Source organism: Spea bombifrons, chromosome 1 (assembly GCF_027358695.1).
Source record: "Spea bombifrons isolate aSpeBom1 chromosome 1, aSpeBom1.2.pri, whole genome shotgun sequence".
In the NCBI taxonomy this organism is placed as follows: Eukaryota; Metazoa; Chordata; class Amphibia; order Anura; family Pelobatidae; genus Spea; species Spea bombifrons.
Genome location: NC_071087.1, coordinates 81,955,368 through 82,086,561, shown reverse-complemented (window position 1 = coordinate 82,086,561; position 131,194 = coordinate 81,955,368). Strand labels below are relative to the sequence as shown.

The 131,194-nt window shown below is 37.8% G+C and overlaps 1 protein-coding gene across 4 annotated transcripts; it reads left to right on the top strand.

The window, feature by feature from the left end:
- Positions 1 to 59,501: 59,501 nt before the first annotated feature.
- On the top strand, positions 59,502 to 114,920 carry CRLF1 (cytokine receptor like factor 1). 4 transcript variants are annotated; one of them, XM_053465712.1, is made up of 8 exons: positions 59,502 to 59,779; positions 94,452 to 94,730; positions 98,213 to 98,342; positions 99,918 to 100,087; positions 100,729 to 100,886; positions 100,983 to 101,151; positions 103,921 to 104,099; positions 114,358 to 114,920. In XM_053465712.1, exons 1-8 carry the CDS (start codon positions 59,725 to 59,727, stop codon positions 114,379 to 114,381), a joined length of 1,164 nt encoding a protein of 387 aa, XP_053321687.1. In that variant the 5' UTR covers positions 59,502 to 59,724; the 3' UTR covers positions 114,382 to 114,920. The 4 variants fall into 4 exon arrangements, with proteins under 4 accessions (XP_053321687.1, XP_053321685.1, XP_053321688.1 ...); XM_053465710.1 differs by having other exon boundaries at positions 103,921 to 104,103; positions 114,395 to 114,920; XM_053465713.1 differs by having other exon boundaries at positions 103,921 to 104,103.
- The last annotated feature ends 16,274 nt before the right edge of the window (positions 114,921 to 131,194 follow it).

Below are 131,194 nucleotides of genomic sequence, written 5' to 3'. Positions count from 1 at the left end.
CTCTTAAAATTTAAAATGACCAAAAGAGGGATTACTTCATCTTGTGTGGTTGAAGATGGTTTAAGAAGACTATTTCCGTGACTATGTGAACTATTGAAAGTAATTTATATAACTAGGCATATATAGGAAAGAAAGATGATGTATTTTACTCACACAATTAAAGTTATAAGCACAAATTGTTTTGTTTCTCCATCTGAGGGACATCACAGGAGGAAAGAGGGACAGAGAGATTTGGGTCATGGGCTTGTCACTGCATATAAGATGGTGATATAAAAGGGTTTCCCATTTCTTCTTCTCTCCCTTTGCTATTTATTCCTCCACTTTGCTCAGATTTACTCTCTGTTTTCTCTTTTCTTCCTTCCGTTCTCTCTTCCCACTCATTTCCTTTTTCTACATTTCTCTTTTCTCATTTTCATTTTCTTTATTTTATCTTTTATCACTTTTGTCTTTCTCTCATTTCTTATGTCTTTTGTCTCATATTATTCTCTCTCCTTTTGTTTCCCGTTTTTCTTTCTTGTCTCTCCCCTTGCTATTCCTCTAAGCAGCATTTTAGCAATTACTGGAAACCCACAGCCATCACCTCCCAGCCATACCCTAGACGCAACCTATCTAAGCGTGTGTATGTGTCTGCCTGATTAAATCACTTCACATGTTCAACCATAAAACAATGTTTCTTCCAGAAATATGTCAGCACATTGCGATTTGTTAGTTTTATCAGGAATCCCCTCCCCAAAAAGCCTCATTCATTAATTTAGTATATTGCTGCAATGAAAGTGGACTGTTCTCCTCACATAACCTTTATCAAACTATTCTCAGTGTACCTGAACATCAGCACTTAGCGGGGAGCTTCGGATAGCACTGAAGTTTCTAAACCTCTTAAAGATGACACTAACATTACCAACTGCCCTATGTAAGTAATGAGCGCCATTAATGGTTTCAGCTAAGATGTTCTACAGCCATTGGTGACTTGTTTGTGCTTCTTAATGTCATACGGGTGTCAGGATTCCACCCTGCTAGCCCGGACCATGCATTATTATTTTGCGTTCTCTCCGGTTGCTACCACTAGTGGCCACCCTCTTCCTCTCTCTGCAGTGCTCAGGATCGGATTACCAGGTCAGCTGGGTCTGATCACCTGAGTAGTACCTGGCCTTTATTAACCTGCCCTGCCCGGTAGTCAGGGCCTTTGCATTGAAGTGCATGGACCGCTCTGCTTTGGCCCTGTACCGTGAGCTACCCGTGTCTTGTTCCTGAGCTACCTGCCTGTACCTGAGCTTACCGCCAGCCCTGCCAGTGGGCTTCCTGCTGTCAGCCCACCCAGTGGGCCTCCGTACCCGTCAGCCCACCCAGTGGGCCTCCGTACCAGTCAGCCCTGCCAGTGGGCTTCCTGCCGTCAGCCCACCCAGTGGGCCTCCGTACAAGTCAGCCCTGCCAGTGGGCATCCCGCCTAGAGACTACTGCCTGCCCACCCAGTGGGCCTCCGTACAAGTCAGCCCTGCCAGTGGGCTTCCTGCCTAGAGACTTACTGCTTTTACTTGCTGTGATATCACCTATACCAATACAGTACCTTTCCTCATATTCTGTTGTGCTGTGTGTTATTGCGCCTGTCCGTACCACACCACTTACCATCATGCATCGTGGGGTACAAACAGAACCCCTTGTATTCCCTGCTACTGGGCTCCTACCCGACCTGCTTACCAGGGTCCTGACAACGGGTCACATGTAATTTATGTGTCCTGGGGCAACTGGTATTAAAATATAAACGTAATAAGTATGAATAAGTATAATAATGTTTTTGATGCCCTTATGAGAATTATGTAGCTGCCTATATCAAAAAATGTTTATCCAGCAATCAGAGAAGTCTAACACATCTACTGAATGGTTGTTGGTATCCCCATGCAGTTTGAAGCATGAATCTAGTTATTCTGTTACAGTGCATTCAACACTTTTAAATATACTATGCTGTGCCTGGGAAGTCATCCTCTTCTTGATTTATTATTACATTGAATAGTCCTATTTATCCTGGCGTCAAACCAATCTTATTTTCTCAATTTCACGGCCTTGTTAGCTGTCTTCTTGGGGAAAGTCTCTTTAGGCTTAAGCCTTCACAGGAGCGAAACGCAAAAGGATCCATGAATTAGGTTATGTTGAGAGGTCAGGGAACCGATCTCCGGAAAAGGCTTTTAAAGCTGATATTTCATATGTCATCTTCTCACTTTCCCTGCTCAGGGACATGGTTAGCTGCTAATGGATTATGTTTTGTGTGGCTGAGTTATTGTCTTTGAGTCTCGAGTGGGAGGAGATTAAGTATTTATAATTTATGTTGACAGGACTTTATAAAGTCTGCGTCTTTCTTGGCCACAATCTGCAGATTAATTTAATAGGTTTAACCATGTTTTAGCCAGGTGAGACAGGAGTACATATAGTAACATTGTAATGTTTTTTCAGGATAACAATACTGCCACGTTTATCCATAATGACATAGATTTTTATTGGTTGCTGTTGTCTTTAAAACTATGGTTAGTTTTATTCAGAATATGAAAAAAATAAAAATATTGACCTTACATATATAAGGAGATAGGATATTTGGCCACCAAAACCAGAGCCAAATTCACCCACAACATACTTAATGTCTTTGCTGCATCCATACAGATGTTCAAAAGGACCAACATACTAGGAGAAGGAAGAGGAAGAGTTTGAGCTAACCCAGTTTTTACTCCTCCACTCTTGTTGAGCTATGCCGATAAAGTATTGAGTCCAAATGTTATCTCTCCACATACTGCCCTTTGCTAACATAACTAAAATTTACCTCAATTATTTACATTTATCCTTGTCACATATCTAAGCATTTCTATAAAGGTCTAGCAGATATTTTGCCATGATAGCCATTGAGTTTTAGTTCACTGTTCTTTATTGAGATTTGCCTTTACACTATGTACCATTGCGTTTCCAGCATTTTGGCATCACCACCAAGAAACTCTAATGATAACGATCCCATATAGATTATGGGTAGAACACACTGGCTAGTCCAGACTGAACAATATGACTTAAAGTATATCAAATGTTACCCTTATTTCATTACTTGTGTTTAGTATAAAGATAACTTCTGCAACCTTCAGTTCCTTCACCAAACGTTTTATATAGATTTATGCTAGGTACCTTAACCATGACACATGGGGTGCTACCTGAAGGCAGTCACCTCCAACTGGAGTCAGAATACAGAGCATATTCATTTTTTTCAAGCAGATTTCTTGTGTAGTGTCCTGAGATGAGTTTCCATTGACCTTAGTCAGAGCTCAGTTTAGTAGATTTTAGAGTTTAGATTTTTGCATCAGCTTTGTTTGAGGACCTAAGGAACCCCACTAAACCAGCAGATTAATTAACCAGCAGATTTTTTTTTGCTATAATAATAGGGGGGATACAAATTTGACAACATTACATTTGACAAACTCAACAATAAAAAGAACATATGATGCAGAAATAGAAGAACTCTATTAAGATGTTGAAGGGGAATGAGACAGAAGACTTGGGTGAGGATCCTTTGATTGTAGCACGCCATGTGGAGAAGTCATCCGCCTGGAGATCTCAAAGGTAAGGGGACCAGTTCCTTTCAGAATGTAGGGTGTGCATTTTTGTTGCCCAAAAGAAACCTTTGTTTTGTTGAATATGTATACATACTGTATATGTACATAATATATTTTGATTCAGTATCTAACAGAATTTAAAGGTGCTGCTTGATTTAGACAAAATAGTCTCTAGTATGTCAAGCTACACAACTTCTCTCATTCGCCACCTCTCTGGCCTGTGTATGGAGGACATATACCTGTTGCATTATACATCAATCTTATTTACCCGATGACTTCTCCTGCAATGTACCACACTCTATTACTTCCCGGTCTTATGTTTCATGTATTCACTGGACTTTCACTCATTGAGTACATAGAAGCAAAGAATTTGACGGCAGACAAGAACCAGTACACTGGGCTGTTATGGCTGCAAAGGGGGGACCTACACAATATTAGGCAGGTGGTTTTAGGCAATTATAGCTGATCGGTGTATTGTCTAGGACTCTGTTATGGGGCAATTTTCTAAAACAAAATTTCAGTTGTACAATTTGGGCTGATATTTGACTGGTTTTATTTGTTATATACACACAGCGATTAGCCAAATTATTGTTTTCTGTTATAGAGGACAGTTTCTTTTGGTATTATTGTAGGTTATTTAGTTATTGTTAAGTTGCTAATATAGCTGTTCCCAAAGCAATACTTAATGAAAGACACAAATTGCCTCATAACTGATTAGAAACATTTGGTCAATATGACAGTTTCACTGTTCGGCGCCAAAGCCAGTTTACAGCCCTGTTTGGCATTTAAAGAGTTAAAATACCTTGCAACAACTTGGATTTTGCATCCTTAGCTTGTGGGTCATACAAACAGCTGCCAGCGTGTGTGTTCCCAACACGTGACCATTACATTCTGTTTTAATAGGGAACATCCCCAATACATAACTTGTATCATGCATAGCGTGTAGCACACTTATGTCATCTCCATTCTGGAGATAAACTGGCCAGACGCTCGGAAAATGATGGAACTTTCTGATTGTACTCCCTCTCATTGATGTCTGCTTTGCCTTGGGGCAGCAGAAAAGCCATCCCATCACTATTTTGGAAAACATAAAGGGTATTCAACAGACACAAGGCAATGTTTTTCCCCTGTTTTGTTCTCTTCATTCTTTTGTGATGAAGCACAATCAAAAGGAAAAGATGGTTTATCCCAAGGGAGGATATGGATAACATAAAACATCGTATAATATGCATAGTTATGTAAATATTGAAACTGCATGGAGGACATGCAGGAAGACTTATCAGAACCTGTTTGTATAGCACCTTTCATCCAGTGGGACTCACAGCGCTTTTAGCCCAGACTAACCAAGTTAGCAACTGAATAGTAGATGTTATGATTACCCAATCAGTGGTACCAATTGACTACTGGAGTGCTGGAGGTTGTAAAACATGGAATCACATGCATGGCATGCAGTTACTCTTAATAAAAGAAAAGCGTGTGATGCATTACAATGGCGTATATTCAGAGCAAGGTCTTGTTACCAGTGGGATAACTCAGGGATCTGTACTTGGACCCATCCTCTTTAATATTTTTATTAGTGATATTGCAGATGGTCTTGATGGAAATGTATGTCTTTTTGCTGACAACAACAATTTGAAACAGGGTTGATGTTCCTGGTGGGATAAACCAAATGGCAAATGATTTAGGTAAACAGGAAATATAGATATAGCTATAGAAACATTTAAATACTTTAAATACTTAATCCCTTTGTGACAAAGGCTGATTTTATTTTTTGTAGCCTTCGTGACAATGGCCGTTTTAACATTTCTGCGCTGCTCGTGTTTAGCTGTAATTTTCTTCTTTCCCGTTTACTGAACCTGCACAAGTTATATATTGTTTTTTTCAGGACAAGAAGGGCTTTCTTTAGATGACATTGTTTTGATTGTATCATATTATTTACTATTAAAAAAAGTATAAAATATGGTGAATAATTTTGAAAAAAATTACTTTTTCTAAATTTTACTGGAAAAATCTTTTACTCATCTATAAAAGGTAACGAAAAAAACTGCTAAATAGATTCTACTATTTGTCCTGAGTTTAGAAATACCCAATGTTTTTATGTTTTTTTGCTTTTTTTCTGCATGTTATGGGGCAATAAGTACAGGTAGCGTTTTGCTATTTCAAAACCATTTTTTTCCAAATCTGGTAATTCTCCCCCCATGTGCCATTTCGGGTATCTTTGAAGCCGGCCAATGCAGTTTACCCCATGACACCATATATTTAAAACTAGACACCCCAGGGTATTACAAATGCTGGTATTTTAACTTTTTCCATGCACTAACTCTACTACCAGTCTTTGTCAAACTTTGTGGTAGTCTTTTTTTTTTTTCACACACATTTTACTTCAGGTATGAATTAACAGGTTCTGTTTATGTCATAAAATACCCCTGATGCTGATCACAGTGTTGCTGAATGCCTCGAGGCATTACAGCAACACTGTTTGGGTGCAGAAAGCGAACGTAGATCACTTTCTGCACCTGTTTGAAGTCATGACGGTCAGGGCATGTCAATTGTCGTTAACCCTTCGTTTTCGGGTGACGTGCCCGGGCTGTCAATTATCATCAAAGGGGTTAAAGGGAATCAACGCGATAAAGAAAGAGAGTTTATTTAAAAGGAGAAATGCTACCACAACAAGAGGACATAGTCTTAAGCTAGAGGGGCAAAGTTTTAAAGGTAACATCAGGAAATATTACTGTATTTGCTCGATTATGCTCTGAAAAATACCCGTCTTATAATCAAGGTCATCTTATAATCAGACCTCAAATAGAGTTCTGACTATGAGACTAAAATCCAGATCCCCCGCAGCTGCTGCCGGCACTTCCACCGGGGCCTCTATCACCGAGCGCCGGCGAAAGCACAGGCATTAGCGGAGGTAATCACTTGACCTTCCGGTGCTCAGTCATAGAAGCTCTGGCGGAACTAATGCCGGCCTCCACCTGCTAGACCCACTAGACACCAGGGAGTCAGAAGCACTGGTAAGTCGGGGGGGGGGTTATATGTGGGAGGGCATACAACTTTTCTGGAGGCAGAGTGCCTCATGATATTACAACAAGTAACAGCTATCTTAAGATATAGGGAATGCTTCATCAGCTGGGATTCTCCCTAGCACTTTTTCGAAAGAGCAATTAAGGATTTATTGAAAGTTTTCTAGACTTGTAAAGGCTTAAACTGTGTTTCACAAAATAATGTTAACATACAATGCAGTAAATTAATTCAACTCTAGTACTTCTATGTTTAATAGGGAGTACTTTACTTTTAGGCTTAATGGGGTCATTGGAGACTTTTGATGCGCAATTAGGAAGCTAGAATTAAAACCAAGCACCATAACCTGAAAATTAGAACATGTGGTCACAATACCTCGGAATGATCCAGGTTTGACTTGGGAGTCTCCAGGAGAAGCCCTGTGGTCAGTTTCAGATTATTTGATGAAAACATCTGCTGTTTTTGCATTCTGCGGCACTGCTCTTACTACATCTTCTTCAGCTACTAGGTATTGCAGGGCCTTGGGTGCATATTTCATAACCTGTGCTTAAGATCCCATCAGCATGAAGACCAGCAGGAAGAAGAAGGAAGGAGATGTACATTGATGAGGCACAAAGCTCTGCATCAAGATTAAGGCTCATGACACCATGGAAAATGCAAAACAGTAAGGTAGACTATGTGTTCTTCTTTCTTTTGTGACACAAAGCAGTCATATGATATACATTCACAGCCCCATTTGTGTACTCATGTCTGAAGATTTCTGTTAACTTGTGAGAAAATCTAAAGCTATTGCCTCAGTCTAGCTTCACCATGTCAATTTAAGCAGTTTTTGACATAAAACCAGGGGAAAAAGTCAATTTCAATACAAAAAAAAAACATTTTTGTAGCATGCAATGTGATACTTCAGTGATGGTTTCTTAAGAAGATGCAGCAGGAAACATGTAGAATAATACCAGGGTCTGTGACCAGGCTTTTGAAAGGCATATATTTAGTTTGCCTGCTGAGACCTAGTGATGGGCAACTTGTGACTCAATACTGGGTTACAACCTAAAGTGTAAAGAACCCTGAGTTTTACAATAGGTAACTGAGACAGAAAGGCAGAACATCTGAATGTAGTTACCCACCGTTTACATATAGATTTTCTGATATGTGAATTATTTTGTATGCCAGTATGGGGATTCATACAACGCCTTTCCCATAATCTTTAGAGAAGAATAGGGGTCAGCTCTTTTAGTTGCACTGATGCATATAGATATATGAAGAGACAAGTAAAAGTGAAAATGTCTGTAAAATGTATTGACTAGTGTATACATTACATAATTTGTGTTATATCTATATTATATCTGTATTATACCAAATGTGTTGTAGTAAATTGTCTTCTGTAATGACTCAACAATCTTCCTTCTGTGAGAGAATCTTGTTCTGGGTACTCACATGTTTTGTCTAGATGAAGGACCTAAAGCCTGTTTCTCTGGCTTTTTAAAGTTTTTTTTTTAATCAGGAAATAGCAAATGGCACTTTAATAGCCTGGCACTTACGTTTCCATACAATGCAGCTAATTCTTTCAAAATTAAGCATGGTAACACCTCTGCAACCAGTAATTGTAAACACATGGTTGTGTGGAACTAGGCGAAGACTGCAAAGCAATAGATAAATAAAGAAACATCCTAAAGTTTAATGACATCATTCTTTGCAGGTTTAGTATAATCTATGATATAAACTCTCACCTCCACATTTTTTTTTCTCTCTCTCTCAATCATGCCTTTCCTAGATCCCATGATATAGAGCAATATCTGTCCAAGGATGCAAAGCCATCTTGAATTATTTCACATCTTGGTTGATGGATACTTCAAGGTTCACAAGTTTTATTGAATTTTTATAAGGGTTTTCTATATTTGATGTCTTTTTTTTATATGACCTATTGCTTTTGGTCTTTCCTCCCCCACACTATGTCTATAAATACATTGTTGTCTGCTAGTGAAATGTGTTATTAGTTTTCTTTGAGGTGATGCATGAGGGGAACAGATCAAGTGGTATCAACGCTGGAGATGAGTATATATTTTTCTGCAGCCTTTCCAACACATGGGCTTTTCAAGGCAGAAAAAACCATTCAATTTTCTCAAACAAAATTTAATGTGGATACCAGTATGGTATTATGTCCTCAAACAGTCAATAACACAGAGCTGGGATATATTAGCTATCGAGGTTGAAGGTGATCGTCAAGTACTAAAATTAACACACGTGTATATACACATATTCTAGGCAGATGTCAACTGTGTCACTAAAGGGAAATGAATGCCATGGTCATCTGGTTACTAGATTTCTCCTAACTGCAAACAACCTCCACTTATTAGCTCATACATCTCTGTGGTATGTGCAGGCAGATAATTATACCTAGAACTGGGAACTCTCTAGGTTTGACCCCGAGTCTCCAGATGAAGCCCAATTTCTACTATCTCCTGGCATGGGGAGTGATGTAGAGACAGACCCACTCTCTGGTCATGTTCTCTCTGCCAATTCTTCCCTGCTCCCCAACAAGTTCCCTCTCTCTTAAACCTTTTTTGAGCTAAGGTTTTTTTGACCTACCCCCCAAAAAACCACAACCCTAGACGAGGGACAGCTCTGGGCCTACACTGGGACATTCCCAGGTTTGGTTATACCTTTGTGTCTATTTAAGTAATCTAACAGTAGAATACTACTTTGCAGCAGAACTAATTTCTATGCATAGCACCCTTTGCTGCTGTTTAAAAAACGGTAAAAAAAATTGCCTAACCAATCAGTAAAAACATTAAAATAAATATGTTAAAAAGCATAATTGGTCTAAAGAGTTTAGTGTCTTAAATATTCAAAATACCGCATGGAAAGATGTAATTAATTGAAAGATAAATAATACATAAATAAATGTATTATTATGTTATTACATGAACATTAACTAAAATGTGTACTAGATTACAACAATTATACCACTGATGGCAAGAGTAGGATTTATCTAGACCCCAGTAAAACCATAAACTATAACCTAGTCTACACAAGGAAAATGTTGACCTAAATAAATATTAATAAATAAAATATCATTAATAAACCTAAATAAATATTGCAATGTGGATAGACTCCTAATGAAAAAAAAGATATTCATTTGGTAGATCACAAGGGTGGAAGGTACAGAAATTCCGTGTGCAAGTACCAGGTCAATTCATTTTCATTTTTCTGGTACACTCTTTGCTAAGTATTTGTTTAAATATTACACATAATTGTTAAGACGATAGTGGAAAACATAAAATAGTGGGATTTTTTTTTACATATGGCTTCATATCTAATGCCCCACATAAAATGTTTCCCCTGATAAAGGTTTCAAGTTCCTTATAAACCAGGGTCTATGTTTTTATTGAATATCCTTCTCCCCACCAAAAAAGTTCAAACCTTTATCAGGTAAAATGTGGATCTCTGCAAACAACTGGCTTATTTATATTTAATTTATACAAAAGCAACTGAATGTCAGCTGATTAGTATGCTTAGAATCCAAACCCACTTGCAATGATGGATGGAACACCTACATAATACAAATAACAGTGATAGTTAAATGTCTAGGAATCATAATAATTGTGTTATAGATGTCTAGAGTCTCCCAAAAGCCTTTTCATCCTCACAGAACCTTTACTACCTGTAATTTGGAGTTCCAGACTTCCATACAGGAGGTATATCTTCCATTTGGCAACCAGTGTGGCAACCAGGAATGGAAGGAAACTGATACACACTAATGTAATACTGTAAAAGATTGCATGTCATTGACCACTTTAGCCACTCCAGGAGACCAATCTGCTTTCTCGCCAGTTAGTACATTTCTCCTGTTGCAACAAAGATGTTGTTGTGGCCAAATCTCTTTCTTTTCACAGAATCATCCAAGAACATATTCATAGTTGGCTATCACCTTTCTATGGCACTGATGAGTTGTTGGTGATCCTGAAATTTGTTTTTGTACAAGGTACACTTGTCTAAGAAAATAATTTTTTAAAGGCAAACTTGATAGCTGTGTGGCTTCTTTAAAATTGTTGTAGCGTCTATTTTGCAAATGCATTGGAGGATTCTGCAGATTCCCCTCATGGCTTACCCCGGCCTAGTCCGACCAAGATGGGGTCTGATCAGAGCCTCCTGCACAACAAGTATTCCCGTTGATTTCAATGGGAGTGCTTTCCTGTCACTGATTGGCTGCTTTAATGTTGGAGCAAGTAGGGGGAATGCAGCTGCTGCAGCAAGACTGCAACTTCTGGGTCAGGTCTTTCTTTTTGGAAGAATGCATATTAAAGAGTACATTAATTTGCATTCTGCTACAGTATGGGTGTCAGAAACATTAGGTTACCCATTTAAATTATTTAATTAAGTCGTTCAACCATCTAAAGTAAACAGGTATTCTACAAAGCAAATTAATGGCAGCTTCATTTTGTAATGAAACAAAATGTATAATGGTACAATAAAGACACGTTGGACATCTGCATTTGGTCTGCTACTTATTGGAGTATACAAGGAAAGTGGACTCACAGCTATAATAACCTGAGGACCCACTTCTCATCTAGGCCAACGTAATCTGTGAAACTAAGAAGCATGTCATCAATCCCAATTTGAGACTTTCAGTGTCACCTTGTAAGGCATATGTTTGTAGTTCCCTTGATCCATAATACACCCAGTGGTGTACCCAACTTTCATATTTAGGGGCACACATGGGGGACAGGGACCAAAGTAGAGGGGGCAATTATAAAATGCAAACTTGTGTGGCCTCTTTTTTGTCGCAGTTGAGCATGTGAGTGCTGGCATCTACTGGCCCAGAAGCAGTTAAAGCCAAGTGGCCCCGTCTGCCTCCCCCTTCCAGAATTAACATACACATTTACACATACTCTCATGCTCACACACATACCTACACTAACCTCGCTTCCATCCCACTGTATAAACAGATATCCTGCCAAGCCAGGTTGAAAGTAAAAACTCTGTGTGTGCTGCATAAAGACAAGATCTAGAGGAAGCTAACCAGTAGAGGCTGATTTTCTTTATACCAGACTGCAGGTGTCTCAAACACAGCTGATTTATATTAATACACAAAAGGACATATCAGTGCCAAACTGGTCCAGGAAAAAAAATAGTTGCTGAATACAAAAACCATAATTTTTTCAATGTGCCAAAAGATATATTAATGTGGTATTTTGGCTTGGTACATCAGCCACACAGATGTGACTAATCTGCAATTGGAATTGTGTCAGAATGATCAGACATGTCGACCTCTGCCGTGCAACTCTGTAAGTGCTGATTAGAAAGGAAGATTTACCTTTAAGGTGTTAGTGATTTACTGCATACCTGTTGTAATCAACTCTTATTTTTATTTCAAAGACATGCAGCCTGAAGATAAAACTTTCTGTAGGTCTGTAGGACCAGTGTGACCCTTCTCGCAATGGGAAATCAGAAAAAACATTTAGTTGTATTGAGAAGAAGGTATGGAAAAGTCAGGAATGAAACATTGGATGATTGCCAGTTCATCAAATGTAGGTATGCCCATACCTTACATAGACACCAGTATTCGTGAGAAGGGTTATAGCGATCATTAGAACCAACATGGTATTGGGTCAAGTGTCTGTAACAAAGCCTTTAGATGTCTTACAGTTGGCAATAATCAATGTTTTGAGAATGATTTTCCAGAAATGTATTCAGGTGTGTAGAAAAATTGTATATTGTTTGACCCACTGTCATGTCTTCCTTCAATATTTTAAATTAATGTTCAAGTATGGGGATTTTTCACATGCCTTGCCTGCAGATATACATATATACTTTGTCTATACTTTTTGTGAGCAGCCTTTTATATGGAAATGCAATTTTATGGATACTATTTAAAAATCTATTCTTGTAAGTATATTTTTTTACTGTAGAAGGCTTGACGTGTATTCTCTTAATGACCTGTGTTTAGCTAATCTAAAGCGAATGGATATAAATTATTTTCAGATGGTAAGAGAAAAAGAAATACAACAAGAACATTATATCCAGCTCATGCATTAAATTGCAATTTAAGTGACCCAAGACTTATTACGCTGTCACAAATGGATTTAAATTCTGCTGTCTAAATGAATCTGTCACTGGGGGTAGGGGAATTTAGAAAAAAACAAAAACCACAAATTGTCTGAGAGCCACCATTGAAACATAGAAATGTAAGGCTTGGTAATTAAAGTGTACTTATTATTGTTTATTAACAGAAACCTGTAGTAACAGACAATTTGTAACCGTGTCTACACTAAATACAAAGAGCCATGAGTATAGTTACCATGGGTGTAGAAACCCATAATTGGGGATTGGGTCAAATTACAGAAGAAGTGGGGGTGTTCACTGCATGCCGTGGCATACTCACTCTTTATGTTTCGGGATATATATACAGTATCTCACAAAAGTGAGTAGACCCGTCACATTTTTATAAATATTTTATTATATCTTTTCATGTGATAACACTGAAGAAATGACACGCTGCTACAATGTAAAGTAGTGAGTGTACAGCCTGTATAACGCTGTAAGTTTGCTGTCCCCTCAAAATAACTCAACACACAGCCATTAGATTCTAAACAAAAGTGAGAATATATGGCAAGGAATCTGAGACCATTGCTCCACACATAATTTTTTCAGATCCTTCAAATTTCGTGGTTGATGCTGGTGGACTTTACCTCTTCAGTTCAACTCACAAGTTCAATCCAGGGGACTGGTATGGCCATGCTATGACCTTGACTTTGGGGTCAGTAAACCATGTGTGTGTTGATTTTGATGTATGTTTTGGATCATTGTCCTGCTGGAACATTTTAACAATGTTCAATTGGATTCAGGTCTGGGCTCTGGCTGGGCCGTTCCAAAACATTAATCTTCTTCTGGTGAAGCCATGCTTTTGGGGATTTGGATGTGTGCTTTGGGTCGTTGATACAAGACAGGAGGGATCCATGCTTTCATGTTGTTTACGCCAAAGTCTGACCCTGCCATCTGAATGTCGCAGCTGGAATCGAGACTCATCGGACCAGGCAACGTTCTTCCAGTCTTCTATTGTTCACTTTTGGCGAGCCTGTGCGAATTGTAGCCTCAGTTTGGCACTGGTGTGGTCTTCTGTTGCTGTAGCCCACCTGCTTCAAGGCTCGATGTGTTGTGCGTTCAGAGATGGTATTCTGCATACCTTGGGTGTAACGAGTGGTTATTTGAGTTACTGTTGCCTTTCTGTCATCTCGAACCAGTCTGCCCATTCTCCTCTGACCTCTGACTTCAACAAGGCATTTTCATCCAGACAACTGCCGCTCACTGGATATTTTCTCTTTTTTGGACCATTCTCTGTAAACCCTAGAGATGGTTGCGCGTGAAAATCCCAGTAGATCAGCAGTTTCTGGAATACTCAGGCCAGCCCGTCTGCCACCAACAACCATGCCACGTTCAAAGTCACTTAAATCCCCTTTCTTCCCCATTCTGATGCTCGGTTTGAACTTCAGCAAGTTGTCTTGACCACGTCTACATGCCTAAATGCATTGAGTTGCTGCCATGTGATTGGCTGATTAGCTATTTGTGATAACAAGCTATTGTACAGGTGTACCTAATAAGGTGGCCAGTGGGTATAGGTCTCTGTGTGTGTACATGGATGTAAGGGGTGGACAGAATAGTTACAGGATGAAAAATATAAAAGGCAGACAAGTAAAAAGATAAAGAAAAACAAAATGAGGAAAACATGTCTGCATAACAAATTGCCAAATAAAGAGTAAAGAATAGAACAGAAAGAAATAAAGACCACAAGAAAGCAGAGGAAAAAAGAAATTGAAAAAGAGCCTACTAAAGGGAGGAAATCCAGGGATGGGGCCCTTCCTGTATAATTGCTCCAGGATCTACAATCCTGGCTTGCACCAATGAACACCTTTGGGATGAATTAAAATACTGATTGTGAGCCAGGTCTTTTCCTCCAATGTCAGTGTCTGACCTCACAAATGCTCTTTTGGCCTAATGGGTGCAAATTGCCACAGACACATTCAAATGTGAGGAAATGGGATGTCCAACAAGCTCATATAGGTGTGATGATCAAGTATCCCCATACTTTTGGTCATATAGTGTACCTTGCAATCATTGGCATAGCAGATTTACGTAACTGACTTTAGTAATCAACATCAACAAAAATTAAGAAAACTAAAATGTATTTACCCCTATGCTTTCCAGAAAGTGCAAGTAAAATTTAGTAATGTCCACTAGGTGGCAGTGTAGTATATGTTAACTAGCTGGTATGTAGGTTTACCCCTTTAGAGTTTCGACCTTAATGTATATGAATATTAGGTTTCATTACCTGAAAGCCTTTGATTACAAAAGTCTTGGAAACAAAGATTCTAGACTTTCGTAATTTAAATATTTTTTAGCTGTTTTTTTTTTACACCAAATATCAGATCAGACCAATTTAATATGCTGTAGCTTCAGGGGAGATGATGAACAATGTCTTTAAGTTTTATTCTTTCTAGAATTACCTTAATGTAGTCACCTAATTCATCTTCGTATTTTCTGCTAATTATATTATTTCTAGAGTTCTTAGACTGATCACTTCCCTTAATCTTCTATTTATAAAAATTCTAAATGCTCTGACTAACCGAACTAACACCACCTGTGTTAAACTATATTACAAAAAAAAATGCATTCGCAGGCTATAACTGAATCTCAAAAATAGAAATGATGCATAGGTGAGCTTTCCATACACCACAGACTAAAAGGCATATTCACCAAGTGAAATTTGGAGATATTGAGGGTCAAAAAACTAAAACTGGAGCGTTAATGCAGATTGCCAGAAATGTAACAAATTGTGATAGAATTTCTCCAGTTGACTTTTCTTTACATTTCCTTAGTAAGTGCGTAAGTAGTAATTCTATTTGTTAAGTACCTGCTTGTGAACAGGAGATCTTTCAGTATCTTTTCCTTCTTTTGATGTATGAAAGTTTAAAGGCTTATTGTTTTCAGGCATTTGACATAAATCTCAATGTGTATAGTGGGGATTTATTCACGAAACAGTGATATACTATGTGCTGAGAGGGGATTCTGCTTTCATCATAGCTCATCATTTAGTCGATTAACCCCTTCACCTTTGAAAGAACTGGGTTTCTCTCTGTAATAATGCAACTTGTTTGATGTGTCACTTATGACCCACCAAGGATCTTATTCACCCTTGAAGGCAGGGCTGTGAATTTTTTTATAAATATATATATATATATAGAGAGAAAATTATTTATGACACACCAGGTACTAAGAAAGTACAAGGAATCATGTAAAGTTTTCACTACCGCTCGAAACTTGTCTGCTTATTAGTGGTTCCAGTCTTATTCTAGCAACGTTTTATTTAATTGGGCAAATCGATTTCTGGATTTTCCTTATTTAATAAAAACTGTTATGTTTTTAGTTTGTGTCAGGTTATATTTAAGTATGCACATTGGTCAGCTTTTACATAGTCTTCTCTGTGATGTTTTTTCTTATATATAGTTATATTTGTTAATTGTCCGTATATAATAACCAGTATAATTTGCTGTTATTATCACCAAAAATACATCTAAATTGCATCCAAAATATATGTGCCAAGGTGCTGAATATTTTACTTGAAAAAATATTTCAAAATATAATATTTTACTTTACATTTGTGAAACGAATAATGGGCAGATGCATTTTTATCCGAAGGTAAACAAACCATTTTAAAAATAAATAAATAAATAATAATAAAAAAATATATATTAAACTTTTATTTTAATTTTCACATTACAATATTACAGTCATTCTCTTGATAAAAAATATTATCTTCGGTGTGAAAAATGAAATAGAAGCTTTTTCCCTGTAAAACTCCTTGGTGTGCTCTTTCACATTGATGTATAAATATATATATATATATATAAATATATATATATATATATATATATATATATATATGGATATCTTTAGAAAAGTGCTATAGCAAGAATTAACAAAATGATCCAGAGGTTCAGATGGATTAAAAAACTCTCCACACACACAAGGAATAAAAAGGGATGAACATACTGTCTGTATGAAACAAAGAATGTGAACAATATAAAATGTGAAATACTTTATTTGGGAACTGCAAATAAAAAATGTAGTATAACAGATACAGCCAGGTAGCTTTTTATAGATCTAGATTTTTTTCACATACTTGTGTGAATCTATATGGTTGTACCTTTTTGTGGCTTCTAAAAATGATCTCTTGAGATTTGTCTATTTGGCTCCTAACTTCGATTTAACGTCGATTTAGATACATTTTATAAAATAAAATGGTAAATTGAAGTAATGTAAATAGAGTTATAGATTAACCCCTTAAAGATGCGGGTATTTTACACTACTTTACACTTTAACTTTGTTCAACTCATTTGTAGTACCCACACAAATCATCTAATGTTTTATTGTTTTGAGAACACAGGCCTTTTTCTGAACCCAGTCTCAATTAAATATCTTAAAGTTTAGTATGAAAAAATTGAAAAAATTAAATAAAAAAAAAATAAAAAAAAAAATAATAAATATTTGGCTGTATTTTTCACACCAACATCTTGTGAAGAAAAGAAATAAATATGCAATTGAATCAATCTTTTTCTCTGACTAGATAAGTGCATGTTCAAAATAAAACCTCACCATTTGCATTCAGCAACATCCTTGATAAGTTTCTCAGGCTTATGGGCATCATGGGGTTTAAATGGGAACATGCACATTTCTGATTTCAAGCTTGGAATTTTTATCAAAGATTATTCCACACATTTTTAGAGGGGGTATAAAGTCAGGCAAAGTTAAAAATGTGAACTTTATCAAGTCTGTCGTACTGAAGCTTCTCCTCGGACAAGCAAATCCCATTAGCTTAGTCACTAACGTACGTAATGAGCCACCCTCCAAATAATGTTACGAAATAACATGAATAAAATCTCACATTCTCCCAGCAGCCCAGAGCATAAAACATTTTTTTTTAGTTTTTAACCATTGGGCAAAAATGCATAAACCAATGAATAACAAATAACCAATGACCCATGAAATAGTTTCCTTGCAACTCACCAATGCAACTTACTTTCTAGATAAAGTAACTGTAACCCTAACGCTCACAATTAAGTCATCCTAACCCTAAAATACCCTACTTATTATTTTTATAACACTAAAATTCCCATACTGCTATAGCACCCAGGTGGAGAGGTGCATGCACACCCACTCTGAAAGGGCCATGCCCTGGGTGCGCACTGTGGCACCTTACGTAACAGTTGAACAAGGGACCTAGTGGTTGTGAGGCATTGTATGATTTATTTTTTCTTCGATCAACCCTTCAAGACTCCTTATGGATGCTGTATTAGCTTATCTCATTCATGGATATGGTGACTTAGATTGACTTCACCTGTGTTCACAGCTAAATGTTATTAGGCGTGTAAGCCTCCTGTCTATGCCTTCATTTTATTCTACTCTGGTTGAACATGGTCGTTGTTACCAACCGATCCCTGACTATAATTTGATTTCTCTTGCTCGTTAAAGAACTTTGGCTGTGACCCAAACTACTATCCTGTCTAATCCCCAGAGACCTTACAGTTGCAGTGCCTACAGCTAAACTCCAGCGACCACATACATTTTGGAACTCTGGAGGAAATGTGGCTCTGGCCCTTTGCATAGTGGGTCCACTTCCAACAGGCCATGTACTATAGAACCCTACCCCCTAATTTAGTAATCTAATAACAAACTAAATTCTCTATGAACCACCAATTAATCAGATTATTTAAAATTAATAAAATAGTATTGTACGTTAGAAAAAAAATTATTTTTGAAAGTATAAACCTTTAATATAAAAAATCAGTTGCATAAAAACTATTAATACGATCACTATGATCATTAACCCCAGCTAAGTACATTATTTGCTCCATGGCTTGCTACATATTACATACAGAGCAACATTTTACACCCTCCCCAACACCATTACTGGCTTTTAGCCTATTCAAACTCTCCCTTATATTGAGGAAAGACCGTCCCTCATACAGGAGGGCAGTTTTTTCATGAAATAAGTTGCAAAAAGGTTGAAATCACTTTGCACACTCATGATTTGCACACTCTTGTGTTCCTATTAGACTTGTGTTTGCGGTGGATAACATAAAAAGGTAAGTTCAGATGATGTGCTTCCAGGGAACATATAGTTTGTGACGGTTATTTTGGTCTTTAGGACCAGTTATTTTTACCTTCAAAAGAATGACATGGACCTTCCTGATTCAACTGTAAAAAAGTTTAAAAACCCCTATTCACTCTAATGAATTGGTGGCCTATTGTGACTGTATAACGCTAAGTGTGGTATGTTTGTGCTCAGGAGTAGTGGAATAGTATTTTTATGTGTTTTCGTTCTTGTTCCAGGTAGCTCAGCATGCAGCATCCATGCCAAAATATACCTGACCTGAGTAAAAAAATCTCTAAATCCTGTGTTCCCTTTAGAATTGTGATTATAGTATGCCATCCAGAAAGGAAATTGGTGTGTGCTTTTATGGAAATATATAGTTTGTGGGATTTCTTAGCTTGAAACCACTTTGAGCATTCATGATTTGGAGTCTCCTTATTCTTTCTTTTTTTCCAGGTAGGCCAGCATGTAGCATCCATCCTCAAATAAGCCTGAAACGTTTTGTGGTTGCTGTCGGCGACCTACAAAGATAAGTGGAGTGTCTTTGAAATCTTCAAGGGGGTATGCTTTCAAGCAATATAAAACTTGTGGGGGTGTTGGGATGTCTAGAGTAGATATCCCCTCCAAATCTCAAGGTACGCTGTAAATGTTAACATTTCTTCCTTACTGCACGCCCATTACTTGAGGACAGCCTTTGACCCTGTGATTATGTAATGTAACACACAGGTGGTTTTGTGTTGTTCGGAGGATTCACATGTGATCTTCATTCACATGTAATAAAGAAGGTGCTTAATAAACATATATTTCAAAGTTGTCTGTGACTCACTGTGTTAATCAAAAGAAGGTAAACTTGTGACAATTGTGATATAAATTATATGTTTGCAAACAAAGCCTCTGAGATCGAAGCATTATGGGACCCTACATCTTACCCTATGAACGTTGGCTCACTGTCCTCTAATGGCCAAACGCTGCATATTCCTAAGCAGAAGTATGTGGAAAGACCCACATGTAACATTGGCATCGCATGTTATAATGTACAAATCAAGTGTTGCAAAAATATTTTAACTTATTTGTTAACAAATCTTATCTGCAGAACTTTTCAATAGTGGACATCTTTAATTTTGTCACCATGTTACATTGCAATCACTGTTCATATGGTTTTCTGCTCTAAACGGAACTCTACTTTAAAATGTTACGAGTAATTTATAGACAGCCATATCATCCTGTTGATCCTGTTGTCATTCTTATATTATAGATACTGGAGCTACAGACTGATAATGCACAATATGCAAGGCTTTCTAAAATCTTTCCGTGTTCTTTTCGATTAATGAAACCAGGCCATCTTTATACATAAAGGGGTCCGGGGCAATCTTCCCTACAATAGGCCCCACTCCCAGCACACTCACACTTTGGGGAGGCCTATGCAGCCTCTGGCACAGACCTCTTCATTAAGGGGACCCAAGGGACAGCTAGTGTGGGCCCTTAAGATAAGCCTTGGCCCTGGACATCTGCTCCTTTTGCCCCTGATTAAGACAACCCTGTATAACCCTGCCGCAATATGTTCTACATCATGTGGAATTATGACATATAATAATAACAATAATAATAATGGTACCATTTTAATAGAAAATACTAATGATAATAAAAATACAAAAGAAAGCAACAAAAATCATGGCCAGAAAAAGAAATGATTCAATAAAACTACAAAAACAGCAAATAATGTCAAGATGGTTTTGTGAAAACAAAAGACTGCATTAAATAAAAACATGTGAGTGGCTGGACTAAAAAAAAACCTCACATAAAACCTTTGGCCTGTTGCTTATAGGACTTTGTGCTTTCATAGTCATTGTAATTATATGGAAGGAATATGATTGTACTGAGATTGTCAGTACATTAATGGAATATAATATATTCATATAATTCATATAATATGTCTGCCATCTACCGTATTAAAGAAGCATCTTCTTTATTAACAGGGAAGCCAATGATAATCAGCAAAAAAAAAAACCCTGACTCTAAATTTCCTCCCTCTGTATCCATTTTCTTTGTCCTTGACTCAACCTTTTTTGTTTATTGTAAAAACTGAGATATTAACCCATCATTTAGAAAGCTACATTTTAGCCCCTTTTGCTTTCGGCAATGATATCATCACATTTTAGACTGTCTGTTCTTTGCTAAATGGCCACTGTCCTTTATTTTACCTTTTCTGTGTTAATGATTTTATTTTAGTATTTTTTTTATTGTATACATAGAAAACCATACCCTCCACATTGTATAATTAACTTGCCCAGCTTTCCCTTCTTCCTAGTATAACAATCGATTTAATCACACTATCATTTAAACTTGTCTTATGTTCACCATTTAAACGTCTCTTAATTGGACATGGACTTCTTATGTGATGAAGGCCTCACATTACTTCTTAACAATCTCATGGAGGCTTTGGTTGCTTCTTGAATGTTTGTATGTTTTGATCACACCATTTGTTCCTGCCACTCTGATTCATTCCTCAGAAACCTTAAGAACTAGTGACATCTAGGAGGGTTAGTAGAAATTGCCTTTACATTATTTTCAAACCATTTGCCTACCTTAAACGAGTTCATTCAAGTGTTGTGAGTAAATGCATGACTGATATGAGTCAAGTAGAGGGAAGAGATGAACTGTGTCAGAAGGTTGTACCCAATAAAATAAGGATGGTTTGGGAAGAGTAATATAAAGGGTTGTGTTTTGGTAATTTTCACATTCTCACTAAGCCAAGAACAAGCATTTTTGAGCTCATTTGTTTTATTGGCCTATTACCTCTGGAATTCTCTTCCATGAAACCACCCCTTTTCCCACGAACATACACACGAACTCTGAAACATAGCCATATGAGGCAATTTTCCCACAGACAAATGAAAACAGATATACAACCGGATGGGAGACGTAAAAGCTATTGGTCCTTCTTCCTGCTGCGCTACAACTCCGCAGATGGATTTCTCTCCTTTCTTTATGAGCATAAGTTGGAAATGAAATTCTGAGATGTGAAAACAAAGCGATCAGTGAACGGATACAGAAAGCAGCAATGGTTTGCTCGCACCAATAAAAGTTGAACAAAATAAAAAAAAAAATGCAACAGCGCCAACCAAAAGTCCAAAATGAAAGGAGGACATTTTACCGAGATCACATGGGGACATCCAAGAACCTGCTTCTCCTGGTGAACAAATGTTACCAACAAAACGTTCTTACCCGCTCCTCCTCCCAACTCAAACCATACTCTCCAGGAGTCTGGCAGATGGGGCTTCTCAAAATGTCTTACGGTCATAAGACGTTTGGAAATTAATTTCCGAGATGTAAGAACGAGAACAGTTCTATCGACGCCATAAAGAAAGCATCAGTGTTCAAATGAAGGAATAATTGAATCCCGGTGCTTTAAAAAGCAAGAACAGGCAACATAAAACAATGTGCCTGACTATTCATTTAATGCCAAAAAAATATCTGTAAAAGAAACATTTTTTCCTAATATTGCAACTTTCTGCTTGTGTTTAGTCATTTAACCTATCACTACCACTGAATATGTAACGCAATGCAAAGTTATGGGCTATGGGTTCTCCCGTAAACGAAGAGGTTAAAAAAAAATTCTCGGTAATAAATAACAGAGGTATTTCAGTGTTTGTTATGGTACATTAGTCTGTGCAATATTAGATTAATGTCTAGCATGTTAAATACTGAACCTATAAAAAAAAGATACATCATTTTTCAAGGGATTGATCTACGAGCCATGTGTGGATGAAGCCAAGTTCCAATATAAAGGAGATCTTGTGGTTTTTAGGCTGAGAGGTGGAATTACACTGGGTGCTGGGTGAATTACAAGGCGAGTGAGTGGTCTTCATTAGTTTCTTCTATGTCATACAGTGGAGACACATGTTTGAGTGGAAGGTGACTTGCTTGGCTAGAGTCCCATTACCGAATTCCAGCTGGCAGACATAGCAGTATTGTATAGCTCCTGGGGTGTGTTGATATCGCACAGAATTCTATGAACAATGGGTTGACAAAGCAGCAGCTAAGCCGATAACTTATTTGTGTGACGCAAAAGTAAATATCTCTCAAATAGCAGAGACGTAAGAAATCTGTATGATAAAATAAATAGAAAACGTAAGAATAATTTAGTCTTAAGACCTTACATACCTGCTATCAACAGTAAATCAATCTTTCACCTACTTTCTCTATATCACCTTTCAAGAGTACATGGAAAAACTAATCTCCCAATTAAAATGGACCTTTAATCTTCTAATGAATTAAAATGGACCTTACATTTTCTAATGAACTATATTAGTTGCAGTGAAAAAATGATTTTGATGAGCAGTAACCCAAACATTCAGTTTACCAAGAATCCATGAAATTCAGTTCCATAAGTTAGAGGCAGAATGGTGATCCACTTACATTGCAATCATGCATTTAAGCATTCCACCATAGTGAAACCTTTATAATGTGGTGGAATTTGGGCTAGTGTTTGATAAATTGCTCCAACTAGTGCTAGAATTGTTATATCCAGCCAGTACCTAATCTTATTAAAACCTTTTTGTATTTTAAATCTTTTTTTTATATATATATAACAGCTCTAAATGTGTATATTAGGACATTAATACATATTTATTTGTTTTGGGGTTTCATGTATATATTTAATGACAGCTGCATAATTGTATATGTCAAATGGTGAGATTATGTTGATGTGTTAATTTGGTCCTGTGTTCTCGCTCCCCTTCACGTAAATGTCTTGTTCGCCAGGATTTCTGGAATCCTCAGTCTCTATGGTATATGCGAAAAAATGAGGCCTCGCTAAAAAAGTTACTAGTACTATATATTTTTTTTATATTTTCCCATACTTTCAGATCACTTTGATAAATAACCTCTTTATTTTGTTTGAAGGGTTGTCAGAATAATTGCATCATTAACCTAATTGCTTGTTATTAAACTCAAACGAAAGCATTAGGTCATAGAAATTATATTTTGTTTTGAGGTACTGGCATGACATAGATCATGACATAAAAAAACTACTATTAACTGCTATTACTACAGCTATTTTTGCTTGAAGTTGAAACCCGTTTGTGCCGTCCATAAAATATTTTTTTTGTGGAACCAGAAAAAGGACCATAGCAAGAATAATTCTCAAATGGGGTAATGTTTTGCTCATATAATTCCCACATATTTAGGGTTCTAACAGAAATATTTTTTTTGTAATAATTCACCTGTGCTTGAAACATGGTATACATTATTTAATTATATTTATATGTAATATCTGGATCACTTAGGGAAATGTGGGGTAGGCTGAACTCAATTGGGTTACATGTTTTTATTTTTTTCTCCTCCTAATGTAAATGCTCGTATTTAAATAACATAACAAATGCAAAATGATGCTTTGTCGATATGTTCATAAAATATATTCATATGGTATGTTTGGGTAACAAAGTCTGAGAAAAACATCATTAAAGTTTAATTCCTATGGAAAGCCAAGTATTTTTCTTTGAGACTTAAATACAATGGTGTATACAGTAATGTTGGTTAACATTGAAGAAAACTTTTTATTGTATTTTCTTTTAATAAACCTTCTTTAACTGCCATTGTTATCAGTCATGTGATATTTTGGATGACCTTACCTACCCAAACATCTCACATAGTCGATTCTTTATGGCAAAGTCAATTGTTTACCTCAGGCAGGAGTCAGGATGTTTGTCGTAAACTGGTCTAAGCTAAAATGCAGCTGTAAAAAAAAAAAGTATAACTACGTTAAAAGGAAACAGCACAATAAAAACAATAATCTTGGGAGCTTTGACTCCTAAATTTGCAGGAGTCGATTGGGATTTGCTTTGTGCAATAGTACAGGACTCCACTGCTTTTCTTATCTTGTTTGCAATGGGATGTACATGAAGTGGGATGATGAAAGGGACATGGGGCCTAAGTGTACTGGGCCACAAGATTTGTGATGGCGGCTCTCTCCACAGCTGTATACAACCCACTTTATAGGGTCAGAATGTTTTTGGCTGGCAATGCTTTTTCAATCTTTAGTGCCAGAAGGGCCATGTACAAACGTAAACAAAAATCCTTACAATTCCCACAATTTATATTAGGTACATTTTGGGATTCATCCGATTCAAACCAATTAATGTAAGGTGGTGCAACGTCATTGCGTACAGAACCCTAGAGCAACGGTGGCTGATGACCAGCAGAATACGAGCAGGACCTCGTGCAAGGAAAAACTGGGTAAGGACCAGAGAGCATTGAGAGCAATGAGGTCAGTACAAGCCAGGTCAGGATACCAGGGAGCTACAAGCTAAGGACAGGCTAGGCAAGGATACTAGGCAGAAGTGAGGCCTGGTCAAGCTGGGTCAGCATCACAGAAAGCAAACAAGGTCAAACAAGACAAGCCAGGTAAAAAACAAACAAAAAAACAAAGAGTAATTGTCAGGAGTAATTTTCAGGAGCTAACCATGAAATGCACTGGGTTAATAAAGACTGTCACCAGCATTCTTTAGAGGCGGAAGCTGCAGATGCAGCTTCTATGACAGCCAAAGGGGGAACAATGGATGTGGCTGTCTGGTTTTTGGATTTCTGGTAAGTCCAGTCAGTTAATGATTTATGGAATTATGTACAGGCACATATAAAGACCAAATGCTGGGTGTAACCCCAAAATCCCTGGGCTACCACATCAATACTGGTGGCTTCTAGTAAGCATGATGAGGTCATAACACCCTTGCTTTGTAATGTCTGGCATATTTGAATCACCTCTGCTAAAATGTACTGTATTGGTAGGACGCAAAATTAATACCATCACTACACCATTTTTATAGATAGGATAGTGAATTGTCTTATAAGTACCGTAGTTATCGGCGTATAACACGCACTTTTAAAATTAAAATATGAAGCTGAAACCCTACCTGCGTGTTATACGCCGATAAATCTTAGAGCTGCACAATCTTCCCCTGCACAGCTCTCTCGCGTGCCCCTCTCTGATGCTGGGAGCCGAGTGATGACGTCACTCCGGCCCCGGCATCAGCACAACAAGTTAAACGCACAAAAGTAAAACGCTGGAAGATAAAGAGGACCCATACCAGATCTCCCAAAAGGTAGGGAGTCTGGATGGGCCTCTCAAATACTGGCAATATTGGCAATATATAACATTAATGTGTGTGTGTCTGAGTGTGTGTGTCTGAGTGTGTTTGTGTGTGTGTCTGAGTATGTGTGTGTGTCTGAGTATTTTAATATTTAAACTTTCTTACTCAAATTTCCTTGTTAAAATGAGGGTGCGTGTTATACACCAGTGCGTGTTATACGCCGATAAATATGGTCATTCTCACTAGAACGTCACCATTTAATAATGGCAGTGTTATGTTGTGCAGTATCATTTTTAACTTAGAAAGAGCATGGCTGCATTTATAATCCAGGTGCTTCAAAACAAATGCTTCTTCCTCCTACTTACCACCTACCTCAACACCACATCTGTTTTGTTAAAACTTGAGAGTTTTATTCCTTTGGACCTTTTTCTGCAGCTAAATTGACCAGATTTTGGAAGGAAATCAGAGGGCATTCTTTTTAGAGGCCAAAAAAAAGTCTTTTGAACATATTTTACACACCCATAAATTCACAGTATTTGTCATTTAATAAACTTTAAAAGTTAACTATTCTTTTTTAGCTTTTTAGAACAATAAATTACCTTACTTGGCTGGGAGAAATGATTATAGGGGACTGAAAGCTCGTCAACACATCGAGTACTTCCAACATTGACTTAGCAAAAGAAGATTGCTTGTCCGAAATACTAATGTATAGTAAGACATTAGACATCGGAAATTTGAGTACATTTTGTGATTTTGGATAGTCTTTCAGTACTTGTACTCATCGGAACCGTCATCCTTTCATCGATATTTTTCATCGAATCTGTGATTCAAAATCCTTAACCCCTTAATAACAAAGCCGTACATGTACGGGCTCAAAATGCATTGTTTTCAATGGGTTTAAGGACCGCCCATTGTCCTTAAGGGGTTAATAGAGTTTGTTACACGTTGCCCTGTAACACTCCACATGAGACAAAAATCTCTTCCTCTTCAATCAGGAATGCCACTTATAATACTGGGTCCCCTCAAAGTTACACTGCAGTACAGACATAAATGCCATTTTTTGTTATTTGTTTATCTCTGACAGATATATTTCTTGTTTTTTTTTTTGTGTAGCCTCAATTTCTTTTTTCTTTTAAATTAATTTAAATTATTGATTTACTCATCTCTTAGAGGGTTCAGAATTAGCTGCAGAGTCCCTGGAGGCAAAAACCACATTCATTCTTACTCAGATCTTAGCCCTTAGACTCAAACCTTTTTGAATACAATCATTAGCCCCAATCAGGTAGGTTTTAGTCTTAGATAGTGGGCGACAGACAAATCATCAGATTCTTCAGCCTCATTCACTATGCTCAAACCTCCAAAGCAGCCTTGGAGTTGTACTTATGTACACAGAAAAAACATTTGGCTTGAGCACAGGGATTTATTACAATGGATCAGCCTGCAGCCAAATCTGCTGTGCCAGATCCAATCTTTGCACTTGTTGCCAAATACACATGTTCATGGTATGGTTTTGGAATTGTTCACCCTTTCAGCACCAGACAAGGGTGATCATTTTCTCCTCTACTATTAATTTTGTCACTGTAGCATCTATGGGTTACCATTAAGGGTTTGAAAATGGGCTGTTATCATCATATGCAATAACCTGATGGTTGTTTCGCGACCCTTTGTCCCCCTGTAATTGTATATGGGATGTAAGTATACGGCCACCTATCTAATATTAAAATTATGTTTTTATACTTTCCCTGGACAGGCAGGGTAAATATAGTTAAAAGGAACATCCTACCACATTTATATATTCTATGTATTGTAGACCCTGCCCATTAGTTTCCCCAAATTATTCTTGAGTGACCTCATGATGGCCATGACTAAATATGTATGGATAGTGAAACTTATTTTAAGTGTTTAAATAGGCATTTGACTGTACCAATTATTAGATATTATAGAATGCTTGGTACTTGCCAATATAGTGAGATATTACTATATTAAGAGATATTTGTCTCAAATGGTGTATCTTGCAATATATCTTTATATCCTGCATTCTGGGAGGGGTAGGTCTGTTATTGAATTTTTTTCATGGAAAATGGGCTCCAATATACCTTAAAAATGAATTAAGACAAATTTGAGGTCCCTTTAAGTGGTTAAACATATATTATTCATTGCCTTCTCTTCCATATCGATTTTAAACATACTGTATGTGACATAATACAGCAACAGATGTCATGAGCTTGATAGGCTGTGATTTATTTCCATGAAATTACTATTTTTTAAGAACAATCCAAGCTCCCTAAGAAAGAACAGGATGGACCCCAAGGCCTCTAATGTTAATTACAGGGCAGTTTAGTGTTAATCTTGTCTATATCGACAATATTTTATCAATATCTTGACAAGCTGCTTTATGGCTTGTGGCCATAGCGCGGTCTGTAATAACAGCTATGTTAAAATGTTTGAAATATAGTTAGTACCTGTCTTTGCATGAGATATTAAATGTAAATGTAAAAATGTTAAATGTAAAACATCACCAAAATGGAAAGGCGCCTATTCAAATATTAAATCCTACCAGACAATTGCGACTGGGCAGGCCTTGCAACCTTGAGTCAAATGCCTGGCTTAGCAACCCAGAACTGGAACCACATATAGTGGATATAAAAAGTCTACACACCCCTGTGTAGGTTCTTATGATGTTAAAGATTGAGACAAAGATTAATCATGTCAGAACTTTTTCCACCTTTAATGTGACCTATAACGTGAAGAATTTAATTGCAAAGCAAACTGAAATCTTTGAGAGGGGAACCCCCCAAAACTCACAATATCCTGGTTGCATAAGTGTGCACACCCTTAAACTAATACTTTGTTGAAGCACCTTTTGATTTTATTACAGCAATCAGTATTTTTTGGTAGAAAAAAGTGAGGAAAACATGTCAGCAGGTGACATGGAAAAAAGAGATGAGCAAAAGAAACAAAATAACAGAAGAAAATAGACCTTAGGAGGCAGAAAGCAAAAAAAAAAGGGTAGGGAAAGGGGCCCTTCATGTATAATTGCTCCAGGGCCCAAAGCCGTGTAATCTGACCTTCCTTATTATGTGACTGCTGCCTAGATACACCTGGCCTTAAAGGGCAAGGGTTGACTTTAATTCCCAGATGTGCCTCTGTTTAAGGAGGAAATGGGGGGAGTGGGGTGCGTCAGAACACCACTCCCCCGATCCAGAGCTTTCTGGTGGCAACTGAGAAACCTGGAAAAGCAGCACTTCTCCCAAAGTCTCCGGGCAAAACGCTGATAGTTCCGAGGTATTTTTTTCACCAAAACAAAGAAATAAAGTGCTGCGCAAAATTTACAATAAAAACAACAAAAAATTTAAGTATTGTTTAATTTTCACACATATTGTGGTGTTTTTTTGTAAAATTTGCACAGCACTTTATTTCATTGTTTTGTGTATCTTTTACACACTTGTGGTCAGTGTGTTGGTTCTGCACCAAGGTATTATACCTGTTTAAGTTGTGTTATTACACCAAATAACTGGCATTTTTATTTTACTTTCTTTTCCACTTTGTATTTTGAGCAAAATTGTGTTTATATGCGCCATGATATAAATGCATAGAAGTAAGCACTAATTTTACATGTTTATTTACGTTTTCCAAGGCTCCAAAATGGAAAACATATGTAAAGAGGGCCCCTCAACACAGTTTGCAGGTAAACCCCAAGATTTTGAGGAACACCACTGATCAGATCGATTAATTTATTTTTGTAAACGTCTCCCTCTTTCCCTCTCTCCGGTCTTAAAAAGGCTGCCTGGACCAATCAACAACAATCAGAATCTTAACTATCGGTCAGAGAAAAATTAATTAGTAAGGAATAATCATGCAGATCCTCCAAAGAGGAAGTTAAGAAGGCTGCTCCTGTGATACACAAAATGTAGGTTTTTAATGCATTCCTTGTTTTAATTTTTGGTGCACAGAACTGTAAAATGTAGGAATTGAAAAAGAGAAAGAAGAGCTTCAGAATAGTTATATTTAAATTAATTCCATATCAGTGTAGCAGAAAATAGAGGGGGTATCAAAATCTAAAGCTTTAGAGAACATTACTTATTTATATAAATGATGTAGTAACGTTCTAAAAGAAAAATGAACAAATGAAAAAATGAAAATCTCCAATCACCTAAAATTTTAAATGTATGGAAAAATGTCATTTAGTATGGGTTTCTGCTTCTTTTAACATGTAAGCCACCTGACATATTATTAGAATTTATAGTGTGGGTTGAGTAGGCAATACACCGCTACTGCAAATAAGTCTAGCGGTTGTTTTGTTTATAGTGTGTGTAAATTATTTATTTCTATAGCTGCTGTTGCTGACCTGATAGTCCAAATGCAATTACCTTGTTAATGGGAAACAGGTTACTAGCAGGGCAGTTCAAAACATTCTTCTGGCACAAATTAAGTTGGTTTCTTCAGACACCTTGCCTGTGTTTCTTAATCTTGTTAAGGAAACCTGTGTTTGAGTTATAGATATCTAAAATTGTATAAATGGAGGTTCCTGTTTTGTTCTTCAAAATTGGATCCAGATTTTTTGGTGACCAAAAGGACATAGCTCAGGAACATGACAGTAACTCTCTGTTGGGGACATTCTCGTACGTTAAATGCAAAATAGTACATATCGTTGTATGAGGTTGACTTGGTTTGGAAATATTCTATAGGGCAAACTAAGGGAGATTGGTGTCCTGACTCCTTATCATATTGCCTGTGGTGAACAATACAATGGCTCATTGTTAACCAGCCAGCCGGACATTCTGACTAATGAAAGTCTATGTAGGAAATGACTACATAGTACTGCAATAAGGAATCAGTTCAGTGTGGTGATTGTGCAGAGTAAGTCACCCAAAATATCCCAACTGACAACAATGGCAGCCTATAGGTCTGCAGATAAAGGCAGTTTATTGAAACAAATTAGATAAAACCATTTTTGTTAACATAAATATATTATATATATATATATATATATATATATATATATATATATAAACAAAATTCCCGGAGTGTCGTTCCTGGATTATGTCCAAGCCCGAGTGCTCCTATGACCACTTAGACCGCTTTGGCCTTCACTCCACATCTTCTCTGGTTCTTCTTTCAGGCCCTCTCAAGCGTCTCATACTCCTTCCTGGTGTTGCTGTTACTTGGCACCTCTACATCTTTCACCAACGCTGTCTTCTGGTACTTGTCTACCACCATGATGTCACGTTGATTGGCCGTACCTGCTTGTCCGTCTGGATCTGGTCCCATAGGATCTTAGCCCTGCTATTCTCTACAACCTTCTGTGGAATATTCCATTTGGACTTGGGAGGGTTTGGCCCATACACTGTGCAGATTTTCCTGTACACAATGCCAGCAACTTGGTTGTGCCGTTCAGTGTACGCTGTTCCTGCGAGCAGCTTACACCCCCCTAACCATGTGTTAGACTGTCTCAGAAGCCTCTCTGCACTTTGGCCCTGTCTCGTGCGGTAGATGCCTGCCTCTTGCCATGATACGTCCTCTACTTGATCTTCCTTCCATGTTTGTTGCTGGTTCAGGCATTCTCTCAACAGCTCAACTTTGAGTGCCAGTTTACTGATGTACTCCCAGATTCCCAGATGCTCTTGGTTTCATCCAGGACAGTGGTTTTGACACGTACCTGACCCCGTCCACCTTTTTTTTCCGGCTGGTGTACAGTCTCTGGGTGTTGGACTTCTAAGCCTCCGTCCATTGAGAGGAGCTTCTGGGTCTTCACATCGGCAGCCTCTATGTCCTCCTTTGGCCAGCTCACTATCCCAGTAGGGTGATGACTAGCAGGGCGTATGTGTTGATGGTGTGAATCTTGTTCTTCCCATTGAGCTGGTTCTTTAGAATCTGCAGTATCCTTCACTGGTTGGATGTTACTGCCTTCTTTGGATTCCTCATCATATTGGCTTTCAGTGTTATCTCCCAGACTCCTATTGAGTTCTTGAGGAAGGTCCTTAGTGCCCTGTTGGCTTTGTTTAGCTCTAGACATTCACAAATCCATGCATGTGACATTAAATCATAGGTTTTCCTGTAGTGAATCTGGGCTATGCTCAGGTTGGTATGTCTAGACATTGAGTCTTGAGCAACTGCTCTGTCTATGAGCAACTAGTGCTTAGAGCCTCTGGTGTTGTTTCTGATGCCCTATTGAGCTGTGCTGTACTGGCCCATGTGTTCCTATAGCTTGGTGGTTATAATGCCTGATAGGACTTTCCATGTTGTGGGGTGACAGGTTTTTATCTGGTAGTTAGAGGGTATTGTTCCCTTATGATCAGAACTGTCCTTCCTTATATAAGCCCAGTCTGGGTGGGAGCCTGTTGCTAGCAGGTAGTTCATCTGTGCTGCTATGTGTTGATGTACTGCTGTTTCTTCAGTCCATAGATGAGGACCATGTCTGGGCTCTTCATGTTATTGACTCACTGTTGGATGTCTGCTACTGTGATGTTGAATGGTTCCTGTTCTGTGAGATTGCTGTGGTTTGCTCTCTTTGCATTGGTGTTATGTGTTTTTCTTTCTCTCATATGTCCTGTCCTACTATGTTGCTGCTCTGCAAATAGGAGTAAACCTTGGATGGTTTTTGGAGAACAGAGTATTTGTTTTTTTGGTCTCTGCATCTCTAGTACATCTCCTTAGTCTAGTAACCATTGTTGTTTAGCAGTCTGTAGGGCTTCAAATGGAGTTAGTATTTTTAAAGTAGGCGAGTCTTGTTCTTAACCTTCTGTAGTATTACTTCTCTCTGGCTTGCCTTGATCTTGGCATCCAGCTGCATTCAATCTCACACACTCTCTCACTCTCATTCTCATTCACTCTCTATCACGTTCTCTAAATGTTTCCCTACCTTCTCTGCTGACCACTCCTTCTTCTGCATCTTCTGCTCTTTAAAACCTCTGATCTTTGCACTCAGCTGTCTTCATCCACATCTCCATGGACAGATCCCTGTGGGAACCCCTGGCCAAAATGGTGATGCTTGTGTGAAGTCAATCTTCTCCCAGGTTGGACTTCACTGCAAGTTATGCCAACCGGTTATGTCTGCCGAGATGCGGATGAAGATAGAAGATTGCAGATTGAAGATAGAGATAAAGAGAAGGGAGAAGATAAAAGATAGAAGAAAATGTGGAAGAGGAAGTAGTCGGCAGAAGTGGAAATGGTCGGAAGAAAAGGTAGGGAAACATTTAGACAGCATGAGAGAGAATGAGAGTGTAGGAGAGTGAGTGAATGTAGGTCCCCCAAATTTTTTGCTTCATTTTCGTCCGACTTGTGGGAGGTCTGACCTCGTTGTCAGGGCTTCTTATGAATCGCCAAATTTACAAAAATTTTGTAAATTTGCAATTCGTATGAATCCGAATGCCCTTGTCTATATATATATATATATATATATATATATATATATACATAGAGAGAGATGTACTTTCGTTGAAGCAAATTACTGGTCTGTTCTAAACTTACAAGCCTCTCTAGCCTAAACCTTGCTCTTTGTATATCTTATCACCTTAATGTGCATAGATGCAGTAGTAGGCTATTGTTTAAGGTCCCCTGGATTACATACACCCCTTAAATTAATGCTTAATTCTAGGCCTACGGTCACCATACCTAGGAACTTTCTGGCTCCGGCTACCCGGAGTCCGCCCTTGTGGAATGTAAGTAGGAGGTCCCGCTGATATTGAAGGCGGTCTCACTGACTTTGCAAGACACACGCTAATTTTATTTGGGAAGTGAGCGGAGAGTGGCCCAGAAACCTGGAGCAGTAGCACTTCCCCAGGATTCTCCTAGGTGTGACGGTTACCACAGTGATGCAGGTTGTAGGGGAGTCAACCAGGCTGTTCTTAGTTGAAGGCAACTGTCTGGGATGACAAAGGGACCACTGTGGGTGCGGGGTGACAAAGGGACCACTTATCTGGGGAGCTGTTTGGTCGATGAATGGCCCTGGAAGTCTAGATTATACCCATTGTCAAAATAAAGATAACTTCTGTATTGTGACAATTAAATGTCACAGAGCGTCACATTTATAGGGCATCATTGACTAATACTGAATAAAAATACTAATTTTGCATCATGCTGTGAGTATAAGCCTCCGAATGCTTTGTACACAGATGTTCAGACACCAAGTTCTTTATTTCTAAACTTTGATTGTTTTACAAGAAGTGAGCCAGAAGCTGGATTCCTATGTTACAACATAGGCCCACATGTATTATTAATATAGTATTTATGTATTTATTACCTGATAATCCTTGTTCAACTCTAACACTCTCTCCCATACACACATACACACAGAGGAATATGGATATTGATGGATGAAAACAAACCCTTGGCCCGCACTTTGTTCTACCAATTCCCACACCTTCTGTTATAATCAGGACAGCTTTATACTACATTCTACCCAGGCTTGATTTTCTAAAATAAGGGGTACCAGGTGAGGCAGCATGTGCTGCAGTGAGGTGAGTAAGTCAAGATTAAAAAACCTTGAAAAGTGCAAATATACGATTTTTTTATCGTGTAATAGGGCCAGAATCTCTTTTACATCCTAGACTTAAACCCTGTAAATAACAGTCATAGTCATATGCAAATACCATATGGGTTCCTGGTGTAGGTTCATACTTTTAACACAGTTTTTAGCTTAATGAGCCAGCAACATTTTACAACAACATATTGTAGATTGTAAGCTTGTTTTAGCAAGTTCCCCCTTACCTCTAGTTTCTTTAACACAAATTGTTATGTTATAAACAACACTATAATCTCACATACACACTCATTCACATATACATACTGTCACATCACTTAGACATATAATGCATTTTATATAAGTTTTTAGGAAACCTTCGGAACTATGGTGATTTCGGATGTAATATTATTTATATTATAATATACATCCAATCATTACCAGATATGAGCAGTTTCAGATAATTAACCTCTCTATCACCAGACATTACACACGCAGGTACACAGACGCACAGTCACACAAATAAAGACAGGCACATACACACACACACAGTCACACACACACATACCTGTTGCTGGCTACAGCTTACACTGAGCTCGGCGTAAAGAAGGGACTCAGCCTATCAGGAGAGGCTTCTGAACTCTCAGCCAATCAGGAGTGTTGAGAAGTCTCTAGTGATTGGCTTAGACCTCCCTCAATCAGAATTCTCATTCCAGGACATACCCAATATAAAACACTGTAATATATGATAGTGCTATATAATACAATAAACAATAATAATGACACCTTTAATTCATGCACATTTAGCACACAGGACAAATTCCCATTGGGCCGTTGATCGACATGACTGTATACTTACGGAGACAGCCACTCCAATGGATATGTATGGCCACACATTGCAAGAGTATACAACTGTAATTTGCGACCGGCCTCATAAAGTGCCGGGGCTGCTGAGTCAGCTCCAGTCTGACCCTGTTGGGTATATCCCATTGATAGAATCAGTATGCCTCAAATTAACTGCAACCCTACTATATTGCATGCGTACAATGTCAAATTAGATTTTCCTCTCTTAAAGTTAATTACAATTCTCAATAACCTATCAGTATATATGCTTTTTAAAATTTCACAGGATTAAGTAAACACCAAAAGGCTTGCAGAGATATTGAAAAAAAACAAGACGCCGTATGCGTTTCAAAGTCTAATATGCTTAAATATCAGTATATTAAACACTTCTGTGCATGCGTACATGCCGTGTACAGTAACACCTAACAATGGTCTTACCAAACCCACAAATTTGTAAAAATACACAGGCTTATGGGTGAAGATTACCTTAGAATAATTATATTATTGTATTACTTGGAATGTGTTATACAGTCTTTAAGATATATAAATCATTAAGCAAGCTGTAGAAGCAAGTTTGGAACTTGATGACCTTGAAGAAAATAATATTTCCCTTTTTATTGTTTGACTATTTACCTGGCAGGAAACACAGGACTGAAAGAATTTGTGATTTAATGCTCAATGCTGAGAGTACTTATCATGTTTGATCAGGTGAAGTGTGCACCGCGTCAAGAAGTTCCATATAACTCTTTACAGTTTGGCAATGTGGAGAAAAATGCAATTTATGCATAAAATAGTTATGGATATCATTTATGTTATTATATTATTTTGATATCATTATGTTTCAAAATATCCTTTAAGAAAAAACGATCAGGCTCCCATTTCATACTACTAACAAGTATGGCCAAATGGTGCAGTATACCCTACAATCCATAGGTGTGCATTTTACAAAATGTAATACTGCAAGTAAACATGTTGCTTAAGCTAACTATGATTAAAGAGGGGGTTGTTGATTAGGCATGGCATGTTGCCCACTGAGGCATGAGCCCACCCATGCGTCTTTCACACCCCTCCAGTGTGCAATGTAATGATTGCCCCTTTGGGATGTCAGATGTATGACTTTGTCTTCATGTTCAAAACTGTCACATAGTGTATAAAAGCATTTTTGTATATTTGATACACATAATTCATGCAACCCAGCATGGCAAACTCATTAAACCATCTGCTTTAACTCTTCCACGTTCATTTCCCTAGTACATCTGTTTCCAAGTAAAATGATTGGGGAGGTTGGAATGATCAAACTGCTCAGAAAATATTTCCTCCTTCCTATACTTTAAGACAAGCTATCAATATCATAATCGAAGCTCGTTAAGAGCAGAGCTCGTTAAGCTTTCTCTGGAGCTGCGGTCATTTCTGCAGCCCATTTCCCCCAGGCTAACATTTTTTTTTCTTATTCTGGTTTCCTAATTCAGCTGTAATTCTTTGAAAACTATTTCCAACTTTAGGATAAATCTTGAAAGGATCCCCCGTCAGGACTGATTATGTCTTGATGAGCTCCCAAACCTCCCTCTTTGTTACGGAAATGCACTGAATATGCTTTTTCTCAAGGGCTGACGGAGATCATTAAAAGTAAAACATTCCCTGGGTTTTGATATACCATACATCACTTTCATTTTTATTGAGTAACAGCAATAGTTAAAAAGGCTGTTTTTGTATGATCAATTCTACCATTATTTGATTGTTTAGTCTAGTCTTAAAATAATTCAAGTGGAGGAATATTAATAGTGAATAATGTGGACAGATTCCAATTCAGATGACATACTTTTTTTGATCTATAAAAATTATAAATTGTATTTATACTGAAAAACCTGCATAGAAACTAAATGAAAAGTTCCGACGCTCAGGTGCACCGTAGATCTACTCCTCCAAGTGCTGGTTTGTATTACATGCTGCTATTCTTCAGCTTTTTTCCTTCATTTTTTTGTGTTCTCTGAGCTAGTCTGGTCTAAGATGTCATCCCTTTCTTTAATGAGGGTATTACGCACTCAAAAACCTTTGTCTTTGTTTTTACATTAAGTTTAGCTACAATTCCCTTTTGAATTATTTTTTCGAGGGCAGATAGAGGGTTTCTTTCGATATGATGTTTAGATGTATAGTCTACAATTTAGTTTTAATAATATAATAAAAAATGGAAAAAAAAATAGAAATTTTTTTGGTTTACGTATGATAATTGTAACTAAAGTAGTTTGAGTTGACCAAAATACCCCAGAATATATTAATAGGAGTCTCTTGAAGTTTGGAAATACCTAATATGTATAAAATTCCCATATCTTTTTGGCAGTTATAGGGCATATATTAGAATATATTAGGTATACATTGCTGTTTCAAAGTCATCATTATGGCAGTCAGTAAACTGGTTTGTAACCATAATCATGAACAAATAAAACAATAATCCACCCTTAGGTTGTAACTTTGTATAATTTACCATAAATCTAGATGCGTGTTATAGGGCAGGGCTCTCAATTCCCGATGTGTCAAAATGTATTAATGTATATTTGTTATGTTTGTGTTAATTGTCCCAAATACATTTTACAGTGCCGTGTAATTTGTTGGCGCTTAATAAGTAAAAGTAAATAATAATAATAATAATAATAATATGCATATGCCTGGGGTAGACAACCTGGGGTATTTCACTAGGAGCATTTAGGCTCTTGCCATGTACCCATTTGACCTTCAAGTGCCCAAATAATCACCAAAATGTATACAGCTGCATCTCCATATCACACAAATAACTCACCTGGTATGATAGGTGACATAAATAACAGTCAGACATAGTAGGCTGTCTGCACCATGCAATTATTCAAATAAATTGTTTTTTTTTTAATTATTTATGATTTTTGTAATAATTTATGATCAGTTCAGCTGTACGGAATCCCTGAGTAGTCTAAATGCAGGGCTTCCATACATATAGAAAGTCTTGCATTTATACGAGATTGCGCAAGACTTCCAGCAAGGGGAGGGTCAATGATAGTTTCAAGACAGATAGTTTTCAGATGGTTCTTAGGCATACATTTTCATGGTGGCATGGAACATCATGGAGGTTTTAAGGGGTTAAAATCTTACAGGGGTGTACATCAATAGTATCTAAATCTTATTTGTATTGGAGACGGTTTATTATTATGAGCAAATCAAGTAACATTGACCTCTATTTTCACATCAAGAAAACTTGTGGGTTATGTAAAAAAATTACTTAACATGGAACACATGTATGAACGCAATGAATAATAATTAGGATGTATACATGCAAAACGTGATACATTCCAAACCCCAAAAGTAAACCTGTACTGAAAATCAAAAAAGTAGTGTTACCTTATGATACTGCACCTGATTTGATCCGGTGATTAAAAAGTTAATTAAATGTATAATTTTGTTGAGCAAAAGCTGTTGGTGCTAGAAAAATCGTGTTGCACATTTAATTGCAAATTGCCTGCCGTTGCTGTCTTTGAATGTTTGTATTTAGCTTAGTATACCTGTTTCTGTATGGGAGATCTGTACTGTTATCTGAAATTGTGAGAATAAAAAGTCAAACTATAATTAAAAGTTCCGATTTATTCTCATGTATAAGCTTATTTGGTCAGATTTACACACAACATACAGAGGAAATACAATTAAACTGTGCGGCTTAGAAATAGGACCCGCATTCATACATGAGCCTTCTGTGTTTGTTCACACTCTTTGTTCCTGCATTTTATTCTTTCTGCTGTATGTCTGTCACTACGCATAACTATTTCTCTGTAACGTGCTTTTATGCGTTTCCCTCCGTTTTTTTGTGACATTGCATCTACTATATATATATATATATATATATATATATATATGTATGTATGTGTGTATGTATATATATATATAAAGGTGGCCCTTTAAACTTTGCACAGTTATGTGAACATACCAAATTATTCTTATTTTCTGGATATTTACCTTTAATGTTTCTATCATACACAGATAGAAAGCTGCTGAGAAAGGCTGAAAATTTGATCAAACAATTCCCGGAATACTATTAGTGAACTGATCAAAAGGCAGAAATGTGTTTTCACTAAAACGGGCTTTTTAACCTTGTTTGTACCGAAGGCATAGCTGCTTCCAGCACTGTCACTAGAGAAGCAGAATATACAAATTTAAGACAAGTTACCAAATGCAGAAGAGTTTTTTATAACCTTTGGATGGCATGCTTATATTTGCAGAGTAAGATGGATGATTGTGTCTTTTTTTAAGGTGGACTGGTTTACTTTCCTTTAATCAATTTATTGGTATAACATTGGTATCACATATAAAAACTTAAGTGCACTTATAATGAAAACTGGGATCAGTAAAAGGCCAAGAAAACCTTAATATTATGCATTCTAAGTATATTATAAAATTGTAGATTTACATAGGATTTTCACAGAATCAACACATTTTATGATATATGACTTAAAGCATCTGGAGAGCAGGGTAAACCAGTGCCCAACAGCACTTATTGCTGTTTAAAATTCAAACCAGATCCTGTATTCTAGACAGGAGCTTATCAGTGCCGCCTTAGCCCCCAAACAGTTTATCTTTGCCATCTTTGTCCCCCAAACTTTGTCTGTGCCATGTTTGCCACCAAACAGCTTGTCGGTGACCCCAAACAGCCTGTCTGTGCCATCTTTGCCCTTCAGGAGTGTTATGTGCAGCATGCAGGAAGTGGATGTAATGTCATTCCCTGTAAGGTATTTATATAGCCTCATCTATCTGCCGTCATTCAGGAGAAATAGCAACATTATAAACAGAATCTAATCTTTCTGTTGAAATATACTGAGTGTATTTGGATTTATAGACATTTGTTTAAGAGGTTTTTCTGGATAAAGGAGTGATTACTTATTGTTTAATGAGTCACTGTAATCAATTTCGGGAAGTTTACAGACACTTGAATATTGAGTGATTCAGGAAACGGTCACAATGCGTGTTTGAAAATGACAGCACACTGCAATACACTCACTCCCACATACTCTCAAAGAGCCCTTGTTTTCTCCTCTCGAGTATGCAAACAAATCTTTGTGTAGTGCATAAAGAATTCATAAAAGCATGTTTCTCCTAAAACTGCATGTGGGTCAGCGTTAAAGCCACAGAACGAAACCATACCAGATTGTTGACACATTTCCCATAGACATAGAGCAGTGTGCTCTGACGTTGGAAACTTTGCATTGGAATATTGTCTGAGGCTTTACACGTTGCTAAATATTATATTACTGTCAACCTTACAAATTAAATAAATTACAGACTTCATAAGTGTTGAGATCCCCCCAGATGGCCCACAGCTCACCAATATGGACATATGTAAAACTCAATATGTAAGGTGTTTATGTTGCTTATATACTGGTCTTATTTTCTGTACTGTAATGGCCAAGGGTTGTGTTTTTGTAATTCTATATGCATAGTATACCCGAAATCATACAGTCTTGTGCTCAGGGAGAATTTTGGTACTATGACGGAACCTTCCGTCTTTTGGAGGCCTCATGCCTGCTGACAATGGGCCCTGACATTAGAAGGGGTTCTGTTCTTGGGGAAGTGGGTACAGGGACCGCCTTTCTACCGACTTTCTCCTGGTACATGCTTTACCACATTTCCCACTCAGAAACTGAGAACTGTAAATGCCAGCTGGACATCCTGGTGTAAGAAGAAGGCTGATTATCTGTGTTGTGTGAAGAAATTTGTATTAAGGTGTTAGGTGCTAGGTGTTAGTACTTTCCTGCCATACACTGTCTTTTGTAATGTCAGGATATAAGTGTGAGTTTTGTTTAACTTGTTCTCCTGCTCCGGTTTTACTATTCGGTCATTCTCTTCATTTAGACAATCTGTCTATCAATGTAAGGAGTTAGTCATTGAATATATATGTTACACCATTGGGGAGCATTATACATCCCAGATCTTTACCAACATTTGCTTGTTTTTCAAATTGATTTCCACATATACAAGAAGGGGTAGCATATCTGGGATGTTCTCAGCTATGAGTGTCAAGTATTTTTATGCTTTTGGTTTTCTCACCATGTCCGTCCTCCATTTATTGCCTTTGTTAAGATTATTTCTATTATACCAAATATTATACATTGCAATATGTTAGGTATAAAATATCTGTACTACACCTAGCCTTTGTCGTTTTATAGTGTTTTTAAAACAAGTTGACTCAAGTTTTCATGTTCTTAAAAACCTATTGGGTTCATTCATAGTAACTGAATGTATACTATTAGACCACCGGGTTCACTGTTATCTCTGGTTAATAAAACATTGTGTATTATATACTGAATTACTATCTGATTTATGTTGTTGTTTATACATATATTATATATGCATGTTGCAAACTGCTTTATGTGTTTCATATGATTTGAGAATCACCTCACATTGAGTTACAGATGAACCTACAGTTCTTTCAGAGGTAGCACTAACTATCTAAAATACCAGATTAAAAAAATACAGACAGATTAAGGGACTAGGCCTCAAAGATTTGTCAATCTGTAAGAGGAAAAGACAAAGGTCAAGCAATGACAATATGAAAATGACAGCAAGCAAAAGCATAAATGATTTACTGAGGAAAAATGCTGTCTGTATTTTACATCTACTGGCACACACATGCATACTATATACAGTATATGGCAGCAACCACAGTATATCAGTCCATGGGCGTTCGGAGGGGCCACTTCCCCCCACCTGGAAATTCATAGAGGCCCACTGGAGGAGCAGCAGAAGAGGGAGACACATTAAGTTGTTTTGGTTAGGTTGATAGGTTAACTAGATAGAAAAAGGAAGAAAAGAACACCTGGTAGTCAGCATTTTTTAAAATAATAATTCTTTACACCCCTCTGCTGTCAGAATGGTTTGGTCCCCTTCCTGTCCCTCTAGCTGTTCTCTTCACCTTCACTCTGGTAACTACATTTTCATAGACACAGAGTCTCACCTGGGAAGGTTTGCCCTCTATAGACTGGGATTGTGGTGGCCTACACTACACACTAACTTCAGCTCCCATGATATACAGTCAGCCATTAGTGGCTGAGCACCATTATTTTTTTATATAGCACTAACAAACTGATAGAGAAGGAAAAGAGGGACCTGGTGGGGAGGATATCCCCCCCCCGGAAAAAATCCTGTGGACGCCCATGTAACAGTCTGTGCTTAGATTATACAATGAATATGGGACCAAGACATTTTGTGATTCATGTTGGACATGTTTGTGGTCTCCTACAGCCGTCTGACTGTGTTCACATACTGGAAATCAAATCTCTTGAACTGTCTTGTGTACTTTAATTTCTTTTTTCACTTATTACAAATAGTTGACCCAAAGTAATATGAATCATAAAAAGAGTTTTGCGCTGAGACAAATGAATGGCAAGTTTAGCATGCAGAAGATATCGTTTGACCGAGGAGGGCTGTAGTAGGGGTCCTAAGTCACATAACTCACATTGTATAGATGTAGGCAGTGGACCACTCAAAGCTTTTATAGTTATTTTGAAGTCGTGTGGTGTCTACATAGAAACATTGTTCACACTAAGCACATCCATCAGATATCACGCCATACTGACATCCAGTTTAGCTGGAAGCTCTTTCAAGCAGTCAATGGCAAGTTGTGTATATAGTGCTGCCATGCATTGCCAGGGAAAAAAAAAACACTGAATAACAATAAAAATGATAGAAAATAGCAACTTTCTTAACCAAATGCGTTTCACTCTTTTGTATGAGCTTCCTCCAGATGTATTTAGTAGTTACGGTAATGCCCTTTCTATAGTTTTCCAATCCCAGTTGCTTCTAATCGCCTACAATCGCTTCCACCCTCCAGATTGTGCGAAACTTCGCAACATCATCCAACATGGCCTCTCCCATGCTGGCATAGAGATTTAAGATTTTTCAACATTTAAAAAAAAATTCTGTTGCCTTCAATAATTCAACATTTAAATAACCCTATTTCAACTGGACTCCATTTAAATGCCCTCACTATGATAAAGACTCCCTTACACATATTCTCATTCTCATCAACAATCGAAAACCTTTGATTTTGTGTGGTGTGGCTGTTCTGATATTAAACTATAGCGGGTGATGATCACTAGACCCCAAACTTTCAGTCTACAATAATAGAGGGACAATAGAGGGGCTGATGAGGCATGCCAGGGGCTGGGGGCATGATGGGAGCTGGGGGGACATGATAGGGGCTGGTGGGAACATGACAGGTGTTGGTGGGGACATGCCTGGTTGTGACAATACACGGGCTGGTGTGGACAATACAGGGGCTGGGGGGGATGACAGGGGCTGAAGTACATGACAGGGGATGATGGGGACAATATAGAGGTTACTGTAAGGCGATCTGGTGGAAGAGAGATAATATGGAAGTTAATGTTAGTTACATGATAGAAGAGGACAAGATTGTGGGCAAGAGGGGCACTTTTCCCCTCCTTGGAAATTCAGGGAGGCCCACTGGAGCAGCAGCAGGGAAGGGGAAAGCAGTAGGCGATTTAGAGTAGGTTACCCAAACATAGAGGCAGAAAAAAACACCTGGTAGTCAGCAAAAAGCTCTTATATTAGTTCTCAACACCCCTGGTTTGGACCACTCTCTTCCTTTTTCTTCTGGCTGGTCTCTTACCCTTCAGTCTGGTAGCTGCTTTTTCATAGACACAGAGTCCCTGCCTGGGCAGAGAAACAGTTTGCAGGGTGCATACACAAGGTATCTGTGTTAGTTAATACTTCCATGACTTTCAGACAGTACAATTGGAGTGTCAAAGGATAGTTTTTATATCATTATGGATTGGCACTGCAGCTGCTGTGAATACAAATTTAGTTGGCTGAACATCATGACAAATATAATAACAGCTCTTTGAGCGCCAAGTTGTCCTACTTTGGTTCCCCGCTAACTTTCCTCTTTATTGTAATACCTCAGAATGCTACTCTAGACAACACAAAATGAACTTTTCTTGACTGCAACTCCCATGATGTTGGGCCAGCAATAGTAGGAATAGTAGCTGGAAACTGTTGATTGGGCTTGGGTGGGCTACAATAAGTCTTCAGTTCAAACACTTTGTTGACTGCATCTACAATAATATTCATTAGTCATATTGATGGCTGAACTTAATGGGAATTGTAGTTATAGACTGGGATTATGGTGGCAATTAGTGGCTGAACACCATTACATTACATTTATGTATATAGCACCAGCAGATTCTGTAGCTCTGTTACAACCAAGTCATTAAAAAATCACATGCAATACCAAACGGGTGCAAAAGGAGAAGAGGGCCCTGCTCTTGCGAGGTTACAATTTAGACTGGGGTAGTTGTGACTAATCTTTACTACCCCAGCTATTGTAAAGTTAAGTTCTCATGTTACTCTGTAGCTACTACCATAGTTCCTATTAATGGGTAACTAACATTTGCCTCCCACCAGGAAATGCCTCTCCTGAGCCAACAAAGGTAGGCAATTGGGATGTGTTAAGGATGTATTGGAATGAGAGAGGGAAAGGATGGGGAGGATAATTTGCCCCCCCCAGGAAAAAATCCTGCAGATGCCTATTGACATGATATGGAGCTTGGTGCATGTGACTTTGTTAAAGGAGAGAAAATATGGAGGTTGGTGTAGATCAGGTCTACACATCTATGGAGCAACAGACAGTGTGCGGTACTCTCAACCAGCCCTATCTTAAAGTATTGTTTTTTTTTAAATGTAATCAAAGGCATTGGCTGTTGATATTATTATGCGGACCATATGTATAGTATATATAATTATTTTTTTGTTGAGGATAACCATGTTAGTTCAGTGGCATAGCAATTTTAGGACAGAAACTAGATTTGATATATATTTAGGATTCCTAGCTACAAATTTATGTTGTAGATTTCTTACATTTACGAATAGCTCACATAACAAGGGACATTTTCTTCTGTCTTGGTATCTAGTAGTACATGCATTCTTTTTGAATGCATGTAATTATTTTCCTTGATTAAGCTATTTACTCACCCTGCCTTCCTTCTCAACATATTCTTCTGTTACGCACCTAATGAATGTATCATCACCTTCTATACACCTACAATGACCTGTATCTTATAAATCTTTTTTTTAAGACAGTAACCATTAAACAGTTATTATTGTGTGAATTCTTTCGTTTAGGGTCTACTAAGGTGGAGGTGCTGAGCTGGGTCATGTAAAATAACAGTATATGACCCTGCATTAATGGGGCTTTAGCTTGCACAGAGAGTGATAGGATATGTATGTAGTAGTGAGTGTGTAGTGATGAGTGTGTAGTGGTGAGTGTGTGGTGTTAAGAGTGTGTAGGTGTGAGCTAGCATATGGTGTTGGAAAGTCTGAACATAAGGTGCTAGTGTAAGCGTGTGTTTTAATGAATGGTGTAAACATATATGATATTAGAGTAAATTTGTGTGTTAGTGTATGGTGTTAGGCAAGTTACCCCTGAAAGGGATGAGCTGGTTTAGCATAATTCATAGTTAAATGGGTAACATTACTTTCAAGGAATCTGACTGTTACCAATACAACTATGTACTGTGCTGGGTCAACTCGCCCCTTCTTGCAGTAAAAGCTTGCCAGAGTTGGCACCTTATAACACATAATTAAATCTGCAAAAATACATGTTTCAGCTCACAACAACTGAACTCCAGCTTATAGTATAGCGAATAGAAGAATGATTTGTCATAAAATAGGAGTACTGTCAATTATAAAATTTCATGTATCACATGGTTGGGTTATCTAAAAACTCCTTATACAAAACCACCAACCTCTTGTACCAAGTCAGACGCCTACTAGATTTTTTCTGTAGTGTCCTGTCTTAAATGTATGCGTGATTTTCTCTTAATATCTCCCTATTGCATATTCAAAGATTTTTTAAGATTGTCTTGTTGAATCGACGTGAAGAATATCATCATAATAAAATCAAAAGATGCTATTTTGCTCTTCCGAAAACCCAAGTTTAATTTGTCTCGAGTTGGCTTGTTCATGTTATGTTTGGCCCGTTCATTCAGACTCTATTTTTCGGATTAAGGCATTTGGTACGTATTAAAGCATTGATTCATCACACATCAGATCACAATTAAATGGGTGGGTCAAAAATCTTGCCTGAGGTGTGTTTACAAGCTAATTAGGGCATGGTGTGTGTTATGTACTACATTAGTCTAAAGTTGTTATTGACTCACATTAAAAAGACCACTCATATTTTACAAACTAATACAGTAGTATCATGTTTTTATCGTTGATACGTAAATGGTGCCTTAATTAATTTATTATTATTATAATTTATTATTGGATACTGGATTTAAATGTAACCTTTTACCTATTTTAGATGCATTAACAGGGAATCTCCACTTCTTAGGGTTGGTAGGGGATTTCAAATATGCTTGATTTTATTTGATGGTTATCTGGATGTAAGCATTTTTTGTAGTTTTTACAATCACATAATGGGAGGGTCCCATGTTACAAAGATTTACCGGTATTATAGTGTCATTTTCAGGTATTTTATATATATACATACATATATACGCATATGTCATCATTAATACCATTATTAATCAATATATATGATGCAATAGGCAATAACGCATACTTTTGCTATAGTGGATTTTGTATGCAAATATTACGGAGGTCTTTTTTTTGCTTGTAAGGGTAATTTGCCACCTCTTCTAAAAGTCATTGTCTACCCAAACGTACATGTCAATTATTCACATCCTGTCCAGCATTAGCAACCTGCCTTTGAAGTGATCCAGTAAGAATACATGGCTCAACTTATGACCTGAAGAAGGTCATTCTACAACAATAGATCTACTTATCTTTACCCCGGGCAAAAGATTATAGGTTAAAAAACTGGTTGGAACATCTTACTGAAAAAGACATGTGCATGGGAACACATTACTATATATATATACTTATACACCACAAGTTACATATCCAAACCCTCCTCCTATTTATACAAATGTTTGTAGAATATATGGGAAGTATGATTCAGTAAGGGAATGCATTGAGGCTATGACATGCAGTTTCACAAATACAGTAAAATAATTTAAACAATAATCTCGAAGTATATATTGTATAACTTGCTAAGCAGTTCATAAAAACCATCACAACTGGTTTGTCAGCATGGAATGGGAAATAGTTACTGGAGAATCAGGATTAATGTACATAGAAGTTTAAGGTAAAAACCAATTTAATTGCTTTTATAAAAACAATACTTAAGATTAATATTATAATAAAGTCACTTTACATCGCCAGCAACAAAGAACCCAGTAATATAATAGATAACAATAAGTACAGTAGATGACAAGGAAGATGTTGTTTCCTATTGTTGCCCAGGGAGGAACTGGGGATTAAAATTGGCCCTGGCACCTCAGGACTGGTAACACTCTCACCTTGCCCTCTCTAACCAAGTACCACCTCTCATCTTGTATATGGAGAGCAAACCTCTGAGGTATGTTGCAACTCTTGGCAGGTCTTTTTTTTTTTGTGTAGGTGATCTCCATAGACAACAACTGGCCTTATCATGCAAAAGTACTTACGTTTGCTGCTATTTACACAGCAGAACCAGTCCCTTATTGTGCGGCTCGATACACTGCACAAGTGGCGGCAAACTTTACGTGCTTTGCCAGATGGCCAGTCCCAGTCTGTTGTTGTCTATGGAGATCACCTACACTGAAAAAAGACCTGCCAACAGTTGTAACACATCTCAGAACTTTGCTCTCCATACACAAGCAGGGCTAGCTGTCACCAAAAGGAAACGTAGTTGCAAGGAGGCAGCAAACTTGGCTGCAGTCATGGCCAAACACATAAAGTAACACTGCAGGGTGCAAGAAGGGTGCAGGAAGGCTGTGGGGCTTTAAATATTTTAATAACAAAGAACAGGCAATTAAGAATTAACAGAGGCTGTTGTGCACTGTGCTCTCATGTTTCCTCCATAAAGAGACTTAAGTGTAGTCTAAAGCCGGTTTATGATGCCATAGGGTCGTAGATAGAGTTCCAAATGAGTGCCTTCCCGTTCTTACCCCTAATTCACACAACATACATGGTTCTGGGAGAGAGAGCATTCATGGCCAAGTATGGCTTGTTGGGTCCCATGGCAGGTCACCTAGAATACAAGGAACCTTAGACAGTAGACCTTAGGTGGTCTTGCCGTTAATCTGCGCATACTGTAAACCTTATAGTAAAGCATGAAGGATTGTGTCATGTACCTCGCAGGCCTAAGTATGACTGTATTCTATTATTAGCCTGCAGTAGCTCTCACTGCGTCACTCCCCCCTACCTTGCGTAGGTTACGTGGAAATACATCCCATGCCAGGCTCTTTGACCAAAAACATAACAAGCTTCAAAGGCACTGTTGCTGGGTGGATCAGGCGTGTGCTCATTTAATACAGAAAACATTCCATAGATTAATTTGTGTTTAATGCAAGCCAAGTGTAAATCCTCCACAACAAGAGGCAATAGTGTGCATGCATTTCACCTGGCATACCTGATTCAGTCTTGCTCTCACTCTATATATACCTCTAGCTATGTAGTTTCGTAGACATCTGTCTGTATGTTAAAATGATTTATAGCAAGCCCCCATCAAAAATCAAGATTATGCCCAATGTGTGCTATCAACTAATGTGTTTAAAATAATATGTTATATTTTAAAGTATTATATATAATGTAAAGTGATTTTGGTACGACTGTTGTAATGGCTTTGTAGGCACTTGCGGAGTGCAGAATTACTATACTGGAGCATTATACCTCTACCAGAGCCTTATAATGCATGTACTCTACTCTACTGTACTCTACTGTTGTTGGTAGGTATACTATGCTATAAGGCAGCAAATAGGGCAGATGCTTTAATCTCAAGGGGTTATATATAGGTTATTCTCCTCTCTAAATCAAACATTATATTAAGCATGTAGAAATTATACAATGGGTAGTATGCCTCTCGCAAGCACCACAGGTATGACAGATCCCTTTTTACGTGTGTGTATATTTCTGATTCAGGCACTGGGCACGCAGTGCTACCCGCAATAATCTGGATGTATGGTACAAAATGGCTGGTTGTCTAGACTGTCCTGGCAAATTAAATACTTTTCACTGTCATCACCCCCCCCTTGTATTGTCCCAGTCTAAACACTAATCTGATATGATTATTTTTACTGGTGATACAGACCTTGAATTGCAACTTCCTGCTCTGGGGTGAGGGAGATCACGCAGAGATGGTAATATGGAGCGCAATCACTTCATATGACACGCACTGCATCAGCCTGTATCTCATATTACATTTTACTGAATCCCCTCCGGTTTAATAGCCTCTGTATGCTATGTGATTATTTCAAAAGGTACTTTTTGTGGCCCAACCAACACATCTGAAAGTGCTCATAACTGCATTTTTACTATCATTATTAATCAAAAGCAAAGCAATCACATGTTAAGTACCTGGATTTTTTCCCTTTGATTGTAAATATGTCTCTTGTATTCAGCTATGCATTGAAATCATTACATTTCCATGGAAATGCTTAAGCTTAAATAGGGAATGTAAGTATTTTCATGCTTCTTTGGTGGAAACCATTCAAAGCAGATTTATTTAAAGAAAAAACCTACATGAGATGGTGTATTTTGTGCTGGGCCATTCCTAGGAAACCCCAAAAGAAAGGAAGGGTATGTAAAGACAAGTTATATAAATGGCTCATGAGGCATGATGCAATCCTTGTATGGGACAGCTGGCAAAGGGGCAGTTGTTTTTGGGGTGTCCTGAATTGAATATTTGGGGTTATTAAAGTTTTTCCCCGGTGTCGTTACAGTCTCATTTGGCCAATAGGCAAATGGTACCAATCTCCTCTGCGCCCAGGTATGTCAATGTCTCATGACTTCAGTTCCTTCTGTGAAGAGCACCCACCATTTTATAATTTTGACCAGACTGTGTCTGAGGTGATTTGCTGGGTCACATAAATATTACCATCCATCTGATCAGACGCAAGTGAATAAGGACAGAAAAAATTTCTTGTGTAGCATCTGGTTAGACCTACTTAAAGAAGCCTCTGACAACCTATCTGACAAAATACCATGTTACCCTCCAGCCATTGTATGTAATTTTATGAATATGATAGTCGAGTATCACCTTTCCATTATGTTTTTTTAAATGCTTCCTTATGGGAAATTTACGCATGTCCCCCCATCCACATGTGCAAAAACGATTCCCACCGATTTCAACTGGATCGATTATTTGCTAATAATTGGCTGCTTCAATGTTGTAGAAGGGTAATTAAAAAATACAGATAAAGAATGCATATTGGAGATGTATTCTTTGTTATGGCGTTGTAAACCTTTAGGTGTCTGCAGCACCTGTGGGATCTGTTTCTTATATGGTGTTGTTATCTGTCCCTGTAAGATACAGTTTTGCTCAGTGTGTACCTCAGCTTAACCTTATATCCTTTGAACTCTAACTGACAACAGTTACCTCCCTTCTGGTTCCTAATTTCTTTGTTCTATCATTGTATTACTGTAGGTACAGTATCATCTTTCCTGGACTGTTTAGCTGCATCTGACCATCTCCATTGTCCAAGTCAAGGGTTGGAACTCTAAAGCTAAACGATGCAAAGCTTTCAGATGGATAAGGTAGGTCGGAGGTCCCTGTCTCCAACCACACTCGCAATGAAGGTGTCCTGTTTTGAACTCTTTGGGGTGTATGCAAACAATAGTTTCTTGAGCTCACATATAAAAATAATAATACATTCAGTCTGTGGATAAAATATATTGCAAATAAAAACAACTTAAATGTAAGGAAATTATATATATATATATATATATATATATAGGAACACACTGTATATATTTCCCTTACTTAGCATCTACTACAAACAAACAAATATGGCTGGATTTTGAAAGTAATGAGGTCCAGAATTTATTCTAATAAATATCCAATGTTAAAAGGAAATGCTGGTCAGCATTATTTATTTCTGATGCCTTTAAGTTTATTGCAAGTTAAAAGGAAAATAAATGTTCACTGGTTTAATTTACATTAAAAACCACAAGTACCTACTATGAAAAGCTGAAAGTGGCTGCCAGACAATATTCAACAAGAAAAATGAGAAATGAGATTAGTGAGAAGGATTTTACTAGCTCTGTCTTGTTATTTAACAATGCTTAAGTCCTCCAAAAATTCACTCTTCCAGTCCAACCTTCCGTTGCTCACTTAGGAAAACCTTCATTTACTCTCCATTATTTAAATCAATGACATTTCGGTTGAGCTCCTGGTAATCTTGTTTTTAGATAAGTTGGTGAGCTTTTCAAAGATTTTCCCATCAACAATATCTCATGGCCCAAATGTAGTTCCAAACTATTTTTTTAGGAAAAAAAAACATTGGTTTTAAAGAATAATATGTCAAAATGTCAAACCTCATAATACAGAAAGTTCCAAAGGGTTTACAGCAAGGTAATCCCATCCCTACATCTTCATTAGTGCTTGGGGCTAGGATTACTTAACAGAAATACAGCTTTTTGTAACTTGCTGCCAAAGGATAAAACATGTATTAAGCAGTGCACAGGTATTCAAATGGAAGGTTGGTATTCTTAGTGTAAGAACATATTGGTCTCTGTCTCCGGTCCTTAAGCCCCTACCTATAAAAGGTGTTCTGTATCTCCTAATGTCAGCACAAGCAGTTCAATCGCCAGTCTACTTATCCACATTTGCTGCCTAAAGCGCCTTTCTAAGGAAATTTGCAGTGCTACATATGGACAGTAATAGTAGGAAGTGTCGGTTTATCCATAGCAACATATCTGTGTTGGGCATTGCCCCAATCATGTACCAGGCAGCTTCCCAACTGATTGCTCTGTGGCCATTGTCTTTACTACCTCTTAAGGATGCGTGGTGTTATATATTCACAGTGTATGGCTGGTTTCGGAGCTATCCTCTGCAACTGGCCTATTGAGCAGCAGTGTGCCAGAATGCCCAATACAACTAAGTACACTGCCAGTAGGTCGGTACATTTTGAAGGCCTTCCTGCCGGCTCCTTCCAAAGGTGGTCTGGGCTATCTGCCCTGGAGGAGCAGGGCTGGTAGAAGAGATCATGGATCTCCCTCTAACATCCCAAAATAAAGGGTGTGCAAGGTCTGTAACTACAGACCTCCACTCCAGTGCTCCCTTGCAGTGTGTGCTGGCAAATGATGCTGATCGCTGTGATATGTGGAAGATAGTGAGAAAGAAGAGGGATGTGGAGAAAAGGGAGAGATTATGAATAAGGGAAGAGATAAAGAGAAAGGGAACACATAAAAGGTAATTTGAGAGATAATGAGAAGAAAGAAAAATGTGTAGAAAGAGGCGAGATAAAGAGAAAGGGAGACATAACGACAAACTGGAGATACAGAGAAAGGGGGAAGATAGTGAGAAATTAGAGAGATAAAGAGAAAGGGGAGAGATAATAAGAAGGAAGAGAGATGGGAAAAAATGGAGGGATAAAGAGAAGAGATTGGGATAAAAGGGAGAGACAAAGAGAAAGGGGAGAGATAGGGAGCAAGAGGAAAGATAAAGAGAAAAGGGAGTGATAAAGTGAAAGAGAGCTACAAAGAAAGAAGAGAAAGAGAAGAGGTGAGATAAAGAAAGAGTTGGAGAGGTAGGGAGAAAAGGGTGAGAGAAAGAAGAATGGGAGATACGAGATAAAAAGAAAGGAGAGAGATAATGAGAGTGGATAATGAGAAAGGGAAGAGATGGGCAGAAGAGGAAAAAGTAATGAGGAAGAGTAGAGATAATGAGCTAAGGGAGAAATTACGAGAATGGGGAGTGATGAGGAGGAATGTGAGAGATAAATAGAAAGAGGATTTTTAAAAGTGTTTCTATGTTAGGGAAAGCATGTCTAAGGGCAAGTAAGTGTGTGGCTGCAAGAACAAGTGTAAACCAATATGTTTGTGTGTAAGGGCAGGCATAAATGTGTATATACTGTATTGGCTTGATTATAGGCTGCACCCGATTATAGCCCACCCTTAAAGTTTGGTGCTATTTTAAAGAAACATTTATTTTTAAAGAAAAAATACACAATTAGAACAGTAAAACAGTATTTTATCTAATGAACGGAATATATGTATTTTACATTTTTGGTATCTATTATACAGTTAGTCAGCATATGTTATATACAAACAGAAAATAGCCATTTTATTGCACCTTGCAATGCATATTGCACCTTACTTATAGATATGCCACTCTGCTCCCCTGATATGCCACTCTGTTCCCTAGATATGCTTTATGCCCCCAGATATGCTTTATGCCCCCCAGATATGCCACTCTGCTCCCAGATATGCTACACTGCCTCCTGATATGTTTTATGCCCCCCAGATATGACACTCTGCCCCCCTGATATGCCACTATGACCCCCAAATATGCCACTCTACGTCCCCCGACTTACCAATGCATCCCAAGACTCCCTGGTGTCTAGTGGGGGCAAGTGGTGGACGTCTGCACAATGCCACTTCCACCAGGGCTTCCATGGGCCCTCCATCATAGAAGCCCCAGTGGAAGTGCTGACAGCAGCGGAAATTGTCTGCGCGCATTGCATACATGTCACCGGCTGCCAGAGAGGAGGATCCATGTCCCCTGCAGTGCTGCGAGGGATCCTTCATTTCTGGCACCCGGTCAACTTCTGCGCAATGCGCCCAGACAACCTCTGCTGCTGCTGGCCGGTACTTCCAGCTTCTATGGTGGAGCACCGGAAGGTCATGTAACGCCAGTGCTGCGTCACAGATATATTTCATATTTCACTGTGCCTATGCACAGAGTAAGAACCACATCATAGCATTACATATGCAGGAGGTACAAGGGGCAGAAAAAACCCACCATGTATGTCAAGAAGACATGCTGCTGGCATCAATGGAAACATTATCAAGATGCTGCTTAAGCAGAGCTACCTTAGAGCTTTTTCTATGTGTTTGATTGAGTTGTCAATGTTCTTTCCATTTGTAGTGACTGAAGTGGAGGTGCTAACTTTACTCAAGTTGAATCCGTATATATATATATATATAAATATATATATACATAAAAAAAGATGAAATTATTCTGAAGGAAGACTGGCGGGGAAGGGACAATGAAGTGCCACTGCTACAGAAAGGGTAGATGATAATGATGATGAACATCTGATTGTGATACTACTATTACCAGACACGAGGCAGACTCAGCTTGTGGTGAAACTCGTGGTGGCAGCCTGGCAATCAAAGTTGACATATTCCAATAACTCTCCATTAGAGCAATTTCTGTTGAGAGTTTATGTTTCACATGTAGATGGGAAATTTACTACCCGTTCATTGAGCTTAGAATGCTACTTTGAGATCTTTTTATCAACCCTCATGGTGGCCACAGGAAGATCCTGGTTCTTGATGTGAGAAAGGAGAGCATCTTTAATTTTGTGCACAAAAGCAGGCAAGGCTAAAATTAACGTTTGTGTCTTTATACCCAATGGGACATCTCAAACAAAGCCAGAAATACAATCTAAGGGGATATTCAGGCACCATCTGCCTGTTCATTTAATCTACAAATTCTTGCAACTTTGAACCAAGTCTGGTTCTCATTTGTAAATTTTAGGGATGTGCAGTGGGGTCACATAAAAATTGTGTTTACAGTTTGAGAGCCCTTTAGCTGGATTGTATTTTGTGCAGTATTTGGGGTCCAAATGCTAAACCGATATGGGAATATATCTATAGTATTTATATATATATATATATGTGTATTTATACTGTGTATTTAGAAGTATGCACACTTAAATTGTGTTTCTAACAAAAAAAAATTAAATCTATAAAAAAAATACATATGTTTATTTAATTGTAGTGAACTATAAAATGTAGAATTTGTAAAAATCAGTAACTGATTATTTACAGCAGATTCGCTTCAAGTTGCGTTGAGCTGTTGACATAAAACATTTTATCAGTAATCAATTTTATTCTGTGGGAGGTATGTAGGTTTCAATAGTGCATCAGAATCTGTAATAATGTAATAATGTAATAATAATAATAATAATAGTTGCCATAAGAGAAAAGCAACATTGTATTTATTTCTACTCATTATGAAAATAAACTCAAAATAAATGTCGGCTATGATTTTGAGGACTTAACATTTCTTTATTTGATTCCCTAATGATCAGATTTGTGGCCCTTGACTAATTTACAGTGTCAATTTGTAGAAAACCATTGTGGGAGTGAAGACTCCAGTGGTTTAAGACCCCATCACCTTTTCCCTTTTTTTGGTGCCCTAGTGCCATGGCTCAGATGACATTCTGGGACTTCATAAATGAGTCATCTTGCTTAAGGTCAGTCTAGTGTAATAAGACATAATCAAATGTATTGAAGGGTATCAGACAACTCATTGCTTGTGATTTCCAGTATGTGGGTTCAGTCAGACGAATGTGGGAAGGAACAATAGTCCAGAATGTGTCCAAAATGAGTCACAGGAAGCCAGGTCCAATACTGGCACCCAAAATCTGTGTTATGTTTGCTGCTACACGAAATACATGTTCCATTTTCTTTTATATCATGCATATATTTATTATTTAATTGCCCCTACAATATGATTCTAGGCTTACTTTACTGTATTGCTAAGCTATACCAAATTTTTTCCTATTGATCAACCTATCGAGAAGTAAGAACATAAGCAGATGGTAGAGAAGTGATTGGTAGATAAATGGAACAGTGGTAGAGGCTGGCAGTAAGAGAACTTATACATGCCATGGGATATGCATAACACTATACCGAATCTAAGATAAGACCAAGGACCGATTAAGGTCCAGAGAAAAGATCAGAAAAATGGGCAGACTAGATGGGCTCTTCTCTGCCATAAAATTCTATGTTTTAATGTTAAGTGTTGGGTTTCATGAGTTAAAATGTATGATCATTATAGCAGGGTTAGAATAATGTTTGCAGAATTTTGATTGCAGAAAAAATCCAGAAATTGTGTTAATTACATTCTAAAGATATTTTTTCTAATTTATTTTTGAATCGTATTTTTTTTTATTACTCACCAGTCCAAGGTACAATCTGCGGAATGTTTCTCGTGCATTGGGGCAGACTGCGTGTTATTTCCCACAACAATGAGAACCTTAATGTAAAATCCCACATGTAAATGAACTTCTGTGTAATGTCTATGATAGGCACCCACTACTACTGGTATTCTGGTAATCTGTTTTGTTTTTTTAATTGAGGAACAAAAAAATAATTAAAATCAGTTGTAGTTAAGGTAAGCTACAATGTGGCATGCTTCAATTTTTTTTAATATTTATTTTAAATAGGCGAATGGAGAACTTGGTCAGAAGATACATCTATGCTTATGAACTGTATTTGTTGCATCTAATCCATAGGGTGATTAACCTATTGGGCATATACCTGAGATAAAACTTCTTTGAGCCTACAACGGGCTTGTCATTTCACCCAGGAAATCTGTCACTCGAAATAGGTCACTTTGGTTAGGCATGGGTATAACCCTTTAAATTACACACTTGAAGTCAGATCATTTACTTCTAGGTAGGACAGGGCTCACCTTTTGAACTCATCAACAAGTAAATATGATCAGGTCTCTTTGGTCCTATATATCACAAAGCTCTTGACACAATAAAACCTATCCCTGTCATTAGATACCTTAAGCATCTCATGGGATTGATTAGCCCTCTAAACACATTTATTTACAATGTCTGCTACTTGCCACTAACAATTTAGCTGTTACACATTTGCCCTGGTGGCTGTATTTACATTTGCAAGAAAAACACATCTAAAAGCTTAAGGTAGTGTCCCAAAAGCTTTCAATCAGAGCAGCCTAAGAAGCAATTGTTAAAGTCGTCTTTGCCAGCCTTCCCTTGTTGATCAGGTATATATATATATATATATATATATTTATATGCAAAAAAAATACAGAAAGGAAAGCACACCCTAAAAAACATACACATTCAGATTCCGGGGTGTTGCTGAAACGACCAACATGTAAACACGACAACGCTGCAAACACCCAGTAAATACTATTGAAAAGCACCTGTGTATGCATCTGAGGCATGAGGATTTCGCCACACTACATAGCCATATATTGCTTAGCCTGCTGTATGACCACATAGTGTGATAGAACCCGCAATATGTATGCCTCGGATGTGTGCTTTTCAATAGTATTTACTGCGTGTGCGCTGATCTCTTGCTTTCTTGTGTTTGCATGTTGCCCATGTCAGCAGCACCCCAAAATCTGAATGTGTATGTTTTTGAGAGTGTGTTTGTTGTGCATATTTGTAGGTTTTGACCAAACCTTAGGGTTGAGCACACCACCTGCCACACAGGTGCCTCATTAATAGTGTCCAGAAGACTTGAAATCACTTGAGAGTCATAAGGGTTAAAATACAGTGCCGTCCCACTGATTCTGATCCTTGGTAAGCAATATAACCATGTAAAATTAGATAGGACTCACCAGAATTGGGGAACTTTGACATAGTGGTGGGCTAAGCAATATTTAGCCATATAGTGTGAATCTCCAATATTTACTGAGTTTGCCCAAATCTCTTGCTTTGTTATATATACTTACACTATATGCTCTACATACATACCTTGAACCCCTTATTTTTTTCATCTGTAGTAATTGGAGTTATGGTGTCAGACACCCTACTGACCACTCGTGATATGATGCATAGAGCCACTCAATAACTTGTTAGTAACACAAGGGGAAACTGCAATATTGCAAATGTCCCCCTGTCACTTGTTTCAAACTGTTATATTTAACAGACCTGTGCAGTAAAATGTACATGATCAAACATAATTATTATCTATGCCTTAGAATTCCATTATGTTTGGAAGTGGAAGCACCTAGCTTAGCTACTTAAAGGATCTCCGTGATTTTCCTCCCCATTTAATTATATGTCTCATTTGTCGTTAGTTGTTTGGATCTTATAAAATTGATGATAGTAATTAGAACTGTGAAATAATTAGTTTAACTTCTACACGCACGCCTGAAGTTTTATTTTTGCAACAATTAGTATTAAGGCAGAAATACAAAATATCGGAACTTTTGACAGATATGTGGTTGCTGTTAAAGTGACATGTGACTCTTGTCTGAGTGGGAAGGAAATGGTTAAAACTTTAATCTCCTGGTATGTCAAAGGACTCCATACCTTAAGGTCCCGTAATCAGCTGCTGTACCTAGAGCCTCTGGAGCAGATACGGGCAGTTTAAAGGAATGCCTGTTTCTTACTCGTCTAATAGCAAGGAACTGAAGATAAATGATTCATACCTCCCAAGTGTCCCATTTTAAGAGGGACAGACGCTATGTTTGAACTCTGTGCTACTGTCTTGCCAAACTGGCCCACTGTCCTGCTTTTGTGGGCAATGGCGATCATGTGCCAGTTAGAGAGATGATAGGATTACCCCTGATTACCCTGTGAGCCGTGAAACTGCTTTTTTTGCAGCACAAGCCTCAATCGCAGCTCCCACGTGATTATGTCTTGAAACATAGTGGTTCAATATGATGTCATATCCTGGAGTTCTGCTTCAATGCACAGGTAGGTGGATGGTCCTCCACCTCTAACCACATGCCCACCATAGCAAAGTTGTAATCTTTGGACTATAATGTTAGGGGCATGGCCAGAAAGTGAACTTGATTACCAAAGGTTGTAACTATGTAAATCATAAGTGTTTCTATTTGTGTATGCATTAGCCTCATTAGTAAAAGAATACCTTTTGATTATAAAAAATGGAAGTTGCCTTATTGTTTATAACAATATAACAAGATTCTGGGTGTGCTTGCTCCGATACAGTTATATAATTTACATTGTATATCTTCACATTCAAGCCAGAATTATGCTTAGTGGTGTAAAAGAAGCGCAAGGCTATTACAAAAAAAAAATAAAAAAAACAGGGGAAAAGTTTCAAAACACCTTTGTTAATGTAGCGCAGATGGAGAAACTCAGGGTTGCTTCATTATAAGAGCACTTTCACTGCACAACCTATTTTTTTTTTTGCCCCAAATAAGTTGATTTTATTGCTGATTTCTGCCCTCACACTCTGACACCTCCTCAACTTTAATATTCTAATGACGACACAGAGCAGACCTTGGCAGGAGTGGTGATGTTTTAAGTGACCTCATTTAACGACTCAGACAATTCCTAATAGTGACTCACATCTGATTTGTTCTCTTTACGAAGCTTGACTGAAAAGGGTAAGAAAAAAAAAAAAATCAAGAAATGTCGCAAAGAGTGAAAAGGGGGGGGGGGTTACAAAAAAAAGGGGGCAGCATTGGAATAGTAAAAGATCCGTTCTCCAGCTCTGTAGGGCTCGGTAATTTTGGTAACCCATGTGGGCGGGGAAATGAATGGGGCTACAGGCATATTTAGCTTGTCAGTTTTCAGTTGCTCAGACTTGCAAAAGGGTTTTCCTTTAACCTGCAAGCTGTCTCTTCTCTTTATAACTGCTTCACTTAATTCTCTTCTACTTTTTTTTTTTTTTAAATATAAGATAAGCTCATAAAGACAATTGATTTCCGCTACAACATTACACTGGGGAAAAAATCCCAAAAAAACTTCTGGAATTTGCAAGATATAAGGTGGAATTTTTTGAAAGTGCTCAAGTGGATTTAAAAAGTCCTGAAATATGATCGCTTTAGTCTTCCTATGGATATGCACGCTAATTGTGAACTCCTTCACTTGTAAGTAATATTCTTTCTATTTCTTTAAGTAATGCATGTACGAGCAAAAATAGCGGTACTGCTTCCTCTCTGGACATGCTGGATTTCTTTTTTTTCTCACAAAAATGTAATGTGTATGAATGCATAGTAAAGGTATGCGTGTACGTATGTATATGTTCATACCCAGAGCGATGAAGCATTAGTTAGACTGGTACCTCTTTTAGTCTCCTTTCTTTATCTTTCTTTATATGTATAAATAAAGCGCAGAGGGCATTTCCATCAGTTCCCTGGCATGTGTATGATTAAATAGCCAGCAGACTAATAAAAGCATGGCTTTAGGTAAAATTTTATATCCCGAGTTGGGAATATATATATATATATATATATATATATATATGTTTACATTTTTTGGTGTGTATATATATATATATAAATATATATATATATATATAAATATATATATATATATATATATAAATATATATATATATATATATAAATATATATATATATATATATATCTTATGTCTGAGTGTTTGTATGTATACATATTTACAATCTTATAATCTCTATTTGTCCTCTTTGTACTTTTTGTTAAGGGTAGTGGGTGAAGCCGTTGTTCTCCATATCAATGCTAGGAAAATAAATAAGGTTCATATAATGACATCCTCATTTCTTAAAAAACAAATGAAAGCACAGGATACATGCCTTCAAATGTAAACACTGTTGGCACTATGTTCAGCTGTAGCCGTTTAACCAAAGTTTAAGAAAAAGTTAAAAAGTAAAGCTACAGTTAAAAACATTAAAACAAATACATTACAAAAAAAAAAAAGGTATGTACACTTAAAATTCCTCGGTTTGAGGACTGGAAATGAGTCAGTGATGCCATTTCACCTTTAAAAAGATAACTGATTTTTTTTTTCCCTTTTCTCAAGATGAAAATGTAACAAGGGTTAAGTTTGGGTCTTTACCAAAGAAACCACGTGCAGAAAAGAGAAAGTGTGCTTACTATGTATAATAATATTGTGCCAATTGAAATCCACATATGTGTGCTGAGAAGGGGACACAAACAGGGAAGTACGTAGCATTTTTGTAGGTAAACTACATTTTTTTGTTTTTGCGAATTCCTGATTCAGCTTGCTTCAAGTACAGCAGTAAATGCTAATTTCCTACAGACCCTCCGTGATATAGTTAAGCTGTAAAATGCTTGCCTGCAGGAGCATATCAATTGGGAATCAGTGAGAAGCGATCTTAGGAAGCAGCTGTACAAGGCGGATGAGATGCAAGGAGATTTTTGAGGAATCTGGTACCTGTACACATTAATGTACAGGGTCTTAAATCACCTATTAAATCAAAGTTCACTCTAGAAGCCAATGTTCATGTGCATTTCCCTTTTCACATTTATTTTTGTCAAAATTATCTGTTAAATTATTCCTAAAAAGTGTTTTCATTCAAAACAGAATCTGCTATTTTTCCTTAGATTCTTATCCGAATGCTAACACATATATCGAAAATATCTATATCGATATTTAAAACCAACTTTGTAGATTTGATTTAATTGCAAATCCCCTCTAATTTTACTTATTTAATAACAAGTTCAGTAGATTAGTAATACTTTTACCTCTGCAAACTGGACTGCACAGGCTACAGGGAGCACCCTTAAGAAATAACAATGTTTGGCGTAGTTATTAACACATAACTGCTGGTGGGTCTGGATTTCTGCAAAAAAAAAAAAAAAAAGGTAAGATTTTTACTACAGGAAAAAAGATACAAATTATTCAGCATAATGCCATTGAATAATGTATATATAGCCGATGTGTATTATGCAATTGAATAAAACCTGGACAAATGTTCATGATATATTATAAAATGTATATTTAGATTATTTTTAAGGGTAATTTTATGTCAAGCGCGTAACCTTATTCTGCGGGGAAGTCCAACATGTGTGAAGTACATCCTGTGTTAATAGGGCCATGCACTCTTAATTAAAGGATAAGAGGGCAGAAGTAAAACAAAGGTTGAAGGAGGATGTATAGAGAAAGGCATACGAATACCTATGAGTCAGTATATGTAAATGTGGGAATATATATATATATATATATATATATATATATAGCCATGCTGGATTTCAGTGTGCTGTCTATACAGTTCTAGTTATTTCGACGTTATGACTTTTAAGCAAGGAACAATCTTTTCATATTCCTATGAATCTATATGTATGCATGTACCAGTTTTAATATCATTTTAAATTCCATGAGGAAGTCTTAATCTGTACTTGAAGAAGTATATTAAGTGTCTACATACATAATGTTGTGTAGCAAAAAACAACAACCTACATATGACATTTAAGGAAGTCTACCATCTGCACAACTGCAAAACAGAAATGGCACTGGATTTAATAAGGTAAAGAAACATCCGCCGTGAACTGAAAAGTGATTGATAAATTTGGTGCTGTGTGTTTTCGCTTCAAGTCAGGCCCCAGTTTACAATTCATAATTGTTGATGTAGGATGTCGGAGACAGTATGTGGCAAACCGCTGAGGCAATATTTTAAAACAACTCATACCTAGAGCTTAAGGGGCAAACGTTGGGGAAAAGGTCTAGGAATAGAATATTTTCTGGAGCTAAATTTCCCAGAAATGAATCCCTCATTTTTACCTGTCGTATGGCCTAAAATCTAACCGTCTGCTAGCAGAACTTGAAGACAATGGTAATCGGAAAACCATATAGCTTGTGTTATTTGCGTAACCAGTGGGGTTAGAATGTTACATTTTGATATATTCAAAAGCCAGAACTACTAAATGATGTTCAGCATTGGAATTCTATGTTTAAATCAGGGAAATGTATACATTTTTCATAACCCATCTAGCTTGCAGTTGTGCGGGCGCTGCAGCTGAAACTAAAAGTGGACCTGTATGCCATTTGGCATTTTATATGTCTGGCACAGGTATCGCAGAAGCCATGAAATGTACACTATACACTATCATACAGCATGTAGCTCTGAAACAGGAGTCACTTAATAACATAAAAAAAGTCCTTGAACATGGCTTCTCTTATAGCTATGCAGATTACTGGACACATTTTTAATTATTTTCTTATAAAATAGCCCATTAAGTTTAAAGTATAGTAGTTGTTTTATTTTAGCACAAATACTTTTTTTTTCATTTCTAGAGAACATGCATTACTAGTTTATATCACTAAAATATGTTTTATATATTACCCCTAATATATTACCCCTAAACTTATCGTTAAATGGCCAGGAGGAGTAGGAAAAGACTCGGACCTTGTTAACCTTATGAAATTCAAAAGAAAACTACTTTGCAGTGGAATTTCCCCCTTTTTGATCATCAGCCTCATAGATGTAGAAAGGTTTTTCGGTCAGATCTCATAAAGAACCTTTTTTCCTTTGAAGGGGTGGGAGATTCTCAGCAATTTTAACAATTTACAGTTTAAAGGGTAGAAAAAATGAGCTCATTTTGAGAGTCTTAGAATCCTATTGATTCTGATTATACAAAATTATGATTAATAATTAATTCTAAAGCTACTTTGTGATTTAAAAAGTAAACACAGCATAAATCTCTGTGTTTTGGTATGTGTATATATATATATATATATATATATATATATTAGTGTGTGTATATTGATTTTCATGCATAATAAAATCACATTTGCATGGTAGTTGTCAGGTGTTTTCATTTATAAAGCCCTCTGGGTAGAATTGGGTTAAAATTAAAGCACAGAAATGTGGGAAAATCTATTTTGTGTCCATAACACACAGTTACCATTTTGATTTTACTCAGGACATGTTATGATTTATGATTGGGTAAAAGAACTATACATGTGTGGACTGTGACTTACAGCGCATTTAATTATTTGTTTAATGAGTCCTGGATTTGAGGGTTTACGTTTGTATTAAATAATCCACACTGGAAGTAAAATCTAGGCGCCAATTTTCGAAATAGGTCTATATGTATGCAACCAGAAATGGTGTGTATATATTTAAGCAACCTAAAAATCTCTTTGCTCTGAAAGCATGAGCCCACGGTTAATACATTTTGTGGAAAAAAGTTATAATTAACTAGTATATGTCAAACAAACAAAAAGCGGATGTGCTGTGTGTTAATTTCTCTATCAATTACTCTAACTATCATATTGCAAGAGTTTGGTTCTTATGATACACACGCTACAAGTTGGTTTATAATATTTGGGTTATCTCTATAGATACCTTCTTACATCTATTCAAAAGCTGGATGCCGGTCGAAATCCTGTATAACTGTCTACACCAATAAATTCACAACAATAATGCCTATTCTGAATGTACAGCATCTGGAAATAGTAAGACCTAGACAATTTTAATTGAGTAGGTTTGACAGAGGTTTAGGTTTACTTGTATACAGTTTAGTTGACAGAAAAGGAGGTATTTTTATTTACAATTGTATTTTTTTCAGCAGTAGCTAAGATTTAGATTGTAAGCTTTTTGTTTCTCCAAGAGGGAGTGTAATATGCTCTAATATTTAAAATGATTACTCCTTATTTGTATATATAAATATATATATTTATATATATATATATATATATATATACGGTATATTCACACTCAGTATTATATAATTACCTATCATCTAATTAGATATCTATTTAATTTTCTTACGTTGCCAGTGTAGAAGAAGAAACATGATGCTAATGGTAAATGATTAGAGTAAGTGAAGGGTTTTGGTGTAATTCAGTGTAATTGGTTCCAGTTTGTGACACAGGAACCCCACTCATGAGTCCAAGATGAGATTTATTTACAAATGATAGCTTTCAGGCTGTCTTCAAAAACTTGCTTTTAATCAGTCTGCTATAAATAATCATTGAATTACAGAGTTACGTCTTAAATTAGTTACCTATGTTTTGCAGATGTGATAGAAAATGCCGGTTAAATTATATCCAAACTCTGAAATATAAAATTAATAATTGTTCTTTTTCTATCCTTGACAAATCAGGTGACGCAATCATCAGCAAGTCCCACAAATGTCATCCAATGTAATATTTATGGTTTAGAATTCGAGATTGATTGAGCCGTTCAATTATTGTAACTTCAATTACATTTGCCAACAATTTCAGCAATTTAGGCTGTCATTTTACTATACGTTCAAGTAAATAACATTTTTATTATTATATGTCTATATTTTTAATGCTAAGATCAATTAACAAATAAAAAATACACGTAAACATATACTCTACATACAGAATTTAAATCTACGTTTTACAATCTGGGTTAGGTAGTAAATGCTGATATAATAAAATGAAGTTGCATTAAGCTAAAAAATATTTGAATATGTGAAAAATTAGGTTTTTTTCATAATTGATTATATATTTTATTAAATTTGTCTTGCCTGACAAACTATCCTTATTTTCATCTCTAAAACATTAGGTTTTTTTGCTGGCATTTGCTTAACATACCTGTGACATTCAATGGGATTCGTGTTTCTCTTACATTGTAAAGGTTTCTCAACAATAATTTTGCTAGACGCCTAAACAATTTAAATTATTACTCATAAAAGATAAAAAAAATGTTTAAATGTACTGAAAAATTAAATAAGTAAATGGGGAAAAACACACACTTTCTTGAATCTACTGCTAGGAAATTTCACCTGAACTTGTTGTTTTTAGGGACTAATAAAATAACCTTTTTCTATTGATATACAGTAACAATGTGTAGTGATTCAGTTCCATAGTACATAAGAGTTCCAAATAGCGTTATGTTGTAATTTTACCCGACATCATTAATCCACCCATTGTGTTTCCTTAACCTTTTACAAATATCTTTATTTGGTTTCATTTCTTTAGTCCTGAATTAGCATATTAGCATAATTAGCATATTTTCCACCATGATTGTATAGATGGATAGACATTTACCTTTATCCCATCGCTTATGACCCAGATAAAAGCAAGCAAAAAAAATCTCCCATTAAAATGCTTTCCGATTTCCAACTCAATCCCGGTTTGAAACCTTGTAAAAAAAAAAAACAACAATTTAAGAGATAGAAAAATCAACATATTAAACATTTATTTGGTAAGGCTAAAAGAACAGAGAGAAAACATTATATGTAAAAACGGTATGGTGTAATACTTTCGTACCGAAAAAGAAATTGCCAATTTATTTTATTTTTTAAATGCCACGACAGAATAGGATCCCATAATGGTCAGTTCATATATTTAATTGATGAATCTGTTGCAGCTCTAAATATAATTTTCAAAAAAGAGAAAGAACCATGTATATGATCATATCAATACATTGAAAGACCATTGCGTTGCTTTGACTTTAAGTGATTGTCCTATGCGTAAGTATATAAGTGTATAAGTTAGAAACAAAAATGGTACTCTCCAATTTGATTTTGTTTAGTAGAAATCATGTATAGAAGTTTTTCTGTCAAAAACAGTATGAAAAAGCAGGTGTAATAGTGATCTAGAATTCTACTACAAACATAAGACTTTTTACTTTATAGCTCTAGAATCCTCAAGCCCTCTGTTCTTGGGCAGAAAACGTTGGAACGTGAAAAGAAAATGTCTCACTTTGAAAATGGAACTCGTAACTCGTTTTGTTCTTATATAAAACCCAGTCTGGTATCTTCCAAAGAGCATACAGACACGGAGCCAGAAATGTCACAAAACCCCATGTAAATCCCCAATATTTGTTAAAATTGAATTAAAAATGGAAAGTAATGAGGTACTTTTTAATTTATTTGTACTGAAGGCAGAATGACATCATGCAGCCTGCGCTTAAAAAATAGCAATCTCTTTCTCAGCCTTTTGGCCATGTAAGCATGAGTCCGTATAGTGCGGAATGTATAGCATGACTTTGTACCAAAATGGTGCTTTATTTTTCAATGCTATGTACAGAACGTAAATTCATGATATGTTCAATCAAGCGTTGTATTACTATAAGTAGCCATTATGTGTCCCTTGTAATTTAGATAAATATTCATGCCTGTTCATTTTTTGATATAGTGGCATTGTAAGCTTATGTGTTATTGGAAAACACATACAGATATAGAACGTTAACAGAGGTACAGCACACTACTGTATCGCTCAATTATAACTCTCCCTAAGTCCTCCTCACTAAATTTACCTGAGATAGTTTAGCCTTCTGCAAAACTGATTAACTGCGTAGTACCATATGTGAGGAAAACAGGTAAAAGTGTTAGCCTTTTGGGCTCTACACTACAAATCTGTAAGTTGTAGCATAGGGTTAAATAAATACTGCCATTTGGGATGTGGGAGATGTGTAATGTTTCTTTTTGTTAAAAAAATGATATTGGTACTGTTACATTTTTTAAATCAAGAATATGTTGTGACTTTTCTTAAGCACATGGTAGCATGGTGTGCACCCAACTTAAAATATGATAAAAGAAAATTAAGTTGGGTGGTGCTATGTATCTCTACAGTCCTTTATTTTCAGGTTAAAGAGTACAATAATCACCTGTGAATCTCTGTACATATTGTTTTCGAACCTTTTGCTAGACAGCAAGAAAAGGAACCCCTTATATCAAAAAGTGATATCTAAATGCATATATATCATTGCGTTTGTATGTCAGCGTTCCCAACTTGAGAATTGTGAGACCTACTGGAAATGTATGGCAGGGATTACATTTCTCATTCACTGCATATAGGTTGTCAATCTAAAATTTCTATAACTTTCTTTTACCCAATCTGACATGTATGCTGTTCATATCATCAAGCCGTGTGAGAGACGAGTTATTGTTGCTCGTAAATATACATGATTAAAAAGGTCTGTATTTTGAAGCCAGCACTCTAATTTTGGACACTGTATTCAACAATGTGGCAGTAAGCAGGGCATGGGAACCTTCTGGTTTTGGCGGAATAGGGTTCTGCCAGTTTGTGTGGTCTCCTTCACAAAAGCTTCTATGAATGTCCTCTCACTCATAGCAAATGGACTATTCGAATTAGGTTACCTGTTAGGAATGTTCCATTCCAGTAATTGTCCCCGCCACAAGTCCTCCTTTCAAAGTATTGTTATTGCAAGTTCGAGATCACACAATTATGCAGGTAGAAATGACACTTAGCCTTTCTGTATGAACCATTTTGTGTTAATTCATATACAGTGGTTGTTTTATTATTGATCAATGTTTCTTGACTATGATGTGGTCTTAGTTGATATGTAGAATATGCTGAATGAAGCATAGGTTTGTAATGACTGGCTTGATGTGGTGTATTCATAATAGATATTCACTGCTCCAATTGATTCAATGTTACATGTCCTTTTAAAGGTTAAAAACCAACAACCATTTTTAATTAAAATTAAACCATAAGGAAGGTATTTACTGAAATCCACTCTCACCTAACCTAACATCCCAGTTCATCTTGTTTTCAAGGTATTTAAAGTAATTCAAGTAATTCTTGATTATCAAGCTATTTAAATAAATCAGGTAAAAAATGTGTAAAACATAATAGGGCTGCTTAGTGCTTATAATTTGTGATCTCAGCTGAAGAGGATGTCGGAAACATACTTTTTCTCCATATTGGTCTTAACTGTTGGAGTGGCAAAGGGGTTTAAAACTTTAAATATAATTTATATCTGTTATTCAGAATCACATAGAAATTGTTTCATGGAATTGCATCTTTTCCAAAACATTTTAAAATTGTTATTTAATGATTTTAGTACTTGGGAATCATTTTTTCACAGCTCTTAATCTTTGTCTTATTTGTCCTTTTAGTTTTTAATGGGGCTATTCCCTGCTTAGACATGATCCCAGAAGCATTCCACATGTACCTCTTAAGTACCAAGATATGAGGTGTTCTTGGTGGCAGTATGTGGCTTTGGGCACATTAGCTTCATTAATAATGTTATCCACAATACCGATTAACATTTGTAAATTGAAATGATGGTCAGGCAATCTGAGGTTATTTGTAGGTTAAATTGATGGGGTTAAATTTAAGAGTAGAGGAAGGGTAAAAAGAATAAAAGGAGGGATATGAATTAAGGTCATAGGATGTAAAAGTAGCCTAGAACTGGGGGGAAAAAATCCCCCAAAAAAAGATTTTTTAGCTGTATTTCCGTGGTTACCAATACTTCTAGATTCACTTTGTACAATGGTAAGTAGCCTGTGGGAAATGATCTCTAAAATCACCGCAGCGAATGCATAACTTACTGTACTTTGTGCCTGATATATAAGTTTGTTACATAAAGGGAGAAACATACTGTATAACACAACATAAAAGCGTAAGTAAGAAAACAACCAGCGCTGATGTAACATTACATCTACTGTAAAACATTCTTAAATCTCCTCTGTCGCTAAATGTGATATACAGTTTTCTGCATTTAAGATCTTAAATGGAAATATAACCCTTTGTACCTCTTAGTTCAATGTTAGAGCAAATGCTTCCACTGGGTACGTGTGCTGGGTCTACTCTACGGGGCATCTGAAACATTTTTAGTAAATTACATTGAGTAGACGGCCTTTAACTTGTTTGCTTTCTTATGCGTGTCTTTCATCTTCTTCTTAACAACCTGTATTTCAGTTGCCCTTCCAAATTGTAATCTGCAATGGATGTCCAAGCAAAGACATACCATTCTTACCAATTTTCCCTTACCACTGTTATCATTCTGTTGTCTTTCATTTCACATGACCCAGTTTCTTAATACCCCAGCCTTACATTGGCCCCCAATTCCTGCTTCCAAATGTCTTTTATCTGCCTTGGGGGAATGTGGCAACTTTTTGTAGGATGGTGGAAATGGCAAGTGACAGTTTATGTCTAGCACCTCATGCAGTTTGAAACCTTACCTCCTACTAGCATGATGCATTCAATGTGAATACAATTCTAAAAGTGCTATTGATCCAAATGCCTCATATTATCTTTACTGACACACATTCTGTGAGCTAGTGTTAATTATAAATGTCTTGCACAAAATCCGACTCAACCCGAGCTCATTCAACCTTATAAAGCAGTGTACCCTCGGTTTTGAAACTCTAGATGATTTGTTTCCTGCTAATTAAGAATGAATTAGCTGATCATTAGTTGCTCCCTTAAATATACTATAATCTCATCAACAGATGCACATAGTAGAGCAATCTGTTCTTGCTCATTAAATAGAATAACATTACTTTGTCCCCCTGTCTTATTAGGAAATATGTTTGTTTTCCTTTAGCAATGTCCCATACAAAGTAGTCTTGTTTAACACATCCGTGGTGTTTAAAGACATGTGGCTGTTATTAACTCTGTCAATACTCTGGAAAAGGAGGGGGAGACAAAGTGTTGGAAAACAATGCGGTACTGCGTTGTTAGCAGCTAGCTGAACTAGTAACGTATTTCTGCATGCTTTTGAATTTTGATAAGGTTTTGTCTTGTCGCTCTTGGGCTCATATCATCTAACACTAATCGCACGTGCCTCCTGCATTATAGGAAGGAACATGTTTCCAAAAGTCAACAAAGTGTTTGAGACTGTCCACATCCCACATACTCCAATCCCGACAGTAGAGCAACCAGTAGAATAGTCCACTCAACAGGAACATTCTATTTGTTGCACCAGAATCACCCATAGCTCAGGTACCACATTATAAACAGTACTGCAACACTTCTGGTGTATGGTAAGGCAACATTTTGATCCTGCTTGATAAAGACCCAAAACTAAATGAATGTTGGTGCATATTAGTCTCAACAGATATATTTTACCAATAATCAGGTACATGAAACATTTGCTAAACCTTTGATCAGATTCTATTATAGTTAATGGTAGTAATACACCTAACTGTAGTATTATACTGCCTTGGTATGTATCAATAGCTCAATAAAGGCCTATGTAAGGTCCAAATGTCACCCATCTATACCTTGCTATTAAGAAGGTGTACTAATAAATCTATATATTGATTATTAATATATAGATATTATATATATTTGTATATATATATATATATATATATATATATATAAATATATATGTAACCAAAGAAAAATGGGCACTCACTAGTTTATTTCAATCAGCACGGCCAACGTTTCGGACCACCTCCGGTCCTTTCTCAAGACAATATTTCTGAGTGTGCAGCCGCTCCCTTTGGTTTGTATATAAATATATATATATATATATATATATATATATATATAATTTACATTTGAAAAATTTCATTTCATTCTTTGTGTGTTTTCAGATCAGTCAGTTTGCTGATTCTATATGTTCCTTCATCTAATTGGGAGCAAAGTCTGGTTTATGAATTCATCTGAAATAACACATATGTATACAGTGATAGTAGATCGTTTTCAAGCCGTCTTTTTCTATTTCTGTGAAGAAGGGGGTTATTTAATTAAATTAAATCTTTTCTGTGGTGATTCTTGCCCAAATTGTGTGTTACTAAATCTGTGCATCTAATCAGGTAAATAGAATAGTAGCAATGAAAAACTGACATTACTGGAAACAATAAAAAAAAATACTAATACAATGGCATATTCGTATAATAACATATGATGGATAATGTTTTTGAGGGTGGGATTTTAATATTTTATAATTTTTGAAAGAGACTATATATATGTAGGTGGGTATTATTCTGAATAGCTATGTTTCATCAATATTCAGGCACATGAGACATTTGCCATTATAGTAAAGGGCAATGTAATTTACGCAACGATTCAATTTCATTTGCTAACGAGATCCAAAGGCTTGGAGCCCTTTTGAGGATGGAAGCAATGAAAATGATGAGTATTGCACGGGGATATTAATTATATTTTTAGAAGTTTTTTTTAGCAAAGGAAAAAGGATGACACTGCCCTGCTAATGTTTCACGTGCATTATTAGTCTGCTACTACTACATTCAGGTCTTTGCAGAGTGTGTAACATGAAGTTTATTTAGGAATACTTTACTTGCCTGAAAACAAAATAACTACCTAATTTACATATCATAATAACACACATCACAGGCTTTTGACATTGAAGATCTTTGGTTTTGTTCATCCTGGAGACTAATCAACTTTCAGTATTAAATATTGTAAATCTTTAGCATAGTATGATTGGATGTTCCCATTTTAAGGAGTAGATCTCTCATTGACACAATTGTATGTAGTTAAATTTCTCACTGTGTCACCAAGATTATTTTTTAAGTATTATTGAAAATGCAATAATATAGTCTCACATAATGTATTTATTGACCCCTATTATTAGCCTTAAATAATAAACAAGTGGTATGGAATTCAAGTAAAATGACATTTAATTATAGTTACAAACTGACCTTATTGGGTCCTAGATCTTAGATCCATGTATCTATATTCTGTCCTAATAGACTATGACAGAATGTTACCAACCATGTTTCATTTACTTATAGAATAGCATAAAAGCACTCCTTGATTTTGGCAAAAATCTGGTCCGTTTTCCACTTGTAAGCTTTTCTATGATGGTCATCTTATATATATCTGTGGATATTATTGTAAGCAATGTTTAAGGTTTTATGTGTTGTTTTATTTCAGAAACACTAATAATTCAATTAATAAAACAAATTCAACACGCATTTTATAAAATATATTGATAAGAAAAACTTTTTACGTATAAAGCAATATTCACTGTCTTCATGTTTTCTCTTTTTGAAGAAAAAGCACACAAATAATTTTCTAGAAATGTTGCTGTTAGGCTTGTTGCACATTTTACGCTTAATTTATAGTCTGAGAAAATTCAGCCATAAAATTGGGGTATAATAGGCGGGAAAGAAAACTCTGTTTTCTACTGTATTTTAGGATGACCACTCCTAGTGTCAGAGGTACTTCTTTTATAATGATATATCGGAAAAAAATGTTGTCGGTCCTGTAATAGGATCCTTACTCCATCATTATTTCTTTTAATAATTTTAATAATTTTTACCATCACAGCAATTACCATGTGTCTTTGCCCTAAACTTTAGTAAAGTTAACCACTTCTATTGCTTTACCCCAAACACTTATATAGAACTGTGGGGGGGGTCAAATATTTTGATATAAAAAAAGGGGAAAAGCTCAGTTTTATTCATCTGAACATTTAATTTGGTATTTGTATATGTATTTATATTTCACCCAGATCATACAGTCTTTTACATTTTAAAATAAGCACTTCAACTTGATAAAAGTGTAAAACCACTTTAATAGTGAGACGTTACCTTTGCTTCAGGGACTGGATATTTGATGCTAAGTGGAAATTCAACAATGATTAAATGCTGTACGCAGCATGTTAATAAACAGATCCATCAGAACAAGAGGGACGGGGAAAGAGTCATCTAAAAAAATGTCAGCCCTAAAGCCATAGGAAAATAATATGTACATAGGAAGCCTTCCTGTGATCTAGTCTTTTATCTCTGCTTTGCGGTAATTCAGTCTGTCCAAATATAATTCATATAGTGAAGAAAAAAAAAAAAAAGTCAACCTCGTGTTGATTTGTGACTGCTCGTAAGGCTCACTGGCAGATTTAGCAAGGTTTCCAGATGCACTAGACACATTTAAACCCTTTAAAAGGGTATTTTCCCCGCATGTTTATTCTGTAAAGATTTCTCCCCACGTTGTAAAATGCGGGGTCTGGTTTCACATTTTCCGTTTTTAGTATCTCTGTTTACTGATCCATGGCATCATCGGCCAATTAACTCATGATAATTTACATTATCGCATTATCTAACTGGGTAAAGAGAAAACATCACCAGATCCGCTCTTCAAAACAAAGCCTGAGAGATGTAGGCTCTCTGTGGAACTCTGGTATATTTTTAACATATGCAATCAAAGAGAACGTTCTGGTCACCTCATGAGAATAGTTTTTTTTTTCTCTCTGATGTCTTTATTAAAAATTTGCTAGGAAAGCTGCTTCTATCAGCCTAGGTCACCTAAGAACTAACCAGAATGATTGTTGTGGGTTAACCTCCATTGCAGGTTTTGGCCTACTTAAAGGAATAAAAGGAGGCACATAACTACTTTTAGATAAACAGTGGTTTGTTTGACGTTCTACTACGATTGCCGGAATTTACCGGAAAAGTGTTAAGGTCCTTGATACAAATACTTTCTTTAGGTACTACTTTGCGCTCAACTTGTGGTTATATTTTTTAAAACAGAAATATGAGGTGAGTTACTGGTCTACTTTAATTTGCTGTAACTGGAACCAATTTTTCTAAATAGGTATCCAAACAGATCCCTTTGTAAAGGGATTTGCGCTTATTATGTTTAATGACGTGAGCTGGTTCAAAAAACGCAAGCCTCTGTGATATAATCCTTAAGTTTGATATCTCTGTCCTTCATATATTCCTACTGATCTCCTTCACATTTTTCACTGCCACAGATATCCCAAGAAAGCAGATCTGTGTTATACACATGGAAGTCTGTCTAATGTTTATATTGCTCAAATCAACCTTGGAGTCCTTTGTACACAGAAGTTCTTGGTTAGAATCTGGCTTACATTTGTTCCACTCTACTGGGTACAAACGTAACCCATTATGTGCCAGGAAGATTCACGCTGCATGCAGTAGAGACTGGAGAAAGCGTACGCATTATGAGCCGTTAGTTATCTTGTACTTTATGTAATTCAAATGTAAATTGGCGAAAGATGAAGTGTCATGCAGGAACATTTCATTGGTTGCTGTTATAATTGTACCACTTTTAACATAATTGCTTTTTAATATTTTAACCCCTCACTAGCCTGAGACCTAAATGGACCAACAATGGATATATTCTCCAAACAATGGCTCACTGCTGTGAATGATACTTTTTTTCTTAACAAATACTGACCATGTTGTTTATCAACTATCCTGATTACCGTTCGAGTATGAGTGGTATACCTTGTGGTATTGGCCATTTCTAATATCCCATCTCTTATCCAGTGACTGCCTTTGTTATAAGGGAAAACATGTGAAGGATAGGTATGCTAAGGGCAAACGCAAGCTTTATTAAGCCAGTTGTGTAACAACCACCCCATGCATTTGTATACACATTTGCACTGTAATATACAGTACCATGTCATGTGTAGGACATCTGGCAAACTGGGCAAATGCGCAGTGGGCCGCCCAGCGGCAGATCAGGTGCTGTAGTGTGCGGACGCTGGATCGGTATGGCCAGCTGCACACTAACTTACAGTCTGTCATATCTGGCCGTTGGCTGCACTTATGTCATTAAAATGCCAGGCTGCCTCGTTATCACCCGATCTGCCGCTGGGTGAGTATAGGGTGTGCATATGAATATGTAGTTTTACATTATGGTACTATTACATGATGGTGTTACATAGTTAAAACATCCATTAAACTGGCACAGACTAAATCACGGATAAGCTTTGGCCCCTTCTTATTCCCTAGGTGTCTTTTGTCATTGGAAAAATATGCAATATATTGTGTTATATATATGGATAGGTTCTGTTTTATTTTCTTTGCTATGGCTTCTCACATGATTATACTAATTTCAGTCTCTAGGTGCCCAGTTTAATTATGTTTAGTATGAGCGCAGTGAAGCCACTTTAATCAAGCTCAAATTACTACAGTATGCTATGTTAAAAAAGATTAAACCAAAATAGAAACAGCCACACAATGCTTTTATGTCAGGGTTGTTTGAGCAACAATAACACTGTAGTACTTTTTTTGCTTATTTTAAATATAAATATAAACTCTCACACACAGGACAGTCCTGATTTCCGGGCACCGACCCACTGTGGACGGCAGTAATCAATGGCCGATTGGATCTCCCTTACACAGCAGAGGAAGCAGTATAATGAAGGGAGGACAGTTACACGCTCTTTCTTTCTCTAGCCACACATAGCAACACAGGTGTCACAGTTTAGACCTATTGACATATTAGTGGTACCTGATCATGAGAGGAGAGTTAAAAATCATTCTGCAGAGTAGATGTGCCCAACTTTTGCAACCCAAGCAGTTAATGATGGAGAGGAAGTTTGCTTCCAATACTCAAAGCCTTAATTACACCAAAAAGATGAAACATGACAGGTTTCATGGACAGGCACTGTGTATTCTTTAACACATAGGAAGGTTGTAATTGAAAGGAAACCTCATCCTTCATATGCACTTTAATTTAAAGTATCTCACTGCACGTGATGTACTCACCTCCAGTAAGATCCAGCACACAGGTTCCTGTTTTCCCTGCCCAGGAAAATAGAGTTTCCTCAGTTTCCCTTAGGTGGCTGTCAGGCTGGATAGACATCAACGAGGCCCCAGTGTTGCTCAGCCGGCCCCCGGACTAGTGAAATCTACATATGAGGTAAGGGGGTGCATGAGAGAGAATAGGTGAATGAATAAGAAAGTGAGTGAATGAGTACATTACTATATGGGGCAGAAATGGGACAGACAGGCTGTTTCAGGCAGAGCTGGCACAGGCAGGCAACTTTACGTGCAGAGGTGGCGTAGGCAGGCTGTTTCAGGGGCAGAGGTGGCACATGCAGGCTGGTTCAGGGGCATTAGTGGCACAGGCAGGGGTTCCTTCTGCCCTGTGGTTTCTAGTTAAACACCTGGTGTGGCGTATGGGCACATGAGATCGGCCATGCAAAAAAATATGGGGCTGGTGTCCATATATTTCTAGGACTGCTTTTATTCCCAGTCCGGCCCTGACAGTAGGGAGCACATATACCTTACATGGTATAAGTAAAAGTTTACATACATACTTCCCTCCAGGTGCTCCTTTGGGTTAGATGCACTAAACACCTTGCCAGCCCTGCAAAGACTCAAACAATGACAGTAGCGCAAGTGCATATCTTCACCATATGATATAAACAATGTCTATGCATACTTATATTAATGTACACAAATTACATGGCTATAATATGTGGGATAGATTGTAAAAACTCTAAAAAGGTGCAGACACTGCAGTAGTGCATTACTACTACTATATACTTGGAGTAGAAACCATCTAGCTGATATTTTGTTGTCATATATGATTTAGCAGCAATCTCAGAGCGAGTGCACCCTATATAATAAGATCCTATGTAGTGGTTACAATGCATGAATTTTTCATTTTAGCATAAAACACGTACAAATCTAATATGTATTTAGATGCCTATGTGGTTATCCTTAGAGATCCAGATTTTTATATAAATTAGACACAATGCCAGTCTTGAAATGTAGTTTAGTGAAGTATAATTCTAGGCGCAGGTCACCTTGATGTGTCTAGTGGTGTGTGGGATGTAAATCTGGCAACAGCAGAACTGAAGTTAAAACTTTTACTGACTTCACTCTCAACAAAATAGGAATGTTAACAGTTTACACATGTGTATTCCAAACCCACATTAGTATGCAGGAGAATTGCCCATGAAAGCTCACCTTGCATACATAAATCATAGAATAATGGTGTACAAAAGACAGACGTGCTAACATTATAAGGTTCATTAAACATATGTAATTTTATGAACCTGATTAATTTTAAAGTGATGAGAGAATCCATAATGAAAAGTGTTAATAGTGAAGAAATTAGATGTGTGCAAACGCAATATGCTCATAAGCTATATTAAAGGGACATTTCACCTACACACTTTAATGCATATGATAGCTGAGAGGGCCCTTTAAATCCAATCCCCTATATGCATTTGCCCCTTTGTCCACTGCTCAGCTATTTTCCATGCATGAGATGTGTTAGGATGAACATATCTCCTTGTATGTGATATACTCACTGCCAGCTTGCTCCAGTGCTGGCTTGACGAACGTTGTTGAGGGGTCTAATGAGATCACCTTGTGCCTATGTGTGGAAAGTGCCCCTTGCTGAATGAGGCGTTGAAGGAGATTCAAACACAGGATGTATTATTGTACATCGCTATGGAACATGATAGCGCTATATAAAACAATAAATAAGAATAATTGCCAATACTTGCCTGCTTATGATGGTTCCTGCATGTAGTTACTTGTAGTTACATGTAATAATGTTGGGCAGAATATGTATTTCACAAATTGTTATCTGTATGCCAACTGGAAAAAAATAGAAATCTGGACAAAATAAATGATTAACTCATAAATTAAATAAGTTTTTAAATAAATAACATTTACTGAACAAATATGGTACAGCATAATTCCTGCTACTAGACACTGAACCAGACATTGACGGTAGTGCAGCATAACCCCTATTACTATACACTAAGCCAGACATTGACATTGCCCCTAAAACAGCCTGCCTGTGCCACCGCTGCCCATTTAGCAGCCTGCCTGTGTCACCACTGCCCATTTAGCAGCCTGCCTGTGCCACCTCTGCCCCCCCATTCAGCCTGCCTGTGCCACCTCTGCCCCCCTAATCAGCCTGCCTGTGCCATCTCTGCCCCTAAACAGTAACTTACTACTAACTTATTAGCTTAATTCATTCACACACTAACATTCATTCACCCACTCACCCATTCACTCTCCCACACCCCCTTACTTCGCTTGCTGATTTTTCTGGTCCGGGGGCTGGCCGTGCAGACGTCTGCCTAACTTCTGCGGTTGCCTAATGCGGGCCCGCAGCTTACTGCTGTGGCACCCGCACACTGTATGAGGAAACTCCATTCCCGCCCACGTTCCTGCTCCCCCCCCGTGTGGGAAAATACTTTCTTCATACAGTGCGCGGCTGCCACAGTAGTAAGCTGTGGGCCCGCGTTAGGCGGCTGTCAGGCCACCCCCTTGATGAGTGGCACCCAGGACGTACTGACCCCTTTAGGTACACTACTGCCTTAGAGAGCTTAGCACTAATGCTAGACCTGAAGGATCCGCGACTAATGTTGATCATCTTTCTCTTAAACAAAGAAAAGGAGAGAACGAAACAAATATTTGTACCTGATTAATCAAAAGAGGGCAAAGCCCTTCCCATAATTTAGAATAATGTTTCCTTACATATTACATATGACTAAAATCTCCTGCCTAACCTATACCAACCCAAACTCTGGGCATCGTATGTATTGTTTTTCCATGTCAGTCAAGAAGCCATTTTATTATGTTAACCTTTTATGATCCTAAACTTATTAAAGCATACTAAGTAGGATATTCTCAAAGATCCTCTGTCCTATGACTTTTAAACAGCCCTGCATGGCTATTCCTTTTGCTGTCATGCAGCCCCTTACTTTTAAGTAAACCCAATCTTTCCGAGTCCTAGTCAGAACCAATGCTTAATCGTTTTGCCATTGACGAGTAACATTTCTGACAGTGATTATTAAATGAGTACTATTAACACAGTTCATAAATTACCATACTATATTCATTGAATGGTTTGCCTGGCAAAGTAGTACATTCACAGAATGTTTCTAATAATATCTTTAGAATGAGTTGCACAAACATTCTTTGAAACACTGCATTTCATATGTGTACCAAAAAAGATGAAAATGACAGATGATTTTGGCAAAGTCTCAGCAATTGTTAACACACATTTCACAAGGTAATGCATGCGTTAAACATCTGTATGCCAACAGCATAAAAACTGGGCTTGCCACAAATCTCATTTTGCATAAAGTTAGCTTCAAATTATATTTTAAGGACAAGACCTTTTTAATCCATATTTTACATACTCATTTACAGTAATGTGATAAGCTTATCAAAGAATATGAAAACATCCAGCCACAAAAATGAAGGAAATATAGATATTATCCTAGGGATTCAGTACTCCTTGTATTCTGCAGCCACTTATTATCGGGTTATTATTTGTATTACTGTGTTTACTATTTATTTGTAATTGACATCTAATTTAATCATTTTATTTATTAATGTCAATTGACGCCCCACCCCTCATAATAGACATTTAGTGTTGGGAGAGCCCAGCAAATCCGAAGCACAAATCATTTGTGTGCAAGACATGCATTTTAGTTCAATTAAGGCACCCAAATTTCAATTCAAACACTTGCTACTGGATTATAATTTAGTGTTCTCTAAAAAGAAAGCCATAGTCTCTATTTTACAGCTCAGGATTGGGTTTGGGATAAAATCAACATAATCAACAATGCATAGTGCACAACAATGCATGATCAACAATTTAAAAGATATATCAGTCTCTTTTTTTGTTGAGCATCACAGAATAGAGAAGCTACTCCCCCACCCGCCTCTGCCCAAAACCTCACCAACCACCAAGGGGTATGTCAATCCTCTGGCTCTAGGAGTTGATAAAAAAAGGGGCACAAATCCAAATGCAGGTTCACTTATATCAACATTTCTCTGTTAAATTATAATTTTAAAGAATAGAATCTTAACTTTCATGGTGGCTTGGGTGGTAATATAAACCACCACTTAATAATACCTCCTGTGCTGCTGTTGCTGTTAAACATCAAACATATTTGCAGGCAGTAACCACCATATAGAGACCCCTCTGAGAGATTTTGTAATCTACGTGTGAGACTGCTTCACATCAACGGAAATGACTATAAATTGCATTTAGTACCTCTGATATTTTCCAACCTACCTTCTTCTTGAAAGCAGAATAACATAAACTGATTATGCAGTCAATCAAATATATGATCAAATGTTTATAACAAAAACACTACTCTATTTTAAAAATACTCATACACTATTGGCGCACAAAAACACGCAAGAATTCTGCTAAAGAATAGCTCCAATTGAACTGAAGGAAATTCAGCAAACTTTTAAACTTCAAAAAAAGAATTTGGCTCCAGGCCCAGATGTTTTAACTTATCAATATCACAAGACCTTTATATCTCTAATAATTCTGAAACCAATACCATTTTTTATGTATTTATTTAATTATTACCATAGGCCAAGTCCCTTGTGATAACTTTAGAGTCCACATTATTTCTATACTGAAATCTGGCAAAAAAAAAACCTGATAATTGGCCATACTTTACACCATTGTTTCTTCTTAATTCAGACCTAAAGATTTATGCTAAACATTTAACCAATATGATTGCCTCGTATTTACCATCCCTGTTATATTCTGATCAAGTTTATTGGGTTAACAGCCAACGGATAATACTTCCAAATATATAAATATTCTCCATGCTGCAAATAGATTCCAAAATCCTTGTTTATTTTTAACATTATAACCGGAAAAGGCTTTTGATAGGCTTCACTGGGCATGAATCTCTGTGCTGCTTTGGTTTCCCACAGAAAGGCTTCCCAACAATTATTGCTTTGTATGGCAACATCAGCCCAAGTCTACTATTCATTTGTTCTATCAAAATTGGTAAACATCTAAAATGCTATACGCCTCTATTATGTCCTCTGTTACACGCCTATGCGTCAGAGAGCTTAACTATTGCAATCAGCAATACTGTCCTCTTCAGCTGGGACACAAACGAAGTTTGGCCTCTTTTGCAGATAAGGTTTTGACTGCTATCACAGACTTAAAGAGGTCCCTCATGGGTCTAATGATCTGCTCTGAAATCTAAAGCCATGTGTTGCTTGGCTATCCAAACCATATTATTACTAATCTTTTGCTCAAAAATATCATTTTGGATGGAGGAAAGATTACTTAACTTTCCTAAGTATTCAGCTCCTAAAAGATCCTCAATTACTTAGTGAAGTATTTAGAAAAAATACTTTGGTGCTCGTTGGTAGGAAAAGGTGGGAAGGGACTGTGTGTAGGAGGGTACATTTTAATGACTGATAGGCAGAAGTAGGCAAAAACATAGATGGTTAAAGCTGTGATTGATGGGTCCTACAACCTTTATTTACTTGCGACAATTAGCATTTACATGGAGAACGGACATACATTAGATATAAGTGTGCTGGTGGCATTTTAACTTGTTAGTAGCAGTTACAGTGCGTTGGAGTGTGAGACAGACAGTGACGGCTACAGTGTTGAGGGTGAGGCTGATGCTCATCTTCCGTACGGCAAGTGTCTTGAACCAACACCTACGTACACACCACAGCGCAGCTTTGCTTCAAGGGGCTGGCAGCATTACCGCCAACTGCCATTACGTCCTACTTCTGAAGCTGATTTCATGCAAACCAACTAGTGTCCAAAGTGAGTGGGTTTTCAACTACAGTCTCCATCTTAAAACATTGCACGCATCCATCCCTTTCTAACACAAAGTGCCACTAAGGCTATTGTCCATGCCCTCATTATCTCCTGACTGGATTATTGTAACTCTGTTTTAGCTGGTCTCCCTCTTACACATCTCGCCCGCTACAATCCACCATGAAAGCTGCTGCCAGACTTATCTTCCTCTCCCATCGCTTTAGTAATACCTCTAACCTCTGCCGCTGGCTGCCTATGCGCTTCAGGATTAATTTCAAAATCCTGACTCTTACTTTGAAAGCCCTTCACAGCTTTTCCCCTACTTAAATCTCATCACTCATCGCTAAATACACTCCTAACCGGTCTCTCCGCTAATCCAATGATCTCCTTCTGTCCTCTCCTCTAATTTCTAGCTCTCATACACACTTACTAAATTTCTTAAGGGCTGCCCATATCCTCTGAAATGCCCTTCCCGGGCCTATCTGACTTTCCCCCTGGCTTCGATTCTTCAAAAAATCCCTTTAGACTTACTTCTTCAAGGACGTTATAGTATTAAAAGGAGACAAACAGTAATGCCTGAAGTTATCTATATGTACAAAATGATATTCATTTATTCTGGGGACACCGAGACTTGAAATGGGAAGTCACAAAAAACTTGTAACAAGATCAAACAGAAATAATTTACTTGTTAAGTTCAAGCAATTGAACTCAACATTGAAATTGAACACATTTGTTATACCAAATTGCCATTAATGAAGCAGAACTGGCCCCTTTTAAATGGACACTCCAACCATCAAATACATTTTAATGCATATGATAGCTACATGGTCCATTTACATTCACATTCTTCTGTAGGGGGGTTATAGACATCACATTTCTCATTTAAAGGAAGTCGTGTCATTATTATTTTTTTACGCATGGCTTAAAAAACTTTGGGAAAAGCGAAACTGGAACAATTCTATGGAAAACAACTCTAATGTTTTAGCACTTTACCACATTGGCGTGCACAAACTGGGATCGTTAAGTTATCATTTTGTGTTATACTATTCTTGGATAACATTTTTTATTTTGCTCCTCTAGTTCTACATTATTTGCTACAATATAGAAAACCAGAAGTTTTCACTTTTACTTTAAAGGAACAGTTTAGTCCACATTTTAATGCATATTGGCATTCCTAAATTATTTTAGTCCAAAAATAAGTGTCAGGAACCACTTTTTTGCTGCCTGAACCATGGCTTTTTCATACCTGTGGTATATAAATCTACTACCACTAGTGGCCATCCTCTGCCCTCTGAGCACTCAGAACTCAATTACTAGGATCAGGTGTGCCTTGTTACCTGGGTTGAGCCCTAGTCAATACATCCAGTTGGGCCTTGTTACATGGATTACCCTGCCTTTATGAACCTGCCCTGTCCTTCAGTCAGGGCCTTTGTATTGAAGTCTGTGGACCTTTCTGCTGTGGCTCTGCACCTGTACCGTTCCTGGTTACCTGCTTTGTGTCCTTCCAAGTGGATTCCCTGCTTTGTGTCCTTCCAAGTGGACTCCCTGCTTTGTGTCCTTCCAAGTGGACTCCCTGCTTTGTGTCCTTCCAAGTGGATTCCTTGCTTTGTGTCCTTCCAAGCGGATTCCTTGCTTTGTGTCCTTCCAAGCGGATTCCTTGCTTTCTGTCCTTCCAAGTGGATTCCCCGCTTTGTGCCCTTCCAAGCATTAGCCCCTTCTACAAAAAACAGCAAAAAACGAAGAAAAAAAACAAACACAAAGACACGAATATTCGCCCGAACCGAACACAGGAACGGGCGATTATTTGTGGAATACGAAGATGAACACAAAGACGAACGCAAAGACGAAGACGAACACAAAGAGTTGGCCGGCGCCCAAGTCTAGTAAAAACACAACCTTCATACGCTACATAGCACTTCCGTGAAAGAGAAAGGGAGCTGAGCTTTCCCACTGAAACCTGTCGGTGTAACCGCACCCAATGCATGTATTTTAGTGTTGCAATTGGCTGGCACGTGTTTAATTAGAATAGGAATGTTACTGAGCATGTGCAAAAGGTGTACACGGGAATGCTCCATGCTTCAGTGGCGTCATTCAGGAGTTCATCATCTCATTCCTTCTTCTAAAACCAATAAATAAAGAATGCCTGCACAGATTAACTCCAATATTCATTATTTTGGAGGAAAATAGGGCTGAAGATCGGGTGGACATATCACCACAAAACAATAGCTAAATGCATTTTGTTCTGATGTTGCTACTTTTGTTTAATAAACTAGATGTCACAAAGACATAGACCTACTGCAAAATGTCTATGCTTCAAAACCTTGTGCTAGCAGGTTTTACTAGACCACTATGATCAGAACCCTTATATAGAATCATAGAAGTAATAGAATAATATGTCTCCCTGCTGTGGGAGTCCAATAGGAAGCAGGAGGAATCAAATGGATGAACTAATAGCTGTATAATTTGTGGACGACTCAGTGGGCTAGCTGTTACAGACCATAAATCTCTGCAGCCATACATGTGGTTGAAATTATACTCAGTAGTTTACAGCAAGTATGTGTACTAGAACCCTGATGCACAGTATGAGGACTTAAGGAAGCTTTCCATGTAATGGTTTGTATGCAATATTATAATCAGATCCCGTGTTGTATGGTATGAGTATATGAGAAGTTATCCTTTCCTTCTTTTTAAATGGTGGACCTGATACTTTTCGGTATCTTAGTGTGAATCGGCAGGCGGCACTACAACATTTCCTACAACATAGGAAATTAAGTATTTCTCATCCTTATTTTCGGTATCATAAAGCTGAATCTCAGGGCATAGGTAGTACATTATGTGTATTTGTTTATTACAAATTATTTTTGAAAATTTACTTCTGAGAAAGAGAAAAAAAATCTCTGAAGAAATGTTGATTTTCTCTCTTTATTGCTGATGTGACTGTTTTTTTTTTCTGTAGAGCTGTTAAAGTAGATCTCTATATTTATAAAAAGGCATGGCCAATTGTAAGCTAAATTAGGCAGGACGATGGTTAAATCACAGTGTAGTTGCTGTGCTCTTATTGGATGGCTGCCTTGAGTCACATCTATCGTGAACAATAATTGGAGCCAAGGTATGCCTTTTACATTAAATAGAGAAAAGTATTGGGGCACATATCTTTATTATTCAATTCTGGTTTCGATCAGACCCATTGGCACAGGTGTATAAAATCAAGCACCTAACCATGCAGTCTGCATTTACAAACATTCTGAAGAGCTCAGCGAATTCAAGCGTGGTACTGTGATAGGATGCCAGCTTTGCAATAAGTTTGTGAAATTTCATCCCTGCTAGACACACCACGATCAACTGTAAGTGTTATTATTGGAGAGTAAAGGGATTTACCAACAGCAGGATCACCAAGTGTTGAGATGCATGGTGGCAAAGTCACCAATGCTCTGCTGAAGAATTCCATACGACCACTGGAATTAATATCGGCACAAAAACTGTGCCGTGGGAGCTTCATGGAATGGGTTTCCATGGCCAAGCAGCTGCATGCAAGCCTCATATCACCAAGTACAATGCCAAGTGTCAGTTCGAATAGTGTAAAAACGCCGCCACTGGACTCTGGAGCAGTGGAAATGTGTTCAGTGGAGTAATAAATCACGCTTTTCTGTTTGGCAGCCTGATAGGAGAGTCTGGGTTTGGCAGATGCCAGGAGAACATTACCTGCCTGACTGCATTGTGCCATCTGTAAAGTTTGGTAGCGGAGGTATAATGGTATGGAGCTGTTTTTCAGGGGTTGGGATAGGTCCTTTACTTCCAGTCAAGGAAAATCTTAATGCTTCAACATACCAAGATGTTTTGGACAATGCTATGCTTCCAACTTTGTACGAATAGTTCGGGGAAGGTCCGTTTTCTATTCCAGTGCACAAAGCAAGGTCCATAAAGACATGGTTTGATAAATTTGGTGTGGAGGAGCTTGACTGGCTCGCACAGAGCCCTAACCTCAACCCCATGGAACACCTTTGGGATTAACTGGAACAGAGATTGTGAGCCAGACCTTCTTGTCCAACATCAGTGTGTGACCTCACAAATGCTCTACTGGATAAATGGGCAAAAATTCTCATCCCTATTATTGCTAATTCCTATCAAGAATGTAAGAATGATACTGCGTTTCTAATTTTATTAACAGCGGTGGCCCTCTTAAAAAAAAAACCTTTCAAACATGAAATTTTTCTGTCCAGCATGCCAAATATTTTGTAGCTGTGTACGACCTGTTTTACTCTACCTTCCACCTCAAAGCGTGGCTGAAAGTTCCAGAGAACTGCTTTTTGGCTGCTTGTCAACTAGTGTGTTTATGGCATACCTCAAATGTGGTTACATTAACATATCTATTAGTAAAATATGTTCACTCTATGACCTATACAAATGTTGTAGTATTCTACGACTGTACTCTATTTATAAATCTCTATCAAAGTCTATCATATCTTTAATAAAGGAAGGGCAAATGCATTTATACACATAGGGCCCAAAACAGAAATAAATCAGATTTCATGATGATTAAATAAGGCACATGTATTACAATGGGGCCAAGAGTCGTTACTTTCTGGACAGTTTTATGCGTACGCAGCATGGTATGGTTCTGTTTAATTTCTAAAATGTGTTATTTATTAGCATCAACATATATTTCATTCTTTCGTCCTGCTCTGCAATATATAGACATTAAACATTGCACAATGGAGAGATTCAACATATTGGCATGTTTACGATAGTGACAGCTATTGGACACATTTTTAAGTACTACTAATTTTGTATGCTTAACTAAAATTATGTATCCCATATATCAGGGTGCTGTGAACTGTTTTAGAATACGTATTGCTGCCTATAAGGAAATGAGACAGAAATCTGTGATAAATGCCGCGGTGTACACAGTTTTTAGGATTGAAATATTAAATATTTTAACCTACAATGAAAATCAGATCTATTATTTATAAAAGCTCTGTAAAAAAAAATTGCAACATTCATGCCAAGCCTTCATATTTTTTTGAAAACGTAAGAACACGGTTACATGGATTAGATGCATATGTTATTTTTGTAAACTTATTTTTTGAGAGAAGAGTTATTTCAGATGTCCGCAACGATGTCTCATAATGTCAAAGTTAATTTCTCTTTGAAAAAAAGAGGTAATTGCAGATGAATTGAGACAATTATCTCGATGGCAGCATAGTTTAAAGTGTTTTATTTCACAAGTGGACTGTCCTAGGTAGTGACATGAAAATGGGTTACAGCAAAAAGGCAATTGGGGCCTACTCTGGTAGAAAACCTTTAGCAGAGACATCCTCATACATTTTACAGTTCCACTTAGGCTGAGTGGTGTTTTAGACTATAACATCTTTTGAACTTGTGACAGACATATGGGTGAACAGGGCTATTATTACTTCAGAAATTGTTAGTGAGGGATGTATTAATTACCGCCTGAGGCGGTCTGTTTCAGAGTTGAAAAATACATAATGAATGCAGGCCATTGAGGTCTGAGGCCAGGATGCTCCAACCGTTTGATTCACAAACTTTAAAATATAGGATATGACAGCAGATAATAATTGCATGGTGCACCAAATTTATTTTTCTACCTGGCATAAAAAGTGTTTGGTTTATCCTGCGTGGCGTCTTGCATACATGGGTATGTAAGACAATATTTTGCTGTCATGCATTTATGGTGGTAAAGATTGGTGTCTTTTCACACAGGGGCTAGGTGATCTCAATTTACCCCAAGTCACTAGAAAAATAGTTACACCTTCAAGATACCTAATTTATACAAACCAACACCTTTAGAAAATACTGAATTTTACACCAAATAAGCGAGGTGTCCATAACATCAAGATGCATCCTATTTTGCAATGTTCTCATATATTATTAACAATTAATAATAATATTTATCATTAATTTATTTATATAGCACCATATAAAAGTAACAGGAATGAAATAAAAAATTTTTGTTGGTATAGCTTGAACAACGGTATGAGGCCCAGACCTAGAGCCTCATGCTGGTGTATGCCACCCATCTCACTACCTTAAATACGGATGCATTGTTTCCAAAGTAGGAAATCGGTGGCCCTGGGGAAAGAGGAAAGTTCATGTTAACATGGAAGGCACCTTGGTGGATGATAGGCCATGATGCAATGAGGGCCTGACTAATTACAATTTTGCAGACCTGCATGCTAATATAATGTGGACAAAAATATAATGTTAATGCTTGTGTGTAAAGTGTTTAATAAATATCCAACCCATACCTCCCATGTATAATTATTCAGGAGACATTCCTCATAGGCCACATCATATTAATAGTTTTGGTAAAACCTTGCCCAACTAGCCAGTCCTATAACCACATCCCTGAAACAAAAATGTACCTCTCTGGCCATTTAAAAAGTTGGGACATATGATGGCCAGTACACAAATAACATTAACATGCTCCAAGCTTTTTAAACTGTATACAAATAATAATGTAAAATAAAAAATCTGTTTTGAGTCACTGCTTTAGAAGAAATATGGCCGGCCCTGCAACTTTATATTGGCAATAAAAGGTATCATATAATTATTGCAGCCTTGATTTAAATGGTGCATTGTTATAGAAGAATAGAATTGGTATTTCTATCAAATTGGTTAATTCTTTATCCATGTTGACATCTAGTTTAATGCAGACTTCTACAGCAGTGAAAGGGTAGGTGAAATCAGGACCAAGAAAATAAATATGTGGAACGGGGGATATGCAGAACCCTAATTTTGATGGAGTTTTGGTACTCATGCCAAATGAAACTGCTCTCCATATAGGGCAATCTCTCTACATGACTATTCTGTTACTAGCCGTGATCCTGTCTTGTAAAATCTAACAGCTTGAAGGGTTTAACTGTTTTTGACATTGTAAAAGTTTAATAGTTTAATGAAATATATAGACATGATATGCCTTTAGATGTGTAGTTGCACATATACCGTTCTGATATATATATATACCGTATTGGCTCGGATATAGGCCGCCCCCGTATATAGGCCGCACCCTAAAAGTTTGGTGCTTTTTTAAAGAAAAAGTTTTTTTTCTTTAAAAAAGCACCAAAAAAAACATGCTACCACTGTCCTCCCCCCCGAGATACGCTGCCACTGTCCTCCCTCCCCGAGATACGCTGCCACTGTCCTCCCTCCCCGCGATCCGCTGCCGCTGTCCTCCCTCCCCGCGATCCGCTGCGCTCCCTCCCCGAGATCCGCTGCCCTCCCTCCACGAGATCCGCTGCCCTCCCTCCACGAGATCCGCTGCCCTCCCTCCACGAGATCCGCTGCCCTCCCTCCCCGAGATCCGCTGTCCTCCCTCCCCGAGATCCGCTGTCCTCCCTCCCCGAGATCCGCTGCCCTCCCTCCCCGCGATACGCTGCCGCCCCTCCCCGCGATACGCTGCCGCCCCTCCCCGCGATACGCTGCCGCCCCTCCCCGCGATACGCTGCCGCTGTCCTCCCTCCCCGCGATACGCTGCCGCTGTCCTCCTCTGCCCCCCCTCCTCGACTTACCGGAGCAGACTCCCGGGTGTCTTCAGGGCCGGCGAGGGACATCTACGCAATACGCGTATGCAACTTCCGGTACCGTTACCGGAAGTTGCATTTGCGTATTGCGTAAATGTCTCCCGCCGGCCCCGCAAGACACCCGGGAGTCTGCTCCGGTAAGTCGGGGGTGGGCAGAGGTAAAACGCTTAGATAACCTCCCGTGCCGGCACCCCCCCCCGTGGGAAGTGCTGGCAGGGGAGGCTGTCTGAGCGTATCGGGGAGAAGGATGCAGGTCCCCTGCACCGCTGCGGGGGATCTGTATCCTAACCCCGCTGCCTGCCCGGCGCCCGGGACTGCATGTCCCGGGCGTCGGGCGCTAGACCCCGAATATAGGCCGCACCCCCACTTTAAAAACTTAAAGTGGGGGAAAAAAGTGCGGCCTATATTCGAGCCAATACGGTATATATATATGTGCACACACACAATCTAAAGTATGTGCATGAAATTTGTAATAATCAGGACCATCATTAATAGTAACTCAAGATCATTAAAGAATACATGTGTTGGACTGATGGCATATGAGTTATGAATTTAATTTCACATGTATCATGCCTGTAAACCTTTTACTGTACAAAACTATGCATTGTTTTAAAAATCATAAATGCGCTGAAACAAAGCTGTTCTTAACAGTCCGACCAACCAGACTGTATTCACATAGGTCTCATACATCTTTGACACCAGCTAAATCCACAAGATACTGATATTTAAAAAAAAAATCCCAGAGTATGACCACAAACCTGCACATAGCAACAAAAGCAGGCCATGTAAGCCAACATAATTTCATCATCATGGGCCACTGGAGGTGCTTGGGAAGTACATTATTTCCTTAATCCTTTCACTGACAGAGGAGTTTGAATTAAACATAGTGATAGTTGAAAGTTGGCTTACTACATAGGCCAACAGAAATGGAGACTATGCAGGTCATGGAAACCTTATTCAGTTAAATAGGAAACATCATAAAAGCAAACAGATTAGATGCTGTTAAAGTAACCTTTTGGCGGATGAGAAATGGATAGTGCCAGCACAGTCTACATGCCACTGAAAGATAACTGGACAAAAGTATACTGTTAAAAGTATAATTATACCTTACAATTACTGCTCTGTACCACTGAAAAGAAGGCCCTGCCTGGCAGCCTATCTAGATAATCATTTCCAAGGTCTCCCTAGTGGTATTGATCCAAATAAAGGCAAAAAGCCCATTTAAGCACATGGAAAAATTAATATGTATATCCTGAATACCCTTTCTCGCCAAAACACAATCCAATTTGTTCATAAAATTAACCGCGGTACTTGCTTTCACCACCTCCCTAGTTGGTTTCAGAGCTTTACATCTAATGATAATAAGTGACCTCTTTCCCTGCATCTTTCCCCTTCAAGGGGTTCATACAGGCCTTGAATATATTTGTCTATTTTGGTTAGGTCATCTCTTAGTCTCTTCTCTATCTTCTAGAGAGCAAAGAAATCAAATAATAAATAATGTAGCTGTAACTAAAATCCCTAGTTTCCTTTATTCATTTGTGTAGCTTTTTTGTACACTTTCCATTCCAAACACATATTTTTATGAATTAGTGCCCAAAATGAATCTGCATATTCTAAACTGGGTCTAACTTAATACTTTTCCCAGAAACATAATCACATTTTCAGATCTTTGTAAGCTAGAATCTGGATATTACTAGTATCCCTAAGTTATTTTCAAGTGATCATTTCCGACCCTGTTTAGCTCACAATTAGTGCTGCTCAAATGAATCACTTTAGAATTATCAATATAGCACCCATCTTCAATTTCTCTGACCATTCTCCTAATTTAATTAAATAATACCGTAGCAAACAAAGATCATGAATTTATAACCCTACGATGTTTGGTGTCTTCTAAACAAGTCAAGATTTTACTACGTATGCCCACGTCTAGATCATAATTGTTCAAATTAAAAAGAAAAACATTATCTGAGTAGTTTTAATATACTTAGGAAGATCCATCAAAAACAAAGTAATAACTTAAGTAATAATGGGATACTTAGGACAGAAATCATTATTTTATGTATGATCACATTATTTTACATATACAGTATCTCACAAAAGTCAGTACACTCCTCACATTTTTGTAAATATTTTATTATATCTTTTCATGTGAACAACACTGAAAAAATTACACTCTGCTGCAATGTAAAGCAGTGAGTGTACAGCCTGTATAACAGTGTAAATTAGCTGTCCCCTCAAAATAACTCAACACACAGCCATTAATGTCTAAACCTTGGCAACAAAAGTGAGTACACCCCTAAGTGGAAATGTCCAAATTGGGCCCAATTAGCCATTTCTCCTCCCGGTGTCATGCGACTCTTTAGTGTTACAAGGTCTCAGGTGTGAATGGGGAGCAGGTGGGTTATCGCTCTCACACTCTCTCATACTGGTCACTGGAAGTTCAACATGGCACCTCATGGCAAATAACTCTCTCAGGATCTGGAAAAAAAGAATTGTTGGGGGTCAGAAAAAAAGAAGGGGGTCAGCCTGTCAGTGCTCAGACCATATGCCACACACACTGCATCTAATTGGTCTGCATGGCTGTCATCCCAGAAGGAAGCCTCTTCTAAAGAGCACTGCCTTGCTAAAGAAGCTGAGGGTAAAAATGATGGACTGGCCAAGTATGTCTCCAGACCTAAACCCTATTGAGCATCTGTGGGGCATCCTCAAACGGAAGGTGGGGGAGCGCAAGGTCTCTAACATCCACCAGATCCGTGATGTCGTCATGGAGGAGTAGAAGAGGACTCCAGTGGCAACCTGTGAAGCTCTGGTGAACTCTATGCCCAAGAGGGTTAAGGCAGTGCTGGAAAATAATGGTCACCACACTAAATATTGACACTTTGGGCCCAATTTGGACATTTCCACTTAGGGGTGTACTCACTTTTGTTGCCAAGGTTTAGACATTAATGGCAGTGTGTTGAGTTATTTTGAGGGGACAGCAAATTTACACTGTTATACAGGCTGTACACTCACTACTTTACATTGTAGCAGAGTGTCATTTCTTCTGTGTTGTCACATGAAAAGATATAATAAAATATTTACAAAAATGTGAGATACTGTACATAACGCACGTTTAGTTTGTGGATGAGTGAGTGATTACTCATTTATAATGCTTTTGTTTTATGTGTGCATTACTTTAACCTTGTGTCATGGTTGTGGTCGCCATTGGTGGAAAAGAACGAACACTACGTTGTACAAAATATGACATTGCTACTTGTTTTTGTTTTAAAAATGACTGATACATGCAGGTATTTGTTAAGGCCAACAGATGGCAGACTAATGCAAGCTGCAAAAATAATTGATGCATTTTTTTAATGATAAAAATCTAAAAAATAAATAAAAATCAAGGTACAAACTTCTAGAAGTTAAAACCATAGCTGTGTGGTGAAGGCTCACCAAGAACCAAACCAAGGCACATATATATATATATGGGTAACAACAAAAACATGTCATTAATTAATAACATAAGAATTACTGGATTTTATTACCTTTGAATATAGTATCCACATTTTAGAAAATGTTAGAGGTAAAACACACCCATAAACATATATATATATATATATATACATATATATATATATACATACATACTGTACATATGTATTGTTTGAGGAGAAAGTGTTTTAACTGACGGCTAACGCTGGAATTGAAACATTTTGATTATTTGTGATCACAAATAACACTGTTTTTTAGTAATTTACACTGTGAATTACTGCAAATCATGGCTTACATAATTATTTAAACCAGCTTTAAATGTGAAAAAAGTGGTGTACAAAGATACAATGTTCAAACTTATAAAGCAAACTAGTTTATGTACTTTGTACTTCACTTACCTTCCAGCAGTCCTGCGGCGAGTCTCCCTGCTCTGCCGCGGTGCGCGCTGCTTAACTGCTGAGCGCCGGAAGTGACGTCATATTCCGGCGCTCAGCATTACAAGCCGGCACCGAGACCGAGCTAGAGGGCTCGCAGAGGAGAGAGAGGGGCGCCGGGCGGGTACTGAAAACTTGATAAGCGAAAACCACTCGGCGCCCCCTCTCTCTCCTCCGCTTAAAAAAAAAAGGCGCTTGGAGTAGCAAAGTGCCGCCTCTTCAAAAGAGCCGCCTGGGGCAATTGCCCCACTCTGCTCCATGGCAGGGCCGGTCCTGAGTAAAGACATATTCTGCCTCTTTTTCTTGATCTTTCTCTATTGTTCTTGTTCTCACTTATGCAAGCATTGAAGTATGAAAATACGCATAGTTCTATTTAAGGTAAACAGCTCTAAGTGGAATTCCCTATGAAAAATTAACTGCATTTGGCTGCAGTAAGCACCTGTTGTGCATGAGGCAACAATCCCTTTCCTGTGATGCAGTTATTCTTGTGCAAGGCCTAGTTTTTATGCCAAGCACCATTAGACATGCAGGTTCTCCTACATCGTTAAATTAAAGTATAGTATATCGCGTTACATCGACTAATGGGCAGAGGCATACCATTGTCCCCTGCCCTTCAGAACTGTGAAAAGTTCCAAGACCTATTCCTAAGTATATCCCCAAAACAGCCTTATCTCTTGTTAGGGCTACTCAGAGTCCTTCAAGGCAGGAGGGTTTACAGGAGATTAAGGTCAGGGGAAGGTTAAAAGCTGAAAAATTGGAAGGGGACTGAGCAAACAAAAGAGACGGACAAGGTGGCTTGTGGTCTACTTGACGTTTAACACACACAACTCTTATAAATATACCACTAAACTGACTGGCCAAGGGCTGGGGAAGCATGGTGTAATAATCACACACATCAGATTCATTGACAATAGACGCTGAGTAAACACATCAATACACACTTAATCAAACATGATGAGGTAGTTTAAAGACACACAGAGGAGATTAATTACCATTATTTTAGAGCAGCAAAGTAGTTTATTTGAAAAAATAGGTCTCCAGTTGCTTTGGTGTTTCCTAGCATATACCTGCCATGAGAACTATGCAATCTTCAACATTTGGAACTCAGGGTCTTGCCATGGCTACAAATCCAATGTAAATAATTACACAGGTGAAACATAACACATCATAACAACACATGATACCTGTACATTTGATAACATACTGTATAAGCATGTACAAAAATAGAATAATGCAGTACTCATGCATTCTTAAATGTACTGGAATTTGCATGACATGTACAGTACAGTCATAAACTAGTTTATACTTTTTTGAAATTTTTTATTAGTATAAAAATGTAATGCCCCGAACTATCATCCCATATCCTAACTTGATATATTTATCCGCATTGTCTTCACAGATCCAGCAGTAATATCCCCACAAGACCCAACCCTAATGATAGGATCATCACTAACAGCAGCTTGTTCAGTGGACCCTGAAATGAACCTGAAAGTAGATGACCTATTCTGGACCCTTAATGGGAGAAGGCTCCCAGCGGAGTTGTATAAGATACTCAATGGCACAGCTATGAGTGTGACTTTGAATAACTTGAATGGATCCAAGCAGCAGTCAGGAGATAACCTGGTGTGTCACGGCAAAGACGGGAGAATCCTGGCGGGCTCATGTCTTTATGTTGGATGTATGTTTTTGATTCTGAGGCTTAGAAAACAGGCATGTATATATTTTTGTATGCCCCACGATGTAGATGCTAAGATCAGGCACTTCAGAACACAACTTCTGAATGTCCTTGTTCTGAAAAACCAAGTATGTGCCTCATGAGGAGGATGATACAGAGGGCATCTTTTCTTTTGGCAGAATATCAGATGTCAGATTGAATGTATAAAAGTTAGGTTGGGTAATTATTTTCCATTTTTGGAAACCAATGGTCACCATTTCAATGGAAGCTTTTATATGAGTTGATTATCTGCACTGTCGGTGTTTCTTCACCTTTTCAGAAACATTATGTGACTATTAGGAACCGCAATTTTAATCCAAATGTAGTTTAATATTACTTAATTTCTATAAGTATCAGTAATTCTCCCAGAAACTGCAACATGAAACTAAAGTACCTAGTAACAACACCATAAATACCACATAGGGCATGCCTACGACTTGAGTAAAACTGCACTAGATAATGTGGACATTTTTAATAATAATAATAATATTAATAATAATTATGTTGGCAAACATGCTCAACAAATAACATGCCAGTTATTGGAAACATGATTTGTATACCTTATTTATTGCTTGCCACTGCTAAAACCATGTTACACATCTTTAAACCCAACACATTTAATTCAAGTACTCTTTATAAAAACTATCGTGCTCCGAAATCAAACAGGTGTCAGCGAGCTGACTTGCTCCACGGTCAATAAATGTTCCGAGGTCAAATACTCTAACTTACTATCTCTAAGTGTGTCTTTCAGTCAGTTGGATTAATTACCTGAAACTTTTCAGACAATGCATGAGATCTGAGACATTTGCCTAAAGTTTGACTTCAGTTTTTCTGGTTTGCGCCATATACCCTTGTAGACATTTTAATGGGTTTCTCTGAGTTCTATTGTTTGAATAAGCTCAAAGGGTTTAGCCATTAAGCCAATTACTTCAGTAAGTAACAAATGGCAAGGTTATTGCTTTGGATTATTTACTGTTGTAAAAGGTTCTCTTTAGACTTTCCATTAGCAACCACATGTAAAATAAACAGAAGAGAGTGTATTTATTTTAGAAAACAAGTCTGAAAGAACGTGTTACAGCTGTAATGAAACATCGATCTGATCTAGTGTGTAGGCCCAGTCACAAAATTTGCACTGGCACAAAAAGATATTACTCCTCTGGGAATACTTAGCTTGAATTGCCTCTGACTTTTGAGTTAGGTGTTAGACAGCTGTAAAGTCTGTTAACGAAGTATAAGAGTTGGAAAATTAATGTTAAATTAAAAACAGGACAAATAGTTTCAACTATTTTACTACAAGGGAATATTATTAAAAGATACCAGATTTGAATGCACAGACAATTCATAGGAGCAACTGATTTCTAAGAAATGTTTCTTATGCAAATATGTTTAATATATTATATATATATATATATATATATATATATATGTATATGTATATGTATATATATATATATATAGTGTCTAGACTAAGATAGTTCTGTAGTAAAATCCAGACATAATCTCACACTAGTTCCTACTTTTTGAACATGTGAAATTTTTCGATTGCCTTACATGTCTGTTGAACCTGATTGGCTGCTTTGCTTGGAACAGAAATCAAGAAAACAAGAGGGGGTGAGGGTTGATGAGTGTGCAAAACGGCAACACAATAGTTTTTGTACGTGTCAACATGTTTTTACACAATTCTAACTTTTTAATTCTCATTGTAACTTTTTTTTAATTTACCGTCATTACTGACAACGAATATATTATTCCATGATAGTGTGCTATGATTTATTGTACAATAAGATGGTTCATAATACATTTTGGCATCTATACCAAAGTTACCATCATCTCCTCTGTACAGCTAACCTTTTTAACAAGAACATGAAATCAAACAACGTACAGACAGATACACAATGTTGTGAGGATGCATTGACTGGGGATTAAAATTCTATATACAGTCATCAACATACCTTTCATTGCACCTGTATAGGCAAGAAATTAGAATATTTAGATTCCAAGGAATATCTGCACGTCAGGTGTTCTATATTATTTTAGCAAAATAGGCTTACTAAAAACTGCATTATTATCCAAGTTGATGGACTTAGGTCATCTAACAAGTCTCAGCTCCTCAATGCCTGTCAATTCATACATAACTTTCTTCCTGGGGCCAAAATGTAAACATTTACAGAAATGACAGCTGTCATTAAATAATCCATTTCTGTTCACAACTATCTATTTTGCTTGGCAGATGTATAACATACAGGTTATGCTATATATCTACGGTCTTCTAAGAAGAAATTCCCCCTTGGCAATTATATGGAAGCTATACAAATATACAATATTTGTATATAAATAAAACCCATGAATTTGACATGTGCAATATTTTTGTTATATGTTTTACTTTGTTATTTAAACCTTTTACTGATGATTTATTTTCATTGATACGCATCAGGGAGGGAAGTAAGGGCTTTTGTATGTAATACATCTAATAACCTGTACTGGTTCCTTAAGGGTAAAGCGAATATCATAATATATACCCTTTACATTAAAGTAAACCTCTAAATGTACAGCAAGACACAGCATATTAGATATGTATTAAACTTTAATATATATTAAATGTGTTCAATATTACCCGCCTTTTATTGCCACTATATTCTGAAATCAACATAGCCCAGTACCAATGTTTAGAATCAGTTGTGTATCGTCAGCAAATACTTGTTTAAATGGGAGGTCTGGCAACTGTAGGTATTGTACGGTTTAATGAGCAATTAAAACTGTTTTATTTATTCTAAGCAAGTGCTTCCCGTAGCCCTGCATCTGTGGAATTTTTGTGGACAGAAGTGGCCACCCACAGGGAATATTCACTGTGCATAGCATTGAGGAATTTGCCTACACATTTACAGGAAAAGCATTTTAAAAGCAGAATTTTACTGTTCCTGGCATTTTATTTAAATGCATATAACCAGTTTTTTTTCTTAGTCTTAGTATTATATGTATATAACCTTATTATAAGTGTATATTTATGAACTTTGCACCTTCATACTGGAGTTTTTCTTTTCCCTTATGAACTTAGAGCATATATAGTCAGTATTTTATTTATTACAAAATATTTATAATTTATATAATTTATGATTATCATGAATACTGTGTAGATTAAAAATATAAAAAGACATATTTAATTTCAAATGAATTATCCTTTTTTTTTAAGTTTTGTAATATTTTACATTTGTTTGTGCCTAAATCTTTCTGATTAAGAACTACTTGATATAGTATATTTGACATGGCAGTATTATACTAGCGTTAAAGGAAGTGGTTTTGTAAGTTTGTCAGATTTGCATACATTTTGTCTTTATATAAATATCCATAACATATTTATTTATGACGCAAAAAGTTATTCTTTAGTAACATATGATTTGGATATTAATAATTATATTAACATTAATTTTGTTGTGTTTTCATTTTAGTACCACCAGAAAAGCCCACTAACATAACCTGTTGGTCGAAAAATATGAAAGATCTAACTTGCAAATGGGTTCCTGGGAGTGAAGGAGAAACCTATCTGCATACAAACTACACTTTGAAATACAAATTAAGGTATGGGATTTCTGATTAACTCCCACCTCCCTCACGGGTGGTACCAGACTTATTTAGACTGAATATATATATATATATATTTCTATATATATAGTCATGTGAAAAAGAATGTACACCCTCTTTAAAGGTGTAAAAAATGTTAGGTACATACAACCTCAGATGAACAACAACACATGACATATTACACTGTCACGATTTATTCAACAATAAAATGGAGGAGCCATGTGTGAAAAACTAAGCACACCATTAGTGCTTCATTAAGAGTTAGGATACTAATTAGCAGACAGATGTTGCTAATCAAATGCCCTTGATTCATTGATCATCAGGAAGTGTGACCACCTCTCTAAAAGCCAATGTTTGCCTTGCTGGTCTGGAGCATTCAGGTGTGTGTTAACACAATGCCAAGGAGGAAAGACATCGACAATGATCTCATTATTTGTTGCTGCCCATGAACCTGGGAAGGGTTATAAGGCCATTCCCAAACAATTTGAAGTCTATCATTCTACAGTAAGAAAGATTATTCAAAAGTGGAAAACATTCAAGACAGTTGGCAATCTTCCCAGGAGTGGACGTCCCAGCAAATTCACCCTCTTTTCAGGCCGTGCAAAGCTCAGAGAAAAAACTCAAGCGTTACATCTCAGACTCTGTCCTCAGTTAGCATGTTAAATGTTAAAGTTCATGATTGTACAATTAGAAAAAGACAGAACAGGTTTGTTTGGAAGGGTTGTCAGGAGAAAGCCTCTTCTTTCTAAGAAGGACATGGCAGCATGGCTTAGGTTTGCAAAGTTGCATCAGAACAAACCACAAAACTTCTGTAACAATGGCCTTTGGAGAGACAAGACCAAAGTGGAGATGTTTGGCTGTAATGCACAGTGCCACGTTTGGCGGAAACCAAACACAGCATATAGGCACAAACACCTCATAACAACTCCTCCACAACAATGTCAGAGACTGATAAATCATAAAAATATTATTACTTCAAGTTATTGCTGCTAAAGGAATTCAAGCTATTGAATCATAAGTTGTACTTAGTTTTTCACACATGGCTTCACAATTTTGGCTTTTTTTTCCAATAAATCATGATACAGTGTAATATGTTATGTGTGGTTGTTCATCTGAGGTTGTATTTACCTAATCTTTAGACTGGCTAAAGGGAACAGATGATTGTTATGTCTATGTAAAACCAAATAATTCAAATAGGGTTTACTTTCTTTTTCACACGACTGTATATGTATGTATATATATATATATATATATATATATATATATATATGAGAGAATATTTATTTAGGGAAGTCTAGTTTTGTAAAGAAGATGTGATACTTTAAATGCTCTATAACGTTATGAAGTATGCCTAAGTTTCAAGATTTTTTTAAATAAAAGGAAACAAAATAAAAATCAAATATACAATAAGTAATATTACAAACACAGTGAACAGTTAAGATAATTTGATATACTTAAATAAATTAAATGCATATTAGCCTAAAGGAGGATTGCATCTTTTGATCTACAATAATTGTATTATATGTTAAGGTTATCCCAGATGGAAGCTAATAGAAGTCTTATTTTTTCCAGGTGGTATGGCAAAGACAACACATGTCAAGAATATCATACCATGGGGCCTTATTCCTGTCATATCCCAAAGGATCTTGCCCTCTTTACACCCTATGAGATTTGGGTGGAAGCTTCGAACAGGCTGGGTTCCACCACCTCTGACATAGTAACCTTGGACATTCTTGATGTGGGTAAGGTAAATTACAGCATGTGCTTCTGCTGCAGTGGCCATTAGCCACAGGGCATTAGTACTAACAAATTAAGTTTAACTTAGGTTCTTCCAAGGCTTTGATCTTTTAATTTGATACATTAATTTAATTTTAAATTTCTATGCATGAAAATCCTACATGTGTTTAAAATGTATATTTTATGAGAATATCCTGATGCTCCACATAATCAGAGATTGTACTACACTTTTAAAAGGTAAATATAAAAAAATGAGTTAATCTGGTATTTCATAATTTTGTTAAAGTTATATGTATTGGTTTATGCTGAGCTGCATTGACTGAAGGAGGTACTTGTAAAGTGCTTCCATTAAAAAAGGTATGAATGCATGTGCACGCAAAAAGTTATATATTACATTAACAGATTCAGTAAAACATATTTACTATCCTAGGCGTGTAGAATCACTGGAAGAAGAACTCATTTTTTGGACCTATATGTTATATTCAGTTTGGCTTGTTTTTTAATTGTTTTTATAGAACATTATTGCATTTATTCATTTTACTATTCAATTAATTATATATTTTTTTTATAATTTGTTTTTCATTTATTGCATTTTTCATTTTGAAAGAAAATTGAAATATAACACATGCTTGATATTCTCTAACAGTGACCACAGACCCACCATCTGATGTCCATGTGAGTCGGGTTGGTGACTTGGAGGACCAGCTAAGTGTCCGATGGAGTTCTCCCCCAGCTCTGAAAGATTTTCTTTTCCAAGCTAAATATCAGATCCGATATAGGGTAGAAGACAGTACAGAGTGGAAGGTAGGATAGGGATATGAGCTATTACGGATACATACACATACATATTATAAAACAAAAATGAATTAATGTTACCAATGATCCTCCTCTTATCTGCAGGTTGTTGATGATGTGGGCAACCAGACATCCTGCCGTCTTGCTGGATTGAAGCCAGGAACTGTCTATTTTGTTCAGGTTCGCTGTAACCCGTTTGGGATATATGGATCTAAGAAAGCAGGCATCTGGAGTGATTGGAGCAATCCCACTGCTGCCTCAACTCCGAGAAGTGGTTAGTCATTTAATCATTATTGACAGAATGTTGTGAAGTGTTTACAAGGATATTAGTGGCACCATGTTGGGCCTGTGATGTTATACTGTTAGTGACATGTTGTATGGTCAATTTTTCATATGACTAAACATTACTGCAGGACAATCCTTTAAGGACCCATTTGTATGTATGTTTAAACAATACTGTCACGGCGAAACAATTATTGTGAGCTCGTGTTCTGTAACAAGCCACAATCAATCTGTGTAGATTAACACTTCCTTTACTTGGTCCTTTTGAAATACAGAATGGTCCATTTATAGGTGTACATTAGCTATACTTATCCTAAAGATAAGCAGGCTACCTGATTAGATTTATGGGTAAAATAGAATTACTCAGAGGCAAATAAATGAGATTAATTTGCCATGATTTCTTGGAGAGATCAAACGAGGAATTTCAAAACAGTTTTTCTTATTCACACTGAGGCACCACCTGACAGTTAATTTCAGCATCATTTGTCCCTTATTCCCTGACATTGCTCAGCGACTAGTTTACAATTTGGCTGTACTCATGATGACAGTAACATTGACACACAAACTTATGGCAACATGCTATCTTCAGTCCTGTCAAACACTTATGATGATATTTGGAGCAGATAGAATTTGGGATAGTTGGCTGAACAACTAATATTCTACAGGCTGCTCCTTATCCCAGGCAATAATGTCTCAACTATGTTCAAGCACCTGGTGTTCTTGCAAAAAGGCCAATTCTTGAATATTATTTCCCACTGGGGAAATACCTCTTGTTTTTTATACCTAATCTGGTGCCAACAGATTTCAACAGGCCTCTGTTTCTTATTTATTAACTGATCTCTGTGTTATTATTTTCCGGTTTTTATAATCCTGGATATAAACAGGATTTGAAGAAAATAGCTAGTTCAATTCCCAAGACAAGTATTTTTAAAGAAAAAAAAATACATATATTTGTATTGTTTATGCCTCAAGTGCAGTTGATGAAAATATTAGAAAAATATTATTGTTTGCCCAACACCAGTAAAGAGGGATGTGTATGCAAATTAGGTAATTGAATCTTTAAATACTTTTTCCATTTCCCTACTATACAGATGTATGAAAATGGTTTCTAATGCAAATCATTGGGGAAAGAGGGTTGATATCACCTGTGACCTGATGTATTTAATGGATATAAACAAACATGTTAATAATAGTACTTCCAATAGAAACAACCATCTGCTATTTATTACTTTTAAGTAGTCCTTTACCTAGCAGACCAAAACCTGTGTGCTCATCTCTCCCTTCATCTTTTCACCTTGTGTAGCTTTTTACTTTTTGTAAAAAGGAATTCCACTCTTTACTACCAAATAGGAGAAGGAGTCTTAGCTGACTCTGCTACAGCTCAGCATTGGACTGAAGCTCATGTTAGCTCACTAGCGTAACTACAGGGGTCGCAGCTGCGACGAGCCTGTGCCTTTAGGGGGCCCTGTGTGACCCCTTCTTCCTTCTACCGGTTCAAAATTGTTTAGAAAGGGCCCCTCTGACCTGGACCACACCCATTCTATTTTGAACTGGCACACGGAGACAGGAGCATATAGGGGGTCACGTGGCATCACGTGACCCCGCTGTGAAACTGAGGCTGCTCGCACAGTGTGTACTTGTCTGTGTGTGAGCATGGATATGTACTTGTCTGTGTGTGAGTGAGCATGGATGTGTACTTGTATGTGTGTGTGAGCATGGATGTGGACTTGTCTATGTGTGTGAGCATGAATGTGTACTTCTGTGTTTATGTGTGTGAGCATGGATGTGTACTTTTGTGTGTGTGTGAGCATGGATGAGTACTTTTGTATGTGTGTGAGCATGGATGAGTACTTTTGTGTTTGCATGTGGGCATAGATGTGTACTTTTGTGTGTATGTGTGAGCACGGATGAGTACTTTTGTGTGTGTGAGCATAGATGTGTAAGTGGGGTGAGGTGGAGTGTGTGTTCATAAGTGTGAGTATGTTTGGTTAATTTGTGTGTTTACATGAGTATGTTGGAGATGGGCAAAGAAGGCACAGATCACTTGTGTGAGGGCAATGATGGCACAGACTAGCTGTTGAAGGTAGGGTGCCCAGGGGGGGGGGATTTTCACACCAGGGCCCTGTGGTTTCTAGAGCCCTGTTTGTAGGCCCCGGTGTTGGATCACTCAGGATAGTACGTGGGTGCTGGTAAGGAGATCTGTGCTTCAATCTGTGATCTTCCTTTGTGGAGATCAAAGGATATCCCAAACCAACCCATGCTCCCCACTGCCAGCAAAAGTTTGACAGTATCGCAGCTACCAAGGTCAATGCCTGATATTGGTGACTGTCCTGCGGAACAGGACTGTTGGTAGCTATGCTACAATTTTTTACATCGGTCCCTAGTGTCTCTCTGCAATTCCTTTAAGTGACCTCTAACTTCTTCCATTACTGCTCCCAATAATCCAGCCATTAAAAGGTCATATAATGATGGAGTCCATACAAGGAAGCCAGTGGCCTTGACAATGCTTTTGAAGTCATTGATGCCTATAAGCTACTTAAAGAACTGTCTAAAACAAACCTTGGTGCTTCCTTCTCCTGCCTTTATAATTATTCCATATAATACAATTATATTTTTTCCTATAATCTATTTTATAGTCATTTTCTACAACTCTTTGTAGCCTCATTAGCTATTCCTTACATTATTGATGCAGTTGAATCTACGGTATACATACAATCTACTTGGCAAGAGTACATTTACGTTTTTCTTATGTCTTTTATAGAGAGGATCACTGGGGTATGCGATCCAAAGAGTGGGGAGCAAAACTCTACCCTTAGACGGGAACTGAAGCAGTTCTTTGGATGGGTCAAGAAACATGCATATGGCTGCTCCAACCTTAGCATCAAGTTGTATGACCAGTGGAGAGTATGGCTGCAGAAATCCCACAAAACACGGAACCAGGTAGGTAAGGCACATTTTATTCTTCATTATCTCTAATCATGCCACTCCAATCTATAAACTCAGTTTGATGACGGACTCAGAACAGTGGATGTGCCTCAACTCAACTATTAACTTGTGAGTCAGGTCTAGCATAACCCCTAGTTTAACTTTCATCCTAGCCTATTCACTAATTAGTTTAAAGAGAAAATTCTTCTGGGAACCCTTACACAGACATTGTAAAGATCCATAGAGATGCATTGATGTAAATAGTGACTATTTTTTTTTTTTGTCAATTAAATGAAGCTTAGTAATGAAGTATAACCTATGTATATGGGAGGAATATGTTACTTTTGAAATGGTGAATTTGCTGAGCATTCTCATGCAAGAAAACCCCATATGTATCACAGAAATAAGGGTAAGACCTACAATCCTCTACGTGGCATCCTCAGATGTAATGGCGTCCATGTTAGCCATGTATAATATAGTCAAGATTGTGTTTCTTAGCAGATATCAATGGGCAGTCTTGAAAAGTGCATTAGCTGCCAATCACACATTTTCAAACCATTGTGATACCTGGCCACAATCATGCATGTTTTGTATTTTGCAAGTCACGTTTATAAAAGTCCACAGTACAACCAATCAATGTTTTATATATTTGTCAAACTCGTAACTGCCAACTAGTTTTATTTTTGTTCTGGATTACTGGTGTCATATCGTGAAACTATAATGTAGTGACTGCTCAGAGACTCAGAATAAAACTCTCTATTTTTATGATGAGAAATAAAATGTCATATTTAGGAAACCGATGTATGTACCTATATTTGTTGCTGTGGGAACCAGATGTTATGCAAAATTCACTGGGTTATTGCTGGTAAGAAGTGCCATTTATGGTTGTGGGAGAGCAATTTCACCTTTTAAAAATGTCTTGTATATTTTGCTTTCAGATTTCTGATACATACCATGCCCTAATTGCGGTCTATAAACACATGAGGACTTCTTGGAGATGAATACCCCATAATACACGTGCTTTTATAAGACTATAAAGAGTTGTGTTACTGGGATGTTAAGAGATTACACAATAACTCTTTATTAAATGTTTTTCAGCGGTTAGAGGTGCCATCCCTTGTAGCCAGTAAGAAAGCATATTTTATAAAGAATTTTAAGTTACAATTAGCCCTCAACACCCTTTTTAGAATTGTATTTTTGAACAGAATAGAATTTACTCCGTTTCTTAATTTTACTTAAAGATTTAGTGAACCCTTTGCCCTTGAGTCATCTTTACATGTTTATCTTATGTTAAAAACTAATGAAAAATGACTTCTACTCAAAAAAACTTGACATACTCTGGTAACAACTTCCTGATGGTCTACTGAGAAGTGAGTGGCATCTATTTATTTTTGAGGCACAATTGACCCTTGCTAGTTTCTCCTTTATCATGAGAACATCTGCAGATTTTATGTTAATAGTGCTATTTGCTTGGCTGTAAGCTGTGTGCAGAAGATAAAGGGCTGTCGACCCTTTTGGTTGCATTACTACATCCGGTCATTAGTAAAACTTGCCAGTGGTGATTATCCCTACATGGATTTCAAAATTCAGACAACCTTAAGCATACACCGTGGTTCCCTTTGCACAAATGGTATATGGAACAACGATGTTTCAGTTTTATATAGCTGCCAACAGTTCTAAACGGATTCAAGTCTCCTTTAAGCATTGAAGTGGGTACTGCCCATGCAGCTGCCACTAAAGTCAGTTCTTCATGAGAAAGATACATTTTATATGTGATTTTTGTAAATTCTGCATTTTGTGAAGGGTTAGAGGATAAGGGAGATGATTCCCAAGTGCTTGTATCCAATATTTAAACTTGAAATGCCTGCTGATCTCTCTCTGTCCTGCATGATTGTTTGTTCTGGGCTTCAGGCAACAGCTTGCATGAGTGAATGAGGATGATAAATAAGCACTGCTTTGATTGGCTCACTCATCATCCTATAGGCAGAGAGGCTATATTCATGCACATTTTGATTGCCTGTAACCACAGCCTGCTTCTCACATTACACACACCGAGAGTGAGGCTGTATTATTGCACTGTTTTGATTGGCTCACAGTGAGCCCCTTTCCGGTCTCATACAGCCTTACTTTACGACTACCTAAGCAGTTCAGAATGGAAACATTAGGCTATAGATTGATATAGTTGTATCAACCTGAGAGAGACTCAGGGGACTGCAGGGACTGCTAGAGAGAGCACAAGTAGAGATCCATGCATTTTAATAGGCCAAGGCCTAGTGACTTTTAATTGTATTGTGTGGATAATTTGAATGCACATGGCAATGTAATATTACGTGTATAAAATACACTTACGTGAAAAATTAAAGCAACTTTTCAACTACTCAAGTAATTTTGTAGTCATTTATTTTTTAATTTCAAATGTGTCCATTGGCTTCTGGAGAATTGTTATCTAATTCTTAGTGGGCTTAGACTTATAGAAAAAATACTTTTTTGTAAATTGCCTTCCAAAAAGCACCCCCCCCTTATATCTTGCTTTGTGAGCCTAATTGCTATTAATGATTGTAAAGCTGCCAAGCAAAATGTGTTTTTTGAATTGATGTATTTCTAAGAAAAAAAAAGAACCTGGAATACTACAGTGTTTTAGAATATTTGATACTTTTCAAAGGACTCTGAGGACAATTATTTCCTGTGATTAATGGCATGCCTTATTTTAAATGGCTAATTTACTTACCATGTCACATTTGTTTAACAACACTGGGAAATATACTGCTAAATTATCCACTTATAGGAGACAGAGAGTGGTATTGGGAACAGAGGACACCACTGAAAAATACTTTAAGAAACAGATGTTAGAATGGGGATGACTCAAGATGTTTGCAAAGGTTTTCAGGCAACCCATTGAGTGCTGAAATTTATTTGTTTCTCCACCAAGTTGAATTCATTAAGATGCTGAGTGGTCAGTCAGATAAAGGGTTAACTCATTGACCAGATTCAACAGTGGTTGCCTGCCCTTGGATGCTAACACTCGCAAAACAATCTTCACTTACAATGCCCTAATATGCATGTTATTTGTAAGTGCCTTTAACCTTAAAATTTGTAAGTTGAATGCAGCTCTTTTTTTTTTTTTTTTTTTTTTTAATTAAGAAAAGTACCCCCTCATCTCACATGACAGAGGTGGGTAAGAGATTTGCCAAAGGTTTTTTCTTAGAATTTAAAACCCCATTCCTCAATGGGTGGGGTAATCTGAGGTTCCACTTTCAGTTGCTTTTATTATTATTTTTGTATTAATAAATCAATTTGTCGAATGCATTTTATTATATTTATGCAGGGTCACCTAATTCCTCACTCGTAATTTTCTACTTGCAAGTCAATAAATAAATCATGTAATCGGTAAGATGTACGCAATACAAACATAAGATGGCTTTGGTTTATAGACCAAAATGTCATGTTGTTGTGCATTTTAAAAGGTTACAACCGTGATGGCGCAGATAGCTCAAAACTCTGGAACTGACTTAGCGGGGCTGGATCATGGCTAAAGAAATAGGAAAGATGTCCTCTCCATTTTGTCTGACAAATTTAATCATTCTGTCCACAGCAAAACTCAGAAGCATGGAATTCTAAACTATAAAATCACTATAACTCTAAAATTGTAACCCCCCCAGGTTTAACCTACTTTGTGAAGACAGTTTAGGTGGTCAACTGGTCACTGAGTTTATATTCTGACCACGTAACTGGCAGATCAACATACCTCTTTCTGTTTTGTTACACCAATATTTTTGTATCTTATTTGCATGCCTGTGCTATGGAGATGTACACTTCTTTTTGAATACCATAGGCATTGTAGATACCTGCCCAAATCTTAAATGGGGCATTGTAAATCTTGCAGGAGTCAAATCTTTGGAGGGGATAACTGGCACGATTAGGGAACAGGTAAGCCCAGTTAGAGCCCATTAAATAGGTAGACCAATAATGCATTTGGCAAACAACATACAGTGCACACTAAAATCCTGTCCAATGTACACTTACTAGACGGGACTGCATATGAAACACATAACAGGTGCAAAGAAAAGAACGATTTATACTGCCCTTGTTTCTCTTGGCACCTTGGTAGATATAGAGAGAATATCAAGCAAAAATAGTGGCTCAGAACCCTCACCAAAGAGTAGCCAAGGAGACAATTGACAAAATACCCCCTTGTGAACACTCCTTAAGCTCTTTTATACTTTTTGTTCCCACAAAACTTAGAAATCACTGCAAGATTTATTTTGCTTTTTGGTTGAAGATAAACTTAGAAATGTGTACACAGTATATATACTTATTTGTCATAAAGGAGGGGTAGGATCTATGAAATGTCTTGAAATGTGTTTTATGTGTTCCCATATTTCTAGTGAGGATTCCCTGGAAGAAAGACATAGAAACATATTGGAACATTCCAACCCTTTCAATAGGCTCCTAGGACAATTGACGCCTTTTGGCTTATCCTGCAATTAAAATTTTGCAGTGTTAATTTAGATACCATGAATTTTTAGAGGAAGAATGATCTGGCCACAGAAAATCAGCAGTTGATTTTATCGGGCATTAGGGAGAAAGCGTTGGAGGAGTGTGAAGAGATGATGCCAGGAACGGAAGTCACAGATGGTCCAGATTGGCTCACTTAGACCTCCTTTATGAAAATCACATTCTGAAATCATACTTTTGCAGGAAATAGTTCCTTGGAATAATATTATCAGGCTTCAAACATGTCACAAGTTTCTTTTACAACTCCTGTGCAACCGTACAGTAGCTATTAACTGATACAAAAAACAAAAAGGTCACTGAAATATCATGTATATATTTAGAACTCATGATGGCTTTGCTGGCACAGTGGCATTTATTTGAAAGTGTCTCTGTTTATTTCCTTGCATTTTAACAAAAGGGCCAGTCATAGTAGGCCTTGTTTGTAGATCCAAGGCAGTGCTTTTGCAGGATACATCCACTTTACTGGGTTGCAATGTGCTTTCTGATATCATTTAAGAGTACATTCACCAATCTCAAGAATTTTGTAAGGTTGAAATCCAGAGCAACCTGAAGGCTTACAGGACTAGAATATGTAATAAAGGAGCTCAATTTCTAGAAGACTAATTGATCCCCAGAAGTTGTGCGTTTTCCCAGGCCTGAGGTAATCTGGGAAGCATTAATGGGCCCATGACGAGTCATGACGTGTCTGATTTCTCTTGAAAAAGTGACCCTTTAAATATTTTAGACTGTTCTCACATTTTGTAATCTCTATTATTCTGACATCTTGGCCAATAACGAACATAACAGTACATCCTGAAAGACAGACACTTCTGGACACAGCATATACTAGTACATCCCGCACTTTCAAATCAACAGGGAGATCTCCCTGCTAGAGCATAGGAGATAAGACTGATCATCTCTGGCTCTTACAGAGACAGTGTAAATGCACTCAATGCGAGGACCATTACACTGATAGCCTGTGAAAGCGGACACAGGAAGCATTAGTCAGTATGGTAAATACACTATGCCGTCTGTATTGGTGTATCTGGTCACCCCTGTTTGTGATCACACATAATGTGATCAGCAAAGCAGAACTTTTAGAAAAAATTACTGGGACCCCTCTAACTACACCCATTTTCTATGGCGACCACGCTACCTCTTTTGTTCCCCCTACTTCACCATGTACCTTGTTACTCAGTTCCCACAGTGCCAGTTTTGCTTCCAAACAGCTTGGCAGTGCCATCTTTGCCCCCAAACTGTTGCCATCTTTGCACCAAAAAAACATACCAGTGCCATTTTTGTCCTCCAAGCTTACCATATCATGTTTGTGCCCACGGTGTTAATGCCACCTTTGCCCCCAGACACCTTGTCAGTGCTATATTTGGGCCAAACAGCATTACCCTAATTGTATCATTGACATCCGGCACGCTGACTGAACGAAGCTGCCGAGCGAGAGGGGCAAGCCTAGCAAATTGTGCCCTCCCAATTATATTTTTTAAATATGTTATTTTGAGGAAAGTAGATAAATAAATAAAAAGCAAATTCATTATATTAGAACAGCAGAGAGTTTTAAAAAAATATCGCAAAACGAATTCCCCAAACCTAGTGACTTATTTGAATTATGACACTTAAGATAGTACCGCATAACTCCTATCAAAATATGCTGAGCCTAAAAGTTGTACAACACAACTCCCGTCACCACAACAGTATTGGTACAGTGTATCGCTTTTCATTATGTAGCAAAGAGACACAGACGGTGATACAGCATAACTCCCATCACTATATACTGTGGCAGATATTGATGGTGATACACCATCACTCCAAATATTACATCCGTATGTTAATATCACTTTTTCCTTTTATGTGCTGGGCCATTGGTGCAAGCTTTGCTAGTTGTTACACCAAGTAGTTGTAAGTAAAAAGTGTCCAATAATTTTACATTATGAAGAGCTAATTTCAATATACACAAGGACCAAATACACCATGAGTGCAGACGAAACTATAAAAGGTTGGTCCATCAGAATGCACAATTAAGAATATGAACATTGATTTATCACACATCAACAAATCCATTTGTTATGGTGTAAATAAAGAATCAATAAACAAGCAAAAAACTACTAAAGTGTGATCAAGTGAAAAATGCACATTAGTTTTCGCTGACTCATATAGCAGGCATATATTACAGGTCACAGCCAGCTCAGGCACCCAGATTGCATCCATAGGATTTATCCAGCACCCATATTGCAGATATAGGGTTTGGCCAGCACCCAAATTGCATCCACACGACTTTTCCAGCACCCAGATTGTATTTATAGGACTTGCCCAGCACCCAGATTGCAGGACTTGCAGGGCTCATCCATGTTATACCCAAAGGACTTGCCCCAGCACCAGTGTTGCATCCACATGATCCGCATTCTCAGCACCTAGATTGCATCCACAGGCCTTGCCCAGCACTCATATAGGACCTGACCACCTATCTTTCCCCTTTCGTTCTTTCTCATCCTCATTATCTTTCCCATCCTCATTATATTTCTCATAGATGTTTCTCTTTAGCTATCCATTTTCTTACTATCTCTCCCATTTCTCACTATTTATATTTTTCCTTTCTCACTATCTTTCCCCTTTCTCACCATTTATTCACCCTTTTCTTAATCACCTACCTTGCTCAAATCCTGTGGTGAACAAAGCCTTTGTCACATTCCGGTGCCCAGCATCAAAATCCGGCACCGCAATGGAGCAGTGAGACCGCAATCAAGGAGGAGAGAGAGGGGCTCTTGTTTATGAGTGGGGTGATAGTTTATGAGAAAGTTTACAGGGCCCCTATTGCTCCCTGCACCCTGTGCACCTGCTTCAGTGCAGCCCTGCATACATTTCCCCCTTCCTCCAGCTACTTTTGGTCAAACACATCTCCTGAAGGGACTAAAATACTTTAATATGCATTCTTCTTTAGAGACGGAGTCAGAGACATTAGACTGTCTATTAAAACTTGTTTTTGTATTACCAGTAAACAAGGACTTTTTTGAATTTTCTTACCCCTTCTTATCAAAGGTGGAGTGTCACTAAAAGCACAAACTTGTGTATTAGAACATCTACAAAAAAAAGAACAAATGAAAATATATGGCTATATAAACTATGATAGGTCCCAATAGAATGTGTTCACTTGCATCCTGACTGGAGTATCGTGCCATGACCTGTGGACGGGCACCTTTACTCTGCGACCCAGAGCATCTACCCATCTTATGGCTGGCTTTTGCTACAGGGACCAGGGATTTCACACTAAAACCCATTGATTTCTCTTACAGATGTCTTTGAACATTAAATAGAGTAAAGTATTTTTTTCCTCAAAAGCCCTGCTGACTTTGAATACTGATATAAAGATCTTCTATAATCTCCTCATATGTTTCTAAATTTGTCGGTATGCACTGGTATGTTGTGTACTTTTCTTTGTTTATGACTCTGTGGAGTTATGTAAAGATAGTTTCTCACCTAACCAAAATTTGTTAACGGAACAACTTGCAGCATGAGCCAAGCCACAGTGCTTTTAAGAACTAGGGGTAATACAAGGGAAATGAATCAGTGTCTGCATTTAATCCTCTTATGCACAGGGGTTTCCTAATAAGCACTAATAGTTAACCAGGCAGATACATCAAACTGTGTGTTTGTAGCAAAGAATAGAACCTAAATACAAAATATTACCTCTGTACAGATTACCAGTGAAACAATGACATGTTTACAATGAGTAAAAACAATACAATTTAAGAATAGAAGTATTCCCAGACACAATTCACATACCTTTTGTGAACCTTCTGAATAACCCCTCTATACTTTAACTACAGCAATGGTAATTAAGCTTCTCCCCACCCCCCCAGGAAAAATCCCTTCTTCTCCCAATCTTGTAGTATCCCATCAAGTATCATGGGCCACATATCAAACCACAACATGGGCAGACCAATAATTTAGTTTATAGCAGTTCTTTTTTTATTTTATATATCTTTATTAAAGAATTTCCAACGTTTTAACATACAAATACCATGATATACATCCTCATATGACATACCACATCTTAAATATATTCTAAAAGTAAAATTAAGGATACATACAGAACAAAGTGCCACCAGGGAAGGAGAAGAGGGTAAAAAATTATATCAAATCTTTAGTAATTCTACAATTTATAACAGTTCTTGATCCTTGCCTTCCATATTCAATCAAATAAAACTTCTTTGGAGCTAAGTTGGCCCCAGCCTAGGTAGGCTAACCTAATCCTCATTAACCTTGTTGAAGACAGGAGCCAAAGACCCCACAGAGGTGTATAGGCCTGGACTGGCAATGAACAAAAGTAACCATAGGAAGGGGATGTTAAGATTTGATTACCGGAAACAAAAACTAAGTGCCCCTAGCTATATACCTTATCCAGGAACCTCCTTGACTAATCACACTATTGACTTTTGTGGCTTTGCATGCCTATCTTTTTCCAAACTTTAGAGGTTTAAAGAGACTTGAGAAATAGTAAAGGCTCTCACTATTTTCTTTACGTACCCTGCTTGGTTCAAAGTGGCAACCTTGAGCTTATGTTCACTAATATAGCCTAAAGTTAACTCTGATTGAAACATTGCTTCCCTATTACATCTCTCACCACTCGCCCCCATAATACTAAAGATTTCCATCTCTGGGAAATGCCAACATCTCCATTCATAAATTTGGCAAAACCTATTGGGATCCTTCACTACACCAAACTTCTATCTCCATTCATTTTTCTGCCTAAACCCATTGGGATCCTTCACTACACCATGCCTCTGTGAATCCTAATGCAGCTTTAGCACTTCAAGTGACCCCAAAAGCTAAGCTTCTGTCCCTACTGAAATTAGTGGAGAGTGAACTAATTGCACAATGTATACCCAAATCTAGTGTCTGATGTGCTGATATGCTGTGATAACACCCTAAATTCTTCTCTGAACCACAATGTGGTTGATCTTATTTTTCAGGCAATAGGGAATAGTACTGGATCCATAATTTGGGCACCTCATTGCCCTTATAACCAAAAAATTCAAGGAAATGAAAGGAGTTTAATTTGGAGTTTAACTTACAACCAAAATATAAATGTTATCCTGTAGATAACTCCTGACTCTAATGCCAGGTAAAAATGGCAAATATACAAATTCTACACATCCATGTGCCATTTACAATAAAAGTCCTGCTGTGAATATTCGAGCAAGACCATCTTTCCTGTAGGACAACAAAAAAGATAAATGCCCACAGCTCAATGAACTGAGGCTTGAACACAACTACTATGCAGGGCTGATGTACTTCTTTGAACCCTTCACACTGGACCAGCTTGCTCTGGGCAGCGGGAGATCAGATCATGTGTTACGTGCCCCACAGTAGTAGTGCAAGATAAACTTATTTGGTTCAGAGGCGTGTGTGGTGTCAACCAGGTGAGGAGTACAAAGACAAGTGTGTCTTGCCTACAGTCCAGCATGGGGGTGGGAGTGTCATGGTCTGGGCCTGCATGAGTGCTGACTGCACTGGGGAGCTACAGTTCATTGAGGGAACAACAACAAAAAACTCAAAATGAACAAGTTATTAGTAGGAAATAAATATTGACTACCTTATGATATGATTTTTTGACACTCTATCAAATGTCCCCTGCCCTTCAAACCTGATGGCATAATAGCAAGATTTAGATTGCTCAGATTGTAAATAAATAAAGCAATAAATTCAATATTGATCAGAAACTGTTTTAATCGAAAAAGTGCCTTTAGGATATTTTCTATGATTTCAGGTTCTACCAGGTGATAAGTTATAGCATCTTATTTCAGCCGGGCAAGAGGACACAAAGGAGACGGAGCTGAGGACCTTACACCTGGAGGCAGCCAAGCTCAAGCATTGTCCCGAAGAAGAGTTTTAATTTTGTCTTTGGGATCCTGATGAAGAGCTTTGTTGTTCAAAGCAAGGCAGTCCAGCAGAGATGAAGCCACATAATGAAACCATTATGTTAATTGTACATCACATTCCACTCCTGAAAACCTAGTTTGAAGGTGACCAAGTAGGTTGTAGAGGACTTTCCAGAACTGTATTTTTTCAATGTCATGATCTTTTCAAATTTATTTTAATTTAAAGTTGTAAATTTGAACCTGCTTTGAAATGCCAAATGTTATTGTTTTCCTTTTTTATGTTTTCTTTTCCTTTTTGTGACTTTACCTTATTTGGTATATTATTATTCTTGATATGGTTGGTCTTTCTGTGTTTCTTTTCATGAGTGCAAGCTGGTAACAAGGATTCAATGTATACTTTTCATTAAATAGGTGATATCCTAAGTGTTAGGTATATATTCCCTCACTATTATCTGCTACATAAACACATGAATACATTCCAAATTTGAAATGAACTCTACATGTTGCCCACCATATTAAAGTTTTTCTCTAGAACATTGTTTTTCATTTCAGTTTTCAAGGTCATGCTCAGCATGTAAAAATAGTAGCATGAACATAATCACAATTCCCTGGCTTGATGAAAGGAGGAAATTCAAGCCATAACCACAACTGGATTAAACTCATTCTCCCCCTTGCAGATAAATATGAGGGCCAGCATTTATGCATATGACAGGTGAGTTGGCTAAAATGCTGGCTCAATAGGTTCGTGGAGTAATCTTGATAAACAGAAATGACTATTATACTTCATGTGTCCTTTTGAAGACATCCTTAAAACATGATCTTTTAGAAAGAACTAGAATTTTCCAGATTAGGATATGGCTGGTTTTGAAGGATTTTTTTTTTAAATTAAAGTTCATAAAGTAAGAAGAACAATACTGTCCAGACTCTGTAAATCATCTGTAGCATTATCTACAATGTGTAAAGGAAAATATTTAATGAAATCAGGATAAATTTGTATTCATCATGGAGAAGCATGCCGTTTTTTTGTAATGTACTTTACATGACCCAAAACTATAGACAGAACAGAAAAGCAATCACAGTGATGTCCTAATTATTTGCTTTCTGAGCTAAATTCTGTATTGCATTTAAAATTAAAGACTCTGAACTGAAATTCCATGTTGACATGTAGACATGGAGTTAAAGATTTTGTTTTAAAAAATGGCTAATAAAATGTCTTTATTATTTTGTTTAATTTGGTGTTTTGTACTTCTGCCTCAGTGATCAAGTTGGTTTTCTTAACATTCTCCACTGTTGTACTCTGGAGGGTCTGATCATTTAGATTATCTCTTTAACACAAGTATAACTTATAGCTTCTGGGATGTAAGTTTGCCGCAGCCTTCTCCACCAATATTCTAACCTAAATGGAAGAAACTCAATACAACTCATTTTATTAATATTCCCGGTGACACTTCTGTACATGAATATGCCTACATAGCAGAGAGTATCATGTATTCCACATGAGATATATTTCACAAATGTTCCTGTCTAACTTCATGTGTCAAGTACAAGAAGTAGAAGAGAAGCAGAGAAGTGTCCTGGAGAACCAAATAATCAGAGCTTCATCTATAGGCTCTGGGTCAAATCTGGAGGGTTCCTAGGTATATGTGTCAAACCTGGATGTTGTACATCCAGCCAATCACCATTTGTTAAATCCTCTAATAAGACATATTAGCATGAAAACATACACAACGTGCACTTAAATCAGGGGGGCGCCGCAGCATCCAGGTGCATATAAAAGCAAAATCACTGGGTGCCAGGTGCCCCTTCAACCAAGACAAATTTGAAATGCCAAGGCAAAGGCGGGGCTCACCAGCCCGGTGGTAGAACGTGGCAGGTCATACTCGGTGCTTCGAAGAGAGGATCCGTGCAGGGTAGGTAGCTAGGTGTGGTGGATTATGTGTCAGTGTACAGTGTTAGACTGTGTGTGCGTCAGTATAATGCCAAGACTGTGTGTCAGTGTGCAGATTAATACTGTGTGTGTCACTTTACATTATTAGACTGCATGTGAGTGTTAGTGTACAGTGTAAGACAGTCCATGTATGACGTGCACTAAGGAGTTTGAAGTGTCAACTACAGCCAATAATAAATATTCTAGGCCAATTCTAGGCCTTAAAAAAATATTGCTGTGTAAAAAGAATGGGGTAGAGGGGACCAAGTGAATATTCTTGCCTTGGGGGTGCCCCTTGGTCTAGGACCTGCCCTAACAATAATTATGGAGTGTTTGATAAAAGTATCATGTTTGATTTACACATACATCACAATGCGCTCCTTCCTGCATTTCTCTTGGTTTATGGAATTGTTTGAAAGTTCCAGAACACACCATTGTACATCGTGGACTACGCGGCAGTCTATAGATTTCAGCAGCGGTAAAGACCACTTTTTTGCTTAATGTAGACATTTATAACCAACAATAGACCATTGAAAATCTTTGTGCATGTTTCACGTTGAAATATCAGCCTTGCAGGTTTATCTTACTTGTGAAGGTTACAACAATTTAAATGTATTATACATGATAATTTACTGTAGGAGAATAATTTCTAGAGGTAATTATTATTATGAGCTGGAAGCTGTGACATCCAAATGCTGATACATTGACATGCCACTGTGATGGGTTTCCCATTCTACCAGAGACAACATCAGAATGATTCCATGGAATAGCAGCAATTATAGATTTTTTTTCTCTCTTCAAAGTGAATTATGAAGTCTGCATAACCTGTCATCGTTAAATGCACCTTCCAAGCACAAACAGTGTTAATTGCAGTAATCAAGAGTACACCTCCCTGAGACAAGATCTATCCATTGTTTTATTAATAAAGATAATTAATGTCTGTATTGCATGCTTACTTTTCTATAGCAACAAGCTGTGATTAATTTCAGGTATGCCAAGCAAAGAAGAAAAAAGGAAAACCAAATTACTTTGTAAGAAATATTTTATCTGTAATAAAAAAACGTTTAAAACAACTCTATCTTCAAGAGGAATGTTTTTTTGGGAAAGGCTAAATGTATAGCAGTGTCAAAGTTGACATTGCTCTTATAATTTCATATAATTTGGGATAAAAGTGAGTTGTTATAATCCTTCTTTTTTTTCCTCATCTGGCTCAGTAGATCATATTCCATAGTGGAGGATGGTCTTTCGTTAGTAAACAGGGTTTCAAATTTGTTCTGTAAGTATAATTGCTCCTCATCAACAGATTTTCTAAACAGACTTCTCAAGCTTTGATACTTTAACAGTTATACCATTGAAATGCCACTGTGTTTTATTGAAAATGAATAAAAAAAGTTTGGAAAAGGAAGAAGAGACGATAAAAGGTTTGTAGGGCAAAAGAACAAATAAAAGAAAACATATTAATCAATAGGGCCAAGGTCCGCAGTAGAATATATTCAGTTATCCATACCTAATGTGGTTGATCTTATTTTTCAGGCAATAGGGAATAGTACTGGATCCATAATCTGGGCACCTCATTGCCCTAATAACCAAAAAATTTAAGGAAATGAAACGAGTTTAACCCCTTAGTTCCCCTATAGACGTACCGGGACGTCCAAAAAACGCCCACAAAGAAACCCCTATGGACGTCCCGGTACGTCCAGCCTTTCGTGCAGCGTCAGGGACACATCCCTGCCGCTGCACGGGAGACCAGGCTGTCGTTTGACAGCCTGGACTCCCCCCTGGCAGCAGAAGCCGGCATCGCCGACTTTCTGCTGCCCGATCTCCCATAACAGCTTCCGGCATGAAAGCCGGTAAGTTGTTACGGTTGAAAGTGCCCGATCGCGCGATCGCGCAGTTGCAAACGCGCGATCGGGCATTCCCTTCCGGGTTACGTCACTGCTGACGTAACCCGGAAGGTCATCAGAGGACAGGATATCCCCTGCGGGGATATCCTGCCCTCCGATGAGGCACAGAGACGCTGCGATCTCTATGCAGGTCTGTGAGGACCTGCATAGAGATCACAGTGTGATCGGTGCAGGGGGATCGCGGGGAGGGGAGTGAGAAACCATCTCTCTCACTCCCCCTCCCGTCCTGTAAGAGAAAAGCAGAAAAAAAAAAAACGGTTAGTCATTTAAAAATAATATTAAATAAATCATTAAAATATTAATATAAATAATATAAAAAAAAATTATAATGTGGGCTGTGATGTCATTGTGACATCACTGGCATGTTCAGGAGGTCCCTAGGAGGACCTCTAACCATTACTGTGTAAAAATAATATATAAAAAATAAAAAAAAATGTAAAAAAATTAAAATTAAAAAAAAATAAAAATAAATATATAAAAAAAGATAATAAAAAAATTATTAAAAACCTTACTTCCCATTGCCCTAGCATAACATCTAGCCAGTATAACCCTCCTGCCCCCGTTCACAACCCCCAAACCCGTTAAGCCATAGGCATAAAAATTATACAAAATTGTACACCTAATAGAACGCTCCCTGGTGCTGGGAAAGTCTGGAAAATCTATATAAATTAGGTATTTCTGAAATCAGGACACCTGAATTAATAAACTTGGAGGGGATTTTCCATCACTTTACCTAATTTTGTGAGGATTCAGAAGGAAAATGTAAAAAAAAATTAGTTTAATTTTCTAATCTTCGCTAGTTTTTACTAAATTTCTCATTCTAAATTTCCAGCTAATCATCCAACTATGGTATCAAACGAAAGCTCTATCTCTCCTTGAAAAAACGATATATAGTTTATATGGGTACACTATTCACAGGAAAAGAGAATCATCGCTAAACCGACATACCCCAAAAATGGCAAAATTGCTCTGGGCTTTGAGGTACCAAAAACCCCTGGGATTTAAGGGGTTAATTTGGAGTTTAACTTACAACCAAAATATAAATGTTATCCTGTAGATAACTCCTGACTCTAATGGCAGGTAAAAATGGCAAATATACAAATTCTACACATCCATGTGCCATTTACAATAAAAGTCCTGCTGTGAATATTCGAGCAAGACCATCTTTCCTGTAGGACAACAAAAGAGATAAATGCCCACAGCTCAATGAACTGAGGCTTGACCACAACTGCCTGTTTCTTTACTAATTGGGGTTCCAACCTTCTGTTAGCATGTATGTCTAACACACGAGCTGGCTGGCTCGGGAGCAGGGGACGACTGACCCCTAGAGCTGGCCAAGTGCCATGCAGGGCTGATGTACTTCTTTGAACCCTTCACACTGGACTAGCTTGCTCTGGGCAGCGGGAGATCAGATCATGTGTTACGTGCCCCACAGTAGTAGTGCAAGATAAACTTATTTGGTTCAGAGGCGTGTGTGGTGTCAACCAGGTGAGGAGTACAAAGACAAGTGTGTCTTGCCTACAGTCCAGCATGGGGGTGGGAGTGTCATGGTCTGGGCCTGCATGAGTGCTGCTGGCACTGGGGAACTACAGTTCATTGAGGGAACAACAACAAAAAACTCAAAATGAACAAGTTATTATCGAAATGAAGGATGTTTACGACATTACCATTAACCAGCTCTGGTCTTAGGGATCTTGGCAGTGGTGTGGGACTGGCATAATGGATGGGTGGGAATGGAAGCATCCTCATTTTTTCATAGCAAACTGAGGCAATCTTATCCATTGACCTCTCTTATTCAATGTTATGGTTTTGTAAGTTAACATCTTGGCTATCAAAGCTGTGTTGGATGTTTTTAGCATGTAACAAACATGCACACTGAATGAAAAGTAGTGCACGATATGAACATCAGTATCACCAATGATGTTATGGTCATTGTAATATGACTACTGAAGTTAAATATTTGGTATGCACTGTTCATTTATGAGTAGAATTGACAAGCAATGGTATAATCTGTTTTATGTTAAATCTATGTAAATTAATTGTATACTCCTGTTTAGAAATGTTTGTCTATGTAAACATTATGTTTTAATAATATATGTGTGTTTATATATATATATATATATATATCACAAATTTGTGTCCTAAGGCTTGAAGGTAGGTTTTCAACTGTAGTCACATAGTCATATGTGCAAACAATATTATAAAGTATGGTAAATGTGTTTTTGCATGCTAATACCCCCAAGTAACCACGGAATTGCTTTTTGCTGTCCTTTTCTTCTAGTAAAAAAAGTTTGATTTCTATATTAGTAAGGCTCTAATTTTCCATAGTATGTTTTTTCCTTCAGTTTTGTACTTGAAGAAAATTTGACTGATTGAGCCAGTGGTTTTAATTATGTTTCAAGAATGCACGGAAACTATAAATAAAATACACATGGTTTGGATTATCTCGGATGTATAACGAACGTACTGTTTATAAAACATCCCGTTAAAGGGCAGTATTTGGAGAAAAAAATGATTTGTATAATAATAGTATTGCATGCAGATTCTGAAGCAAAATCCAGAACTGGTTTTGTTGGAACAATATAATAGTAGGATCATAAATAGATTCTGCATTATTTAACCTTTAAGATAATATTTATGTTAACACTTAGCGGAGTAGTTATGTCACTTTATGCATGATTGATATAGTTAAGATAACTATGTTTCACTTTTAGGTAAAGATGCTATAACAGATGTGTAAGTCAAAGTAAAATTGCGGTCCCAGTAATTTTACTAAAATGGGGGTCCAGGATTTGTTACAGATGCATATGGCAAATGCATACTGCAGATCTTTTAAAAACACCATTGGATGTGTGGAGACTGAAGGTTTAATGCATAGTTACTATTTTTCTCTCATTTTAATTGATTTGAGGCCTATATTTCAAATCTAATGCTTAACTTATGTTTCCCACATATATTTTCATGTACCCACATGTGATGGACTCTCTGGTACTCTGGTGAGGTATCTCAGTCAGACATTGGTTTCTTAGCACTGGAACCACGACGAATAGCTGAATATAGCAATTTATTCCACCAGATAGCACCGATGTTAGAGTGAAACAGGAACTGGTTTATTGAACAACACATACATTTACATACAGAACAAAATCAGACGAGAACATGATTAACTAAGAAACATAATATCCTGCCTAGACACCCTGGCGCCACAATCCGGTCAGCATAGCCAGCTATACCTACAGTATCTCACAACAGTGAGTACACTCCTCACATTTTTGTAAATATTTTATTATATCTTTTCATGTGACAACACTGAAGAAATCACACTGCTACAATGTAAAGTAGTGAGTTTACAGCCTGTATAACAGTGTAACTTTGCTGTCCCCTCAAAATAACTGAACACACAGCCATTAATGTCTAAACCTTGGCAACAAAAGTGAGTACACCCCTATGTGGAAATGTCCAAATTGGGCCCAATTAGCCATTTTCCCTCCTGCGTGTCATGAGACTTCTTAATGTTACAAGGTGTCAGGTGTGAATGGGGAGCAGGTGTGTTAAATTTGGTGTTATCACTCTCACACTCTCTCATACTGGTCACTGGAAGTTCAACATGGCACCTCGTGGCAAAGAACTCTTTGAGAATCTGAAAAAAAGAATTGTTGCTCTACATAAAGATGATCTAGGCTATGAGCTATGAAACTGAGCTGCAGCACGGTGAGCAAGACCATACAGTGGTTTCACAGGACAGGTTCCACTCAGAACAGGCCTCGCCATGGTCAACCAACGAAGTTGAGTGCACATGCTCAGTGTCATATACAGAGGTTGTCTTTGGGAAATAGACGCATGAGTGCTGCCAGCATTGCTGTAGAGGTTGGGAGTCAGCCTGTCAGTTCTCAGACCATATGCCGCACACTGCATCAAATTGGTCTGCATGGCTGTCGTCCAAGAAGGAAGTCTCTTCTAAAGATGATGCACAAGAAAACCCGCAAACAGTTTGCTGAAGACAAGCAGACTAAGGACATGGATTAATGGAATCATGTCCTGTGGTCCGATGAGACCAAGATAAACTTATTTGGTTCAGATGGTGTCAACCAGGTGAGGAGTACAAAGACAAGTGTGTCTTTCCTACAGTCAAGCATGGGGGTGGGAGTGTCATGGTCTGGGCCTGCATGAGTGCTGACTGTACTGGGGAGCTACAGTTCATTGAGGGAACCATGAATGCCAACATGTACTGAAGCTGAGCATGATCCCCTCCTCTGGGCTGTAGGGAAGTATTCCAACATGATAGCGACCCCAAACACACCTCCAAGATGAACACTGCCTTGCTAAAGAAGCTGAAGGTAAAGGTGATGGACTGGCCAAACATGTCTCCAGACGTAAACCCTATTGAGCATCTGTGGGGCATCCTCAAATGGAAGGTGGGGGAGCGCAAGGTTTCTAACGTCCACCAGCTCCGTGATGTCATCATGGAGGAGTGGAAGAGGACTCCAGTGGCAACCTTTATTAACACTTTGGGCCAATTTGGACATTTGTACTCACTTTTGTTGCCAAGGTTTAGACATTAATGGCTGTGTGTTGTTATTTTGAGGGGGCAGCAAATTTATACTGTTATACAGGCTGTACACTCACTACATTTTAGTGTCATTTCTTCAGTGTTATCACATGAAAAGATATAATAAAATATTTAGAAAAATATGAGGGGTGTACTCAATTTTGTGAGATACTGTATATGCCATATACTCATACACTATTTCCAGGGTGATTATTTGGGCCCCATGGAGCCAGGTCAGCTCAATTTGGCACACAGATAGTTGGGGTTCCGAGTTATCCGGGTTTGGGAGTAGCTGGTCAAGGTGAGGAGAGTGAGTCTGTTTTACCCTGCTTTCGAACAATCACCACTGGGGGTCACAAAGGCATCAGTGTCTGAGTGGATTGTTTGTGTTGGATGGCTGGGGGCTGTTTCAGCAGGAACGTAAAGGTTTAAGGGAGGAACTGCATTTACTGTTGAATGTGCCATTACATGTCAAGCACCCCTGGCTGCAGTAAAATGAAGTCTACTTTCTCACGATGAGTGTCTGCAGACTCTAGGGGAGAACATCTTCAAGTATATAAATAGAGCATATGTATAACCTGATACTGCTATCAAGAAGCTACAGGGGACAAATGCAGCCAAAATGGGCCTACGGGGTCTGCAGTTCTGTAAAACTAATCAGCCTCAGGGGGATCATTTATATAATCCCCAGTAAAAAGTCCATTGTTGTTGGGGAATGTAGTTGGATGGGGTACGGTTGTGAACTGGGACAGAGTTTTCAAGGACAGGATTGTGGAAGTTACCTTACTACCTTCTGTTGCATTGAGGTTCTAGGAACCATCAAATGTTTGGAAGTAACAGGGATTTGCTGTTGCTGGTCTGCCTTGGTCTTGTGACTGAAGGAAGGTAACAGTCTTTCAACAAAAGCACCTTTGTAATGTTCACTCTGGACAGATGCAGGGGAGTCAACTGGCCCATTGCACCATCAAAGCGGCTGCGAGCGACATTGAAAGTGGCCGTCGTGCGGCAGTCACTCCACCAGCGCCTAATGAAATTAAAGTGGCCGGCGTGCACACACCGCATGCCTCAGCTCTTCATCACACCCCTTTTAAGACGTGGGAAGAGGAGCTGAGGCATGGCCGTTGGGTCTGACAGCCGCATGATGCAGGGGCATACCTAGAGTATTTGGCACCTGTGGCAGACCCTGTATGTGGCACCTCCCCACACACACACACACTTTAAAACTGCATAGTTTCTATGGTTAGGCAAACATTGACAGGGGTACAGCAAAATTGTTATCATTATATACTTAGGGATTACGCAGCACCACCGTCAATGTGTGCCTATACATTGAGCCAGACACTGACAACCCCTATCACTATATACTAAGCCAAACATTGATGTGGTGTAGGCTTACCACTTTAATGACTGGCATAGTATATAGTAGGGATGCACCGAAATGAAAATTCTGGACTGAAACTAAAAATTCAGCATTCACTTGGCCAAAACTGAAAAAAAAAAAAAAAAAAAAAAAACTTTAAAATACTTTATTAAAAGTAACACCAAAATTAGACAAAAAAATCAACAACAATATTAACATATATATATATATACCGTATTGGCTCGAATATAGGCCGCACTTTTTTCCCCCACTTTAAGACTTTAAAGTGGGGGTGCGGCCTATATTCGGGGTCTAGTGCCCGACGCCCAGGACATGCAGTCCCGGGCGCCGGGCAGGCAGCGGGGTCAGGATACAGATCCCCCGCAGCGGTGCAGGGGACCTGCATCCTACTCTCGGATGTCCTCAGACAGCCTCCCCTGCCAGCACTTTCCACGGGGGGGGGTGCCGGCACGGGAGGTTGTCTAAGTGCATCGTCTGGACGGTCACCGGCTGCAGCGATGCGGGTAAACAGCCTCCGGGTTGTTTACCCGCATCGCCGCAGCCGGTGACCGTCCACACGATGCGTTTTACCTCTGCCCCCAAGACTTACCGGAGCAGACTTCCGGGTGTCTTGCGGGGCGCCGGCGGGGGACATCTACGCAATACGCGTATACAACTTCCGGTTGTATACGCGTATTGCGTAGATGCCCCCCGCCGGCCCCGCAAGACACCCGGGAGTCTGCTCCGGTAAGTCGGGGGGGGCAGAGGAGGACAGTGGTAGCATATCTCGGGGGGGGGAGTAGGAGGACAGCGGCAGCATATCGGGGGCAGAGGAGGACAGTGGCTGCATATCTCGAGGGGGGGGACAGTGGCTGCATATCTCGGGGGGGAGGACAGTGGCAGCATATCTCGGGGGGAGGACAGTGGCTGCATATCTCGGGGGGGGGAGAGACAGAGTGGCAGAATGTTTTTTTTTTTTTTTTGGTGCTTTTTTAAAGAAAAAAACTTTTTCTTTAAAAAAGCACCAAACTTTTAGGGTGCGGCCTATATACGGGGGCGGCCTATATCCGAGCCAATACGGTATATATATATATATATATATATATATATATATGTACAGTATGTATGTATATATATATATATATATATATATATATATATATATATATATATATATACACATATATATAACAACAATCACAATCCTATCATGCCCAGGTTCTAGCATGTGCTGGCTGACTTAGCATGATAGGAGTGTGATTGCTGTTTGCAATTAAATATATATATATATATTAATACTTTCATTGAATTATTCTGTCCAATAAAAGTGTTAACACACCGAAGTTGGACCAAAAAATAATTTATAACAGCAATCACACTCCTATCATGCCTAGGCAGCCACTACATGCTGGAATCTGGGCATGAAAGGAATGTGATTACGGACTCCCTATGCCAAGCTATCCCCTAACACTTACACATCCATGCTATCTGAAACCCTCATTCACAAACATTCAGCATAACACCCATCACTCTCACACACTTACATTCAGCATAACACCCATCACTCTCACACACTAACATTAGGCATAACACCCATCACTCTCACACACTTACATTCAGCATAACACCCATCACTCTCACACACTTACATTCAGCATAACACCCATCACCCTAACACACTTACATTCAGCATAACACCCATCACTCTCACACACTTACATTCAGCATAACACCCATCACTCTCACACACTTACATTCAGCATAACACCCATCACTCTCACACACTTACATTCAGCATATGACAGCCCGCCCCTGGACAGATGCGTTTTATTTAGTTATTGTAATTAAACCACCTGTGTAATAGGATTTACTGAGTAGGAAGTAAATACCATTCTTTGATTGGTCATCAATTTTAGAATGATGGAGATGGGAAACAGAAGAAGGATGTGTAGACTTCTGTGAATCATTGAAGCCCAGATGTCCACTTAAAAACTGGTTTTCCTGTGCTTTTCTAAGGTGGCCCTTTGTTTAGCTGTAAATTATGTTAGCATAATTATGTCATGAGAATAGGACTGCAGAGGCTTATTGTGAGAAAGTTGAAAGAATATCCCATTATCTCTTTTCTTGAGCTAATTTGAATACATACTTTTTACTCTTCTGATTTTCTACCCGATATACAGGTAAAATATTTAATATTTGTGTGAAGTGCATGTAAACCGGCTTCACATGTTTTATCTTGAATCTTCTAAGGCAGATGCCTATAGAATTAAATAAATCTCATAGTCCCTTTAAGTTTCAAAAGCCTGGAGTTTATCATGTGATCATCACTTTACTACTATGAAGAATAGTAGTAAAGTGAAGATCACAGGATGAACTCCAGGCTTTTGAAACTTGAAGAGACTATTGAGATTTATTTTAGTCAGTCTTACCCCTGTTTAATAATTATAATAAGCATTTAGTGAACACATTTCTCAAATTGTCTACAATAATTTCATTCCTCTCTCAGTGGAATAAACCTTTTTTATGCCATTTCAAAAATGGTGAATACAACTAAACCTCAAGTTTATGTGTTAACAGCAGAATTTATCCTGTATAACACCAACACATTATGCAAAGGTAAACATAGTTCATGGAGTATGGCACTTAAAGTAAAGCAGGCCCCAGTAGCAACTTCAACCTCTATCTTGAATTTTACACTGAGATATCATAAAATAGCTCCAAAATGCCACATGACTAACATTTTTGTTTTTTATTTCCATGTGCTGTGGACAATAGGTCAAGGGATAGGTTGCGGGAAAGCTCCATGATGGAATCCACAATCAATACACCTCACCCAGAATACCATACAAGGTCTTCGCTAGCCTTTTATTGGCAGGTTGGAAATTGCAAAAGTCCCAATTCATAAACATCCTCATTAGTAAAAAGATGAAAATTCATGAAGAGCCAAATTTTGCTTGGGGAAAAAAATTGATTTATCTTGGCTGGTTCGAGTGGAAACAATAATTAAACACAGACATATCAGAATTATGCAAGAATCAAGTATAAAATTAGGAGAACATTGGTTGTAACTTTGAAGTAAATTTTTCTAAGAATCACCAGGTCATGGTCAGTTTATGACTATAAGGTATAACGAGCAACAATCCACTAATACTGCAAATATTCAACTTTTTTTTATGTAAACAGATTAATAGAGCTACCCTACACACCCATATTTAGACTATAGTCGCGTGAAGAAAGAAAGCACACCCTCTTTGAATTCTATGGTTTTACATATCAGGACATAATAACAATCATCGGTTCCTTAGCAGGTCTCAAAATTAGGTAAATACAGACATATTATTCAACAAAAATAAAGCCAAAATTGAGAAGCCATGTGTGAAAAATTAAGTACATTCTTACTGGTTCCGTTGGAAAAAAGATGCTAAGACAGGTGTCCTTGATTAATTGATCATCAGCAAGTGTGACCACTTCTATAAAAGCCAAAGTTTTAGCAGTTTTGTGGTCTGGAGCGTCAGGTGTGTTAACACAATGCCAAGGAGGGAAGACATCAGCTATGACTCTATCATACTGCCAGCTCACAAGCGTTCTGTCTCCCCATTGGTGCTCCATCAACTGCTGTATACACGGAGACCTCTCATGTAGGAATCCAAGATAGCGGCCGCATGTCTCACAATGTATGTAACCATGCCCTCTTTAAAGATGGCCCAGTCAAAGTCCAGACCTCTACTTGATTGAAATTATGTGGCGGGACCTTAAGAGAGCTGTGCATAAACAAATGCCCGCAAGCTAAAGCAACGTTGTAAAGAAGAGTGGGCCAAAATTCCTCCACTACGATGCGAAAGACTGATAAAGTCACACAGAAATTGATTACTTTGCTTTGCTGTTATTGCTGCTAAATGTGATTCTACAAGTGTAATATATCATGTGTTGTTGTTAATCTGGGAGAAGTCACAGGCCGCTATCCCCCTGTGTAGCTGTCTTCGGCTCAGGACATAGGTAGTTAGGAAGATGGTGATTCTGCACCCATTTCTTTGGAGAATGCTTCGCATTTGGCGATTGGGGAGAGTTGGGAGTGGTTGTCTTTCGTCATATCCCTCACAAATGTTGACTATTTCTTATAATCCAGATTTCCCAGCTGGTATGGAGAGAGGGTCCCTGGATCTCCGTCCAGGATCTGTCAGGTAGCCTTTCGCAATGGAGTGATTCCCCTGCATCAGCTAGTTCTTGACTAACACCCCACAGGGTTGGTGCTCAAGTGTGCCATTTTGTTAGTACCATCCCCTACAGACAGACCTCTTCAAGTGGCTTTGCTCGCAAGATTGGCTTCCCCCCAGGGGAATCTTCATTCTCTTTAGAATCCTTCTGGATGAGGGGTTATTTCCATCTCTGTTATTTATGGTAAAGTGGGAAGGTATTTTGCAGGAGACTATCACACAGGAGGATTGATCCAAAATTTTCACACTGGTGCATTCTTGTTCATTGGCAACCAGGGTCTAGGAGAACACCTATATGATATTAACCTTTTTGTATAGCATTCCTCTCAGGATTCTTAAGATGTTCCCTGATGCTGACCCACTATGCTCGTGCTGCCGCAGATTGTATGGAACTTTCCTCCATTTGTGGTGGGAATGTAAACGTGTATGACTATTCTGGGAGTGCCCAGAACTGTAGGAGAGACCTAACCAGATATCTGTAAACTGGCATAATCACCTCCCACTTCCTGCTATAAGCAAAATGCTTCCTTTTTCAGACGCTGTATAACATTGATAAGTCCTTCCTCTGAATATACATCATTAACTACAACCTTCTGCCTCCTATTACTCAACAATTGTCTTATCCATTTAACTATTTTTACGTCCAAAGACTTTACTTTTTTATAAGTCTTCTATAGGGACAATGTTGAATGCCTTACTGAAATCTAGGTAGGCTATATCAACAGCTCCTCCCTGGTCTTAGTTACCCAGTCAAAAACTGTTTTGTTTCTGATCATGCACACTATTTACTTCCAAATGTTTAACAATCCTATCTTTTATCATGGTTTCCATAAATTTTCTAACTACGGACATAAGGCTTACTGGTCTGTAGTTGGCTGACTCTTTCCTACTACCTTTATCAAACAGTGGTACTGCAGCTGTCAACTTCCAGTCTTCTGGAACTACTCCTGTCAATGGCATCTCCAGCTTTCATATTTTGGGGGGCACATGGGGGGGACAGGGACCAAAGTTATAGAACGCTACACCCTGCTGCCAATATATATTAACATTAGCCCCTGTTACCAATATATATTAATATTAGCCCCTTCTGCCGATATATATAAATATTAGACCATGTTGCCAATATATTTTATATTGAAAAGATTGGACCCCAGAAAAGCATGTCCTTGGGCCATGCTAACTAGCATACAATCACTCCCTCCGCTACCACACCAAAAAGACAGCTTTACAGGTATAGATCATTTATTCACATAATAACAGCATTAAAGGTACAGATAAAACCCCCTAAATTACAGGCATAGATCACAGGTTCCACACCCCAAAGGCCAGCCCTGGCGTCCACGCTGCCAACAAAGACCCTGACCAGCACCCAAGTTACACACATAGGACATGCCATCTTTATCCCCAAACAGCCTAGCATGAGTCAACTTTGTCCCCAAACAGCCCAGCATATGACATATTTGTCCCCAAACAGCCCCCCCTGTGCCATCTGTGTCCCATAAACATGCTACCTGTGCCATCTTGGTCTCCAAGGCTTAAACACCCTGCTGTTTGCCTTTCCACAAATCAATTATACATCTATGATACACACAAACGCTTTTACAGTCAGTCACTTAGTCACACAATTCATTCACACAATCATTTAATCTCTCACTCTTTCACACAAATTATTTACACATATTAATTAATGCATTCCCACAAATTCATCCATTCTCTCACTCATTCACACAATTCATACACACAATTAATTCATTCTCTCACTCATTCTCACTCTATTTATTTCAATATTCTTACTACCCTTCTTTCTCACCATCTACCCCCTCCCCCCTTTTCTCACCATCTATCCACTCCCTCCTTTTCTCACTATCTACCCCTTCCCCCTTCTTACTATCTACCCCCTCTCCCCCTTATTAATATATACTTCCACTCCCCCTTCTCCCTATCTAGCCCCTCTTTCCCCCTTCTCACTATCTACCCTCTCCCTCCTTTGTAGTTCACTTACCTTTCAGAAGTCCTGCTGTGGGAGGCCTCTGTCTCGCTGCTCTGCCACGGTGTGCGCTTCTTAACTGCTGAGCACCGGTATATGATGTCATATTCCTGCGCTAAGCATAAAATGCCAGTACCGTGACCAAGACAGAGGCCTCGCAGAAGCTAGTGAGGGTCGCGGAGCGGTTGCTGAAAACTTGTTACTGAGCGACCGCTTGGCTGCAAAGAAAAAAAGATGGCGTTTCAATTGGGGGGCACACGGGGAGGCACAGCATGATGTAGGGGGGCCCTCTGTCCCCCTTGCCGACGCCACTGACTCCTGTCATTAGTAACTGTTAATACGTCTGCTAGCAGTTTTGCCAGAGCGCTTTAAAACTCTTTTAATAATTTTGGGTGAATCCCATCAGGTGCCATAGTTGTCTGTTTTTAGTTTGGAGAGTTCAAGCAGAACTTCCTTGTCTGTAAAACACAGCTGTTTCACATGTCGCCATATTTCTCTTTGCTAACAAGTGCCCCTCACCTTCATCTTCCTCTGTAAAAACAGAACTTAAGTATTTATTCAGGCAGTCGACTAGATCTTTATCCTGATTTATATAATTCCCTTCATTTATCTTAAGTTTAATTATTAATGGTTTATGTTTTCTTCTCTCACTTTATTTTATTTTTTTTAAAACATTTTATTACCTGTTTTTGTTAACCCAGCAATCTTCTCCTCAGTGTGTGCTTTGCGCATCTAATATACTTTGCCCCCCTATGCTTAGCTTTATATTTGCTCCTATCTGTTT

Coding starts and splice junctions, on each gene's coding strand:
- CRLF1 (XM_053465710.1), top strand. CDS start 59,725: ATGATCGCTTTAGTCTTCCTATGGATATGCACGCTAATTGTGAACTCC. Junction 101,152..103,920: donor TGCCTCAACTCCGAGAAGTG/GTTAGTCATTTA, acceptor TGTCTTTTATAG/AGAGGATCACTGGGGTATGC. Junction 104,104..114,394: donor CAAAACACGGAACCAGGTAG/GTAAGGCACATT, acceptor ATCTTATTTCAG/CCGGGCAAGAGGACACAAAG.